We start from the raw sequence: 111,670 nt of genomic DNA on the forward strand, positions 1-111,670 counted from the left end.
GAAAATTTTGTGCTCCCCAAGACGAGCGAAACTACTGACAGGTCAGTGATATGTTTGTTTGCTATAATAATATAGCATATAAGGAGGGACCTACCATTTTTTATGTTGTCATTACCGATAGATGTGTGCTGTGATAATTCATGTCTGTTTCTGTTGAAAATTTTGACTTCATTCCTGATTAATATAAATTGAGCTATTCACAGTATAAAAATCCTCATTCTTTTCTTTCGTCGGTATTTTAATTTAGTTCATATTGTGAATACCAATGGTGTCAGTTTTGTGAATATTCACAAGATATAAAGCATAGCTTTCAGGTCCAACATGACATGATTGGTTTGCGTCAAAAAGAAAGAAAAAAAAAACATAGACACCATTGGTATTGAAGTTGAACTACTTGGCTAGCAAGATTGTAAGGGTTATAACTATTACGCTTAAGGTTTTAAAATGTGGTAACGGTTGCGCAGGCAACATGGTTTGTGATATTGCGGAGAATTATGGACAGCCTTTTGTGGTTCAAGCACCACAAGAGCAGAGCTCTGTGTGATTGATAGAGTTTTCAAGCTGAGGGAACCCCCTAGCTTCACCATTATGAATGCCGGATGAGATAAGAAAAAACAGCTCATTGGTAGCCTTATTTCTAACCCCCTAGCCTCATTATGATTGATAGAGTTTTCAAGCTAAGGGAACCCCCCTAGCCTCATTTCTAAGATGTGAGTATAGGTTTTTATTAGAGTTTTTTATGTTCTTCGTGGTAAGTAGTTTTTATTAATTTAAGGTAAGATACCTTTTTTCTTCGTATATATTTTAAGGTAAGTCGTTGATGGACGTGGAGTCCCGATTTCTAAAAAATCATACTCTAAAATTAAAACCAATAAGATGATTTACTTACTCTCTATTTTGGCCTCGTTATTGTTAGAATCACTCCTGCTCAACGCGCCTGATGCATCCTTTACCTCTGTAAAAAAAAAAGTATAAAACAAATGAATTAACGATAGGATTTGCACCTAACTTAAATTTTTTGAAAGTGTGGGAGTGTCTATCTATTATGCATGTTTTCCAAACTATATGCAAAACAGAGTTAATGAAATATGACATATGATGAATACAAATAAAGAATGAAGACAGTAAATAGCTGAAAAAATTTCCTATAAATTTGGCTTGAATTCATAACTTGTTTTTGAATTACAATCTTTGAATTTGCAGTAGTTTAATTTCTCTGCATTTAGGCTAACTGTGGTGCATCCATGGCAATGTGTTTGACAATGTCTTTTTCAAGATTATAAATATCGAAGGGAAAAGATAAACTAAATTCACGAGGCTATACTCAATGTCATTAACTCTCTTAGATACATACATCCTTCTTAATTCCCTTTTCATTCATTTTCCTCCGTCAAGCAATTAACAATTTTCTTTGGAGAGGTTCTCCACATCTCTAACTTATTTTTGACATGATAATTTTGACATGATAATCAGTCTAGTCGATGCTAGCATCACATATCATCTTAGAAACACATAAACATCAAAATCAAACCTCAAGATCGTTGTACAAAGTTCTCTAACCAGTGGATTGACCTAGAAGCTTAGTATTCAATTGAAGGTTTTGCATAAAACGGCGAAATTCAATATAAAACTCTATTTACAATCTTTTCATAGGTTAACTTAGGCTAGAGAAAAGGTCTAACCAAGAGGGAGGCTCAAAAGATGTTAGTTAGTCCAATAACAACTAATTACACGAGTAAATGACCTAAAATCCACAATAATTTAGTCGACTAAAATAATTTGCTCTTTGACCATTAAAGCGTCTAAACTGAGCTTCACATCCAACATAGAAATTGTTGTTCTGCTTCTTAGCTTTCTGATGCATGCTCACACACTACAATTAGTTAAGTACAACGTAAGTTATGCTAGGCATCATACCCCCCATTTTTTCGCACAACAAATGTCGGTATATAGTGTGTTATGCTAGAGGTGGGAGTTGAAACACTTTTGAGAAATCTGTTAAGGAGAAACACTTTTGTCAAGTTTGTGTTTACCCCACCTTTTTGTTACTTTTTGCATCAGGTTAAAGCAATAGAGAATGATCAAAGATGTTCAAAGTGATGCCCCTTGAACATGTTTAATTCCTCCCCCTATATTCTCATGTCACATTTAAGTAGCATAACATCTTTGTCCCATAAATTTTGTTTTGTTTTTTAAATTTGTATGCTTCATCGTGAATTTGAAGATTGAAGACACATGAGTGTACTTTTCCAAGTGCTTCTAAAATTTCTAGATAGAATTTGCATGTTGTTGCTCCCTTAAATTAACTGAGATTCACACGCTTATTGATTTTTCCTATGCAGAACATGTTTCCTCGGTGGTACACAAGAAATTTCGATGATCCTCAAGTTCACATGGTCCATTTGTAAGTACTGTGGAGTCTATTGTTATTATGAGTGTAGTTATGCCTAAGTATTTTACTTACCTCCGGTATCCTAAGACCTTCAATAGTGTGAAATTTCACCGTGTTGTCTATTTTTTTAGGCTGAGCATTATATTGATTTTTTCGATATGCTAAATCTATGACTGAACAAGCAAATGATTGTTCATATCTTCAACTTGCTGGATGACTCTAGGTCTTCATTTTATGATTTGGAGACCTATGCTTACAAATGCAGTATTCTATTAATAAATGCAATACCATAGAATCACAGAGAGTACTAGAATAATAGTCTACGTTGTTTATTCTGATATGAAGTGTGGTAAACGATAATTAAATTTTGTCTAGGAAGCTATTATTAGCTGATATAATTTAGTTAGGTTATTTTGACGGAATGTTGATGAAATCAATGAGCAGGCATTCAAACATTAATGTAGTTATTTAAAACTTACCTAGTTTTATCCTTAGGATTACCAAACCCCAATGTGTGAGTTTTGTATCCATGGAACTTTTGATCTCTTTGATGATACCCGGTGCTGCTTTGAACTTAAGAGTCTCTTCCAAGATCAACTTTTCGATTGCCTTCCGCGCAGCCTCATGAACTAGTTCAATTGTGGCATGATGGTAGTCTTTCACATTAAATGCTGCCTTTTTGGGATTTTGCACCTGTGATTAAACATTATTAAGCTTTTGTATATCAAATTAAGCATGTTTAATACATTTAATTACCTTAAGAGAAAAGCGGATCGTCACTTTAGTCTCATTTTTGTCCTGCATACGGGCCAGCATATCAGAAATTGTAATATTTTGTTCTTCCATTGAGATCGTTCTCATAACCTGGTCCAAAAGGGGGACCGTCAAGTGGAAACCAACAGCCAAAGTTTGGTTAAGCCGACCATATCTTAAAAAAACAGTACTTCCCGCTCGTTAACTACTCCTGGCCTTAGTTTGAGATACTTATCACCGTAGTACTCGATGCTAGCCTTAGCCACAACCTTATTCACATCGAGATACTTATCACTGTAGTACTCGATGCTAGCCTTAGCCACAACCTTATTCACATCATAATCGATGCTAGCTTTAGCAACAACTTTATTCACTTCGTATTTAGCCATAGCAATTGCTTTTCTGTCTTCCCATTTCTTAAGTCTAAGTTTCATACTAGATTCAATTGACTTTCTAAAAGACCTAAAAAATGCCATAACTTAAAAAAAAATGAAAAAAAGATTAGTGTAATATCCAAAGGGGGTAAATTAGAGTGAATTAACAATTCATTAACAATTGATTAACAATTGATTACAAATCACATAAGCTGAACAATTGATAAAACAGTAAAATTAGGTTTTGATAAAAAATGCCATAACAATTAGACTGAATTAACAGTAAAATTGATAAAAAATGCCATAACAATTGATAAAACAGTAAAATTAGTGTAATATCCAAAGGGGATAAATTAGAGTGAATCAACAATTGATTAACAATTGATTACAAATCACATAAGCTGAACAATTGATAAAACAGTAAAATTAGGTTTTGATAAAAGGGGAGAATTACTTGTGTTCTGAGAAAGAGAAAGAGGGAGAGAGATTCAACGACACGAGTAAATGACAAGAAAGGTAGAGAGATTCAACGAGAAAATGACAAAAAAATAATAGATAGGCAAAATAAAAGGACTATGTAGTAGTTATCTTATGTGCCTGTTGTTAAAATTCTATCGTAGTCGTCTTTACCTAATTCACGGTAATAGACTGATCTTCTTTCTTGCTTTGTTTGTCTTTACCTAATTCACTGCAACAGGCAGGTCTTTACCTAATTCACGGTAATAGACTGATTTTCTTTCTTGCAATGTTTGTCTCTACCTAATTCACGGTAACAGACAGGTCTTTACCTAATTCACGGTAATAGACTGATTTTCTTTCTTGCTTTGTTTGTCTTTACCTAATTCACGGTAACAGACATGTCTTTGTTTTATCTTGGTTTTCGGGTGTCAAACATTGATTACGTTTGAACCTTTTAAACCGGTGATATCTTATTTTTTCTTGGGAAGGGAAAAAGTAAGCAAAACCCTTGAGAATCGAGGTCCTGGAGTTGTTTTCGCTACGGGAAGGTGTTAGGCACCCATAACGACTATAGTATCCTATAGGAACCGTCTTTAATTTCTACGCGCGCGCTTTATTTTTAAATGCTATTTTTGAAAGTGTTATTAAGCCTAAAGGTATTCTAAGTGAAGAATTGGAGGGAGAAGAATGTGTTTGAATTTTTATTTTATTTGAATTGAAGGAATTTTGTTCCTTGCCTACGTACCCGTTTAAGGGATCAAATCCACCGTAGTTCTCTTCCAAAAAATGTTTTTGTTTTTGTTGGTTGATTTTAAGTTTGAAAATGGAGTTTTGAAGAATAAGAGAGAGGCCTCAAGGGCATGAGATTTAGAAATGGTGAAGTGGAATTAGTTATTTGTAAAATATGGTCTAAGTATGATTAAAATTCTTTAAGATTTTGATTAAGAAAATGAAAAGGAAAATTCGATGGGATTTTGATCCCAAAGGTTTATTAAGAAATTTTTTTGAGTGATGTTGTTCATATTTTTTGGGAAATTGATTTTTCTAAGTGTAAAGCCTAAACATTCATCTAAACATACAATCCTAAACATACATCTAAACATGCATATTCTAGCTATATACCTAAAGTGAAGTGTGTGCATGTGTCGGTGCTTGTGTCGGTGTACATTATTAGAGTCCATTGTCCTTATTACATCATTGACCTAGATACATTCTATGGTCTTGCAAGAAATTTAAATTGCATGAAAGTAAAATATTACAAGAACTCCTAAGTCTTACATTCTAATTTTTGCCTGAATCTTAAAGTGTAGAAAAATAAAAGGATGAAGATGTGAGATGGGAGATGAAATGCTCATGATGCATGAAATTCAATAGAGGAAATTGTTAGTAATATAAGGCATAGAGAATGGAGATATAGGTAAGTAAAACTATCATAACCAAAAGGACAAAAAGGATATATAAAATAAGCAAGAGTAATGCATAATAGACCTAAAATTTCTCACTAAAGCAAGGCTTAACTATGACTTATAATTCTCATGGTTCAACATATTCTCAAGGCATGAAATCCAGATTTAAAAAAATGAGAATCTAAGAATTATAGCAAGCCTTACATTTTAATGTGAATTTTGGCCTATTTACACTATTTATTCACCAACATTACTTGCAAAGCAAGCAAGTAAGCAACATATGCACATGACCAGTAAAAAACACATTCAAACTGAGGTAAACTCTTCACAAAATCACATATCATGAATCACAAGTGTAAATCAAGAATTAGAAACAAAATTAAGCCAATTTTCATCAATTTTAACATGAAATTCAAGAAATGAAACAAGAAGTAGCATCAACATTCCCTATCAATTTTTCCAGTATAAAACTATCAAAAAAACATCACAAAACTATCAAGAACACTCTATGAATTTTAATGGCACTTTTATAGAAAATTTCAAGTTCAACAGAGGTGTCATTATCAAAAATAAGGTACAAAATAGCAAGAAACAGGTAAAAACGAAAATCTGCAAAGAAACAAAAACCAGGCCCAAACTAAAGGTGGATCTTGGATCACAGGGAAGATCCTGGAGCGTTGGATTGATCCAGGGAGAAAAAACCCTAGATCCAATGGATCAGAACACAAGGGAACACACTATGGTGGTGCATGCGCGCGCGTGTGATTAACACGCTGGTATATAAGCCCAAACAAAGGGAAACATCACACAAACCTTAACCACTTTTCTCTCTACAATGTTATTAGAGAGAGAGAGAGTCTGCAAACTCTCTCTTCTCCGACCTAACACCGGTCATCTTCAACCTTTCTCCGACGCGGTGGCCGGCGGTGGCGCCGCCGCGTCGGAGCCTCAAGCCACCCAGATCTACGACCTAATCACATGGTTCTGACGCTCTTTCTCTCCTCTATTCGATTCCGAGGCTAGATTTCAAAAAAGATCTTTGGATTGACGTAGATCGGGAAAGGAATTTACGGCTTTTTGACTCTTTATCGTTCTAAAAATTTTTCTTGGAGGAAAACGTTTTACATATCTCGATCTACGCCATTCAAACTAGTAATAGAGGATTTGGAAAGAGGAAGATAAGCTAGGACTTTACCTCTGTGTGATTCGGAGATTTGAACAGAGAAGCTTGAAGTGGAGCTTCGTTCTTCGTTTCTGGTGAACGTCTCCTTGTTGCTTCGAACAGATGAACACGTTCTTCTTCTTCTCTCGTTCAACTTCGAATCTGATCTTTCTTCTTCTCTGGTTCAGTTTCGAATTCGATTTCTCTTCTTCTTTTCTCACCAAATCCCTCGTGATCACGTCGGATTTGTCGCCGTTGGTGATGAATCTGCGTTTGAATTGCGAGGGTGAACTCAATGATGATGATGCTTTGGGAATCTGAGAGTTTTCTTCTTGCAAATTCGCACTGGTTTTTTGTAAATTCTCGTGAAATTGAAATGAATTTCGATGTGGTGATGAATCTGTGATGTTGAGATTTGTATGAATTGGATGCTTCAAGGTCGAATTGATGATGATTTGTTGCGAAATTGATATTCTGGGATGATTAGGGTTTGAAGGTTCTTCAAACCTTCATCATTGTTCTTGCAGTTTTTCTGTTTTGATTCTGTTTAGGTGAAGAGGGAGATTGTGATTGTGTTTTTGGTGAGTTGGCATATTCTGAATGGATCTGTGATGATTAGGCCCCTTTTATAGACTGACACTTGGACAGGCTGGGCCAATAGAATAGTGACACATGGACTAGACTTGTAACTGACTGGACCAATGCAAAGTTAACACGTGGACTGGACTTGTGACTAACTGGACCAATGAAAAATTGACACATGGCACTGGACTAATGACTTGGACAATATGGACTAAAATGCAATTTTTAGAATTTTAGGACTTAAAATAAAAATAAAAATAAAATGAATTAAAATTGGTAACCGGAAAATAACGTAAAGTGAAACGATTAAAATTGACAAAACGGACTAAAACGAACCAATGGCTTAAATGAGGTACTTCAAAGTAACCTCTCTCTGCCAAAATTTCGTGTGAAATGACCAAAATGCCCCTAGGGCTAAAACGACTAAAAATGACTCAGATGCAATTTTAAAATGGATTTTTAACAGAAAATTAAAGCAAGAACTTATACAAACAAAAAAAAGACTCAGAGACAATTTTAAGAGTTTAAACAGGGTTTTAACACATGAAAAGACTAAAATGCCCCTAGGGGCTAAACTGACTCAAAAATGACTCAAATGATATTTTTTGGAATGGATTTTGACATGGAATTGAAATGAAGACTTATACAAACCAATTTAAAAGACTCAAACAATTTTCAAGGATTAAAATGAGTTGAATGCAGGAAATGACTAAAATACCCTTCTATGTGAATTTTGCAAATAACATTGAAATAAAATGCAGAGAAAGATGTAACTGATCAGAGACAGTTCAAATGACTTGTAATGCAAGAAAAGAAGAATTGAGTTGGTATTTTTAGGTCCAAAATTAGGGTATAACAGCTGCCCCTATTTAAGTTTCTTTGTCCGGAGGGTCAAGAGACGAAGTCTTTGAGTTGACGGGACGAAGATACTTAAATATTAACATTTGCACTGCTTTTGGACACAAAAATACGCTTTCAGATTTTCAAAAATATGAATGCCATGTAATACTTTGATTATGAATGCAAGACAAACAACTGGAGTCTATGGAACATGTCATGTCACAGGGGATTCAGGTGGACATTGACAGGGTAGACAGCCCAAGGGATAGAAAAAGGGTACAAGCTGTTCTTTGGATCGAACCAGCCACTTGACCAAGGAATACAAAGCAAGAGATAGGTGCAAGCTGTTCTTGGGATTGAACTTGGCACTTGACCGGAAACATAGACATATAGGCAGATACAAGCTGTTCTTTGGATCGAACTAGACACTTGATTGAAGATACAGACAGATAGACAGGCACAAACTGTTCTTTGGATCGAACTGGCTGTTTGGCTGGAGACATAGACAAAAGGGTTGATACAAACTGTTCTTTGGGTCGAACTTGCCGTTGGATCATCACCACATCATGTAAGTGGGTAGGTGCAAACCGTCCTTTAGATCGAACTTGTCGTTTGACCGATAATAAAGCATAATGTTGGGTACAAACTGTTCTTTGGATCGAACTTGTCGTTTGTCCGGAAATATAGGTATATAGGCAGGTACAAATGGTTCTTTTGGATCGAACTTGGCACTTGACCAGTAACAAGATACAAATTGGAAGTCTGATTTGACACGATACCTATTGGGGGTAAATTGTCATTGACTTGATTTGAAGGTAGACATGACCATTTTTGTTGGCCCAAGAGCAAATTGAGAGTGAATTGACATTGATTTGAATTGGATTGAAAGTTTAAGATTGAAAGAGAGATTGAGAATTGAGATTGAGCAGAGACATAGACATAGACATAGACATTGGATTGGAGAGTTGAAATTGACATTGAGATTGGATTGGGATTGAATTGAAAATTGAAATTGACATTGACATTGAGATTGGATTGAAATTGGAGATCAAGTTGAAATTGAAATTGAGATTGCTTCGAATTTGACATTTGAATTTGAAATTGAAAGTTGAAATTGGATTGAATTTGACAATTGAAATTGGAATTGAGTTGGATACTGAAATTGAGATTGCTTCGAATTTGACAGTTGAAATGATTTGAAATTGAGATTGGAGATTGCATCGAATTTGACAGTTGAATTTGAATTTGACAGTTGGAATTGAAATTGAAATTTGAATTGAAATTGGAAATTGAATTGAGTTGGAAGGTTGGTATCGAAATTGTGATTGAAATTGGAAATTGATATTGGACTTGACAGTTGAGATTTGGATATGCAATATGTATGTATGGTATAACAAGATTATTGAATGTATGAGCACATAAAATGCATGATTATGCATGTATGAATGCTTGAAATGCATGATTGGTTTGTAGTTTGACAGAGAAGTTTCACAAAGGCAGACAAAACATTGGAAGATTGGGCACGTAGTGGCTCGTGCTGCAACATATTCACAGGGGAAAACCTCTTTGGAGAGACCGTCGTTGAGAGATGTATCGAAACCACGGCTGAGGGCACTAAAAACTCGTAAAGGAGGGAAACCTTGGAAGATTCTTGGATACAGGAAGATTCTTGGATACAGGTCGCCGTTGCTAGGCGTGTCAGTGCTGGGTAAACATTGGATGTTCGCATCTGTGGTCAATGCTTTTATATCATTTTCATTCTTTCATTCTTTTATTTTCAACCCCATTTTTTCCTGAACCGCCCTTTCGGGTTTTCGATTCACCGGGGAATAAGATTCTTTTCATTGCCCCATTTTTGCCTGAATTGCCTTCGTAGGTTGTCAATCAGCGGGGTGCTCAATTTTGCCTAAGTCGCCCTTTCGGGTTTTCGACTTAGCGAGCTTTTGTTTTTATTTTTCAATTTTTCATTTTCATTCTGTTTTTTCATTCTTGCCATTGACCACAGATCATCTTGGGGAGTAACCTGCTTGTAACATGTATTGAAATAGACATTGACATTCATTTATTCATTCATGTTTCATTGAAATGTACCCTATTGCTCAGGTTTGCTTTCAAAATAGACAGAAAAGGATTTTTCAACTTTCAAAAGTGTTTGTTTTAGACATTGACATTATCAAATAGAAAGAAAATATTTTGTATATAGCATTGAAAGTAGAAAGAAAAATAGAGTTTCAAACAATAGCACAGGCTCAAATTGATGTATAAGAGTGAGAGTCAGCCAAAGGCATAACTCCACGGATTTACAAGGCTTGGAAAATGGTAATTTTATTGGTTGGTGATACATTGAACACGATGACCGCTATATTTCATAGAAATTTTGAATTCACAAGTACAGAAGCTTCCGATGAAGACGATCCTTGACAGTTGCAGATGCCCCAAGGGGTGATGGTAGTTTGCCAGATATAGTTACTTGTCTTTTATTGTCAACCTCATTTTTGCATGAACCGCCCTTTCGGGTTTTCGGCTCATCGAGGCGCTCATTTTTGCCTGAGTTGCGTACAATCTCAGCGAGCTTTTCATATTCATTTTTTTGTCCCTAACTTTTGCCTGGACCGCCCTTTCGGGTTTTCGATCCACCGGGAAACGCATTTTTGCCTAGGCCTCCCTTTCGGGTTTTCGACCTACCACGCTGTTCTTTTCTTTCTAGACAAAGTATTTCTTGACTATATCGGCATTAACAGGATTTGGGAGTTCAACACCATCCATGTGTGTAAGAATCAAAGCACCACCAGAGAAAGCCTTCTTGACGACATAAGGACCTTCATAGTTAGGTGTCCACTTGCCCCTTGGGTCGGGTTGTTGACTTATCCTTCTTTTCAATACAAGTTCGCCTTCCTTGAATTCTCGAGGTCGGACTTTCTTGTCAAAAGCGTTCTTCATTCGCACTTGATACAACTGTCCATGAGCTATAGCATCCATACGTTTTTCTTCAATCAGATTCAATTGATCATACCGACTTTGACACCATTCAGCCTCAGTTAATTTTGCTTCCATGATTACTCGAAGAGATGGAATCTCCACTTCCAGAGGGAGAACTGCTTCCATGTGTTATACCCTAATTTTGGACCTAAAAATACTTGTTCAATTCTTCTTTTCTTGCATTTCAAGTCATTTGATATGTCTCTGATCAATTGCATCTTTCTCTGCATTTCATTTCAGTATTATTTGCAAAATTCACATAAAAGGGTATTTTAGTCATTTCCTGTGTCAAATTTCTCTCAGTCTTTCAAAATTTTGTTTGAGTCTTTTCAAGTAGTTTGAATAAGTCTTTGTTTCATTCTATGTCAAAACCCTTGCCAAAAATTGCATTTGAATTCATTTTGAGTCAGTTTTGCCCCTAGGGGCATTTTGGTCTTTTCATGTGTTAAAACCCTGTTTAAATTCTAAAAAATTGTCTCTGAGTCTTTCAATTCGCTTGTATAAGCTCTTGCTTTAATCCCTTGTTAAAAATCATTTTAAAATTGCATTTGAGTCGTTTTTAGTCGTTTTAGTCCCTAGGGGCGTTTTGGTCATTTCACATAATATTTCTGATTCGTTTTAATCTGCTTTGTTGTTTTTAATCGTCTCGTTTTATGTTAATTTTCAATTTACTTTTTCAATTCAATTTCAGTTTTAATTTTCGTTTTAGTCCGCGCACTTTTGTCATTTGCATTTTAATCCCTTTTTAAGTTTGTTAGAGTCCGAGTGCCACGTGTCCAAATGTTATTGGTCCTTAAGAGTTTGTTACAAGTCTAGTGCCACATGTCCCACTCCAATTGGTCCAAGGCTTACCACATCACCTATATAAGTCAAAGGTCCAAGTCAAAGTCTCACACAATCATTTTTTTTCACAAATTCCACAAAAAATCCCAAAGTTCATAATTATTTTCTCTCAATTTTCCCTCTCTTCTAACAACTTTCCACCACCCTAACCACTTTCTCTCTCCACCACTCCTCCTCCCTAACAAACTCTCAACCACCATAACCACTTTCTCTCTCCACCACTCCTCCTCCCTAACTAACTCTATCACCACCCTAACCACCTTTAACCACCTCCATTCTTCATCAATCTTCACCAACAACCTCACACCACCACAACACCGCCACTTTCCACCACCAAAACCACCACAATCCACCATCTTCACCATTCAACTTTCACAATTACTCCACCAAATCCAATTCAACAATCATCATCATCATCCATCAGCAACATCAATCCCATCCTTCCTCTCTAATTTTCGGATCAAACACAGGAAATCAAGGAAAGCTTCCAAGAACATTCATTCGGATCCAGCCACGCTAACACGGTAATGGCGTTTTTTGCTTCCTTCACAAATGGCGCTACACACATATGCCAACACAGATCGGTTTGAACATTCAACAACAACGAAATTCCGTTTCAAATCCAACAGTGTCCAAACTGGATTGAAGCTTACAACAACAAGTCTGAATCGAATCAGGTGAGGAAAGAAGAACTGGAATTGTGAATTCGCAGCAAGCAAATTGGATTCGCAAACAACAGCGACGAATTCGGCGAAAGCAAGACTGAATCGGTAACACTTTCTTCCTCCCCTTTTCTTGTTAACATTTGCGTGGCTGTTCTGGATTTGTTTGCGAACACCGAATCTTGTTGTGAATTGCTTGTGAAAACTGAGTTTTTGAAATTGAAAGGGGGAAGGATCCATACGTGGTGAGTTTTGGAAGCAAATAGAGAGAGAAAAATAAGCTCAGGCGGCGGCGCCGCCACCCTTGGCCGGCCAACCGCCGCCGAAATTTTGTTGGGGACGAAGCCTGAAAATTGTTGAAGGAGGAGAGGTTTGCGTGAGATAGGAAGAAGAAGGAGAGGGAACCGTTTTTCCCTTTGTCTGTGCTCACGTGTTGTTATTTCACCCGCTCCATACCCGCTCCATACCCACTCCATACCCGCTCCAGTGGCCTGTTAAGGCCCAAAGAACAACTGCCATGCCATGCTGCTATGCGCACCCCCCTATGCTGTGTGTTTCTTGCTGTTTTTTGCTATTTGCACCATTACCAGTTCAAATTTCTTCATAAAAACTTCTAATTTTTTTTTTCTATGTGTTCTTAATATTTCTTTTAACATGTTTGTGACTTTTTTGTGCTAAAAAATTGAGAAAAATATTTGAAGCTTTTTTTCCTATTCTTGTTAAAATTAGCAATTTTCTTGCCTCTTTTTAGCCTAAAAATCCTTTAAAAATTCCTAAAAATTTTCTTATGTGTTTTGATCATTTTCTTGATATTTTTGTGATGTTGTCATATGTTGGATCTTGGTTAAAAAAATGTGTGGTATTTTCTTGTCAATTGTTTCCTATTTTTGTTAAATCTTGTGAAGTTTTATATATTTTTGTGTCTAAAAATGCCCTAAAAATTCTAAAAATTTTCATGCATGTTTCTTGATAGTTTTGTGGTATTTTGGTGATAATTGTTGCATGTTGAAATTGATAAAAATATATGTGGAGTTTTCTTGTGATTTCATGTTACTTTGTGACAATTTCTCGTGAAAATTTTGCATGATCTTGGCCCTTAATCTTGAGTATTTGATATGGAGCCTTGTTATATGAGTTTTATGAAATTTGTGATTGTGAATCCATGAAATTGGTGCTGTTTGTGAATATGTCATTAATGCCTTGTGTTCCAAGTTTTGTTTGTGAATAAATAATGTAAAATTTGCCTAATTTTTGTCTTAAATGCTTGGTAGTGTATATTCCTTTAATCCTCTTTGTGAAAATTGAATTGAAATTCTTTGAAAACTCATTGAAGTATGAGGATTATAGGTCATATTCAAGCCTTGCATTGGTGATGATTTTTAGGCCTATTTCACATTTGTTTTTGCTTGTTTTTCTTATGTTAATTTTCTTACTTTTGTTATGATGGCTTTGACTTGCTTTATATCTTGTGCTACTAACCATTTGTTCATTGTTTCATATTCATCATAAGCATCTTCATTTCATCTCATATTCATCTCTATTTTCTTTCTTGCAACTTAATTTGTACCAAAGTTAGAATGTAAACACTTAGGAATTCTTGTAATATTTTTCCTTTATACACTTTAATTTTCTTGGCAAAGAGGCCATAGAATGTATCTAGGGTACGATGTAAAGGACAATGGACTCTAATAATGTACACCGACACAAGCACCGACACATGCACACACACCACTATATAGCTAGAATATGCATGTTTAGATGTATGCTTAGGATTGTATGTTTAGATGAATGCCTAGGACTTATACTTAGAAAAAAACCCAATTTTCCAAACAAATGTGAACAACTTCACTCAAACCTTTTCCAAATAAACCTTGGGATCCAACATCCCATTGTATTTTCTTTTCCATTTTCTTAATCAAATTTCAATGAAAATAATCAAACTTTGACTTCTTTTGCAATTCACTAATTCAACCTCACTATTTCCTAATCTCATGCCCTTGAGGCCCCTTTCTATTCTTTCAAACTCCATTTTCCAACTTAAAATCAACCAACAAAAACAAAAACATTTTTTGAGAGAGAACTACGGTGGATTTGATCCCTTAATCGGGTACGTAGGCAAGGAATCAAAATTCCTTCAATTCAATTAAAATAAAAATTCAAACATATTCTTCTCCCTCCAATTCTTCACTTAGCAAACTTTAGGTGTAAATATCATTTCAAAATAGCATTTAAAAATAGAGCGCGCGCGTAGAAATTAAAGACGGTTCCTATAGGATACTATAGTCGTTATGGGTGCCTAACACCTTCCCGTAGCGAAAACAACTCCCGGACCTCGATTCTCAAGGGTTTTGCTTACTTTTTCCCTTCCCAAGAAAAAATAAGATATCACCGGTTTAAAAGGTTCAAACGTAATCAATGTTTGACACCCGAAAACCAAGATAAAACAGCTGGCGACTTCACTGGGGAGATTCGAGAGTTACGCCTAGTTTTTATTTCCACGTTTGCGCTTGTATTTTTACTTGCTTCTTTTACTTGCTTTCTTATGTGAATAAATGTTTAAATTCTTGCAAACGTGTGGGGTGAGAATATCAAAAGTCCTGCACCCGGGCTGAGTGAACTTAGGATTTAGGAGGGATATAATCGACAATTCATTCCGGGGGTTGCCTCGTGTTTCGGATTATGCGATCAATCCCACATAGCTGAGGCATTTTGGGGGTGATGTTGTCGGCGCGAGTTGTCGCGTTTAGGCACTTTGCTTCTAATTGTCCTATGACGCTATGAACCGTAGATAACCAAACCCATCCATGGCCATTTTCTAGGATGTAGTGCGGAGGCTAAACTGGGTGTTGTCTCGAGTTTTAGTCGTCACGCGATACTACACTCAAGTTAGACCTTCCACGTATAATCATGGAGCGAGGGTTGTCTCGTGACACCATGAGATACGTCGGAGAGGTTGCAACTTGGGAACCTTTTTAGAACCCGGTTACTATTATCCTAAAACCCTAGTTTCACCGGACACCGTGTCCGCCCATGACTCCTCGCCTTTGAACTTCAACCCACCATGTTTTCTCCGAACTTGAACATAATCATGCATTCATGCATACATGCATACATGCATAAACTTTTTCCCATGCATTTATCGGAGGACTTAGACAAGTCATCTTTTGAACATCACGGATGTGAACACCAAGTGATACCATCTCAACTAAACTTCTAGTTTTGCTCAAGATCTTCAAATAAAACCGTGTTTCTCCGTGATGTTCACAACCACTTTGACAAGTCTTCTGACAAAAAAAGAGTCTTTTTGCATTTGCATATCATGCATCATATGCATCATTCATCGGTCACAAATGGCTTCCCGTGCTCATTGTCTCCTGGTTTTTCCGCCGCAGTCTGAAAGGTGGCTCGTGCTCGTAAGGTTTACCAACCGGCTAGAATTCATCAAACAAGATTGTACAGGAGAAGAAACATGGCTAACCTTGAGGAAGAGAATGCCAGCCCCTCGGGCCAGCCCATCGAAGAATCTAGTCTGGACGAGATTTTGAGGCTCATCAAGAAGAGCGATTATAAAATTGTTGACCAGCTGCTGCAGACTCCATCAAAGATATCCATCTTGTCTCTGCTCATGAGCTCTGAGGCTCATAGGAAAGTGTTAATGAAGATACTCGAGCAAGCTTATGTGGACCACGAGGTCTCTGTGGATCAGTTTGATGGGATAGTGAGTAATATTACTGCCTGCAACAACTTGGGGTTCGGTGACGATGAGCTCCCCGAAGCAGGGAAACGCCACAACTTGGCTCTACATATTTCAGTACATTGTGGATCTGACCTGATATCCAACGTATTGGTAGACACTGGATCGTCTCTGAATGTAATGCCCGAATCCACGCTAAGGCAATTGAGCCATCATGGAATTTCTCTGAGGGGTAGCAGTTATCTGGTTAAAGCTTTTGATGGATCCCGCAAGGATGTTCTCGGGGAAGTGGACTTGCCAATTACCGTTGGACCCGAGACATTCCAAATAACCTTCCAAGTCATGGATATCAATGCCTCTTACAGCTGTCTCCTCGGAAGACCATGGATCCACGACGCTGGAGCAGTCACATCCACTTTGCATCAGAAGCTCAAGTTCATGAGAAACGGTAAGGTTGTCACCGTATATGGTGAGGAGGCATTTCTGGTTAGCCAAATATCATCGTTCTCTTGTGTTGAAGCAGGGTCCGCTGAAGGGACATCATTTCAAGGATTGACTGTTGAGGGTGCAGAGCCCCGGAGGGCTGGTGCTAGCATGGCTTCACTGAAAGATGCCCAGAAGGCTGTTCAAGCAGGGCAAGCTGCTGGCTGGGGCAAGGTGATTCAGATCTTGGAAAACAAGCGTAAAGAAGGCCTTGGATTCTCCCCGACATCTGCTGTTTCAAAGGGAACCTTTTACAGTGCTGGGTTCATCAACGCTATTACTAAAGATGCTGCTGAAGGAAGCCACGTGCCTGCATTTGTTATACCAGGAGGCACTGTGAGAAATTGGGAAGCCATTGATGTTCCTTTAGTCATGCATGCTTCCATGTAATGTGTTTTGTTGCTCATGTTTCTTGTTTTCAAAATAACAATCCTTTCGCTCTGCCCAAGGCGAAAGTGATATCTTTGTAAGGGCGTGTTTGTTTCGGCATTGCCGTTATCAATAAAAGTTGTCGTTTTTCTCACGACTCCTTGTTTTTTACTTTTTAGTGCCTTTTTCTTGGAAATAATGGTAATGCCAGAAAAAACCAAAACATCTGTATTTTTCTTATTAATTTCAAAAATCTGCATGAAAAACTTTTTCTAAAAAAACATCCAAATCATATTATGCAGATTGAACCATAATAAACTCGTTGAACACAGTGACCCTATGGTTCCTCCAAATTTTGAATTCCCTGTATATGAAGCTGAAGATGAGGATGATGATGATGAAGGGATACCGTATGAGATCACTCGACTGCTTGAGCAAGAAAGAAGAGCCATTCAGCCTCACCAGGAAGAGATTGAACTCATCAACCTGGGTACTGAAGAGAACAAGCGAGAGATCAAGATTGGTGCTGCACTTGAGCCAGAGGTGAAAAAGAAAATCATTCAGCTTCTCCACGATTATCCAGATGTCTTTGCATGGTCCTATGAAGATATGCCGGGTCTAGATCCCCAGATTGTGGAACATCGGATACCGACAAGACCTGAGTGTCCTCCTGTCAAACAGAAATTGAGAAGGTCTCGTCCAGACATGGCTCTTAAGATCAAGGCTGAGGTGCAAAAGCAAATTGATGCGGGTTTCCTCATGACAGCTGAATATCCTGAGTGGATTGCCAACATCGTACCAGTACCAAAGAAAGATGGGAAAGTTCGAATGTGTGTTGATTACAGAGATCTGAATAAAGCCAGTCCAAAAGATAACTTCCCATTACCTCATATTGATGTGCTTGTTGACAGTACGGCTCAATCCAAAGTGTTCTCTTTCATGGATGGTTTCTCTGGCTATAACCAAATACGAATGTCACCTGAAGACAGAGAAAAGACGTCCTTCATCACTCCGTGGGGAACGTTCTGTTATAAAGTAATGCCGTTTGGCTTGATAAATGCTGGTGCTACCTATCAAAGAGGTATGACCACTCTGTTTCATGATATGATTCACAAAGAGATTGAAGTATATGTTGATGATATGATTGTGAAGTCAAGTGATGAAGAGCAGCATGTCGTGTATTTGAAAAAGATGTTTGAAAGATTGAGAAAGTACAAGCTGCGGTTGAATCCCAACAAGTGCACATTTGGTGTACGATCTGGAAAGTTGCTAGGCTTCATTGTCAGTCAGAGAGGCATTGAAGTTGACCCTGACAAAGTCCGAGCCATCAGAGAGATGCCGGCCCCTCAAACTGAGAAGCAAGTCAGAGGTTTCCTCGGACGTCTGAATTACATTTCAAGATTCATATCTCATATGACCACTACTTGCGGTCCAATTTTCAAATTGCTCAGAAAGAATCAGCCTGTTGTATGGAATGATGAATGTCAGGAAGCTTTCGATAGCATTAAAGAATACCTGTTGGAGCCACCTATCCTTGTCCCGCCAGTGGAAGGAAGGCCTTTGATTATGTATCTGTCAGTGTTAGATGATTCAGTGGGCTGTGTTCTCGGTCAACAAGATGAGACTGGTAAGAAAGAGCATGCTATCTACTATCTGAGCAAGAAGTTCACCGACTGCGAGACTCGGTATACGATGCTTGAAAAGACTTGTTGTGCTTTAGCCTGGGCTGCCAAACGCCTGCGTCATTATATGGTGAATTATACAACTTGGTTGATATCCCGAATGGATCCAATCAAGTACATCTTTGAAAAGCCTGCTGTTACTGGAAAGATCGCACGTTGGCAGATGTTGTTGTCTGAATATGACATTGTATACAAAGCTCAGAAAGCAATCAAAGGAAGTGTCCTTGCTGAGCATCTTGCTTGCCAACCTCTTGATGATTACCAGCCAATTAAGTTTGATTTCCCTGATGAAGAGATCATGTATCTGAAAGCAAAAGACTGTGAAGAACCCCTGATCAATGAAGGGCCGGATCCCAATAGCAAATGGGGATTGGTGTTTGATGGTGCTGTTAATGCTTACGGTAAAGGGATTGGAGCCATCATTGTGACTCCGCAGGGGCACCACATTCCTTTCACTGCTCGAATAACTTTTGAATGCACAAACAACATAGCTGAATATGAAGCATGCATCTTGGGCATCGAAAAAGCCCTTGACCTGAGAATCAAACACCTTGACATCTATGGAGATTCTGCACTTGTCATTAATCAGATAAAGGGTGAATGGGAGACTCATCATGAGAAGCCGATCCCTTACCGTGACTATGCAAGACGTCTGTTGACATACTTTACCAAGGTCGAGCTGCACCACATCCCTCGGGATGAAAACCAGATGGCTGATGCTCTCGCTACTTTGTCTTCCATGTTTCGTGTGAATCACTGGAATGATGTGCCTGTAATCAAAGTGCAGCGTCTTGATAGACCCGCTCATGTGTTTAATATTGAAAATATGCCAGATCAAGCTGATAGAGATGTGAATGGTAAAAAGCCTTGGTACTACAACATCAAGCAACTCTTGCAAAAGCGTGAATATCCATCCGGTGCTTCCAACAGGGATAAAAAGACTTTGAGACGATGGGCTAGTAGATTCCTTCTGGACGGAGAAATCCTATACAAGAGGAACTATGGCATGGTTTTGTTGAGATGTGTTGATAAACAAGAAGCTGAGAAATTGATGCATGATGTACATGATGGTACCTTTGGGACCCATGCTTCGGGTCACACCATGTCAAGAAAGCTGTTAAGAGCCGGCTATTACTGGATAACTATGGAGCGTGACTGCCACAAACATGCTAAAAGATGCCACAAATGTCAAATTTATGCTGACAAGATTCATGTGCCTCCACACGCCCTCAATGTTATCTCTTCCCCATGGCCTTTCTCTATGTGGGGCATTGACATGATCGGAAGAATTGAACCAAAGGCTTCCAATGGACATCGTTTCATTCTAGTGGCAATTGACTACTTCACCAAGTGGGTTGAAGCTGCCTCCTATGCAAATGTGACCAAGCAAGTGGTTGTCAAGTTTATCAAGAATAACATCATCTGTCGATATGGTGTTCCCAACAAGATCATCACTGACAATGGTTCCAATCTGAACAATAGCATGATGCAAGCTTTATGTGAAGAATTCAAGATTGAACATCACAACTCTTCTCCTTATAGACCTCAGATGAATGGTGCAGTTGAGGCCGCTAACAAAAACATCAAGAAGATTGTTCAGAAGATGGTCACTACTTACAAAGACTGGCATGAAATGCTACCTTTTGCCTTGCATGGTTACCGTACTACGGTGCGCAGTTCAACCGGGGCAACTCCTTTCTCTCTGGTATATGGCATGGAAGCAGTTCTCCCACTGGAAGTGGAGATTCCATCTCTTCGAGTGATCATGGAAGCGAAATTAACTGAGGCTGAATGGTGTCAAAGTCGGTATGATCAATTGAATCTGATTGAAGAGAAACGTATGGATGCTATGACTCATGGACAGTTGTATCAAGTGCGGATGAAGAATGCTTTTGACAAGAAAGTCCGACCTCGAGAATTCAAGGAAGGCGAACTTGTATTGAAAAGAAGGATAAGTCAGCAACCCGACCCAAGGGGCAAGTGGACACCTAACTATGAAGGTCTTTATGTTGTCAAGAAGGCTTTCTCTGTTGGTGCTTTGATTCTTACACACATGGATGGTGTTGAACTCCCAAATCCTGTCAATGCCGATATAGTCAAGAAATACTTTGTCTAGAAAGAAAAGAACAGCGTGGTAGGTCGAAAACCCGAAAGGGCGGCCTAGGCAAAAATGCGCTTCCCGGTGGATCGAAAACCCGAAAGGGCGATCCAGGCAAAAGTTAGGGACAAAAAAATGAATATGAAAAAGCTCGCTGTGATTGTACGCAACTCAGGCAAGAATGAGCGCCTCGATGAGCTGAAAACCCGAAAGGGCAGTTCATGCAAAAATGAGGTTAACAATAAAAGACAAGTAACTATATCTGGCAAATCACCATCACCCCTTGGGGCATCTGCAACTGTCAATGATCGTCTTCATCAGAGACTTCTGTACTTGTGAATTCAAAATTTCTATGAAATGTAGCGGTCATCGTGTTCAATGTATCACCAACCAATAAAATTACCATTTTCCAAGCTTTGTAAATCCGTGGAGTCATGCCTTTGGCTGACTATCACTCTTCTACATCAATTTGAGCCTTTCTATTGTTTGAAACTCTATTTTCTTTCTACTTTCAATGCTATATACAAAACATTTTCTTTCTATTTGATAACGTTAATGTCTGAAACAAACATCTTTGAAAATTGAAAAAATCTTTTTCTGTCTATTTTGAAAGCAAACCTGAGCAACAGGGTACATTTCAATGAAACATGCATGAATAAACGAATGTCAATGTCTATTTCAATACATGTTACAAGCAGGTTACTCCCCAGGATGATCTGTGGTCAATGGCAAGAATGAAAAAACAGAATGAAAGAAAAATGAAAAATGAAAATAAAAAGCTCGCTAAGTTGAAAACCCGAAAGGGCGGCTTAGGCAAAAATGAACACCCCGCTGATTGACAACCTATGAAGGCAATTCAGGCAAAAATGGGGCAATGAAAAGAATTTATTCCCCGGTGAATCGAAAACCCGAAAGGGCGGTTCAGGCAAAAATGGGGTTTGAAAATGAAAAATGAAAAGAATGAAAAAGCATTGACCACAGATGCGAACATCCAATGTTTACCCAGCACTGACACGCCTAGCAACGGCGACCTGTATCCAAGGACTTTCCAAGGGCCCCTCCTTTACAAGTTTTATTGCCCTCAGCCATGGTTTTAATACGTCTCGCAACGACGGTCTCCCCAAAGAGGTTTTTCCCCTATGAATATGTCGCAGCACGAGCCACTACGTGCCCAATCTTCCAATGTCTTGTCTGCCTTTGTGAAATTTTCTTGTCAAGTTACAAACCAATCATGCATTTCAAGCATTCATACATGCATAATCATGCATTTTATGTGCTCACACATCCAATAATCTTGCTATGCCATACATACATGTTGCATATCCTGTCAAATTCAATGCCAATTTCAAATTTCAAATCCAAATGTCAAATTCAATTTCAATTTCAATTCCAACTGTCAATTTCAATTCCAACTGTCAAATCCAATTCAATGTCAAACTGTCGAATTCGAAGCAATTTCCAATTTCAATGTCAAACTGTCAAATTCGAAGCAATTTCCAATCTCCAATGTCAATCCTAACCTCAATTTCAATGTCAAACTGTCAAATTCAACTCAATGTCAATTGTCAAATTCGATGCAATCTCAACCTTCCAATCTCAATTCCAAACCATGTCAAATGTCGAATTCGAAGCAATCTCAACTCCAATAACAATGTCAATGTCAATCTCCAATTCCAATTCCAATGCTAATCTCTAATTCCAATTCCAATTCCAATTCCAATGTCAAATTCCAATTTCAATCCAATTCCAATGTCAATTTCAATTTCAATGTCAATATCCAATGTCAAATTCAATTCCAATTTCAATGCCAATGTCAATTTCAAATTCAATGTCAATATCCAATGTCAATTTCAATGTCAATGTCAATCTCCAATGTCAATATCCAATGTCAATGTCAATTTCAACTTTCAATTCAATTCAAATCAATGTCAATTTACTCTTGGGCCAACAAAAATGGTCATGTCTATTTCCAAATCAGGTCAATGACAATTTACCCTCAATTGGTATCTTGTTAAACCAGACTCTCAATTTGTATCTTGTTACTGGTCAAGTGCCAGGTTCGATCCAAAAAAGAACCACTTGTACCTGCTTATATACCTATGCTTCCGGACAAACGACAAGTTCGATCTAAAAAGAACAGTTTGTACCCAGCTCATGCTTTGTTATCGGACAAACGGCAAGTTCGATTTGAAGAACAGTTTGTACCCAGCTCATGCTTTGTTATCAGTCGGACGGCAAGTTCAACCTGAAGAACAGTTTGTCCCCCAGCTCATGCTTTGTTATCGGTCAAACGACAAGTTCGTTCTAAGAGAACAGTCTGCACTCTCCCACATGATGTGGTGATAATCCAACAAGCAAGTTCGATCCAAAGAAACGGCTTGTATCAACCCTTTTGTCTATGTCTCCAGCCAAACGGCCAGTTCAATCCAAAAAGAACAGTTTGTGTCTGCCTATCTGTTTGTACCTTCAACCAAGTGTCAAGTTCGATCCAAAAGAACCGCTTGTATCTGCCTATATGTCTATGTTTCCGGTCAAGTGCCAAGTTCAGTCCCAAGAACAGCTTGCACCTATCTTTTGTTTTGTATTCCTTGGTCAAGTGGCTAGTTCGACCCAAAGAACAACTTGTACCCTATTTTCTACTCCCTGGTTTGTCTACCCTGTCAATGTCCACCTGAATCCCCAGTGACATGATAGGTTCCATAGACTCCAGTTGTTTGTCTTGCATTCATAATCAAAGTATTGCATAGCATTCATATCTTTGGAACTCTGAAAGCGTATTTTTACGTCCAAAAACAGTGCAAATGTTAATATTTAAGTATCTTCGTCCCGTCAACTCTAAGACTTCGTCTCTTGACTCTCCGGACAAAGAAACTTAAATAGGGGCAGCTGTTATACCCTAATTTTGGACCTAAAAATACTTGTTCAATTCTTCTTTTCTTGCATTTCAAGTCATTTGATATGTCTCTGATCAATTGCATCTTTCTCTGCATTTCATTTCAGTATTATTTGCAAAATTCACATAAAAGGGTATTTTAGTCATTTCCTGTGTCAAATTTCTCTCAGTCTTTCAAAATTTTGTTTGAGTCTTTTCAAGTAGTTTGAATAAGTCTTTGTTTCATTCTATGTCAAAACCCTTGCCAAAAATTGCATTTGAATTCATTTTGAGTCAGTTTTGCCCCTAGGGGCATTTTGGTCTTTTCATGTGTTATAACCCTGTTTAAATTCTAAAAAATTGTCTCTGAGTCTTTCAATTCGCTTGTATAAGCTCTTGCTTTAATCCCTTGTTAAAAATCATTTTAAAATTGCATTTGAGTCGTTTTTAGTCGTTTTAGTCCCTAGGGGCGTTTTGGTCATTTCACATAATATTTCTGATTCGTTTTAATCTGCTTTGTTGTTTTTAATCGTCTCGTTTTATGTTAATTTTCAATTTACTTTTTCAATTCAATTTCAGTTTTAATTTTCGTTTTAGTCCGCGCACTTTTGTCATTTGCATTTTAATCCCTTTTTAAGTTTGTTAGAGTCCGAGTGCCACGTGTCCAAATGTTATTGGTCCTTAAGAGTTTGTTACAAGTCTAGTGCCACATGTCCCACTCCAATTGGTCCAAGGCTTACCACATCACCTATATAAGTCAAAGGTCCAAGTCAAAGTCTCACACAATCATTTTTTTTCACAAATTCCACAAAAAATCCCAAAGTTCATAATTATTTTCTCTCAATTTTCCCTCTCTTCTAACAACTTTCCACCACCCTAACCACTTTCTCTCTCCACCACTCCTCCTCCCTAACAAACTCTCAACCACCATAACCACTTTCTCTCTCCACCACTCCTCCTCCCTAACTAACTCTATCACCACCCTAACCACCTTTAACCACCTCCATTCTTCATCAATCTTCACCAACAACCTCACACCACCACAACACCGCCACTTTCCACCACCAAAACCACCACAATCCACCATCTTCACCATTCAACTTTCACAATTACTCCACCAAATCCAATTCAACAATCATCATCATCATCCATCAGCAACATCAATCCCATCCTTCCTCTCTAATTTTCGGATCAAACACAGGAAATCAAGGAAAGCTTCCAAGAACATTCATTCGGATCCAGCCACGCTAACACGGTAATGGCGTTTTTTGCTTCCTTCACAAATGGCGCTACACACATATGCCAACACAGATCGGTTTGAACATTCAACAACAACGAAATTCCGTTTCAAATCCAACAGTGTCCAAACTGGATTGAAGCTTACAACAACAAGTCTGAATCGAATCAGGTGAGGAAAGAAGAACTGGAATTGTGAATTCGCAGCAAGCAAATTGGATTCGCAAACAACAGCGACGAATTCGGCGAAAGCAAGACTGAATCGGTAACACTTTCTTCCTCCCCTTTTCTTGTTAACATTTGCGTGGCTGTTCTGGATTTGTTTGCGAACACCGAATCTTGTTGTGAATTGCTTGTGAAAACTGAGTTTTTGAAATTGAAAGGGGGAAGGATCCATACGTGGTGAGTTTTGGAAGCAAATAGAGAGAGAAAAATAAGCTCAGGCGGCGGCGCCGCCACCCTTGGCCGGCCAACCGCCGCCGAAATTTTGTTGGGGACGAAGCCTGAAAATTGTTGAAGGAGGAGAGGTTTGCGTGAGATAGGAAGAAGAAGGAGAGGGAACCGTTTTTCCCTTTGTCTGTGCTCACGTGTTGTTATTTCACCCGCTCCATACCCGCTCCATACCCACTCCATACCCGCTCCAGTGGCCTGTTAAGGCCCAAAGAACAACTGCCATGCCATGCTGCTATGCGCACCCCCCTATGCTGTGTGTTTCTTGCTGTTTTTTGCTATTTGCACCATTACCAGTTCAAATTTCTTCATAAAAACTTCTAATTTTTTTTTCTATGTGTTCTTAATATTTCTTTTAACATGTTTGTGACTTTTTTGTGCTAAAAAATTGAGAAAAATATTTGAAGCTTTTTTTCCTATTCTTGTTAAAATTAGCAATTTTCTTGCCTCTTTTTAGCCTAAAAATCCTTTAAAAATTCCTAAAAATTTTCTTATGTGTTTTGATCATTTTCTTGATATTTTTGTGATGTTGTCATATGTTGGATCTTGGTTAAAAAAATGTGTGGTATTTTCTTGTCAATTGTTTCCTATTTTTGTTAAATCTTGTGAAGTTTTATATATTTTTGTGTCTAAAAATGCCCTAAAAATTCTAAAAATTTTCATGCATGTTTCTTGATAGTTTTGTGGTATTTTGGTGATAATTGTTGCATGTTGAAATTGATAAAAATATATGTGGAGTTTTCTTGTGATTTCATGTTACTTTGTGACAATTTCTCGTGAAAATTTTGCATGATCTTGGCCCTTAATCTTGAGTATTTGATATGGAGCCTTGTTATATGAGTTTTATGAAATTTGTGATTGTGAATCCATGAAATTGGTGCTGTTTGTGAATATGTCATTAATGCCTTGTGTTCCAAGTTTTGTTTGTGAATAAATAATGTAAAATTTGCCTAATTTTTGTCTTAAATGCTTGGTAGTGTATATTCCTTTAATCCTCTTTGTGAAAATTGAATTGAAATTCTTTGAAAACTCATTGAAGTATGAGGATTATAGGTCATATTCAAGCCTTGCATTGGTGATGATTTTTAGGCCTATTTCACATTTGTTTTTGCTTGTTTTTCTTATGTTAATTTTCTTACTTTTGTTATGATGGCTTTGACTTGCTTTATATCTTGTGCTACTAACCATTTGTTCATTGTTTCATATTCATCATAAGCATCTTCATTTCATCTCATATTCATCTCTATTTTCTTTCTTGCAACTTAATTTGTACCAAAGTTAGAATGTAAACACTTAGGAATTCTTGTAATATTTTTCCTTTATACACTTTAATTTTCTTGGCAAAGAGGCCATAGAATGTATCTAGGGTACGATGTAAAGGACAATGGACTCTAATAATGTACACCGACACAAGCACCGACACATGCACACACACCACTATATAGCTAGAATATGCATGTTTAGATGTATGCTTAGGATTGTATGTTTAGATGAATGCCTAGGACTTATACTTAGAAAAAAACCCAATTTTCCAAACAAATGTGAACAACTTCACTCAAACCTTTTCCAAATAAACCTTGGGATCCAACATCCCATTGTATTTTCTTTTCCATTTTCTTAATCAAATTTCAATGAAAATAATCAAACTTTGACTTCTTTTGCAATTCACTAATTCAACCTCACTATTTCCTAATCTCATGCCCTTGAGGCCCCTTTCTATTCTTTCAAACTCCATTTTCCAACTTAAAATCAACCAACAAAAACAAAAACATTTTTTGAGAGAGAACTACGGTGGATTTGATCCCTTAATCGGGTACGTAGGCAAGGAATCAAAATTCCTTCAATTCAATTAAAATAAAAATTCAAACATATTCTTCTCCCTCCAATTCTTCACTTAGCAAACTTTAGGTGTAAATATCATTTCAAAATAGCATTTAAAAATAGAGCGCGCGCGTAGAAATTAAAGACGGTTCCTATAGGATACTATAGTCGTTATGGGTGCCTAACACCTTCCCGTAGCGAAAACAACTCCCGGACCTCGATTCTCAAGGGTTTTGCTTACTTTTTCCCTTCCCAAGAAAAAATAAGATATCACCGGTTTAAAAGGTTCAAACGTAATCAATGTTTGACACCCGAAAACCAAGATAAAACACCATGCCATACACAAGAGAGAAAGGAGTTGCCCCGGTTGAACTGCGTACTGTGGTACGGTAACCATGCAAGGCAAAAGGTAGCATTTCATGCCAGTCTTTGTAAGTTGTGACCATCTTCTGAACAATCTTCTTGATGTTCTTGTTAGCGGCCTCAACTGCACCATTCATCTGAGGTCTATAAGGAGAAGAGTTGTGATGCTCAATTTTGAATTCTTCACATAAAGCTTGCATCATACTATTGTTCAGATTGGAACCATTGTCAGTGATGATCTTGTTGGGAACACCATATCGACAGATGACGTTATTCTTGATAAACTTGACAACCACTTGCTTGGTCACATTGGCATAGGAGGCAGCTTCAACCCACTTGGTGAAATAGTCAATTGCCACTAGAATGAAACGATGTCCATTGGAAGCTTTTGGTTCAATTCTTCCGATCATGTCAATGCCCCACATAGAGAAAGGCCATGGGGAAGATATAACATTGAGAGCATGTGGAGGCACATGAATCCTGTCAGCATAGATTGGACATTTGTGACATCTCTTAGCATGTTTGTTGCAGTCCCGCTCCATAGTTATCCAGTAATAACCGGCTCTTAACAGCTTTCTTGACATGGTGTGACCCGAAGCATGGGTCCCAAAGGTACCGTCATGTACATCATGCATCAATTTCTCAGCTTCTTGTTTGTCAACACATCTCAACAAGACCATGTCATAGTTCCTCTTGTATAGGATTTCTCCGTCCAGAAAGAATCTGCTAGCCCATCTTCTCAAAGTCTTTTTATCCCTGTTGGAAGCACCAGGTGGATATTCATGGTTCTGCAAGAATTGTTTGATGTTGTAATACCAAGGCTTTTTATCATTCACATCTTCATCAGCTTGATCTGGCATATTTTCAATAGTAAACACATGAGCGGGTCTGTCAAGACGCTGCACTTTGATTACGGGCACGTCATTCCAATGGTTCACACGAAACATAGAAGACAAAGTAGCAAGAGCATCAGCCATCTGATTTTCATCCCGGGGGATGTGGTGCAGCTCCACCTTGGTAAAGTATGTCAACAGGCGTCTTGCATAGTCACGGTATGGGATCAGCTTCTCATGATGAGTCTCCCATTCACCCTTTATCTGATTAATAACAAGTGCAGAATCTCCATAGATGTCAAGGTGCTTAATTCTCAGATCAAGGGCTTCTTCAATGCCCAAGATGCATGCTTCATACTCAGCTATATTGTTTGTGCATTCAAAAGTTATTCGAGCGGTGAAAGGAATGTGGTGCCCCTGCGGAGTTACAATGATGGCCCCAATTCCTTTACCATAAGCATTAACAGCACCATCAAACACCAATCCCCACTTGCTATTGGGATCTGGCCCTTCATTGATCAGTGGTTCTTCACAGTCTTTTGCTTTCAGATACATGATCTCTTCATCAGGGAAATCAAACTTAATTGGCTGGTAATCATCAAGAGGTTGATAAGCAAGATGCTCAGCAAAGACACTTCCTTTGATTGCTTTCTGAGCTTTGTACACGATATCATATTCAGACAACAACATTTGCCAACGTGCAATCTTTCCAGTGACAGCAGGTTTCTCAAAGATGTACTTGATTGGATCCATTCGGGATATCAACCAAGTTGTATGATTCACCATATAATGACGCAGGCGTTTGGCAGCCCAAGCTAAAGCACAACAGGTCTTTTCAAGCATCGTATACCGAGTCTCACAGTCGGTAAACTTCTTGCTCAGATAGTAGATAGCATGTTCTTTCTTTCCAGTCTCGTCTTGTTGACCGAGAACACAACCTACTGAATCATCTAATACTGACAGATACATAATCAAAGGCATTCCTTCCACTGGCGGGACAAGGATAGGTGGTTCCAACAGGTATTCTTTAATGCTATCAAAAGCTTCCTGGCATTCATCATTCCACACAACCGGCTGATTCTTTCTAAGCAATTTGAAAATTGGACCACAGGTAGTAGTCATGTGAGATATGAATCTTGAAATATAGTTCAGGCGTCCGAGGAAACCTCTGACTTGCTTTTCAGTTTGAGGGGCCGACATTTCTCTGATGGCTCGGACTTTGTCAGGGTCAACTTCAATGCCTCTTTGACTGACAATGAAGCCTAGCAACTTTCCAGATCGTACACCGAATGTACACTTGTTAGGATTCAACCGCAGCTTGTACTTTCTCAATCTTTCAAACATCTTTTTCAGATACACAACATGCTGCTCTTCATCATTTGACTTCACAATCATATCATCAACATATACTTCGATCTCTTTGTGAATCATATCATGAAACAGAGTGGTCATACCCCTTTGATAGGTAGCACCAGCATTTATCAAGCCAAATGGCATCACTTTATAACAGAACGTTCCCCACGGAGTGATGAAGGACGTCTTTTCTCTATCTTCAGGTGACATCCGTATCTGGTTATAGCCAGAGAAACCATCCATAAAAGAGAACACTTTGGATTGAGCAGTACTGTCAACAAGCACATCAATATGAGGCAATGGGAAGTTGTCTTTCGGACTGGCTTTATTCAGATCTCTGTAATCAACGCACATTCGCACTTTCCCATCTTTCTTTGGTACTGGTACGATATTGGCAATCCACTCAGGATATTCATCTATCATGAGGAAACCCGCATCAATCTGCTTTTGCACCTCAGCCTTGATTTTAAGAGCCATGTCTGGACGAGACCTTCTCAATTTCTGTTTGACAGGAGGACATTCAGGTTTTGTCGGTATCCGATGCTCCACAATCCTGGGATCTAGACCCGGCATATCTTTATAGGACCATGCAAAGACATCTGGGTAATCATGGAGAAGCTGAGTAATCTTCTTTTTCACCTCTGGCTCGAGTGCAGCACCAATCTTGATCTCACGCTTGTTCTCTTCAGTACCCAGGTTGATGAGTTCAATCTCTTCCTGGTGAGGCTGAATGGGTCTTCTTTCTTGTTCGAGCAGTCGAGTGATCTCATACGGTATCTCTTCATCATCATCCTCACCTTCAGCTTCATATACAGAGAATTCAAAATTTGGAGGAACCATAGGGTCACTGTGTTCAACGGGTTTATTATGGTTCAATCTGCATAATATGATTGGGATGATTTTTAGAAAAAGGTTTTCATGCAGATTTTTGAAATTAATAAGAAAATACAGATGTTTTGGTTTTTTCTGGCATTACCATTATTTCCAAGAAAAAGGCACTAAAAAGTAAAAAAACAAAGAGTCGTGAGAAAGACGACAACTTTTATTGATAACGGCAATGCCGAAACAAACATGCCCTTACAATGATATCACTTTCGCCTTGGGCAGAGCGAAAGGATTGTTATTTTGAAAACAAAGAAAACATGAGCAACAAGACACATTACATGGAAGCATGCATGACTAAAGGAACATCAATGGCCTCCCAATTTCTCACAGTGCCTCCTGGTACAACAAATGTAGGCACATAACTACTCTCAGCAGCATCTTCAGCAATAACATTGATAAACCCAGCACTATAGAAAGTTCCTGTTGAAACGCCTGAGGTTGGGGAGAAACCAAGGCCCTCTTTACGCTTGTTTTCCAAAATCCGAATCATTTTGCCCCAGCCAGCAGCTTGCCCTTCTTGAACAGCTTTCTGGGCGTCTTTCAATGAAGCCATAGCAGTACCAGCTCTTCGGGGTTCTGTGCCCTCAACAGTCAAGCCTTGAAATGACGTCCCTTCAGCGGACCCTGCTTCAACACAAGAGAAAGATGACACTTGGCTAACCAGATATGCTTCTTCACCATGCACAGTGACAATCTTACCGTTCCTCATAAACTTGAGCTTTTGATGCAAAGTAGAAGTTACTGCCCCAGCGTCGTGAATCCACGGTCTTCCGAGGAGACAGCTGTAAGAAGCATTGATGTCCATGACTTGAAAAGTAATCTGAAATGTCTCCGGACCAATGGTGATTGGCAAGTCTACCTCCCCAAGAACATCTTTGCGGGATCCGTCGAAAGCCTTAACCAGATAACTACTTCCCCTCAGAGAGATTCCATGATGACTCAACTGTCTCAATGTAGATTCGGGCATTACATTCAAGGATGATCCAGTGTCCACCAGCACATTGGATATCATGTCAGACTTGCAGTGTACCGAGATATGTAGAGCCAAGTTATGGCGTTTCCCTGCTTCGGGGAGTTCGTCGTCACCAAACCCCAAGTTATTGCAAGCAGTGATGTTACCCACTATTCCATCAAACTGATCCACAGAGACTTCATGATCAACATAAGCTTGTTCCAGTACCTTCATCAACACCTTCCTATGAGCTTCTGAGCTCATAAGCAGAGACAAGATGGATATCTTTGACGGAGTTTGCAGCAGCTGGTCAACAATCTTGTAGTCACTCTTCTTAATAAGTCTCAGAATTTCATCCAGATTAGATTCGTCAATAGATTGGCCTGATGGGCCAGTGTTCTTGTCAATAGGAGGAGCAACTGGTGGAGTCACTGTGGCAATAGGTGTAACCACCTTCTTTTGGAACAAGGGTGGACGGACTTTTCCGCTTCTCAGGGCTGTAATTTCTCCCGCAACATTATCGACCGAAGCTGGGGATACCAGAGGCACTTCCACTCCATTCTCAATCATGGTTGCATTGTACTTGTAAGGGATCGCCTTGGTAGAGGCATAAGATACTGGACCAGGTAACCTGATCACTAAGGGCTCAACATTCCTCATCTGGGATGCACTTTCAACAGGAGAATCATGAAATACTGGCACAATCACACAAACATCACTGGCAATCAAGTGCTTGTCATCCATCAGGCTCTGGATATCATCTTGCACCACACAACAGCCCATAGGGTTTTGAAGACATTCTGAACAAGAAGCATGATTGTGATTGAACAAAGAAGCCTGGCAAAGTTTGACATGTAGCGGTACCAAGGGGGTCACAACATTACAGACATTCAATGTGGGATCCTCTTGAGGAACGGGGACTCTTTCAAAAGCTTCAATCATGTTAACAGCAGCATGGTTTGGAAGTGGATTGTCAAGAACATGAGGAACACTGTTTTCAAAAGTCAACCGTCCTTTTTCTATCAAGTCTTTCACAATATACTTCAGAGCATAGCAACCTTCAATATCGTGGCCTTGAGCGCCCTGATGGAATTCACATGTAAGATCTTGTCGAAACCTGTGAGGGAATGGATTAGGCGGAGGCTTGCCTGGTCTAGTGACGCAGTGTCCCTTAGCAAGTAGAGTTGGGAGCAGCTCTGCATACCGCATAGGTATTGGTGGAAAAGAAGGTCTGGGTCGGGGACCCTGTTGTTGCTGCTGTTGCTGTTGAGCAAGGGGCTGTTGTACTTGTTGAGCAATGGCATTGACGGGCACTGGTGGTTGACCCGGTGGCAGAGGATATTGCTGATAGAATGGTGGGAAGAAAGGATGTTGAGAGTATTGCATATATTGATAGGGTAAAGGCAATTGGGTAGCAGCTGCAGATGAGTTACCAGATACCATCCCTACTTCAGATTCTTTCCTCTTATGGTGGCCATTACTGTACTTCTTTGGTGCACTGGCTGAAGATTCACCCTTTTCAAGAACAATGATACCTTCTCTGACAGCCTCCTCTAGACGAGTCCCCATAGTAACCATGTCGGAGAAGTTGTTTGGAGCAGATACTATCATTCTTTCCTTATATTCCTTCTTCAGGGTCTTCAGGAATGTCTGTGTTAATTCTTCCTCATCAAGCCGAGGAGAAACACGGGCAGCTGCCCCTCTCCATCTCTGAGCATATTCACGGAAAGTTTCATCTGATTTCTGAGACAAAGATTTAAGAGAGTCCCTATTTGGCTTCAGACGGGTATTGAACTCATAATGACCTTCAAAAGCAGCAGCAAGTTCCTCAAAAGTGTGGATATTGTCTTTGCTCAATCCAGTGTACCAATCTGCCGCATCTTCTGCTAGGCTGTCTTGGAAGCAGTGTATCATCAGTGCGTCATTATCTGCATAATTGGCCATCTTTCGGACGTATCAAATGACATGGCTATGTGGACAAGAAGATCCATTGTATTTGTCAAATTCTGGCACTTTGAACTTCTTAGGAATCTCAAATCGGGATACCAAGCATAGATCACGAGCCTTAGCAGAGACGTTGCTTCCACGGCTAGCCTTGACCTCACGGAGTTCTCCAGCCAACTCCCTTAACTGTCTTTTCATAGCTTCCATTGCGGGATCTTGTCCACGCGGAGTATCGACATCAATCACCTGTTGCACAGTGTGGACGATAGGATCGGTAACCACAGTAGTTACCTGAGGCATAGCAGTGGATACGGGAATCTGTCCTTGACCAGCAAAACCAGAGACACCAGCAGCAGTATTAGGAGAATAGTAAGCTGAGAGACCATAAGGACGCCCATTGGGCATAACAAAACGAGCATCAGTAGCCACAGTAGATAGTGGGATAAATGGAATTGTTTCAGTAGCAGCTGGAACAGATGTGGCTGGTTGTTCTTGTGCAGCCATCATAGCAGACATAGCATTATGAGCCTTAGCCAAGTCTTCTTTCATAGCAGCCAATTCGGCACGGAGCTGAGCATTTTCTTCTTCAAAGTTAGCCATAATCCTTCTCTTGTGAAATCTTGTTTGATGAACTCTATCCGGTTGGTAAACCTTGCGAACACGAGCCACTTTTCAGACTGTTGCGGACAACACCAGGAGGCAATGAGCACGAGAGAAGTCTTTTGTGACCAATGAATGCATATGATGCATGAAATGTGTTAATGCATATGCAAAAAGACTCTTTTTTGTGTTATCGAAGGGTTTTCAGACAAATTAGAACTTGTAGACATTACTAACAACAATTAACATAAAGGGGAAACAAACAACCGACATATAATTTTTACAAGACGATTCCCTTTGAAATGCTAAGCCAAGGGATAGACTTTGAAATGTAAAACAACATAAACAACTGGAAATAACAACAGGAAAAAGGAATCCTCAAGCATAGGAAGTGGAAGCATCATCCTCAGTCTCAGACTCATAGCTGCAGTATCGTGCATAGAAGTCACGGGCACCCCTAGCCCTCTTAGAGTCTCTCATAAGCAACCTATCTTTCTCTTCGATCTCTCTCTTAGCCTTAGCTAACTCTTTCTTCAGTGTCAAGACCTCATGAGTCTGCTGCTCATCCTTTCCATCCAAAGTCATGATCAAGTTCTCAGCCTCATAGTATCTAGCCCTCCACTGATGCTTCTCCCGACTCTCCATAGCTAGATGCTCCTGATACATCTCCTGGGTAGGTGGGAGTAGAGGCAAAGGCATGGTAGGAATAGATGCAGACACATATCTCATAGAGGGGTAAGGCATACCAATCTCCTCAGCTTGGTTTATCACCCACTGTGTATAGGTCTCATGAGCAACACCGGACCTTATACCCATATGCCTCACCTCTTTCTTTCGGAGTTTGGACCAAGCTTCCATGAAATCCTCTCTTATTCCCGTGGGAGCATTGGAGTAGTGAAAGAAGTAAGGAGATGTAGCAAGATTGATGGGTTTTTCTTTCATCGGGAAACCAAATTGTAGCAAAGCGAGCTCCGGGTTATAATTGATTCCACCCCGGGTACCAAGAAGAGGTACATTAAGAAACTTCCCACCACCAAAGATAATTTCCTTAACTCTAGAAGCTGGAGTGAGCCAAACCACTTCATTAGGAGCGAGAGCCATAATCCTCTGTGAAATAGACCAATTCTCCGGATTGTCATGGAAAGAATCCGGAAGGTGCGAAATAAACCACCTATAGAGGAGAGGCACACAACAAAGAATGTATCCACGACCCTTGCCGGAACGATCGTGAATAGCATGGTATGTGTCAGCTAGCAAGGTAGGAACCAGATTCTTGGAGTGGAAGATCATAATAGCATTCATGTCCACGAAGTCATCAAGGTTCAGAAAGAGAATAAGCCCATAGATGAGAAGTGCAAGAATAGCCTCAAGAGTGTCCTGACAAGTGGTATTGAGGTTGGCTTTCCCAAGAAGATACTCTGAAGTGAACCCTCAGATGCGTGCCTTAGTGACAAGATTCTTGGAGACATCAGTGGTCTTGAGATAGAGATCTTTAGCAATAACCAATGGAGTAGGAGGATTCTCAAGTCCCGCGAAGAGCACCCCCTTAGCAATAGATAGACCCATCAAAGAAGAATAAGCCTCTAGAGTAGGCACCAACTGAAAGTCGGGAAAAGTAAAGCACCGATACTCCCGATCATAGAATTGCACTAGAGTGTGCACAAGCTTCTCATCCACATTAGTCTGGAGAATAGTAAGTAAAGCCCCGTAACGATGTCGGAAACCAGTCGGATCCTCAATCTTGAGTGCCAAATCTCTCAAACTAGCCAAATCCACTTCCTTGAACTTGTAGGACTTAGTCTTCTTCATTCCTACAATGTTTACAAATTCAACTCGTCTAAGCCCTTCAATAACAATGCATGAAAAAAGTTTATGCATGTATGCATGAATGCGTGATTATGTTCAAGTTCGGAGAAAACATGGTGGGTTTGAAGTTCAAAGTCGAGGAGTCATGGGTGGACACGGTGTCCGGTGAAACTAGGGCTTTAGGAAATAGTAACCGGGTTCTAAAAAGGTTCCCAAGTTGCAACCTCTCCGACGTATATCACGGTGTCACGAGAACACACTCGCTCCATGATTATCCGTGGAAGGTCTAGCTTGAGTGTAGTATCGCGTGACGACTAAAACTCGAGACAACACTCGGTTTAGCCTCCGCACTACGTCCTAGAAAATGGCCATGGATGAGTTTGGTTATCTACGGTTCATAGCGTCATAGAACAATTAGAAGTAAAGTGCCTAAACGCGACAACACGCGCCGACAACATCACCCCCAAAATGCCTCAGCTATGTGGGATTGATCGCATAATCCAAAACACGAGGCAACCCCCGGAATGAATTGTCGATTATATCCCTCCTAAATCCTAAGTTCACTCAGCCCGGGTGCAGGACTTTTGATATTCTCACCCCACAAGTTTGCAAGAAATTAAACATTTATTCACATAAGAAAGCAAATAAAAGAAACACGCAAAAAAGAGCGCAAGCGTGGAAATAAAGACTAGGCGTAACTCTCGAATCTCCCCAGTGAAGTCGCCAGCTGTTTTATCTTGGTTTTCGGGTGTCAAACATTGATTGCGTTTGAACCTTTTAAACCGGTGATATCTTATTTTTTCTTGGGAAGGGAAAAAGTAAGCAAAACCCTTGAGAATCGAGGTCCGGGAGTTGTTTTCGCTACGGGAAGGTGTTAGGCACCCATAACGACTATAGTATCCTATAGGAACCGTCTTTAATTTCTACGTGCGCGCTTTATTTTTAAATGCTATTTTTGAAAGTGTTATTAAGCCTAAAGGTATTCTAAGTGAAGAATTGGAGGGAGAAGAATGTGTTTGAATTTTTATTTTATTTGAATTGAAGGAATTTTGTTCCTTGCCTACGTACCCGTTTAAGGGATCAAATCCACCGTAGTTCTCTTCCAAAAAATGTTTTTGTTTTTGTTGGTTGATTTTAAGTTTGAAAATGGAGTTTTGAAGAATAAGAGAGAGGCCTCAAGGGCATGAGATTTAGAAATGGTGAAGTGGAATTAGTTATTTGTAAAATATGGTCTAAGTATTATTAAAATTCTTTAAGATTTTGATTAAGAAAATGAAAAGGAAAATTCGATGGGATTTTGATCCCAAGGTTTATTAAGAAATTTTTTTGAGTGATGTTGTTCATATTTTTTGGGAAATTGATTTTTCTAAGTGTAAAGCCTAAACATTCATCTAAACATACAATCCTAAACATACATCTAAACATGCATATTCTAGCTATATACCTAAAGTGAAGTGTGTGCATGTGTCGGTGCTTGTGTCGGTGTACATTATTAGAGTCCATTGTCCTTATTACATCATTGACCTAGATACATTCTATGGTCTTGCAAGAAATTTAAATTGCATGAAAGTAAAATATTACAAGAACTCCTAAGTCTTACATTCTAATTTTTGCATGAATCTTAAAGTGTAGAAAAATAAAAGGATGAAGATGTGAGATGGGAGATGAAATGCTCATGATGCATGAAATTCAATAGAGGAAATTGTTAGTAATATAAGGCATAGAGAATGGAGATATAGGTAAGTAAAACTATCATAACCAAAAGGACAAAAAGGATATATAAAATAAGCAAGAGTAATGCATAATAGACCTAAAATTTCTCACTAAAGCAAGGCTTAACTATGACTTATAATTCTCATGGTTCAACATATTCTCAAGGCATGAAATCCAGATTTAAAAAAATGAGAATCTAAGAATTATAGCAAGCCTTACATTTTAATGTGAATTTAGGCCTATTTACACTATTTATTCACCAACATTACTTGCAAAGCAAGCAAGTAAGCAACATATGCACATGACCAGTAAAAAACACATTCAAACTGAGGTAAACTCTTCACAAAATCACATATCATGAATCACAAGTGTAAATCAAGAATTAGAAACAAAATTAAGCCAATTTTCATCAATTTTAACATGAAATTCAAGAAATGAAACAAGAAGTAGCATCAACATTCCCTATCAATTTTTCCAGTATAAAACTATCAAAAAAAACATCACAAAACTATCAAGAACACTCTATGAATTTTAATGGCACTTTTATAGAAAATTTCAAGTTCAACAGAGGTGTCATTATCAAAAATAAGGTACAAAATAGCAAGAAACAGGTAAAAACGAAAATCTGCAAAGAAACAAAAACCAGGCCCAAACTAAAGGTGGATCTTGGATCACAGGGAAGATCCTGGAGCGTTGGATTGATCCAGGGAGAAAAAACCCTAGATCCAATGGCTCAGAACACAGGGGAACACACTATGGTGGTGCATGCGCGCGCGTGTGATTAACACGCTGGTATATAAGCCCAAACAAAGGGAAACATCACACAAACCTTAACCACTTCTCTCTCTACAATGTTCTTAGAGAGAGAGAGTCTGCAAACTCTCTCTTCTCCGACCTAACACCGGTCATCTTCAACCTTTCTCCGACGCGGTGGCCGGCGGTGGCGCCGCCGCGTCGGAGCCTCAAGCCACCCAGATCTACGACCTAATCACATGGTTCTGACGCTCTTTCTCTCCTCTATTCGATTCCGAGGCTAGATTTCAAAAAAGATCTTTGGATTGACGTAGATCGGGAAAGGAATTTACGGCTTTTTGACTCTTTATCGTTCTAAAAAATTTTCTTGGAGGAAAACGTTTTACATTTCTCGATCTACGCCATTCAAACTAGTAATAGAGGATTTGGAAAGAGGAAGATAAGCTAGGACTTTACCTCTGTGTGATTCGGAGATTTGAACAGAGAAGCTTGAAGTGGAGCTTCGTTCTTCGTTTCTGGTGAACGTCTCCTTGTTGCTTCGAACAGATGAACACGTTCTTCTTCTTCTCTCGTTCAACTTCGAATCTGATCTTTCTTCTTCTCTGGTTCAGTTTCGAATTCGATTTCTCTTCTTCTCTTCTCACCAAATCCCTCGTGATCACGTCGGATTTGTCGCCGTTGGTGATGAATCTGCGTTTGAATTGCGAGGGTGAACTCAATGATGATGATGCTTTGGGAATCTGAGAGTTTTCTTCTTGCAAATTCGCACTGGTTTTTTGTAAATTTTCGTGAAATTGAAATGAATTTCGATGTGGTGATGAATCTGTGATGTTGAGATTTGTATGAATTGGATGCTTCAAGGTCGAATTGATGATGATTTGTCGCGAAATTGATATTCTGGGATGATTAGGGTTTGAAGGTTCTTCAAACCTTCATCATTGTTCTTGCAGTTTTTCTGTTTTGATTCTGTTTTGGTGAAGAGGGAGATTGTGATTGTGTTTTTGGTGAGTTGGCATATTCTGAATGGATCTGTGATGATTAGGCCCCTTTTATAGACTGACACTTGGACAGGCTGGGCCAATAGAATAGTGACACATGGACTAGACTTGTAACTGACTGGACCAATGCAAAGTTAACACGTGGACTGGACTTGTGACTAACTGGACCAATGAAAAATTGACACATGGCACTGGACTAATGACTTGGACAATATGGACTAAAATGCAATTTTTAGAATTTTAGGACTTAAAATAAAAATAAAAATAAAATGAATTAAAATTGGTAACCGGAAAATAACGTAAAGTGAAACGATTAAAATTGACAAAACGGACTAAAACGAACCAATGGCTTAAATGAGGTACTTCAAAGTAACCTCTCTCCGCCAAAATTTCGTGTGAAATGACCAAAATGCCCCTAGGGCTAAAACGACTAAAAATGACTCAGATGCAATTTTAAAATGGATTTTTAACAGAAAATTAAAGCAAGAACTTATACAAACAAAAAAAAAGACTCAGAGACAATTTTAAGAGTTTAAACAGGGTTTTAACACATGAAAAGACTAAAATGCCCCTAGGGGCTAAACTGACTCAAAAATGACTCAAATGATATTTTTTGGAATGGATTTTGACATGGAATTGAAATGAAGACTTATACAAACCAATTTAAAAGACTCAAACAATTTTCAAGGATTAAAATGAGTTGAATGCAGGAAATGACTAAAATACCCTTCTATGTGAATTTTGCAAATAACATTGAAATAAAATGCAGAGAAAGATGTAACTGATCAGAGACAGTTCAAATGACTTGTAATGCAAGAAAAGAAGAATTGAGTTGGTATTTTTAGGTCCAAAATTAGGGTATAACAGTCTTTACCTAATTCACGACAATATACTGATTTCTTTCTTACATTATTTGTCTTTACCTAATTCACGGTAACAGGCAGGTCTTTACCTAATTCACGATAATAGATTAATTTTCTTTCTTGCTTTGTTTGTCTTTACCTAATTCACGGTAACAGACAGGTCTTTACCTAATTCACGGTAATGGACTGATTTCTTTCTTGCTTTGTTTGTCTTTACCTAATTCACGGTAACAGACAGGTCTTTACCTAATTCATGGTAATAGACTGATTTTCTTTCTTGCTTTATTTGTCTTTACCTAATTCACGGTAACAGACATGTCTTTACCTAATTCACGGTAATAAATTGATTTTCTTTCTTTCTTTTGGTTGTCTGTTTCGCTTTTTACACCACGTTGTAATGCTCCTACACCCCCTTTTCTGCTTACTTGTTACTCATTTTTTTTATATATAACCCTTCCAAAAAATTTCATGCATTTTTTTAAAAGAAACTCATGTCGTGACTGTGTTCCCTGCATTCCTTTTTTCTTAACTCTTTAACCTTCATGACTTTATTTTATTATTTTTATTTTGCTTTAATATTTCAAATAATGTTTCATGCATTTTAAATGTTTTTAGTCCATAATATCTTAGTGTTAGTTTTGCTTTAATATTTCAATTCCTACTTCATGCATTTCTTTAATATTTTGACATCATGCATTCTATTTGATAATTCATCCTAGTATGTGATGCTTTTAAATTTCTATTTATCTTGTTATATTATGTTTGCATTAATTCTAGTATGATCTCATGCATTTTTTTTATTCTTGTAATTTATTTAAATTCCATGATATTTAGTGTGTATAATTAGGGAATGGATGTAATTTATTTTGCGCATTTTTATTTCTTGCCATAGAATGTATCTAGGAGGGTATGTAATAATGTAGTAATGCGCACACCGACACATGCACCGACACTATACCACTTTATTTATCGCTTTACGTTCGTTTTATTTTTTACGCTATTACACTAGTTTACTGTTAGTTTAGAAAAATCTTTTTATCTCAAAAATCAAATATGTCAAACTTCAAATATTTTTTTAATAAGTCTTGGACTTTAACCCAAGAGTTTTCCCTTTATTTTCTTAATCAAATGTTTAAGCAATTTAACATCCACATTAGACATGGATTTTTCGCAATTAAAATGAACCAACTTCATCGTATTGAGGCCTCTTATCTCTTCTTAAAACTTTTTTTTTCGAAATGTTAAAATCAATCTAACCCACCAAATAATTTTTTAAGAGTGAACTACAATGATTTTGATTCCATTTGTGGATATGTAGGCAAATGATTTTATTCCTTCCAAATCAAATAAAAATAACCAAAAACATACTTCTTCTCCCTCCATTCTTTCACCTAGATTCTTAGACAATAACTTTCAAATAAATAAATGAATTTAGCACAAGATAAAGTATGTAAGAGGTTACCACGGAGTACCGTGGTCGTTAGGGGTGCTTAACATCTTCTTCTATCGAAACCAACCCCCGGATCCAAAGTCTTAAATAAGGGTTTTTGACTCATTTTTTCCCTTCCCACGAATAAAAATTGAGAGTCCAAAGATCGAAGGTTCAAAACCAATTAATGTTTTGACACCCGAAAATCATCGACTACAACTTCCACAACGTGACAAACCAATATTTATATTTCAGCTGAGCAATGTACCACCATTTAGTGTGTATGTGTGTGTATGTGTTTGTTGCCGTGGCTAACCTGATACTGCAGTGCGTTTTTGGAAAAGCTTGTAATCTTAACTTCACAAAATGGTGATCAAAAAGGCATTGGGAAGGGAGAATGCTAATTTAAACGCTAAACCAAAGAATGGCTTAGTGTTTTAACACGCCTCAAATAAATTACCTTAAGTGCAGAAAACCTATAAGAAATTAAACAAAGTAATGATAATTATGCGACTCTAATGATCTATAATTCACCTTACTCCTGAGACTTTTGGAGAAGGTTCTCATTTTCATTTCCAATCTACTTCTAGTTCATACTACTTAGAATTTAGCAGATTGATGGCTTATTTTATTGGACAAATCTCTCTATCCTCCTTCTTAGAGTTTTGTGGAAGTGTCCTTTCATATAGTCTTTTTTCTTATACACTTTTGACCTTAAATTATACCATATATAGTAAAGCCTTCATGGTAAATTTGGATTGGTTAGGTGAAGCACCTCGTGGCTATACAAAGAAGGGCATCCAAAAAAGACTAAGGGACATGATCTAATTTTAATTCATGTATTTGAATCATAGATATCATTTCTTAATAAGATAAGAGATCACCAGTGAATTAAAAAGTGTCGCCTCCAATCCACCCTAAATAAAGTGGAATGGATGATCCATTAAAATAATTGGACATATTTTCAACCGGTCTTGTTTATGTGCAGGTAATCCCGCAACAAAATAAATTAGTTAAAAAAATGAGACAAAAAAACCATTGAAAATGCGGCAGATTAACGTGTTACCCGCCAAAAATGACGGTTGGCCACTAAAGCCTCCATTCGTAACCATGGAGTTGTGTGTTAGGTTAGGCGGATTAGGTGGGTTAGAGGCTAAGGTACCCAACTCGCTTTAATACACCTAAACAAGTTGACCATTTTGGAGAGAAAGTTAGAGGAATTAAACCGTGAGTTTATTTTCCATCCTCAAACTTCTCGCATGCCCTATTTTGGATCGTAAAACCAAAAAAATGGTGGACATACTAAAAGTTTTTTTTTTTAATCGTTTTTACACCTTTGAATATACAATCCGAAATGTCATGTAGAACGTATAAGAAAAAATACATGAGATAAAAAAAAACTCAAAATTCATTTATGCCAAAACCACTGACATAGCCCTATATCATAATTTGCATAGAGTAATTTCTCTTCTCTTTTGGACTATCTTATGCACCACCTACCATGAGATGAGAATCGAGATTTCTCAGCTAACAATTTTTAAAACAGTGCAAACCATGTGCCCCTGACACTTGACAGGCAAAGCTGGCTAGTGATTTTTTAGTGTCTGAGATTTTCTAGCTTTTTTCATAGGTTAATGCTTCTCTGGAACTGTTTTGACCATTTCAAGTGGCATAGGAATTAATGTCATCAATCCACCACTGTACCATTCCAACATTATAGAGAAGAGAAGCCATGATTTATACGACCAAGAACCCATAATTATTGGTTGTCCATACACATGGATTACTTTCTAAAAGAAATGTAATATATATAGGAAAAAGATTCATAGACCACTCTTTTCTATACACCCCTTTGTACCACTGCTGATGTGGCAGGGGTAGTTTGGTAATTTCATGCGCTAGGGATAGTTTTGTAGTTTTCACAATCTCTTCCTCTTCTCTGTTCACAGATCTCTGTTCTCTCTCCATCTCAATCCCACTCTTCCATCTCTCTCCCTCAACCGGACCGCTCTCTCTCCCTCAACCAACACACGATCTCCACTCACCGCCATGTCTCTTTCCGTGATCTCCACCCACTGCCACTGTCGGTTCACAATCAGCAACTGTTTTCTTCCCGCAATCTCTCTGTTCTTCGGTGAGGTTAATCTCAAATTTTCATTTTATTTTATGACTAGAATTTGTGTTTATGGTTTATCTGTGTGCATTTTGAATGTTTTTCTCCAAAATTGAATGTATTTTTAAATGATTTGTTTAACCCTAATGAGATGGTAATTTGTGTTGATTTGAAATTATTTGTGACCAACTTTAAAGGAATTAGAATTTCATGGTGTAGAAATTAATCATATTATTAGAGTCTCAGGTTGTTAATTCTAATTAACTTTAGGCACTTAATTAAATATATATGGTTTTTGGTTTAAGGAGTGAAATGGAGGAAGATGAATGGCAGATGGTGCAAAAGAAAGGAAACCAATTTGTAGTGAATGGCCAACCTTTCTATGTCAATGGATTCAACACTTATTGGTTGATGGTATTTGCTGCGGATGAGTCGACAAGAGGAAGGGTCACTCAGGTGTTCAAACATGCATCCTCAGTTGGTATGACAGTTTGTAGGACTTGGGCCTTCAATGATGGCTAATGGAGAGCCCTTCAGAAATCACCATCACTTTATGATGAAGTAGTATTCAAGGACCTGGATTTTGTGGTGAGTGAAACAAAGAAATACAAAATCAGACTCATATTGTCATTGGTTAACAATTGGGAGGCATATGGTGGCAAAGCACAGTATGTCAAGTGGGGCAATGCTGCTGGCCTTAACTTGACCTCTGATGATGACTTTTTCTCACATCCAACTCTCAGAGGCTACTACAAGGACCATGTCAAGGTAAGTTCCTTGAGATGTACCTAAAACTTAATTCTTCCTGTTTTTCTTTTAAACTAATTTGGTTCCTATACTATTTCTTGATTGATCGCTGTGTAGACTGTGCTCAGTAGAGTTAACACACTCACAAATATCACTTATAAGGAAGATCCAACAATTTTTGCTTGGGAGCTAATGAATGAGCCTCGATGCACCTCTGACTCCTCTGGTGATACGTTACAGGTATATATGTTTTCAATATTTTTTATTTCAGTTCAAAGATAATTTGTGTTGGTTAAGTTATGTCATTCTTTAGTTAGTTTGTGTGAAACATGTTATACATAAAATAACATTCACCTCTCATTGTTATTTTCTCAGTCAAAATTCACAAGTTCTCCTCCAATTATTTAGTATGTCTTTAGTGATTTGTGGTCAGTTATGTTAAAAAATGGCTAAGTGTGGGAATTTTGGAAAAAAAAAGTGTGGTTAATTATTTGTTACGATATGGTTAAGTGCATTAAACTAGTTTTTTTTTCGAGCAAGCATATAATTGATGGGGAATAGTTAAAAAAGATGGACATACCTATGTAAAATTGTGACTATATGCTTCAATTATTTGGTTACTTGGAGTTATCTTGTTAAAACTATACAATTTTAATACAACTTATCAGTGAAATACCAAAAGTGACTATTTGTTATGTTTCTTAGACTCTAATTCCATTAATTTTGTTGTAAGGTTGATAAACTTATAGAAGGTAGAAATTAACATTTGCAATTTTTTTTTATTACTTCATAACATTACAAGAAACATTCCATCAAAAAAACATTACAATTTGTGATTATCTAGGCTTTTTTAACCCTTCTCATATGTAGTTTGTGCTTGTTGTTTATTACAGGACAACTAAAATCCATCTATCCAACTTTATATTGAAATCAATGGTTATCATGCAAGTCTCTACCGAAAGTACATGCTTTGAGTTTCTATGGAAATTTCCACCAGCAATTGAAATGTATGATGTTAGTAATCTAGAATTTATCATCTGCTTGGCTTTAATAAGATGCTTTGGTTTGTTGCATAAATGTTTGACTTTAAAAATTGCTGATTGAAATACTTCTATGTTTGATAAAAACTAGTCATTTGTTCATTGGATATTTTTCTTGTATTAGTGTGGAAGAAACCCAAGACAGAGCACAAGCCTTGCCATTGCATATCAATTTTATTACACAATAATAGAAACTCATCCAGCTTTCCAATCAGCCATTCATGGGGAGAAATTGAGTCATGAATTAAGGAGAGACCTCACAAGAGAGATTGCATGGGTTTTTCGGTGATTAATGATGATCTAGCTGTCTACAAGGCCAAATAAATTCGCAAAGCATGGATCACAAATGGAATAACACCTATGTTTTTCCTGAGCATGAGGATTTAATTTCTTGTAGATAATATGCATTGCTGCAATTAATTTAAAATGTTGTTAGGTGTTTCTATAGAATTGGTTTATGCAAGGTAGAGGTTGAAGTAGCTTTACAAGCAATGACGTTAGTTTAAGTACTTGTCTTGTGGTATTTTAGCATTACATGTGTACTAGAGGTTACTTCTATATGGTGTATTAGCATACTAGAAAGTGTAACCATGTATTATTAGCTCAAATTATGAGCTTGTTTAATGACATACTTAGTAAATAGTCTCAATCACTAAGTTTTTCCATCTTAAAATTTTAGATAACCAAAACAATGAACAATGTGACCACAATTATTAAGAGGCGTCACCACTATTATATTCAGGTTTTCAAAGTGTTTGACTTTAAGCGTGCAAACCTTAGATGATATCAAAGATGCATTTTAGACTCCAAGAAACATGGAGGGCCCATAAGTTTTACGATTTCCTATTTGTATGACACAAAATTAAGTTTTTCTTGAAAACTAATAGTAGTTACACATTTGATAAATATTGGTTAAATGCTTCCTCGATTTGGTTAGTATTTGTAAAGTCTGTCAAACTTACAAGATACTTCACCTCGCACTTTATTAACATCAGTCTACTCACAAGTGTGTCCAAATATATTATCTTCCCTCATATCACGTGGAGGAATAATGAGAAAGACAAATTGGTTAGGGAAATAAATTGTGGTTACACCTTTGATATTTAGTGGTTAACTACATCAGAAATATGGTTAGTTTTCCTAAAGATTGTCATGGATATAAAATAATTCACATAATTCATGGTTAGCAATCGTTAATCACTTATGTTAACGGTCCAACATACCTAATCTAATTTGATCACTGCACTAAAAGCATTTCCAACCATAAATAACATGTTTTACAATCGGCGAGTTTATCACGCCTAAGGACGGACAAGTTCTAATTTATGAAAAAATAGTGGTCACTTATTTGTAAAAATGTGGTCATACAGACCATATATTTGGCTAGTTTATATTTCCCAGATGTAAATAATCTCGTTTTAGGCGAATCGAACGCATGATCTCATTTGATCACTGCACTAAAAGCATTTCCAACCATAAATAACCTGTTTTACAATCGACAAGTTTATCACGCCTAAGGACGGACAAGTTCTAATTTATGAAAAAATAGTGGTCACTTATTTGTAAAAATGTGGTCATACAGACCATATATTTGGCTAGTTTATAATTCCCAGATGTAAATAATCTCGTTTTACGCGAATCGAACGCATGATCTCATTTGATCACTGCACTAAAAGCATTTCCAACCATAAATAACCTGTTTTACAATCGGCAAGTTTATCACGCCTAAGGACGGACAAGTTCTAATTTATGAAAAAATAGTGGCCACTTATTTGTAAAAATGTGGTCATACAGACCATATATTTGGCTAGTTTATATTTCCCAGATGTAAATAATCTCGTTTTAGGCGAATCGAACGCATGATCTCATTTGATCACTGCACTAAAAGCATTTCCAACCATAAATAACCTATTTTACAATCGGCAAGTTTATCACGCCTAAGGACGGACAAGTTCTAATTTATGAAAAACTAGTGGTCACTTATTTGTAAAAATGTGGTCATACAGACCATATATTTGGCTAGTTTATATTTCCCAGATGTAAATAATCTCGTTTTAGGCGAATCGAACGCATGATCTCATTTGATCACTGCACTAAAAGCATTTCCAACCATAAATAACCTGTTTTACAATCGGCAAGTTTATCACGCCTAAGGACGGAGAAGTTCTAATTTATGAAAAATAGTGGTCACGTATTTGTAAAAATGTGGTCATACAGACCATATATTTGGCTAGTTATCTTTCCGATGAGTAAATAATATCGTTTTAGGCAAAATATATACATGCGGAGATTTCCGATTCCAAGTACACACACTACTAAAAAATTGTCATTTTCGAACGGAATTTCGGACGGTTTTGGGATGAAATTTACGGATAGTTCCCACGGATTTCGGACGAAATCATGTTTTCAGACAAAATTCGGACAGAAAGGGCGTTGTCCGAAACAAATAATTTAATTTGCTTTAAATTCAAATCCTAAAATTTATATTCAATAATACATACTAGATTCAAATGAAAATAAATAATAATTCAAGAGTAAGCAAATGCTCATTGTCTGAAACAAAATTAAACAAACTAGATTAATATGTGTGCTCCATGTTCTAGTACAATATATCACAAAATAACATGACTAAATTGTTCATTAGTGGCAGAAGAGGATTCGACAAGGGATTGGGCGAGATTTTGTAGATTGAGAGCGTTGGTCTTTTTATTATTATCTGCAATTCTTTTTTCCCGCTCCTCCTCATAAGGTGTCATCTTTTTCACAAGGTTGAGGCTCCAAACACACTCTCACTGCAAGCATTGATGATAAACAAGTCAAAACTATGCAAATAGCTAAGCATAATAGGATAAGAGAAAACTAGAAAAACAATTAGGCTCTATTCGCAATGGAGACAATACAACTGTGTTTAGGCGTTTAGGCTCTGTGCAGGTCCTTCAATATATCAAGTGTACATGAGCTTAAGAACTACGTTTAGGCTCTAATCATGTTATTTGTATTTCTATTACATAAGCTTAAAGAACTCTCCCTATGTGAATCCCAACACCAATACTTTGGCTTGAAACCATGCTTATACAAAACAACAATGCTTTCAAGTAGCAATATTAAAATTTGAAATTTTTCCACAGCAGGCTCAATCTAAAAAAATAATACGAACATTTCTATCAAGCATCAACCAAATAAACCACAAAATTCAAGTGAGATACTAACCTAGCTGTTCAAAACAACACCAATCCAAAAAGTATAAAAAATGTTCTACGAAAGACTTAATTAGCAATAATTTATTTATAGATATAACCGCATAAGTTAAAGTACCAACAATATCAATAAGTTATTAGAAGACGTATCAATCACATATTAGACAATATCAATCACAAAGATGTTAGTACATGTTACCAATGGTCCCTGAGTCTTAGATAGGTCCAATTTGTGTTCATTAAAAGGTCCCTGAGTCTTGGATCCCACTGCTAGTGTCTCAACTTTTTTTTTGAATTCAGCATATATTAGAACAGCCCTGGTACAAGCTGTACCTAAAAGGGCAATATAGCAGAACAAAAACAGCAGACAGAACGAGCAAAAAAAAAAAAGAAAAACAACAGGATAATAGGACATAAAACACACTAGAAACTAGCCAATACCAAAACCAAACCAACACCAACAGCAGCAGCTGCTAACACAACAGCAAAACAGTCCTTGCAGCACCCTCGGCTAGCAGCAACAGCTGCTAACAGCAGCAGACTCGTCCGATCCAACCCCGGCAAAAAACTACCTTTTTAAACAAATTTTATCCATCAATAAACAAACAACATAAAATTCAACCCATTCTTAACTTCAGTACTGCCAAAATCTCAAACATAAGTCCATCTATTTCTCGAAATTGTCTATTTTCACATAACCAATTCAATTCATCATTTGAAAGCTTATAAAACTAGTAGAATAATTTTCATTATAACAATTATCCTTATATTACCACTTAATATAAAGTTATAAGCTATTATTTGAGATGAATAACATCAAAGAACTAGCATGTCAGCATGGATTTTCAATAACAGTAGCGTGAAAGTAAAAACATGCAATTTGGCACAAACAAAAGTCCTTAGATCCAATCCAATCCAGTATGAAGTTGATAGGTTCCTTATTAAGAGGCTACTTAATTACATATATACACAGATCAAAATTACCAGATTGAACAACCAAATCAAACAAAAGGGAGATGAATGAATATACCTCGGTTGAACGACGCTGACGAGAGAGAGAGCAAAGACAGATTGTCGGCGGAGAGAATCAAAGATCGACGGCGGCGACGGTGAAATTTCGTGAGCTGCTCCGATGGGTTATCGACGGCGGCGAGGGAGAATAGGGAGAAGAGGGTAATGGCGTGGGAGAGTGAGATGCCCCAATTCAATTGCTACAGTTTTTCCTTTTTTTAATTAATCAATACTCTTTTTTTTTTGACATGGACTTGGCAAAAATTTGGCCAAATTTTTTATTAATAAAATTTGCCACATAAGAGGGTGTAGGAGTGGTATGCCACCTATGGTGGTATGCCTATCACCACTCCATGAAGTTTTTTTTAAAAAAATGAAACCACACACATGGATTATTTTATTATAATTAAATTGTTGTACCAAATAAATAGAAGAGATATAATTATATTTATTTATTTTAAATTCAATATATTATTTGTTGTGTTAGCAACACCACAAATTACCCATCTTTAAAAGTTAAGAAAAGTCAGATTAGTTTATTATTTGATAAGCACTTCCCACTTAAGATAGGCACTTTTTTTATTGCTTGCTTCCTTTTATTCTGGTGGGCTAGTAATATAATATAACACCAATCCATAACGAATCAAAATATTGTAAGAGAGAAACATTACAACGATCAAAAAAATTGGACAATGGCATAGGTGGACAAGATGCCTAAACAGAACAAGTACGTAAAAATGTTTTAACTCCATCTTGCACACCAAAAGCATGATGGGTCACAAGTAGCCAAGAGAAATGCCTGCAATCATAATAGTATAAGAGTATATTTATCTCTTTTTTTTTTATAAGAAAAAAAAAGAGTATAATTATCATCCACTTCTTCATAAATACTCCCTCCGGTCCTTATTATAAGAAACAATTAACTTTTTTGGTTCATTGTGCAAGTGATGTATCTAGTCTATATTTACAATAAGATACATTAATTATTCTATGAACCTAAAAAGTCAATTTTTTCTTATAATAAGGACCGGAGGGAGTATATATAAGTATTAAAGCACTTTAATGTTTTAGGGGGAAAAATGAGACAATGCAAAATGGTTTCTACCTCACTCTCACAAAAAGGATCGACAAGAGTTATAAACATTGACCCCTCTATGATGCAACTTTCAAGGTATACCTTGTAGAAAGAGATTTATGGCATACTTGCCAAATGAAAAATTGCACGCTTGCATACACTTTGAGCTTCCAAATCTATCCCAACCTTCCGAATTGTGACTAGAGGATGATTAGCAAGCAATGCATGAATCACTTATAGCCACTCTTTGTGGAATAGGTTCCATTCAGGCGATGTTTTCAATTCCAAGTGTCTTCCAAGTTTTGAACAAAGCAAGAACTAAGAGTTTGTATAAGGCGAGATATATCATTGCAATTAAGTTGTTACATGCATGCAAGTTTTGAATAAATATTGTCGAGCGAACTAAGTCCATTCTTCGACTATATATGCCTAAAGAAATATGAATGCCTTTACAATCTCCCATGAGGGAACTCAAGGGCCTTTTTGAAAACCAATTTTATGAAACCAGTTTTATGAAATTTGAAGACAATGCTCTCAAATTCATTCGAAATCCAGGTTTCGTAACTTCTCAAAACCATCAGACTTAAAATGTACAAAATAAGTTTTTTCAAAGATCATTTAAAAGATTTTTCAGCACCAAAGATTCAATAAGAAATAAAACTTAGAAGATTTCAAGAAAGTTACTAGAAGACACGTGACATTCATGCGTTCTAGGAGTTAATTCATTTCTTTTTTTATGAATAATAGAATCAAACTTCGTGCAGAAGAAGTTCATTTATGTTCCATGAGACTTGCCTACTAGAATAACACATTAATTCACCCTCATAGGATAAACATCATATTGGTTCTTGAAACGAATGATGTATGTAACTCGTTTATATTTATAGTAATATCATTTTTTTTTTATCTTTATTTCTTGATTTATGCACTTTTTTAGTTATACACTTTCTCATTTTTACTCAATCACGTGTTTCTTGTGTCACCAACTAAGACTTGTGGCCTTAAACCTATTAACTAATTCCCCTCACGAGCATATTGAGGAAACAACTCATTTGCATGCTATAAGAGGGTAAAGCAGTAAAAATAACATTATCAAGGGTAACTCAACCGAGTTAATTAAGATTCAGTCGTCCTTAATATGGATGATAGTTTTATCTCCAACCCTGGTTTTAAGGGTTTACTTGTTGAGGAGACATGGTGGTAGTTTCATCACTAGTTAATGGGGAGTGTGGGATGCTCAATAGTTCTTCATGTTGAGGTGCATGCATGCGTTTGATGAGGATCAAGCTTTTTTTGGGAAGCATGCATGTTTCAGAGACTCATTGCATGCAGAGACTTAAATTTTTTTTCATCATTATGCCAACCATAGGTGGATCTCATCGAGGTTTTGATGGCTAAATAGTGGGTTATCTCTATGCATTATATTGAGTGGGTTAAAATACAGTAGGAGACTCTCAACTAGTAATAAACACAACAACCATTCACACTCTTATAACTATATATTAATTCTAGCATATTCTAGCATAAAAGCAATTGAAGAAAGACAATTTATTTCCATTCTTTCGCAGAAACCGTACTTGTTTCCATAAGCAATCATCAATTGGAAGCCTATATATGAATTAATCAACCGTACCCAATTTTTTAAAGATGGATCCATTTTTAATATTTGAAATGGACACCCAATTTGATTAGGCCGATCCTACTATTTATGAGAAGGGGTATTAGAAAAAAACCTAAGTCACACGCTTAACAAAAATCTAAAACAAACGAGTTTATAAAGAAGACATACTTTATCTTACAAACTAGTTTAATAATTGATGAATTAAGTCGAATAAAAACAATGAAGCAATGAGAAAACCTACTTGTGTGAAGTCAATAAAAAAATCAGCAAAATAATATACACAAACATAAAACTACGTAAACATTTCAACCCAAACTAGGTAAGCATAAATCTATTCTTAAATATATGAATGTAATTAAAAAATGCCAATTTTCATTTATTGTGTTTTAAATTCCTAAAGTTAGATGATTAATTTGAGAAAAAAATAAATAAATGGTGAGATAGAAACTTTGAGTTAAATTAGAAGATCTATGGAGTAATTTAGTAAAAGAGAAAAATATAATGGAAAGAAAGAGAGGGCCTAAAATAGAAATATATTTGTTCATAATAACAAGAGTTAAGAATGCCGCATGCAAATATAACACATTACATAACATAAAACGGCTTATTAAAAAAAAAAAAAAAACTGCTAATTGTCTACAGGGACATCACAATATCTCAAACCAAAGTACATTTGTCACATAAGATGTAATAACTTATTTAAAGTATATAATATGATATAATTTGGTTATCCTTTCTCAAAGTGCAAGAGAGCTTATTTCATCGTCTTTCCAAATTCCATCCTCGTATCTGAACCATCTAGGAAGCCCATCATCTGCTTTTGTCCTCTGACACATGATGCATGATTCTTCCATGCATGTGTAGAACTCACGCAGCCTAGAACCCTTCTCAATGATTATAGGATCAATACCACTAGAAAACATGTATCCTTCACGAGGATATGGAAGAGGTAGCACATGACAAGAATGTGAAATGTTAAGCACTTCTAAGCCTTTTAGCTCATCTAATATTAAAATGAGAGCTTTTTTCGACAACCCTGAACATCGAAGACTCAACACTTTCAAATTTGGAAGAAATGCAACGAGTGAGGCAGCAAATGTCATGTCAAGACACCCCATGACCTTGAGTTCTCTAAAGTTCTTGCAATGCTTTGTAATTTCTTCAAAAACATATCCTGGGTATTCAATGCAAGGCATTGTCATGGACTCTAGATTTGTCCACACCCTAATTGCCCTTAGAATTCCTATCTTCTTGATACGGTTCCAAGATACAAAGACTAGTCGTCTTACATGTGGGCACCTGCCACAAGATACACAATACAATACAATCACCATCTAATTAAATAATCTAATTAGTAGCCACGAGAAAACATTAGTACTATTCTTTAAGAGGAATGCTAGGGACAGATGCTCATACACTCTCTCTTAGACACTCTCCCTATGACTGGTGCCACGTACCCCTCTGTTTCAATTACTAACCTACTAACCGGCTCAACAGGTGAAAGTACCATTTTTTTTTGAGCAATGCTAGGGACACTTGCTCAAACACTCTCCCACAAACACTCTCTATGTGTATGGTGCCACGTTTCCAATTTTTTATCTCTTTAATTGTTTACCGGCTTTTAAAAGTAGAGAAAGTTTTTAATATTTTTTGTTATTTTTTTATTGTTGGCATCTCAAAAGTCATCCCTGCAAATGGTTCCACGCCAATCTCTGCAAATGGAAAATAGACTATACAACTGCAACGTACAAATCTTCACTGTAATTTCATTTTTATTTGCTTCACACCACAGCCATATACAACAAATCAGATTTTTCATCTTCAATTATTATCAATTTTTAAATTATTAACAAAAAAAGACTGTCAAAATACACTTATAGCTTCCATAAATTTTCTTTTGAAAAATATCATAGCATTCCAACTTTGCATCGCAACAATTTTTCTGGGCCGCCGTGGTGGGATGATGGGACCTACAACGGTGGTCAATCGGACTCTACCGCACAACGAACGAATCTGGCCGTGCAGGTCATTCCGTTAATCACATGGTCGTCTTGCATTCTCCCCGTCACCGTCTTCCACGCCGTCTTTGCCGCGTGGTTTTCTTCTTCTTCCACGGCAGCTCTGTCGTCATCCTCCTCCATCGACAACCGCTTCTTCCTCGCCGCACTCTCCTCCCTCACCTTCGTCTCTCTTGTCTTCACTGATGTGTGGCTCAGCACGATTGCCGTTGGAACCGCGGTGGTTGTTTTCACACCACAACGCTGAAGTGCCAAAAAGTACAGAATAAAAAAAAAATGTTTTGTAAAAAAAAAATGGTACTTTCACCTGTTGAGCCGGTTAGTAGGTTAGTAATTGAAACAGAGGGGTACGTGGCACCAGTCATAGGGAGAGTGTCTAAGAGAGAGTGTATGAGCATCTGTCCCTAGCATTCCTCATTCTTTAATGAAGTTTAACGTATATCAAAAGAGAGATCAATATCAAAATAGTATTAAATATATATAAAAATGTGTAGAAATAATCTATATGATATAAATTTTCAGTTTAATGATGTAATTTTTGTAATATTGATATCATGTAAAAATTTATAAAAATATTACAATAATCTAAGTAAGAGAGATAAAGATTTTATTGAAAAAAAATCTAAGACTCACAATGAAAAGAGATAAAGTAAAACAAAAACATAAATAATTAAACCTATTATCTTACATTTGATTTTGTAAATGCCCGATAGATATAGAGTCTAAGATTATAAAGCTTTAAGAGTTTATCTTCTTCAGTTGGATTTTTCCCAATAGAGAATATGTCTCGAAATAGTATATATAATTTAAGGCAAATGTTTAGCATGGGGAAATTGACATATTTCCCCATCTTAGGTCAATTTAACAAGGACTAATGTTTACGTAAAACTTTGATGGATTTTAATATTATTTAACAAGGACTAATGTTTACGTAAAACTTGGATGGATTTTAATATAAAAAAACTACTGTACCATTATTTGTAGAAAACGGTGTTTTTTTTTTAAAGGATTAGAAAACGGTGTTGTTTTACTTTCCGTTACCAAATTGTTTTTTTATTAAAATAAATATTTCATTTTTTTTATTATTTAGAAAAACTCGATAAATGTTAGTATTTAAATAAATATTTACCCATTCGTTCGGGTTTGAACTCAAAATCTATAAATCCTTTAATACTTAACTAAAATTAATTGAGTTATCCAACCCTCCGTTCAATTTGTTTATTATAAATTTTTATATTGATTTCATTTATTTGAGTTTTTGTTTGACGTAAACATGATATCTTTTAGAATTAATTTTTTAATTACTTGTGTTTTTAATTACAAATGATATTGATTTTTTAAAAGTACGTTTTTCACTAAAATCAGAAGGAAAAATAATTGAAATCTTTTTTTTTTTTAGGGGATTAAGTAAATTAAATCTGAAATATGAAAATGTTAGTTATGTTATTTGGGAGTTGGGATTATGTTTTCGTATTAAAAAAAAAGCTTAATTGAACACCCGGTCCCTTAATTTAATTTTTTTTAAATTGGTCCTATAACTCTTAATATTTTCAATTTGGTCCTTTAGTTGAGTTTCAGTAGGTAAATTTGATTCTATTTCGTTAATTTTAACTCCTTCAAAAAGGAGACCGTTGGATGAAGGACGTCAATAAGATTTAACGGTGTATCATCAACATCTAATTAATTATGATTGTGAGTTAGATTATGTGGTGGTGTTAATTCTAGATTTAATGGTTTGATTATGTGATATTTGTCGAAGTTGAAATTATAACTTTTGAGGGAAGATGAAAAAAATCAGAATCAATTAGGTGTTAGTGATGTACCGTTAAATTTCATAAACCTCATTCATCCAACAGTCTCCTTTTCGAGGGAGTTAATATTAACAAAATAGGATCAAATTGACCTACTGAAACACAACTAAATGACCAAATTGAAAATTTTAAGTGTTATAGGACCAATTAAAAAAAAAGAATTATGTTAAGGGATCTGGTGTTCAATTATGCCTAATTTTTTTATGGAAAATGTTAACCGGTGCCCCCGGGGCACTGGTTAAGGAAGCAAATGTAGAAACTTTTGCATTGAAAATTGTGTAATCAAGGGTTTAAAAGTCAAAAAAGTGTCTTTTCTTATTTAATTTTTCCTTTTTTAGATATCTTAACCAGTGCCCCGGGGGCACCGGTTAACACAACCCTTTTTTTATTAAGAATGGGCTGGAAAAGGTTAATGGGAGTGTAAAAAAAATTGTATCTCCCACCCATAAAGAAATAAGCAAAATAATTAGGGTCAGATTATAATTTTGAACCAGGGGTATAAATTGGAATATAAAAGAATAGGAAGTACAACTTATTACAAGTAAAACAAAATTGATCTAAGATGGGGAAATTTGACAATTTGTCCATGCTAAAACTCGCCATAATTTCGTATAGTATTCTACCTTGGATCGTGTTTATAGGTGATCTACAATGGAGTATGGTTTTTCATGGTTAGATCAAGTAGAAATTCAGATTTTATCATGGCCCCTTGTACATAGTTGATCAAGGATGCTAAAAAACATAAAAGGGTCACAGTTTTTTTAAATCAAGGTTAAAATCTTTGGCACAAGTCAGGATCATATTATAAACAACTTGAAATAGTATAGTATAGTATAACATGTAGTACAAAACCTTTATGAAATTATATGTAATTACGTACCTTATAGCTGTGTAAATGAATTGATCATTAGTGAGATACAAGCTGTAATGAAAAATCAAGGTCTTGATATTCCCTTGACTGATATTCAATGCAAGAAATAGCAAATTATACAAAGTGCTGTCAGAGCGGGAATGGACCCAAACATATGGCTGAATTGAGGCCTTCACAAAATCAGATTTCAACATTGAGAAATCAAGTGTTTGCCAAACTGGTTGGTCATTGCTAGCTCTCTTCCATGCTTCAATAAAACGACCAACAGCTTCATTTGATTCAAAGATATTAAACTCCTTACCAATCTCAACCAAAATCTCATCATCTGGAAAATTCTTCAGAAGAAAGTCCCACATGGTCAAGTCTTTTTTCACTTCACGGCTTAGTTCAACTTCCATTGCACCAAATTTCCTACAAATAAAAATAATTATATCAATAAATCTAAAAACATGATAATTTGATTTCCTATGTATCTATCAATACATAATCATTTGATTTCTTCATAATTATATTAAATACGATAATGTATTGAATATTTTTTCTAAAAATTATTTAGGACGAGTTAGATTTGAGGACTCATACATAGTGCTAAGAAAAAGCTCATAGACTAAGAGAGTGTTGACAGAGGAATCTTACCAACCAACAATCTTCACATTGACATCATGATTCGAACACAATTCCAACTGAAATTTGAGTTTGAATAGACCAATGTATGCTGATTATAGTGATGTATCGATGATATATACACCCTCCGGTCATTATTATAAAAGCAAAATTTAACATTTTAGATTTATTCATTAAATAATGTATATGGTTTTAGATTCATTCATTAAATGATGTATATGATATATAATAAAGATCATATATATCATTAATTGAATGAATCTAAATTGTAGATTTTTACTTATAATAGTGACTAGAGGGTGTACTCTATACATTACTACCTCCGGTCCTATTTATAAGAAACATTTTGGCCATTAAAAGTGAATGTATCTAGTCCAAATTTTAAACAAGATACATTAACTTTTGTTGACTAAAATGTCTTTTATAAATAAGACCGGAGAGAGTAGTTGCTACTAATTAATTTATTCAACAAAAGGAATACTTCTGTCTTTGTACTAATTAATTTCTTCAAAAGGCATTTATAAATTTGTTTGACTATTGACTCAACAAAAGAATACTTTTGTCTTTTTACTAATTAATCTCTTCAAAAGACATTTATGAATTTGTTTGACTGTTAACTATCTTCATATCGAAACTTGGACCCAATTGACTAAAAGTAAACAATTTTAAAAAAGATTAACTGTTCAAATTGATATTGTATTATATGCGAAGTCTAGAAATATACGACGTGAAGCCCCCTAATATGATCCCTAATTTTAAAGGTCTACCCATGGTCCCTTCAAAATGACCTTCAATTGCAGGTTTCACAAAACAATTGTTTCATGGTTCCACACACCAAAAAATCTTTTTTAATGAGCAGCATTACATATTACTTTTGTACCCTTCCACGGGATCTTAAAACCCCCAAGTATAGCACAATTTTTCTATCTCTCTCTCTCTCTCTCTCTCTCTCTCTCTCTCTCTCTCTCTCTCTCTCTCTCTCTATTTTACTCATCTCTATGTTCATCTATACTCATGTCTTCTTCTATCTAATCTTAACCTTCACCACCCACACCCCTCCATTTAACCCGTAAACTTTTAGATCAAAATCATTTCATCACGTTGGTTTGTTTGTCATTCCTAACAAGTGACAGAGATTTGACAAGGTGACGACAATAGTAAGTATTCCGGTCATGTTGTTGCTGTAAAGATTGAGAACTTTGAGGTTCATGAGAAGAGAAAGCTCGGAAGGGAAAGTATCGTGGAAGACATTGTTGGAGAGTGATCAGGAGAGGTAATCGATTTGGTCCTCGGATAGAAATAGAGATTAGATGTTCTTTTTGAAATTTAAAATAACAAATTATAACTTGAAAGCATCTCACCTAATTGTACATTAAAGTAGACCTCTAACAATCATTTTATGAAGGAGCTTCACCGCCTTACTGCTCCTTGCACGAGCTTGTCGATAAAAATATTTGCATCATGAGGTAATCTTGAGTTAGTTTTTTGGTGTTTGCTGGGTTCGGTTGTCTAATGTGTTGTCTTTTGTTTTGTTTTTCCTGTTGTTTCCTCTGTAGTTCTATTGCGGAGGGGATGTTAGTTAGGTCTGGGTTTGTTGTTTTCTTGTAGCGCAATTTATCTCTCTTTTGTGTTCTTGTGCCTAGCCTTTTGTGGTGTTGTTTCTTTGTTGCCTGCCTTTTCACTTCTTGTGGGGGATAAGCTTTTAATAAAGTTTTGTTGTTTCAAAAAAATATAATTGCCGATTATAAAAAGTATGATGTTACTAGATGTATTATGAACCCACAATCCACTAATATAAACACCCAAGTTTAACATTTTTTATACAATTCCAAAAAGCACAAATAACGCAAAACATATAAATTGAAGAGAAATGATATTTTAACAACCACTTTTTGACAACTTTCTCTCTCATACTCACATGATGTTGTTATCCTCTCTCTTCCTTTTTCTCTCTCTATTGTTTTTGACCAATAAGAAGTGAGAAAAACAAGGTTGTCAACAAAGTTGTCATCAAATTGAAAGAGTCAAAATGGAGAGTGCAGAAGTAATAACGAGACAGTTAAAAAAGTTTTTTTTAAGAAAAGAATTTTACTTAGATACAAATTCCATTGATCTTTCCTCAAAAAAAAAAATTCCATTGATCTAACTCTGGTTCTTTGTTGACATCTTCAAGGGTTGCAAGTCTATCTTCCACAAAGCTGTTTAATATTAACTACAGTTAATTTCTCCCAAATCATCTTAAAATGTAAATGCAACTTTACAGTTAATTCCCTAAAAAAAAAAAAATAGCCTCTAGATGCACAAAAATATTAAGTGTAGTGTCAACCCTTGGTGTTCTGGCATGATCTGAAGCTTCTTCGGCATTTCTACCTAAGATTGTTTGGGAAATATATCAAACAACAAAGACATAAGGCATCTGGAATTGTCAAGTTATATCATATACAATACTAACCCTGTTCCAAGACCATATATTATGTTCGGCTGTATAAATTACTCCAGCATGTTCTCTAATTAAAGCATCAGCCAAGCGACCTTGAAACCATAGAAGGGGCAGGAAAGTACAGAGAAAATGCAAAGGCATATGGGCATGTCAAAATATAGGAGTATGATTATTGTCTTTATGCTAAGAAAAAAGACTGTTTTTTGGTGACAATGTACACTCTTGAGCTTTCAAATCTTAATGCATCATAAACGCCATGAAAGAATCTAGAGATAAATCATCCACAAATAAAAAATTTGAACATCGAAATTCATGACAATAAATATTTATTGAAATAGAAGGGGCAGAATAGAAAGTAGATCTCAAGATACATAAGAACAAATCTTATTGTAATGTAAGCATAAACTCAAAACATATTGGTGACATCTCTATTCTAAAAATTCAACATCCATGCGCAATGTTATTAATCAATACTATCACTTTAGTGATAAAAATTCAACATCCATGCACAATGTTTATCCAATTTAAATCTTATTAATTGATTATCTTTAATGATTTTTTTAAAAAAAATTTCTCAAGCTTTGCAACATCAATAGTTGGAGCCCATCTTTGCACATACATTATTATACACAACTTGATTTGGATCAACTTATAGCCCGTCATCTCACCTTCACAAAGGAATTAGGAGGAATTCTAATAATCAAATCCATGTCTTCAAAATCACCTTCATAAAAAACAAGAAATCAAGTCAGTAGATAATAACGATAATGTCTTCAAAAGAAATATAATACAAATAATGAAAAGATCATAGATATAACAATCTAAGCATTCTCTTCTATTGTCTCATGTCTAGATACTTCACCTTCATGCATTGGTCTGGGCAATACCAACCAAGTTAGGAAACTTGATCACCGGATTTTTCCACAATTGGGATCATGTGTATTTGCTTTGCCTCCATCGAATACAATTGGGATCTGATCACCGGATTTTCCCACAATTGGGATCATGTGTATTTGCTTTGCCTCCATCAAATAAATGCAACACCTCATAGGAAAAGTCTCGAGATAATGACCCTTACCTCCTAAGAATAATGCTTTATCACCTAGATCGCCCACCTTAATCCACCTCATTGTATCGAAATTCATCTCATAGATAGATATTCAAATGCTTTGCAGGAACAAAATCAACCAATAAAAATGGAAAATGGTGAATGAAGAATGTTCGAGAAGCTTCTACAAAGCCACTTTCTTGATTGGAAAATTCTCGTTTTTAGCATTTTGCTATCTGAAAAAAAGGGGGCTGGTGTGAAGAAGATACGGCAGTGCAAAGAAATGGGGCGTACCGGAGAAACGACGGCGCGAGGATGAGATTACTTCGCACAAACGGCGACGTGAAGGAGAGATTTTGGGCTTTGGCTTTTTGTTGGTCAAATGTGATTAATTTAGGGGAATTTCTTTTCCCACCCTACTTGCAAATGTTCATAACACAAAAAACAAAAACAAAAATTGTAACTAAATCACATTCTACTTTAACAGTAAGTACACAATTTAACCATAACAGTTTCAATAACCTTTTGTCAAAAAAAAAAAAAAATACAACAATGTAAAACAAAAACAATAATAAATGCGACAATATAATTAAATAAAAACAAGATAAGATCATGGGTACTTCAAACATACTTTATTTGATTACTCTATGCAAGTCTCAATTTTTCTTCGTATGCTACGGGATAACAAACCCAGACCCAACTAACAGCCCTTGAGCAACAGCACTACAAAGGAAACAATGGGAAAAACAAAACAAAAGACAGCACATCAGACAGTCGAACCCAACAAGCACCAAAAAACTAACTCAAGATTACCTCATGATGCAAATATTATTATCGACAAGCACATGCAAGGCGCACTAAGACAGTGAAGCTTCTTCATGAAATGATTGTTAGAGGTCTACTTTAATGTAAAATCAGGTGCGATGCTTTCAAGTTACAATTTGTTATTATGAATTTCAATACGAACATCTAATCTCTATTTGTTTTCATGTTAATAAAAGATAACTAGTACAATTGGTTCCCTGTTACGTTAGTTCTGATTAAAATTTAGGGTGAATAGTGTTTTTAAAATTTTGTGTCAAGACTCTGGTCTGTTTAAATTTTTATAAATGTCTAAAGGAAGTCTATAAAATCACGATTATAAAAATCACAAAACAAAAACAAAAACAAAAATACAATGCAACAAGAAAACCATAAAAGTATACTTGCAATAACCCAATAATAGTTGAATTGAAATGAAAATGAATCAGAAATAAAACCACAAAATTACAACATTTAGAACATATTTGAGGACCTAATCGATTACCTCTCTAGCTCACTCTCCAACGATGTCTTTAGCGATACTTTCCCTTCCGAGCTTTCTCTTCTAATGAACCTCAAAGTTCTCGATCTATACAACAACAACATGACTGGAATACTGGCTCTCGCCGTCACCTTGTTGTCAAATCTCTGTCACTTGTTATGAATGACGGACGAACTAACGTGATGAAATGCTTTTGATCTAAAAATTTACGGGTTAAATGGAGGGGTGTGGGTGGTGAAGGTGAACGTTAAGATTAGATAGAAGAAGAAGGCATGAGTAGAGATGAACAGAGAGATGAGTAGAATAGCTTTGAAGAGAGAGAGGAGTAGAAAAAATAATAAGATTTTTAGGATTTTGTGGAAGGGTACAAAGGTAGTATGCAATGTTGCTTATTAAAAAAGATTCTTTGGTGTATGGGACCATGAAACAATTTTTTTTGGTGAAACCTTCCATTGAAGGTCATTTTGAAGGGACCATGGGTGGATCTCTAAAATTAAGAACCATATTAGGGACTTTCAACATTTACAAGAAACGAAAACATATTTTAGCCTAGTTTTTAATTTTTTTTTACTAACTTGTACTATTTTTAAAGATTATGAATATTTCAAACAATGTTGGGACTTATAACTTATTGTGTTTGATAGTTTTTCCTTTCATTTCTAGATAGCGAGTCTCAAGGATGTTTCCCTATAAATTCCCTATCATGTTGCTTTAAATTTTAGATATCGTATGAAATCAAAAGGGAGGTTCAATCTCTTCACCCCTCTTCAAGCTCTCTTCTTCAAGCTCCTTTTCTCGCAAAATTGCAAGAAGAAAAACAAATGAAGTAATTGAGCATCTTAAGGCATGTTCATATGATAAGTTGCAAGTGCATGGTTTCTATCGCGTAGTAAAATTTATGGATCTCACGTGGACTAGTGTTAATTATTGATCTTAGATTTTTACATGTGGGTTTATTTTTGGAAAAAAAAAATTAACAATATTATAAAAGTACCTTATAATTTTGGTTTCCATCACAAGATAGAAATATCAATCCCAAGCCCTTGCGTTGTTATAAACTCAACACTCAGGCAATGTAAACTATTGTATCTTATGACCTCTTTAGGGCGTTGCATAAATGTATTTTGAACCAATGGAACCACCTATTTTTATAGCTTGCTCCCTCGACAAAATCCGCGAAGCGCAATTACCCTATATTATCGTCTCAAAACAATCTAGAATATTTTCATGAATTGATTAAAAGGGGACCAAAGTCCATAAATTGATTAAAAGGATGACTAAAATTGCAATTAAGCCTAAAAGAAAAACTTATTTCCATTTCAATTTTTGGTCTACAAGAATACTTTTTTTTTTTTTGAAGCAAGGGATTCTTATCTTTCCGTTGTTTTTGTAACATCAAACTTGCCATGTGGGAGAAGCTCCACAGTCTTTATTGATTAAGAGCTTTTGTCCGTTGAATCTCATAAAAGATGTAACGTTTCATGGTCAATTCAATTTTATGTCTCTTTTCCATTTTTCATTCCATATTCTTTGAAATCTTTTTCCTTCTTCTACTTTAAGGTAAAATGTTCATTAGAAGTTAACTAGTCATGAACTTAATAGCACACGGAGGGTGACAATTAGAATAAAGATGCTTTTTGGACTGAAACGATATTGTTACACTCAATATTCAATAGAAGTGGCAATGCAACTATAAAAGGTAGGATTAGCAAAAAAAAACTATACATGGTAGGATAATGGCTAGAATCATACTATATAGATATGAAGATGACAAAATATAATTTTAGGTTTGTCACAAGATTTCTGGTGCAATATTTTTTTTCATGGCATACTAAGAAGTTATGACTTATGACATGAAAGATAAAAAACTCAAGTTCTGATTTTGCTACTTTTATCAACAGGTCTAAACTTAGCACTCATGGAGTTGAGGTCAATTTGAGACGTGAAACATAGTACTACTAAAACAATAAAAAGGAACCAAATTTGATTTCAAAACCAAAGGCAAAAATATGAAATGAATTCAATTTTGCATAAAGCATCACACATTGGTCATTTTGGACTGAATCTTGTAAAATAATCAGAGATTCTAGTTTAACGTAACATTATTCTTTTATCTTGTCAATTTGTAAAATCCTTTATATCTAATCCTAGCAAACATGCTTACCCTAATTCCCAACCCCTAACCCTACTTTTTTGGCTCCAATCTATCCAGACCGTTAGATCATTGTAATTAGGGGAGATTATCATATCAGCCATTGATCAAATCTCACTCCTTGAAATTTGATTCACGTGCATAGGGAAGATGAGTCTCTTTTCTCTTCCCTTCTAGCGTGTAATTTCCAAGGCTTTCTCTCTGTCATTCAAGCGCTGCTTTCTCTCTTCCTCAAGCTTCTCTCTGTCCACCACCGCCTGCCCTCACATGGTCATTGGCCTCAACCTCAACACACCGCCTCTACACTTTCCCGTCGGTAACGCTGCCTCTCCCATCTTCTGCCTCACATGTTGTTTATTGCCTCCCTCTGTCGTCTCAACTTCCACGCCGTCAACTGCGGCGATCACGTTACAATCACCGCCGCCGTAGCACCTTCATCTGCTTCTTCGATCACTCTATGTATTTTGAATCATCTCTGTCTCTCCACCGCTCTCATCTGCTTCTTCGATCAATCTCAGCATCTCAATTTGTTTGCTCATTCCTTTCATTGATTTGCATTATCTCCGCGAGTGCACACTACACGGTATAGCTCAAATTTCTTTCTTTTTTTTTTTTAATTTTGTTTATAGGATTTTTGAGGAGATAATCGTGATTGGTTGATAGTTTAGGAAAAATTTGATTTTGAGCTTATTTTGTATACCCAGTGATCTTGATTTGTATGTTTTCGGTATGATATGGGGTTGATTCTTCATTTTTGGTAGTTGATGATAGTATTGTTTTTAGTTTGTATTGCTTTGTTGTATCGGTTCAATCATGACTCAGAAGAAAAGATAGCTGAATGATTTTTGTCTCTAGAAAAATTTGATTGTCTATAGATCTCTCGAATATCGCAAATATAGACAGATGGATTTGGTGTAGTATTTTGAGATATGGGGGGTCTATCAAATTAGATAGGCTAGATTACTATTTGTAATGTTAATTAGAGTATATTAGTGATTATATAATACAAGCTGAAATTATTCAGATCAAAAGATTTATATAACTAGATAGTTTAGTTCAAATGTTGAAGAGGATGAGAAGGTGAAAATTTGATAGGTTTATTTCTCTCTGAGCTATTTTACATTTTCCTCGTTTTTTTTGTTATTTTGATTTAGTTTTTTATAGCTTTCGTCTCATTATGCTGTGTCTTTTTTGTTGGGTATTTTATTTTCAGAATTTGAGGCGGAGGAAGTGAGCGTGCAAAATGAGTGAGCGTACAATTACAAAACTATTTTGGGTTGAATTTCTAAGTTAGAGTTCTTCGATGCTAAGAGTATCTTTATGGTAATGGGTTTTAAGTTTTTAATTGAAAAATTGTGCATTTTCTTCGTTTCTTTAACCCGCCTTCCATCTATCTTCGTTTCCTTTCCAATTTGTTGGCAGAAAGCTCGCTATGATAGCTTACGTGCTGGTGATTACTGCTTTCGCTCAATGTTGCGGCAGCTCACGGTGACAATTTTGCAGTGGTGATTACCTGTAGCAGCTCGCAGTGATAGTATGTTTCACAATGGTATACTTCTTGCATTATTTTTAGGTTTTGGTTTAGTTTTTTTGTTGTCGTTGTTTATCTGAGTTGGTTTACTTCTCAAATTTCACTTTTTTTATTGTTTCTTACTTTTACTTAATTTGATCTGTGATAGTTTCTTGCATATAGATTAAATCATTTGCTCATTTTTAAATCAAATATTTTGTTTTTTTATTCTTCAATCTTTAGCTTATTCACGTATGTTTTCAATTTATGTAATTTTATAGTGTGATATTGATATTCTCTATTGAAAGCTATGCCATTGTTTTAGAAAATCCTTGCAATATCTTTACATGCATCCACTACACCCAAACTAAGTTTAAATAACGGTCTTTTTATAGCGATTTAAATTTCTAGCCAGCCTGAATATTGCAAAAGAAGACGAAAATTGACATTAAAATATAAATTTGAATTATTGTGGCTAATGTGACTACTGCCAACACAAATAAAAGATTAATTTAGTGTCTCTGCAAAAAAAAAATCTCTATAATTGCTTGGTCAGGGAGAAAATGGAAAGCCATACTCCAGTATCTAAAATTTTAGCTATAGCTAAAATCAAGAATGTCCTTATCTATGGCACAAGCTTTAGTAGAATTCTTGCATTTGGTTTTGTTTATTGGTTCTGCCAATTATACAAATCTACCTTGACTTTATGTCATTCAAAAGACTGGTGTACTAAGTAACCCTTTGAATTTTGTTTTGTTAAATGGATATACCAACTGCAGGAGGTAGAGAAGCATCATGAGGGCACATCTAGAGCTGTTGTTCCAAGCAGTAGATCTACAGGTATCTGCACATCCTGTTTTTAATTTTGATTTTCTTTGTCGAGTTGAGGTGCAGAATGGTGGGTTCCATCTAATCAAGAGAAATTGTTAAGTGATTTTGAAACTATGAATAAAGCTACGTGTGTTTGAACAGAAACACTTGAAGGAATTCATATTCCGATTCCAATTCTCAGAAGAACAATTCTGGCTCGAGTTGGAAATGGAAGAATCGCGGAGGTAACAAACAACAAGTAGCAGGCATGAACACATCCAAAGACTTTCTTCCTTTGCTATGGTAATTTACATATCTCTCCTTCTCTAACATTCTCTCCAACATAGGCAAAGACTTTCTTCCTTTTGCTTTGGTAATCCACATATCTCTCCTTCTCGAACATTCTCTCCAACATAGTTTCTGATACTCATTCATTTAAAAGAAATCCCCAACTTTTTATGCCTTCAAACTGGTAATTTTGTTATTATGATTAAATGAGAATAGAAAATTCAATTTTAAAGTGGAGTAAGAGTTTTAAAACCATGTGATTTTTTATTATGTTAAGTGAAGTGCATAAAATGTACCATTTTAGAAAAATCATGATTTGAAGGTTAAATTGTCTTTTTTCCTCATACCTTTCTCTTCTAGATATTATTTTTAACATCATGGATAAATTTCCATAGAATTTTGAATTCTTGCTATAAGTCATAACAAATTTATTTTACTAAGGGACCTTATTCTTTATATACGAATACTTGAACCTCCCTGTAATTTGTTAGAACTAAAACATTTGCGAGCTTCTTCTCATTTTGTTGTTAGTATGTTTCGTGTTAGTGATTTTGTTTTAGAAGAAAAAGAGAAATGTGAAGAGATGATTTTGTTTATATTGTTTAAGCTTGATTTTCATGGAGATATGCATCTTCACTCTTCAAATCTACACATCAAGACAATGATGTTGTTTCTTTGCTGGGTTCCTTGGTATTCTAGGTTCCTTATCAGAAGGTTTTATTTGTCCATTTAATTATGGTTAGGCTGGGTAAGTTGGTTCATTTTCCTGTTTTTGTTTTTGGATGCATTCATGCATTTAGCATTGAGCATCGCTGCATATAGGGTGGCTGCGTATGATATATCGTTTTTTTGATTCTTAGCTTTACATGTGATAAAATGCTACTTCTATTCCTACTGAATAATGACCAAAGGCAACTATAGTTTAATAACTTCTTAAATTATAATGACATGATAACTATGCATACTATTATGGCTGAAAGTTTGTGACATGTGAGTTCTAACTTATTTCTTTTAAGAAAATTTAGTTTTGTGATGGGAATGTGTACGGACTACATTAGGATTGTGGGTATTTAAGGCACATGACTGCTGATATATTGACAGCTTATACAAAAAAATTATTTGAAAAAAATTATTGTGAGGTAATTTGAGGATTGGATAAGACAACTGGTGGCCGAACTATTGGGTAATCTTATGGTATTCCAACTATTGTCTTTTAATTTTCATTTGAATAAATGACAATGGTGTGATTAGTTTTGCTTTTGTATGCTATGACCTAAATCTCTCTAACACTTACATAATTCTATATTTTCGTGGCTGAACTATTGGTTGATTAAATGGTATTCTATATTTTGTAGTCTTTTGAATGGGGATAGAGCAATTAGTTATATGTTTAGCATTGAAAGAATTAGTATGGTCTTATTAGTTAATTTAGGACCGGATTATATATTTTTTGGCTGATTTCTTGATCTGCATACCATGGTTCGATTTCTGTTGGATGCATCACATATGATTGGGTGTGGTCCTTTTGCTTTTTATTTAGTCTGTCATCAAGTTGGAATTGCTCAGTTTGAGTAGTGTGTTACAATTTTAACGGTGTTGATATATCCATATCGTTTTACGATGTTGGCAGCTTTAACTTGAGTGGGGAGCTGCTGTATCACTATCAGCAGAGGTGCCTTATAAATGTTGATATGTCCATTTCAAGATGTTTTTCTGCTCACAACACTCATTTGGGCTTGCTATATTTTGTGAGAGGTGCCTTATAAATGTGCAACTCATGCTTCATTCTGGCAGCGGTTACCTTTGTTGAAGTTTGAGTGGTTTTGGAGTTATAATTCTCTTTTTTTTGTTTTCTGCATTGTAAAGGTATAATTTGGTTATGTTACCATTCTATTAGTTTTGTGCACTTTTGTAATATTAATTTAGTTCCTCTGGTGCCTTTTAATTCTCTATCATTTTGGCTTTTTCCAAAAAAAAAAAAAACTGAGGCCAACAATTGTAGGTATCGAGTACTTAATGGATGAGTAATTTGAGAGGCTAACAAATATGGATCTCTTTACTAAAAAAAAAACTATGGATCTCTGTAAAATAAAACTACGGATATGTTTATAATTAGAATAAAATTACAATTATGAATTTGTGAAAAATTATTGACATTAAAAGTTACATTAAAAACTTGTGTTTAGTGTTTTTGGGAAATCTTTTTTGTTAAAATTATAGATTGCTGATCAATGTAACTAAAAATATTTTGAATCAATTATACAATTTTCTTTCTACATAATTTTTGTATCTTTGTTTCAGTGATCTATAATATATGAATTTTCAATGTAATTGATTCAAGAGAAAAAGAGATGTGTGCAATGTTTTTGGCAAAATCCATTTTGTTAAAAAATTATAGATTGCTGATCAAAGTCACGAAAAATATTTCGACTCAATTATACAATTTCCTTTTATAGTTGTATTTAAAATTCTGACATTAAAACTACAGGTTGGCCTATACTATAAAATTTGTATTTTGTCTGCTACATTACCGCACTGGTGAACGAATATATTAAATTGATGGTCCTATCCGTCAATGGATCTTTTGAGAAGCTGCTTTATTAAATTGTTGGTGCATCATTGAAGTATGCTCCAATTGAGACCGCTGATGACTAAGAAATATTGTTGAGCCCATCTTCAATTGTGACTGTTTTTATGACTTATATGTCTTTTGATTATATGTTTTATGACATTGTTGATGCATTATTATATGTTCCAATAGTGATTGCAAATGTTTACTGTTGCTTAGCGCATTGTTAACGTATTCATAGCCATTCGCCGTTTATAAGAGATTAAATTTAACTCATTCATAGTGCTTTATCAAATAATTTACGTATATTATATAGATCACTATTATGTTTTTAACTATATATGACCCGTGCGGCAGCACGGGTAGACGATCTAGTTTGTTCTTTACATGTGTATGCGTTGATGCTCTTAAGTCGAATTGTAGTGTGCACAACTGAGTTAAGTCTTGCACAATACATAAATTTTATCATACGTTGGATTAAAAAGATTTAACCAATCTTATAGTGGACCGCATACATATAATCTTCTCATCTCCTTCTTAACCTTCCCTTTCCCTGCACATCAGAATCCACACCTCTACATCACCTACAGTAGCAATTCATTCAACAATGATAAGAACCTAGTAAATATAAATCAAAGAAAAGATGCGGAAACAAGCAACATAGAATTTGGGTTTCTTTGGGTTGTCTCTCGTCTTGAGTAAGGTTTCTTTCTGTTGTTTGTTGCGTGGTGTGTCGAGTACTACTTATAATCATGCTTTCTGGATAAGTATCTTTTGTACGCGATTTCATCTAAGCTTTTGATGTAAAAAAACAAAATGAATCAAAAGATTTAATGAAACACAAGAATGCCTAGTTGTCTCTTTTATTATAGGTCAATGAAATAGTTCAATCCGTTTTTGGCACAAAATGTGAAACTATGGTGACAAAATAAAACAATCACATTATCTTCGTATATTTTCTCTTTATACAACTCACTAATTAAATGAAATCAAATGGCTTAAATATTTGTAAGGTCACACTGTTAGATTGCACGGAATCCATTTCTATAGATAGATTGAGGAAAATTAAAATGCATCTACCATTGTATATTCAGTTCCATCTTTGAAAAACTGAAACCATATATGAGCACAACATAACCACACCATATAGATTACAAAAGGAGGAGGAAAACCAAAACCTTGATCTCAAAAAAAAAACAGAAACCCAAACCCAAACCCAAAAACTGTGTCATTTCATTGAAGGGATCTTCCAAAACAAGGAAACACACTTTTCCAAAAGTAAACCATTTACAGTTACATTCTCTGCACAAATCCCTTCTCTATTGACTCTTGTTCGTGCAAAGAAAAAGTTAAAAAACTTTTCTTTGTTACTTTGCTTCTCTCTCTTTTCCCTTTTTTTTCTGTCACGGTTTTATTTTAATTTTTTTTCTTCCTTTTCCGCTCAAGCAAAACTATGCTGCAATAGCTGTCCCTTTACGAAAGGAATAATCTTGTCCTTGAACCTTGTTTGAAGAATTAGATTTTCTATGTTCCTTATTCCTCAAAGCTTTCATAGATGAAGAAAGATTCATATTCTTCTCCTTCAATTCATCTATCTCTATTTGTTCTTGCCTACACTCTTCACTACAAAAAGGTGTGTCACCCCTGCACAAATTAAAATCAATCATCAAATTCATAACCTTAAAAAAAAACATCGATCATGAAAATTTTCATAATAAGGGTTTTTTAAGGAACAAATATTTCAATTAAAAAAACATGGGCTTACCTATACATGAAGATATCTTTATTGCCACCAAGTGGTTTGTTACAAAGAGAACAAGCTTCAAGGAAGTGGGGTTGATGATCTTCAAATCTAGCATCATAGAATCTTCCAGATCTAGGTGAAGAAACATAAAGGTTCTTGAAACTAGTATTATTGACATAACCCATGGTTATCATAGATTTTGTAACAAAACTATTGCCACGATAACTTGCAACATCCATGTCTTTCAAGGAAGCTAAACCGTGGTCTTGTTCTAAGTAACAAGGTTTTATTGATGAGTCCATGAGTTTATTAAAATTGAAGGGGTTTTGGTTTTGGTTGAGGAAATGAAATTTGTTGAGAGAGTGAAGGGAGTAAGAGAAAATGGTTAGATATATTGGTTAATTTATAAAGAGATGGGTTTTGGAAACAAACGGTTTGGTATACTATTTGGTACTCCCTCCGTTTCAAAATGAGTGTCTCTTTAGCCAAAAAAAATTGTTTTAAAATGAATCTCACTTTCGGTTTTCAATGCAATAATAACTTTTTATTTTTAATTGTACCCTTCAATTAATACTATGTTACACTACTTCCAAAGTATTGTTTTTTCTTTAATGAAAAACAAACAAATAGTTGATTAGGATAATTTGGTGAAATTGCAATGACATTTAACTACTTTATTTCATTCCTTAATCTGTGTGCAATTGGTTAAAACGACACTCATTTTAAAACGGATGGAGTATTAAAAATTATGAAAAAGAAGGAAAATGATGTGTAAACAACGGCATGTTAGAAGGAATCCATTGGCTAAAACTACTTGAATCAGCACCGTTGAAAATAATTTTAGATATTTATTTTGAGGTGTATGATTGGGGGGTTTAAGGTTTTTTTGTTAGTGGAAAATTATAAAGGTGGGGCCCATGTGGGCCCAAAGTGGAAGAGTGGTCCCACGTGGATGGAAACGACAAAGAATCTAATATAGGAAAAAGCTAAGGGGAATTTAATGACGTTAGTTCAAGAACCTAGAGTGAGAGGAAGCAATGTTTTGGTTTTAGGGAAAAAGTGAAACCGGTGGGTTATGGAGGGGATGGAAAATAATTGAAGTACCACTAATGTCATCCCACTTGCATTCAAAGGGCGTTACTATACTCCACAAAGTAAACCTTCTATTTCTTTTTGAGGTTAAATTCACTTTTGATCTTCATTTGAGGTCATGATGAAATATCTAAAATATCTAATGGCTCCCAACCATAAATATCTAAAATATCTATATTCATTTTTAATCTCAACCACTAAATCAACTTAATCTAATGGCTCCCATTTGTCAAATTAAAAAATATCTAAAATGAAATACATGCAATACCGCTTCCTAGACTTGTTGAGATTTTATTTTTATGTCGTAATCATAATAAAATTGTAATGGTGAACATTTAATCAATGTGATGAAATTACTCAATCAAGTTGGAATTTATGTGGCCTTGTACCACTATATTAATTGATTGTCTATGTTCATCGATCAATTGAGTTGTATAAGATCCTAATTCTATATGAAGATTAATGAGAGATAGCAAATAAAATATTCATGAGAGAGCCTTTCAAAAAAATAAGATTCATGAGAGATTAAACACAGACGCTGTTTTATCTTGGTTTTCGGGTGTCAAACATTGATTACGTTTGAACCTTTCTAACCGGTGATATCTTATTTTTTTCTTGGGAAGGGAAAAAGTAAGCAAAACCCTTGAGAATCGAGGTCCGGGAGTTGTTTTCGCTACGGGAAGGTGTTAGGCACCCATAACGACTATAGTATCCTATAGGAACCGTCTTTAATTTCTACGCGCGCGCTTTATTTTTAAATGCTATTTTGAAAATGTTTATTAAACCTAAGAATATTCTAAGTGAAGAATTGGAGGGAGAAGAATGTTTTTGGATTTTTATTTTAGTTGAATTGAAGGAATTTTGATTCCTTGCCTACGTACCCGTTTAAGGGATCAAATCCACCGTAGTTCTCTTTCAAAAAATGTTTTTGTTTTTGTTGGTTGATTTTAAGTTTGAAAATTGGATTTTGAAGAATGGAGATTGAGAGGCCTCAAGGGCATGAGATTAGGAAATTGTGAGGTTGAATTAGTCATTTGCAAAAAGTCAAGTATGATTACAATTCATTAAAATTTGATTGAGAAAATGAAAAAGGAAAAATGCAATGGGATTTTGATCCCAAGGTTTATTATGAAAAATGTTTGAGTGAAGTTGGTCACATTTGTTTGGAAAATTGGTTTTTCTAAGTATAAATCCTAGGCATTCATCTAAACATACAATCCTAAACATACATCTAAACATGCATATTCTAGCTATATCTAAATGTGCGGTGTGTGCATGTGTCGGTGCTTGTGTCGGTGTACATCATTAGAGTCCATTGTTCTTTACATCATACCCTAGATACATTCTATGGCCTCTTTGCCGAGAAATTAAAAGTTGCATGAAGTAAAATATTACAAAAGCTCCTAATTGTTACATTCTAAGCCATGGTACAAATTAAATTGCAAGAAGATAAAGGTGAATATGAGATGAGATGGGAATGCTTATGAAATGATAAACAAAAGAGTTAGTGATAATAGGCATAGTATGATAGGAAAAATTGACAAGGAAATAAAGCATGGTAACATGATAAAATGGCAAGGAAAGAGGGCAAAGTATACCTAACAAAATACCAAAGTCCCAAGCAAACAAAAGACTTATAACCCTCACATTATAACATTTTTTAAAGAGTTTTGGGGTCAGCCCTAATATGAGAGTTACAAGAAAATTATAGGCCAAGGAATCATGATATGAAATTAGGCCTATTTTTGCACCAAATCACATATTAAAATGACAAATAACTTGCTAACGAAGCAACCAATTATCACCCTTTCAAAACAGCACTAAACACTACATATTATGCAACAAATAACACTCTAAAAACATCCATCAAGTACCAATTATTATGAGCCAAAATGTTGGAGCTAAAACGTGCAAAAAGACTTAACAAAATATGATAAAAAACAACACAAATCACTCACAATTGCACATGTATTTTTCCTACCAATTTTCAACATGTAAAAGATCCCAAGAAACAAGTCTTAATCACCTAACACAAGTGTAAAAGAAGTCACAAGATTTTTGCAAGTTTTTAACAAGGTTTTTTAACAAAGAAAGTAAAAAAAGAATTGAATTAACAAAGAATTATTCTCATGCATTTTCATCAAGATTAACATGTAAGACATATCAAAATTTAATGAAAATAGCAAGAAAACATTGAACAAAAATTTTGGGAATTTTTTAAAGGATTTTTAGAAAGACAGTGGTGTAAGTAGCAAGACGTGGTGTTAAAATAGCAAAACAAAATGCAGAAAATGAAAACAGTCCACTAAGGCCCAAGCCCGAGCTGAAGCAGGTTGGATCCATGGGTATGGCATGGGTTATGGACATGGGCATGGTGCAGGTATGGGCAGATCCATGGGCATGGGTTGGTAAAAGACAAGTTGTTGTTGTTTAAGGGAAATCACACGTGATGCTTTTCTTCCTACCACTAAAACACATGCTCTCATCTCTCTTTCTGGAAAACGGGAATGAATATAAACTCCTTCTTCCTCCTCTTGCCTCATCGCTCTGGTGTGGTGGTTTGCCGGCCCAACAGGGCGGCGCTACCGCACCGGAGATACGAAACGTTCCCGTTTTCAGAACAAAAACACTTCCTGGAAATCCTTTGTCACACTGATGAAGAATCCGACCTTAGTTTTTACCAAAAATCAAACATTCATTCTAGATCTACAAGATTTTATCAACAAACTTTTCCACGAATAGCCTATGATCTATGCAGCAATGAACTCATGCGAGATCGAAGTGAAAAAGGGAACAAGAATACGCTACCTCTAGTTAAAACGGAGCAATGAAAAGAACGCCGAAAGCTTGGACTCTTCTCTATTTCTTCTCGGCTTCACTTGATGTTATTGCTGACCGTTTTTTGACTCACTATTCTTGCACGATTCCAATCCACTCTTTGCTTCTTCTTCTTCCGATCGATTCTGTGACGTGTTCCTTTGAACTTGGTTCCAACCTTTTTCTCTCCCGCGAATCCGTTCCGAAACAGTTTTGAGATTGATTCTGGAATCAATTTCTGGTTTGGTGATGGTGCGGATTCAGGAGCTTCACGGCCGTAGTAGATTCGTTGTTGTTTGATTCAGTTTCGTGCAGCCTCGCCGTCGATGAACTTGTCCGTTCAATCTTGCAACCGCATTCGAATTGGCGAGGAATGTGCGAACCAAGTTTCGAACGATTTCAGTGATTTGATATTGAATCCGTGAATGAATTCAAGGCTGAGATGAGTGGATGAATTGATCGTGGAGTGATTGGAGGTATTCGGATTGAAAATGATGAAATGGATCGATTTTGTGAAGATTTTTGGTGAAGGTTTGTGATGGTGGAGTTTATAGGTGGTTATGGAGGTTTGAGGTGGTGGTTTATGGTGGTTATGGTGGAGATGTGGTGGTTGAAGGTGGTGGTGAAAAGTTGTTAGAGGTTGAAGATGAAGTTAGTTAGAGGAGAGAGAAAGTTTGTTAGAAGGGAGGGAAAATTGAGAGAGAAAATAATTAGGAATTTTGTGATTTTTTGTGGATTTGTGAAAATGATTAGTTGTTGAGAAATTGACCACAAGTTTGACTTATATAGGTGATGTGGTAAGCCTTGGACCAATTGGAGTGGGATATGTGGCACTAGACTTGTAACAAACTCTTAAGGACCAATAACATTTGGACATGTGGCACTTGGACTCTAACAAACTTAAAAAGGGATTAAAATGTAAATAACAAAAGTGTGCGGACTAAAATGAAAATTAAAACAAAAATTGAATTGAAAAAAAGTAAATTGAAAATTAACGTAAAATGAGACGATTAAAAACAACAAAGCAGATTAAAACGAATCAGAAATATTATGTGAAATGACCAAAACGCCCCTAGGGACTAAAACGACTAAAAACGACTCAAATGCAATTTAAAAATGATTTTTAACAGGGAATTAAAGCAGGAATTCATACAAGCAAAATAAAAGACTCAGAGACAATTTTTAGAATTTTAAACAGGGTTTTAACACATGAAAAGACTAAAATGCCCCTAGGGGCAAAACTGACTCAAAATGACTCCAAATGCAAATTTTGAAATGGATTTTGACATAGAATGAAACAGAGACTCATTCACACTATTTGGAAGGACTCAAACAAATTTTTAAAGACTGAGAGACATTTTAACACAGGAAATGACTAAAATGCCCCTAGGGGCTATACTGACTAAAGATGACTCAACTGATATTTTCTGAAATGAATTTTGACATGAGGTTGAAACAAGGACTTATACAAACCAAATTAAAAGACTCAAACAATTTTCAAGGATAAAAATGAGTTAAATGCAGGAAATGACTAAAATACCCTTTTACATGAATTTTGCAAATAATATTGAAATAAAATGCAGAGAAGGATGCAATTGATCAGAGACATATCAAATGACTTGAAATGCAAGAAAAGAAGAATTGAGTTGGTATTTTTAGGTCCAAAATTAGGGTATAACAGCTGCCCCTATTTAAGTTTCTTTGTCCGGAGAGTCAAGAGACGAAGTCTTTGAGTTGACGGGACGAAGATACTTAAATATTAACATTTGCACTGCTTTTGGACATAAAAATACACTTTCAGATTTTCAAAAAAAACACATGAATGCCATGCAACATTTCATTTATGAATGCAGGACAATCGAACCGGAATCTACGGGCTGTGTCACACCACCAAGGGATTTATAGACATCAAGGTAGAAAGAACGGGCAACAAATAGACAGGTACAAGCTGTTCTTTGGATCGAACTTGCCACTTGACCGAGAGATACAAACAAGAGACGGGTACAAGCTGTTCTTTGGATCGAACTTGCCACTTGACCGAGGAGATACAAACAAGAAACAGGTACAAGCTGTTCTTTGGATCGAACTTGCCACTTGACCGAGGAAATACAAACAAGAAACGGGTACAAGCTGTTCTTTGGATCGAACTTGCCACTTGACCGAGGAAATGCAAACAAGACACGGGTACAAGCTGTTCTTTGGATCGAACTTGCCACTTGACCGAGGAAATACAAACAAGAAACGGGTACAAGCTGTTCTTTGGATCGAACTTGCCACTTGACCGATATCACAACATGTAAGTTGGTGCAAACTGTTCTTTGGATCGAACTTGCCGTTTGACCGGAAACATAGACGTATAAGCAGGTACAAGTGGTTCTTTTTGGATTGAACCTTGCACTTGACCAGTAACAAGATACAAATTGAAAGTCTGGTTTAACAAGATACCAATTGAGGGTAAATTGTCATTGACTTGATTTGAAAATAGACATGACCATTTTTGTTGGCCCAAAAGTAAATTGACATTGATTTGAATTGAATTGAAAGTTGAATTTGACATTGATATTGACATTGGCTTGGAAATTGAAATTGACATTGACATTGACATTGACATTGGATATTGAAATTGACATTGACATTGACATTGACATTGGATTGGCATTGACATTGACATTGACATTGGCATTTGACATTAACATTGACATTGACATTGACATTGGCATTTGACATTAACATTGACATTGACATTGACATTGGCATTTGACATTTGATGTTGACATTGACATTGACATTGACATTGGATTGGCATTGACATTGACATTGACATTGGCATTTGACATTAACATTGACATTGACATCGGCATTTGACATTAACATTGACATTGACATTGACATTGACATTGACATTGGCATTTGACATTATCATTGACATTGGCATTTGACATTAACATTGACATTTGACATTATCATTGATATTGACATTGACATTGGCATTTGACAGTTGGATATGCAACATGTATGCATGGTATAGCAAGATTATTGGATGTATGAGCACATAAAATGCATGATTATGCATGTATGAATGCTTGAAATGCATGATTGGTTGGCAATTTGGCAGAGAAATTTCACAAAGGCAGACGAGACATTGGAAGATTGGGCACGTAGTGGCTCGTGCTGCGACATATTCACAGGGGAAAACCTCTTTGGAGAGACCGTCGTTTGAGATACGTATCAAAACCATGGCTGAGGGCAGTAAAACTTGTAGAGGAGGACCCTTGGAAGGTTCTTGGATACAGGTCACCGTTGCTAGGCGTGTCAGTGCTGGGTAAACATTGGATGTTCGCATCTGTGGTCAATGCTTTTATTTCATGTTCATGCTTTCATTTCCAAACCCTATTTTTGCCTGAATCGCCCTTTCGGGTTTTCGATTCACCGGGGAATAAGATTCTTTTCACTGCCCCATTTTTGCCTGAATTGCCTTCATAGGTTGTCAATCAGCGGGGTGCTCATTTTTGCCTAAGCCGCCCTTTCGGGTTTTCAACTTAGCGAGCTTTTTATTTTCATTTTTTATTTTTCATTTTCATTCTGTTTTTCATTCTTGCCATTGACCACAGATCATCCTGGGGAGTAACCTGCTTGTAACATGTATTGGAATAGACATTGACATTCATTTATTCATGCATGTTTCATTGAAATGTACCCTATTGCTCAGGTTTGCTTTCAAAATAGACAGGAAAAGATTTTCAAATTTTCAAAGATGTTTGTTTCAGACATTAACATTATCAAATAGAAAGAAAAATGTCTTGTATATAGCATTGAAAGTAGAAAGAAAAATAGAGTTTCAAACAATAGCACAGGCTCAAATTGATGTAGAAGAGTGAAAGTCAGCCAAAGGCATGACTTCACGGATTTACAAAGCTTGGAAAATGGTAATTTTATTGGTTGGTGAAACATTGAACACGATGACCGCTACATTTCATAGAAATTTTGAATTCACAAGTACAGAAGCTTCTGATGAAGATGATCGTTGACAGTTGCAGATGCCCCAAGGGGTGATGGTGATTTGCCAGATATAGTTACTTGTCTTTTATTGTCAACCTCATTTTTGCATGAACCGCCCTTTCGGGTTTTCGGCTCATCGAGGCGCTCATTCTTGCCCGAGTTGCGTACAATCTCAGCGAGCTTTTTCATATATTTGTTGTTTTTGTCCCTAACTTTTGCCTGGATCGCCCTTTCGGGTTTTCGATCCACCGGGAAGCGCATTTTTGCCTAGGCCGCCCTTTCGGGTTTTCGACCTACCACGTTGTTCTTTTCTTTTTAGACAAAGTATTTCTTGACTATATCGGCATTAACAGGATTTGGGAGTTCAACACCATCCATGTGTGTAAGAATCAAAGCACCACCAGAGAAAGCCTTCTTGACAACATAAGGACCTTCGTAGTTAGGTGTCCACTTGCCCCTTGGGTCGGGTTGCTGACTTATCCTTCTTTTCAATACAAGTTCGCCTTCCTTGAATTCTCGAGGTCGGACTTTCTTGTCAAAAGCATTCTTCATTCGCACTTGATACAACTGTCCATGAGTCATAGCATCCATACGTTTCTCTTCAATCAAATTCAACTGATCATACCGACTTTGACACCATTCAGCCTCAGTCAACTTTGCTTCCATGATTACTCGAAGAGATGGAATTTCCACTTCCAGAGGGAGAACTGCTTCCATGCCATATACCAGAGAGAAAGGAGTTGCCCCGGTTGAACTGCGCACTGTGGTACGGTAACCATGCAGGGCGAAAGGTAACATTTCATGCCAGTCTTTGTAAGTAGTGACCATCTTCTGAACAATTTTCTTGATGTTCTTGTTAGCGGCCTCGACTGCACCATTCATCTGAGGTCTATAAGGAGAAGAGTTGTGATGTTCAATTTTGAATTCTTCACATAAAGCTTGCATCATGCTATTGTTCAAATTGGAACCATTGTCAGTGATGATCTTGTTGGGAACACCATATCGACAGATGATGTTATTCTTGATAAACTTGACAACCACTTGCTTGGTCACATTTGCATAGGAAGCAGCTTCAACCCACTTGGTGAAATAGTCAATTGCCACTAGAATGAAACGATGTCCATTGGAAGCCTTCGGTTCAATTCTTCCGATCATGTCAATGCCCCACATAGAGAAGGGCCATGGGGAAGATATAACATTGAGAGCATGTGGAGGCACATGAATCTTGTCAGCATAAACTTGACATTTGTGACATCTCTTGGCATGTTTGTGGCAATCATGCTCCACAGTTACCCAGTAATAGCCGGCTCTTAACAGCTTTCTTGACATGGTGTGACCCGAAGCATGGGTCCCAAAAGTACCGTCATGTACGTCATGCATCAACTTCTCAGCTTCTCGTTTGTCAACACATCTCAACAAGACCATGTCATAGTTCCTCTTGTATAGGATTTCTCCGTCCAGAAGGAATCTGCTAGCCCATCGTCTCAAAGTCTTTTTATCCCTGTTGGAAGCACCAGGTGGATATTCACGATTCTGCAAGAATTGTTTGATGTTGTAATACCAAGGCTTTTTATCATTCACATCTCTATCAGCTTGATCTGGCATATTTTCAATAGTAAACACATGAGCGGGTCTATCAAGACGCTGCACCTTGATCACAGGCACATCATTCCAGTGATTCACACGAAACATGGAAGACAAAGTAGCGAGAGCATCAGCCATCTGGTTTTCATCCCGAGGGATGTGGTGCAGTTCAACCTTTGTAAAGTATGTCAACAGACGTCTTGCATAGTCACGGTATGGGATCAGCTTCTCATGATGAGTCTCCCATTCACCCTTTATCTGGTTAATAATAAGTGCAGAATCTCCATAGATGTCAAGATGCTTAATTCTCAGATCAAGGGCTTCTTCAATACCCAAGATGCATGCTTCATACTCAGCTATGTTGTTTGTGCATTCAAAGGTTATTCGAGCGGTGAAAGGAATGTGGTGCCCCTGCGGAGTTACAATGATGGCCCCAATTCCTTTACCATAAACATTAACAGCACCATCAAACACCAATCCCCATTTGCTATTGGGATCTGGCCCTTCATTGATCAGTGGCTCTTCACAGTCTTTTGCTTTCAGATACATAACTTCTTCATCAGGGAAATCAAACTTAATCGGCTGGTAATCATCAAGAGGTTGACAAGCAAGGTGCTCAGCAAGGACACTTCCTTTGATTGCTTTCTGAGCTTTGTACACAATATCATATTCGGACAATAACATTTGCCAACGTGCGATCTTTCCAGTAACAGCAGGCTTCTCAAAGATGTACTTGATTGGATCCATTCGGGATATCAACCAAGTGGTATGATTCACCATATAATGACGCAGGCGTTTGGCAGCCCAAGCTAAAGCACAACAAGTCTTCTCAAGCATTGTATACCGAGTCTCACAGTCGGTGAACTTCTTGCTCAGATAGTAGATGGCATGCTCTTTCTTACCAGTCTCATCTTGTTGACCGAGAACACAACCCACTGAATCATCCAACACTGACAGATACATAATCAAAGGCCTTCCTTCCACTGGCGGGACAAGGATAGGTGGTTCTAACAAGTATTCTTTAATGCTATCAAAAGCTTCCTGACATTCATCATTCCATACAACAGGCTGATTTTTTCTGAGCAATTTGAAAATTGGTCCACAGGTAGCAGTCATGTGAGATATGAATCTTGAAATATAATTCAGACGTCCGAGGAAACCTCTGACTTGCTTTTCAGTTTGAGGGGCCGGCATCTCTCTGATGGCTCGAACTTTGTCAGGATCAACTTCAATGCCTCTCTGGCTGACAATGAAGCCTAGCAACTTTCCAGATCGTACACCGAATGTGCACTTGTTAGGATTCAACCGCATCTTATACTTTCTCAATCTTTCAAACATCTTTTTCAAATACACAACATGCTGCTCTTCATCACTTGACTTCACAATCATATCATCAACATATACTTCAATCTCTTTGTGGATCATATCATGAAACAGAGTTGTCATACCCCTTTGATAGGTAGCACCGGCATTTATCAAGCCAAACGGCATTACTTTATAACAGAACGTTCCCCACGGAGTGATGAAGGACGTCTTTTCTCTATCTTCCGGAGACATTCGTATCTGATTATAACCAGAGAAACCATCCATGAAAGAGAACACTTTGGATTGAGTAGTACTGTCAACAAGCACATCAATATGAGGCAATGGGAAGTTGTCTTTTGGACTGGCTTTATTCAAATCTCTGTAATCAACACACATTCGAACTTTCCCATCTTTCTTTGGTACTGGTACGATGTTGGCAATCCACTCAGGATATTCAGCTGTCATGAGGAAGCCCGCATCAATTTGCTTCTGTACTTCAGCCTTGATCTTAAGAGCCATGTCTGGACGAGACCTTCTCAATTTCTGTTTGACAGGAGGACATTCAGGTCTTGTCGGTATCCGATGTTCCACGATCTTGGGGTCTAGACCCGGCATATCTTCATAGGACCATGCAAAGACATCTGGGTAATCATGGAGAAGCTGAGTAATCTTCTTTTTCACCTCTGGCTCAAGTGCTGCACCGATCTTGATCTCTCGCTTGTTCTCTTCAGTACCCAGGTTGATAAGCTCAATCTCTTCCTGGTGAGGCTGAATGGCTCTTCTTTCTTGCTCAAGCAGTCGAGTGATCTCATACGGTATCTCTTCATAATCATCATCCTTCTCTTCAGCTTCATATACAGGGAATTCAAAATTTGGAGGAACCATAGGGTCATTGTGTTCAACGGGTTTATTGTGGTTCAATCTGCATAATATGATTGGGATGATTTTAGAAAAATGTTTTTATGCAGATTTTTGAAATTAATAAGAAAATACAGATGTTTTGGTTTTTTCTGGCATTACCATTATTTCCAAGAAAAAAAAGCACTAAAAAGGTAAAAAACAAAGAGTCGTGAGAAAGACGACAATTTTTATTGATAACGGCAATGCCGAAACAAACATGCCCTTACAATGATATCACTTTCGCCTTGGGCAGAGCGAAAGGATTGTTATTTTGAAAACAAAAAAAACATGAGCAACAAGACACATTACATGGAAGCATGCATGACTAAAGGAACATCAATGGCCTCCCAATTTCTCACAGTGCCTCCTGGTACAACAAATGTAGGCACATAACTACTCTCAGCAGTATCTTCAACAATAGCATTGATGTACCCAGCACTGTAGAAAGTTCCCTTTGAAACAGCAGATGTCGGGGAGAATCCAAGGCCTTCTTTACGCTTGTTTTCCAGAATCTGAATCACTTTGCCCCAGCCAGCAGCTTGCCCTGCTTGAACAGCCTTCTGGGCGTCTTCCAGTGAAGCCATGGTAGCACCAGCCCTCCGGGGCTCTGTACCCTCAACAGTCAAGCCTTGAAACGACGTCCCTTCAGCGGACCCTGCTTCAACACAAGAGAACGATGATACCTGGCTAACTAGATATGCTTCCTCACCATGCACAGTGACAATCTTACCATTCCTCATGAACTTGAGCTTCTGATGCAAAGTGGAAGTTACCGCTCCAGCGTCATGGATCCATGGTCTTCCGAGGAGACAACTGTAAGAAGCATTAATGTCCATGACCTGGAAAGTGATCTGGAATGTCTCCGGACCAATGGTAATTGGCAAGTCTACTTCCCCAAGAACATCCTTGCGAGATCCGTCAAAAGCCTTGACCAAATAGCTACTTCCCCTCAGAGAAATTCCATGAAAGTTATTGCAAGCAGTGATGTTACCCACTATTCCATCGGACTGATCCACAGAGACTTCATGATCAACATAGGCCTGTTCCAGTACTTTCATTAACACCTTCCTGTGAGCTTCTGAGCTCAAGAGCAGGGACAAGATGGATATCTTTGACGGAGTTTACAGCAGTTGGTCAACAATCTTATAATCGCTCTTCTTGATGAGCCTCTAAACCTCGTCCAGATTAGACTCTTTAGTGGGCTGGCCCGAGGGGCTGGCATTCTCTTCCTCAAGGTTAGCCATGTTTCTTCTCCTGTACAATCTTGTTTGATGAATTCTAGCCGGTTGGTAAACCTTACGAGCACGAGCCACCTTTCAGACTGCGGCGGAAAAACCAGGAGACAATGAGCACGGGAAGCCATTTGTGACCGATGAATGATGCATATGATGCATGATATGCAAATGCAAAAAGACTCTTTTTTTGTCAGAAGACTTGTCAAAGTGGTTGTGAACATCACGGAGAAACACAGTTTTATTTGAAGATCTTGAGCAAAACTAGAAGTTTAGTTGAGATGGTATCACTTGGTGTTCACATCCGTGATGTTCAAAAGATGACTTGTCTAAGTCCTCCGATAAATGCATGGAAAAAAAAGTTTATGCATGTATGCATGAATGCATGATTATGTTCAAGTTTGGAGAAAACATGGTGGGTTGAAATTCAAAGTCGAGGAGTCATGGGTGGACACGGTGTCCGGTGAAACTAGGGCTTTAGGATAATAGTAACCGGGTTCTAAAAAGGTTCCCAAGTTGCAACCTCTCCGACGTATATCACGGTGTCACGAGACAACACTCGCTCCATGATTATGCGTAGGAAGGTCTAACTTGAGTGTAGTATCGCGTGACGACTAAAACTCGAGACAACACTCGGTTTAGCCTCCGCACTACGTCCTAGAAAATGGCCATGGATGGGTTCGGTTATCTACGGTTCATAGCGTCATAGAACAATTAGAAGTAAAGTGCCTAAACGCGACAACACGCGCCGACAACATCACCCCCAAAATGCCTCAGCTATGTGGGATTGATCGCATAATCCAAAACACGAGGCAACCCCCGGAATGAATTGTCGATTATATCCCTCCTAAATCCTAAGTTCACTCAGCCCGGGTGTAGGACTTTTGATATTCTCACCCCACACGTTTGCAAGAATTTAAACATTTATTCACATAAGAAAACAAGTAAAAGAAGCAAGTAAAAATACAAGCGCAAGCGTGGAAATAAAGACTAGGCGTAACTCTCGAATCTCCCCAGTGAAGTCGCCAGCTGTTTTATCTTGGTTTTCGGGTGTCAAACATTGATTACGTTTGAACCTTTCTAACCGGTGATATCTTATTTTTTTCTTGGGAAGGGAAAAAGTAAGCAAAACCCTTGAGAATCGAGGTCCGGGAGTTGTTTTCGCTACGGGAAGGTGTTAGGCACCCATAACGACTATAGTATCCTATAGGAACCGTCTTTAATTTCTACGCGCGCGCTTTATTTTTAAATGCTATTTTGAAAATGTTTATTAAACCTAAGAATATTCTAAGTGAAGAATTGGAGGGAGAAGAATGTTTTTGGATTTTTATTTTAGTTGAATTGAAGGAATTTTGATTCCTTGCCTACGTACCCGTTTAAGGGATCAAATCCACCGTAGTTCTCTTTCAAAAAATGTTTTTGTTTTTGTTGGTTGATTTTAAGTTTGAAAATTGGATTTTGAAGAATGGAGATTGAGAGGCCTCAAGGGCATGAGATTAGGAAATTGTGAGGTTGAATTAGTCATTAGCAAAAAGTCAAGTATGATTACAATTCATTAAAATTTGATTGAGAAAATGAAAAAGGAAAAATGCAATGGGATTTTGATCCCAAGGTTTATTATGAAAAATGTTTGAGTGAAGTTGGTCACATTTGTTTGGAAAATTGGTTTTTCTAAGTATAAATCCTAGGCATTCATCTAAACATACAATCCTAAACATACATCTAAACATGCATATTCTAGCTATATCTAAATGTGCGGTGTGTGCATGTGTCGGTGCTTGTGTCGGTGTACATCATTAGAGTCCATTGTTCTTTACATCATACCCTAGATACATTCTATGGCCTCTTTGCCGAGAAATTAAAAGTTGCATGAAGTAAAATATTACAAAAGCTCCTAAGTGTTACATTCTAAGCCATGGTACAAATTAAATTGCAAGAAGATAAAGGTGAATATGAGATGAGATGGGAATGCTTATGAAATGATAAACAAAAGAGTTAGTGATAATAGGCATAGTATGATAGGAAAAATTGACAAGGAAATAAAGCATGGTAACATGATAAAATGGCAAGGAAAGAGGGCAAAGTATACCTAACAAAATACCAAAGTCCCAAGCAAACAAAAGACTTATAACCCTCACATTATAACATTTTTTAAAGAGTTTTGGGGTCAGCCCTAATATGAGAGTTACAAGAAAATTATAGGCCAAGGAATCATGATATGAAATTAGGCCTATTTTTGCACCAAATCACATATTAAAATGACAAATAACTTGCTAACGAAGCAACCAATTATCACCCTTTCAAAACAGCACTAAACACTACATATTATGCAACAAATAACACTCTAAAAACATCCATCAAGTACCAATTATTATGAGCCAAAATGTTGGAGCTAAAACGTGCAAAAAGACTTAACAAAATATGATAAAAAACAACACAAATCACTCACAATTGCACATGTATTTTTCCTACCAATTTTCAACATGTAAAAGATCCCAAGAAACAAGTCTTAATCACCTAACACAAGTGTAAAAGAAGTCACAAGATTTTTGCAAGTTTTTAACAAGGTTTTTTAACAAAGAAAGTAAAAAAAGAATTGAATTAACAAAGAATTATTCTCATGCATTTTCATCAAGATTAACATGTAAGACATATCAAAATTTAATGAAAATAGCAAGAAAACATTGAACAAAAATTTTGGGAATTTTTTAAAGGATTTTTAGAAAGACAGTGGTGTAAGTAGCAAGACGTGGCGTTAAAATAGCAAAACAAAATGCAGAAAATGAAAACAGTCCACTAAGGCCCAAGCCCGAGCTGAAGCAGGTTGGATCCATGGGTATGGCATGGGTTATGGACATGGGCATGGTGCAGGTATGGGCAGATCCATGGGCATGGGTTGGTAAAAGACAAGTTGTTGTTGTTGCAGAAAATGAAAACAGTCCACTAAGGCCCAAGCCCGAGCTGAAGCAGGTTGGATCCATGGGTATGGCATGGGTTATGGACATGGGCATGGTGCAGGTATGGGCAGATCCATGGGCATGGGTTGGTAAAAGACAAGTTGTTGTTGTTTAAGGGAAATCACACGTGATGCTTTTCTTCCTACCACTAAAACACATGCTCTCATCTCTCTTTCTGGAAAACGGGAATGAATATAAACTCCTTCTTCCTCCTCTTGCCTCATCGCTCTGGTGTGGTGGTTTGCCGGCCCAACAGGGCGGCGCTACCGCACCGGAGATACGAAACGTTCCCGTTTTCAGAACAAAAACACTTCCTGGAAATCCTTTGTCACACTGATGAAGAATCCGACCTTAGTTTTTACCAAAAATCAAACATTCATTCTAGATCTACAAGATTTTATCAACAAACTTTTCCACGAATAGCCTATGATCTATGCAGCAATGAACTCATGCGAGATCGAAGTGAAAAAGGGAACAAGAATACGCTACCTCTAGTTAAAACGGAGCAATGAAAAGAACGCCGAAAGCTTGGACTCTTCTCTATTTCTTCTCGGCTTCACTTGATGTTATTGCTGACCGTTTTTTGACTCACTATTCTTGCACGATTCCAATCCACTCTTTGCTTCTTCTTCTTCCGATCGATTCTGTGACGTGTTCCTTTGAACTTGGTTCCAACCTTTTTCTCTCCCGCGAATCCGTTCCGAAACAGTTTTGAGATTGATTCTGGAATCAATTTCTGGTTTGGTGATGGTGCGGATTCAGGAGCTTCACGGCCGTAGTAGATTCGTTGTTGTTTGATTCAGTTTCGTGCAGCCTCGCCGTCGATGAACTTGTCCGTTCAATCTTGCAACCGCATTCGAATTGGCGAGGAATGTGCGAACCAAGTTTCGAACGATTTCAGTGATTTGATATTGAATCCGTGAATGAATTCAAGGCTGAGATGAGTGGATGAATTGATCGTGGAGTGATTGGAGGTATTCGGATTGAAAATGATGAAATGGATCGATTTTGTGAAGATTTTTGGTGAAGGTTTGTGATGGTGGAGTTTATAGGTGGTTATGGAGGTTTGAGGTGGTGGTTTATGGTGGTTATGGTGGAGATGTGGTGGTTGAAGGTGGTGGTGAAAAGTTGTTAGAGGTTGAAGATGAAGTTAGTTAGAGGAGAGAGAAAGTTTGTTAGAAGGGAGGGAAAATTGAGAGAGAAAATAATTAGGAATTTTGTGATTTTTTGTGGATTTGTGAAAATGATTAGTTGTTGAGAAATTGACCACAAGTTTGACTTATATAGGTGATGTGGTAAGCCTTGGACCAATTGGAGTGGGACATGTGGCACTAGACTTGTAACAAACTCTTAAGGACCAATAACATTTGGACACGTGGCACTTGGACTCTAACAAACTTAAAAAGGGATTAAAATGTAAATAACAAAAGTGTGCGGACTAAAATGAAAATTAAAACAAAAATTGAATTGAAAAAAAGTAAATTGAAAATTAACGTAAAATGAGACGATTAAAAACAACAAAGCAGATTAAAACGAATCAGAAATATTATGTGAAATGACCAAAACGCCCCTAGGGACTAAAACGACTAAAAACGACTCAAATGCAATTTAAAAATGATTTTTAACAGGGAATTAAAGCAGGAATTCATACAAGCAAAATAAAAGACTCAGAGACAATTTTTAGAATTTTAAACAGGGTTTTAACACATGAAAAGACTAAAATGCCCCTATGGGCAAAACTGACTCAAAATGACTCCAAATGCAAATTTTGAAATGGATTTTGACATAGAATGAAACAGAGACTCATTCACACTATTTGGAAGGACTCAAACAAATTTTTAAAGACTGAGAGACATTTTAACACAGGAAATGACTAAAATGCCCCTAGGGGCTATACTGACTAAAGATGACTCAACTGATATTTTCTGAAATGAATTTTGACATGAGGTTGAAACAAGGACTTATACAAACCAAATTAAAAGACTCAAACAATTTTCAAGGATAAAAATGAGTTAAATGCAGGAAATGACTAAAATACCCTTTTACATGAATTTTGCAAATAATATTGAAATAAAATGCAGAGAAGGATGCAATTGATCAGAGACATATCAAATGACTTGAAATGCAAGAAAAGAAGAATTGAGTTGGTATTTTTAGGTCCAAAATTAGGGTATAACAGACGCATATGAAGATTCAATTGAGGGATGAACACACACAATCGAGTGTTCAGAGAGAGAGAGAGAGAGAGAGAAAAGGAGGTACTAAGGCGAGAAAAACACATTTGGTGTTAGCGTACACTTTTGAGTGAACAATTATTAGCCTCTAGGTTAAATCAAATTAATGGTCAAGATTTAATGCAGATCTTATGACTTACACCTGAAAATTATTAGCGTACACTTTTTCATTCCCTTCATTTCCCCCTTTTGCTTTCTTCTCTCGCCTTTTCGTCTAACTGTTGGTGTTTCTTTCATCTCTAAAATTGCAACCATAATCTTTTTTTTTCCTTTAGATCTTGGACAAGGCAATTTTGATGCATCACCGCGGTAGTCATCTTTTGTTAAATGCACCTTGTATCCAAAGTCAGGAGAGGGTTCTAGTCCCATAGAGGGTAGCAATAGGAACTCTGATTGTGCCGATTTTGAGAAATCATGTTACTAGAAATTTTCTGGATTCACACATTTAGAACATTGGTGATCATTCGATCAAGATCAAACTATCCAAATCAAGCTTTATATTTGAATTATAAAATAAAAAATAAGAAATGCATTGTTTAAACGATCATTTTAAACGAACAAATCCGATTTCTCAAATGTATGAAAGTGGAAATCCAAATTCCCTTGTGTCACGTGTCTAGGAAAAGGTTTCGAGATTTCTATATAAAAAAAATTGTGATCACATTATTTTGCTCACCCTAATTTCATAGAGAAAATAAACCATAAATAAATATTCAACAAATATCATGTGCTGGTCTATGAAAATGATGGACACTCTTCCTTAATCCTTAGTGTTTGGAGCTTAATGTCAATCACAATTAAGACCAGGCACTTCAGACTATACAATCCATATTTTACATCGTGAGTGCAATGGTAAGGTGTGTGGGAGATATAATTTTGAACCTCCCACGTTGACTCACCTAATGTAATGGGAGTTTTGAAATATCTTACTGTGGCGTAGTTGACTGAAAAATGGGTCCAGACTCCAGAATAATGAGAATAGGGAAATGGTAAGAGGAAATTATATGGTAGTTAATGTATTAAAATTGTGTAATTAATTTATAATAAAGTCAAAAGCAGTTTTCTTTTATGATAATAATTCTCTTCCATGGTATGCTTAATCAGTTCCCCAGAGGCACCGGTTAGCAGGACCTTATTAAATTTTGTTATTATTTTATATTCTTTGAAAATTACATTATTGTAAAATACTTTTTTTAAGAAATTAGGTAAAATACTTGATAACATGAATCAATTATGCATTATTAGATTATTTTTTTTATTTGTTTGAAAGTGACCTTTATAATGTAAATAGATGATAGCATCAATCAATTATGCATATGTAACTGCAGATATTTATTATTTTTTGATAGCGAGCTTAATGTAAACTATATTAAATAATAACATTTCTCAGTTTTGTATAACTGCACGTATAAGACATGATTTGAACATTTCAAGGTTGCCGTTTTTTCTTTATTCACTCATGTAAGTCTTGTTTTTAAATTTATTCAATAAATGATGTATGTAGTCTATTATATAAACTATAAATATAATTTATTGAATGAACCTAAAAAAAGTATTCCATTTTAAGGATCAATAATACACATATTAGAAAAATTGTTGCTCACTTTGTAGCATGTGAGCTCGATAGTCTAGATATTGGATAGCAATATTATCATTATCATGTAGTCGGTGTGTCAGATAATTCAGACAAGTGATGTGTTATGAAATACACACACTCCTTAAATTAAACATGTCTTGGTGTCAGACACATGTCGTGTTCGACACCAATACTTATAATTACACTGAGTTATTTTGTTTTCTTAAATTATTAGCAGTGTCGACGTGTTAGTGCTTATGTCCATATCCGTATTTATAGGTGGTGTGTCAAAAATTTCATGAATAACACTATTACTTCCCTCATTAGAGAACTAAGATTCTTATATATCTTTACTGACAGAACTCAAATCAAAGAATAGTATCAAAATATTACGATGTCTCTTTTCCCACCAGTAACCTTCTCACCAAGTTTATCGTATTCGTTACACCAAAAAAATATCCGCTGAACCAAAAAAAAAAAAAAAATCCTAAAAAAGGAATATTTTCAATACAGTCATTAATATCATGTAAAGAAGCCTATCAATAGTTGGATATGCATAACAACGTCATTATCATCAACCTTAGTATCCTTTCCTTTCTTTTGCATATGAGCATATTTACTCACCGCTCACGCCATATACCTTTCATGATAACCTTTCTCATGCTCCACATTAACCGTATTATGTTTAGAAGAAGCAGAAGCATTGATCAATACTTTAACAATTCTAAGAAAAAGAGGAACATTTTCGTTTTTTTTTTTGAAACGGCAAATATTATTGAAACCGAAACTCTTCGCAAGACGCAAAGAGGCGGAGAAAAGATACAAGGATGCCGCATATAGGCGTACCAAAAAACTCCACTAAAACTAATATTTTCGTATTCGTCTATTCGACATTAACAAAACAAGTGTAACCTACATAACCTTCTCTTTCCATTTAAACTGTATCTCATATTTTAGTAGATAGATCGATATCAATTAAAATTCTTGCAAAATGTTAAAAAGAATCTATCAAGAGAGCACTTACTGGTAATAACATCCAAATTTATCGGCATGCCAAGCAGGGGTGTGGCTATGGGTTGGAGTGGGGTGCTTGTGGCTACCCAAAAAAATTTTGTTATATTTGACCATCTCGTAAAAAATTGGCTAGCTTCGTCGTTGATGTCAAGGCAATTAGCAATAGTAAAGAGAATTTTTGAACTCCAATTTACTTGGAGTCAAATCCACTAAACAAGCTCAACCATGCACTATTGTTTGCATATGGTTATTAGGATATAAATTTGGAGACCAACAAACAATTTTAAAAACTTGGGTTAAGACTCCAAGAAACCATCACATGAACACGACAATGATCTTCAATAGAAAAGAAGACAAATTCATAAAATCCTTTTTCTATGGAGATAATGTATCATCTTCCTAACAACTTTCAGAGGTTAACCAATTTAGCATGCAAGTCTTGGCGTTTCAAAGGAGGATCACCCTTAGACAAACGGGTAGCACTTGGATGCCATTGATTTTTGGTGCCATTGTTCATATCTCTTTCTTAACCACTCGTTATCTCTCATCTAAATAATTTATTTTAATAATTCATTCATTATTCTCTCTCATATAAAATAAACTAATGGTACCAATGACACCAAAGGCCAATGCACCCAAGTATTTTCCTGGACAAAATCAACTTAACCATCTAATTGTAATTGGACGGTTCAAATTGACTACGTGTCTTTTAAGCTTTGTAAATAACACATGAATTTTCCTTTCTAAATAAAGATGATTTTCTATAAACAAATTTGACTCAATGTTCTACTCAATACGCATAAGAAAAGAATCCAATCGAGTAATCCTTAAAAATAAAATAAAAAATCCTCGTGATCTATATCTAGATCCGTCTTCCTATTAAACTTTTAGGGTTGGACTCCGAACGAGTCTAAAACAAATATATTAAAACCAAAAAAAAATCTTCACTTAGCTATTTAAACTAATCAAACAAATTTTTTATGGACATAATCTCAAATAAAAGATACTTGAGCACATACATAAATGAAAGAATATTATTTTAATCATTTTCTCTATTATTTTTTTACTTTTAAACATTTCTACTTTGGTGTTATTCCCCTTATGACTTGGTTGTGTAAATTTGAACATGAAGCATTAGCAGTTAAGGTTACGCGCATGGGAAGAGTTTGAACTCGCAGTTTTCTTAGCCTCCCCCAATAAATTTTGACACAGTTGGGAGATACCGCACTCACAGGACTATGATGCAAGAAAGGGACATCTGTGCTTGTGTCCAAAATCAGATCCACCACTTCTTATTGTTGTGCGAAGATCTTTGCCATAAATTAATACACTACTAAACCTTTACTACCCTCACAATTCCACCCTTCTCCAATCACAATCTTTTACCCAATGCCCATCATGTTGATGATGCAATGGTTGTGCTGGTTCTAGGATTTCGTGATCTTTAGTTATTTTTTATGCACTTAGGACAAATTAGAACGGTGCTCTTTTTCCCTAGAGTGAAGATTATTAATGCAGACTTGCACTATAATACACAGCCCACTGAGCACGAGACAGCTGTTCCTATTGTTTTAGCGACATACACGTGTGTCTATCATACATACGTAATTTAGAGCGATTACAATGGTTTTCTCGTTGAAGAACAATCGCTTATACGAATCGAGGAGATATTTGCAAACACTTTAATGTTAAAGTTAATACGAGAACAAAGATTGAGAGTTTAAAAAAAAAGATCGTAAGTACCTTTAACCGGTGGCTCAAGGACCTTTTATATAGACAAGGAAGTGTTGTCGAGATGGTTGTTTAAATTAAGGTTGTTACGATCCATGAGGTTCCGTAACCGTCGAGCATTGAAGAGTTATGATGGTCTAAAACGTTACGAATTTTGGAGAATCGGAAGCCTCTGGTTGTTGGAGGGCAAGATGATGTACACATTTGAAGATGTGAGCATCTTGTATTTAGATTTATTCAAGATTTGGTTTTTGCATGTAGTAGATTCTTAGATCAAAGAAGTATTGAGTCTCAAAATGTTTAGTATGGATCTTTATCAATCTAAAACAATGTATATTCATTATCTCAAAAAAAAAAAAAAAACAATGTATATTCATAGTATGCAGAGCCGATCCATAGCTCCTCGAGGTTGAACTATGTCTAAGGGCTTCAACATAATTATAATTAATTATATTTATATAAATGGACTACAATGCTTTAGTGGTATGACATTCTGCATGTGGGTGCGATGTCTAGGGTTCAATGTCTTTTTAGTTTGTACCTGAAACCCATAGGTGTCGGTGTCGTTAACAAACCAATCACTACAACATTCTAAAAATTTGTTTAAACTTATAAATTAATAATATATCTCTGAAGGTTGACTATATTTGATTTTTATATTATAACCCATTTTGTTAAATTGGTTTGTCCTCGTGAGTTTAAATCAGTTGGTTAGGACAATGCATAAAATATGCAAGGTTTGGGGTTCAAACCCTGGTCACTACCAAAAAAATATGCAAGGTCCGGGGTTCAAACCCCGGCCACTACCAAAAAAAAGCAAACATTTTGAACTTAGATCAGTTAATAAAAATAGGCTTAATAGATCACTTAGTCCCTTAAATAATTTCAAGTTTTCATTTTGGTCCCATAATTAATAAAACGTTCGTTTTGGTCCCTCAAGTTTTCCTCCGTTTGCCAAATAAATCTCAAACTGTTAACTTTAACTCTAAATGTCTATTTTAAATGAGAACCATTGGATTACGCAGGTTTATTCTATCTTACGGTGAGTCAACAACATCTAATTAATTTTTTCTTTCTTCATCTTCTTTCCTATACTTCTTCATCATCACATTCATATAAACCATCATCATCTTCATCAACATATCTAGAAGAAAAAAAAATCCAAAAATCATCTTAATCAACACCATCACATTCATCTATTTCATTTTCATTTGCAACAAACACAAAAACAACAGCACCAAGCCGTGCAATTAGGCAAGCCATTACAAAAAAAATTCCCTGCTAACTGATATACCAGAATAGCAAAGGGGAAAGGCAGCAAACGTGAACAGTACAAGGGAAAGAACAAAAACAACACCACTGCTGAGCTATACACACACCCTCCCCAACACTGAACGACACAAACAACACCCTGCCAAATAACAGCAACAGGAACCGAAACAATAACTTCCGCCAAGCAGATCCAATGCAACACAGGGACACAAAGAACTCATGTTGTTATCTCATTCGGTTTTTTTTTTCACTACCCATTTTACCACACGAGACCCACTTCTATGTTTATCAGATCTGTTGTTTTAGATCTCGTTCTCCTTTTCAAAACTCGTTTTCTGTTTAGATCCATGTTGATGGGGATTAGATCGATTTGTAAGAGTTGTTTTCTGAAGAAAAGCTTTGAAAAATATAGAGTTGATGGATTTGGGGTTGTCATGTTGATGGATTTGGATGAATGTTTGAGTCTGAAGGTTATGGATTTGAGGTTCTTTTTGTTTTTTTATTGAATGTGAAGAATTTGGGGTTGTTGTGTGTTTTTGATGTTGAAGAAGGTGGAATCGAGGATGACGAGAGGGAGGGAATAGAAGAAAGAAACACAAATATTTTTGGCGAATAGAAGGAGGAAGGTTTTTTTTTTATTTTTTGGATTTTTTCTGGGTATGTTGTTGAAGATGATGATGGTGTTGATGAATGTGATGGTGTTGATGTACATGAAAGAAGATGAAGAAAGAAAAAAATTAATTAGATGTTGTTGACTCACCGTAAGATAGAATAAACCTGTGTAATCCAATGGTTCTCCTTTAAAATAGACATTTAGAGTTAAATTAACAGTTAGGGATTTATTTGGCAAACGGAGGAAAACTTGAGGGACCAAAACGAACGTTTTATTAATTATGGGACCAAAATGAAAACTTGAAATTATTTAGGGGACTAAGTGATCTATTAAGCCATAAAAATATTACATAACACGCACTCCCTCCGTTCACATTTATAAGCAAAAAATGACTTTTTAAGTACGTTGAATAATTAATGTATCCGGTCATATTTATGGATTAGATACATTAATTAATGAATGTACCTAAAAAGTTGTTTTTTTGCAATATGTGACCGGAGGGAGTATAAATATTTGACGTCAAACTTGGAACATCTAAGTTATTGATCTTATAAAGGAGAATTTATTGTTCCTAGGAAAAAACAAGGTATTCAAATAGTTTAAGACGATCTTGATAGTACATGTACTATTCTTATCTTGATATCACACATGGTATGTTGTTCCAATTGTTTTAGTGCCTTACACGTGTGTTTGTCATACATTCATAGTATGTAGTATAAGTGAGCTCACACATGTTATGCTTTTCTATTGACACGTTCTACCCCCTCATGTGCTCCAGAATCTACACTCCATCGTCACGTCAGCTGCCTCAAAAATAAAAAGAAATAAATCCTGTCAAAGTAAACTCTCAGTGATCCTCTAAGTGAGGGAAAAATCTCGTGATTCAGTAAATGTAAATACAAATAGTCATGAATTTGGTGTTGATGAAGAAGAACTAATTTGTTTGCTTAAAGAGGAGGACTTGAAAAATTCAGTTTCGAATTTTGGTTAACTCACTCGTATCATACTAAGGAAATAAATGTCTGAATCACTTTTAGTTTCTAAAACCTACCTTATTTCCATTCTAATGCCATAGGAGAGGCAAGGAGACAAAAGTTCAAAATTCCAAACACCATGATTAAACATGTGATGAGCCATATTATAGCAATGCGACTTCAAAGTATTTTGTTTTAATCTTATCCACATGGATTTGGTGAATGAACTCTTGGGTTATTGGATCATTAAAATGTGTGGTAGTAATTAAGTTGTGCTAGGATATAAAGGGATTTAGTTATTTGTATATTGGTTGAATTATGAGTGTTATGGAAAACTAAAGATAGAAAATAGTCTCATTTTTAATAGATGAAAAAGATAGTACAGTAGGTATTTATAGGCAAAATATAGAGTATATAGAACCTAATCACATGCTAAAACACTATATTAAGCTAATTAAGACTAGCTAGCTTGTGACTCAAGTAAACTTGGTGAGATGCAGTTTATTGTTATAGTTTGTGTAGTAATCTGCTCTTCTTTCTCTAATAATGAGTGAGGGCTGAAACAGAAAACAAGCAAGTAATGTTGGGATTAACTTTCATTAGTTAGTTCACTATAACATCTTTAATTGATCCACTAACATATGATTTCCAGGCGACAGTGTCGATTTGCTTTGAAACTTGTCGTGATTTTTTATGTTTTTTATGTTAAGTTAATGCACATGCTAAACTTTCTAGACGAATTTTTTATTTGCATTATTTTTATTTAATTTTTAGTGGTATTTTTAAATTTTTATTTTATAGATTTTGTTATTTTTTACTTTGTTTTTTTTATATTTATGGATAAAATTTAAAAATTGGGAAATAGGAGAAGACTTTGATAGTTGCTTATATATCTGCATGTTTCATATTTTTTTAATATCAACGTGTTTTTTGAGTTTGGATGATATAATTTAAACATAGGTAAAATGAGAGTTTTAGAGGGTGTGCAAGAACCCGAAATGGTGTGAAAAGAAATTATGTTTCATTTTTATTCCACTTTTCTTTGGAAAGCCGAATGAAGTGGCCCATATGCTAGTAAAACACAGAAAATTGACCTTCTCTCAAACATTTTTGCTCATTCCCATTCAAACTTCCAAAAACAACCTAAACGTGAGTTAATTCACGTACGGTATAACTAACGTGGGTTAATTCACGTTCGGAACACCAACGTGAGTTAACTCATGTTGGTTGTCTTCTCTTTATTTAATGAAACACTTCAAATTTTGTTTGAAATTCATGAAGGTGTTCCAGCAATTGCCACGAACTTTGGTTGTCATATTAAAGTGTTTATTTTAATTTTACGATTTAATTGTTATGTTCAAATGTTTAATGTTTATTTTAATTTTTGTTGTTTTTACGATTAAATTGTTATGTATTTTTTAGTTATTCAATTGTTTATATTTTAACGGTTTATTATTTGTTTATATTTTTAAGTTTAAACATAACACTTTTTTTTTTACAAAAGTTTAAACATAAACATAAAACTTATTGAAATCTAGAGTTTACACCAACAATATATAAGAATGTATTGTGAATTTGTGACTGAAATTACACCATTAAATTTAAATTTGGATGTGTAGAGAGAAATTACATCATTAAATTTAAATTTAGATGTGTAGAAAAAATATATGTGGCAACCAACTAGCAAACATTCCAAACAACAACAATCAACAAAGTGTAAAGAATAGTCACAATCGAACCAAAGAACAACAAGATAAAGAGAGTAGTTGTTTATCCAGTTCAGCCCCACAATGACATATACCTGGGCGAGACTGCATCTCTCTAACCTACTATCAAAGATTTATTACAAAAAGATACAATAGAGTTACTAGAAATTAGCTTCAACAAGCTTCCAAGAGAAAACTTAATTTCTACTCTTTTCCCAAATTTCATCCTGTCTAAGATACTCAATGATTTCTCTAATCAAGATGGTTTTTGTGTGTTTCTCAACACTAAAATCTTTTCCAAAAAGAACCAACCATTAGCCTTTGATTTCCTAATGATCTCCTCTTTTGGTCTTTCAAGATTAAATCAAGTTGCTTACAAATCTCGCTCACAAGTGTTTTCCATCTCATGAATCTCCCCCAAAAGGGTTCAATCCTTTTTCAAGAGTCCTCTCTTTTGGTTCTCTTAGATTCACATTTTTCTAACCCTTTGAATATCGCTAAAAGACCATCGTCTCTAAGCTCTAAGTTAAAAGTTCTATCCCATGGTTTCATGTGATTCCATGCAAAAGAATGAGAAAAGGCTTTAAGTAAAGGTTCAGACCCGGTGTCATTCGCCTCATGCAGGACCGACCCAAGGCTTAGGCCTAGGGTGTGACGACCTAGGGCCCATGCATGTAGGGGCCCAAATTGTATTTTTGTATATGAGGGTGTATATAGTAAGCCTTGTTTAATAGGCGGTGCGTATAGCAAGAAACACTATGATGGCCCAAACATTTATCAGCCCAGCAACCGTACACCATTTCTTTTTACAACTTAGCAAAATTTCATTATCACGGCGCAACGCTTTCATTTTCACACCCCTAATATTGATGAGGTGATATGATTAATTGATGTGATTTTATATTTTCAAGAATTAAATTGAGTATTTACTGGCATAAAATTACCAACAATGATATTTAGACATTCTTAATTTTTCATACACTCATTTAACATCTCATTTTTTCTCCATATCTCTATTTTTATCACATCATCAAACTTATCACATTAATTTTTCTTATCTCTGTCTCTCAAAATGTATATTTTTCTGAGGTATCTAACAATATTTTTCTAAAATTAACTACACATTATAGAATAATGTGCAAGTAAAATTTAGGTGGGCAGTTGTTTACCTAGAAAATCTTTAGAAATACAACTTAAAAGTACATGTAATGAGAATACTTTCAAGATAATATTTAGCAAGTTTCAAACAAATACATTAATGTTGCATCTCCTTAAAATATTATTTAATTTCAATGCATTTATGTTTAACTATACTAAATAGTAAATATCACGTCTGTGATGTACCAAAAAAATATATCACCTTTGTTACTTACAATTATTTATAGTTTTGTCACTATTAGAATTATGAACTGTTTGGTTTATAAAAGAAAGATAGACGAAAGAAATTCCAAGGAAAGGAGTTAATAAGAATATAAAATAGATTTTAAAAAAAAGGCAAGTGAGAAGAAAAGAAAGAAACGTATTTTTGAAATTATATGAATACCCTAATAAAAAAAAAAACAAATGCATCGTAATCTTAACTTTGATAATATACACAAAAAGAACACTTTCAAAACAATTTTTTACAGGACCAAATTTACTATTAAATATCATCGATATATACTTAATGTGATACTGCAAATTTATTTTTTTAACTCAAGGCTCAATACTTGCAAGTTTAAACTTGGGATTCATCTTATCAAATTTTCATGTAATCTTTTACCATCACATACTAGACTATACAACAATACTTTAAATGAAATCACATTGAATTTGTAGTGACTGGGAAAGAAAAACAAAATTGTAGTGAGGATACAGTATATTATATAGTACAGATTACTGAATATAGATCCTGTGTGGCCAAAGCCAAAATAAATGAGTGTCTGTTCCCTAAAAAAGGTTTACTAAAACTGAAAATGGTGTCGTGTTCTTATCATGAAAATGGGATCAAAATAGTGACATGAGTAGTAATCATAACAAGAAGACGCTTCAATACATCTGTCCTCAACTTCCACTCATGGTAAACTCATAATTTAATCTCTTTTGCTTTTTTCACTTCATTTTTTTTTATACACATTATTCTGTAGCAAAACTATAACTTAATATATATTGCTTATCTCACCTTTGGTAATTCCACGTCAAAGAAAGCGATGAACTACCTCTTATTATTATCACCTTTAATTTTAGTCCATGTCTTTATCATTTTGACTTACTTTCAAATTTAGCATGCGTTAATTTCTATTTTAACCATTTCGGTTTGTTTGGTCATATCCATGCATACAACTCTGTCTGCTAAATAAAGTTACACACGTCTTCATTGTGTGACAAGGTCGGCCAAGCTATTCTTTTGCACAATCATCAATCTTCATAAATTCATATTTAAATCTTGGCACTATATATATTATTTATTTGAGAGAAAAAAGAGTTAACATTAAAGGATTATTCAACAAAAAAAAAAAAGGTTAACGTTCAAGTAAGGAGAATGAATTATTGTCCAATTTTTTTTATAAATAGTGGTTATAAAATTATTTTCTAATATTATTTATAAATTATAGCAATATTACTAGTTCTCATTAGATGTTGGTATACAACTGTTTTACATCTATGCTTATTAAACTCTATTTAGTAGTAACTCTTTTTGTTCTGATCAGTCAAAAGGTCAATCACATACTGATACGCGGACCAAACGACCACCGCACTAAGGCGTGGGGTCTGAAGAAACACGTCAATATCAGTGCACCACATCACACTCGCGTACGCCTCCGCACGTCAATCACTCTACACATGTCCTCTAACCGCTCCCTAATCACACACTGCATATCTCGGAGATGATTATTCTTGTGCACGCCTTACCTTAGGGTGACTTAGTTTCCATTACTGACTTGACTATTGGAGTGCTAACGTGTCTGTAGCCACCCTTTTATCCCACCGCGGAGACTCATCACCACCGTACCAGAGCATTTTCCACCACCGTTGCCTCTCATCCATCCTCACCGGATATATATATCACTTTCTTTTTTAAATAGTAGTAGTAGTAACTTTTTCAACAGATTAGTGTATTTTATATAACATACCAGTATATATATTAAGATTCTCAATTTTGTAGTGCTTGTACAAAGGAAGGTGTGGTGAGATCATGCATGTGAATTCGTTTGAAATCTTGCATTTGTGAGTATTCAATAATGTTTTTTCTTCCCTTAATTTATTAATTGGTTGATCACATTGAAAGTGTCTGATTGCAATATGATAATTGGATTTCATTCATATATGCTATAAGTTCTTTTCAATGCCACCTTCTGGATAAGCTCAAATGTGTCATTCATTCACCAACCAGAGGAAGAATCTGGCAGACTTAATTAAACTCGTGAAATTAATAAACATTTTTTCCTTAACAAAGGATTTTAATACACTATTACGATTCAGATTTGAAATCAATTAATCATCAATTTCAAGAACACCACCACAATGCAAACTTTGCAAAAGTGATTCTTGACTCATGAATCATGATAGTCCTTGAAAAAAAAATTAGATAGGAATCTATCTAGCGTGCCCTGCTCTTTCATCTATATATTGACAACTCAAACGTGTTTGATCCGTAAACCTTTACCTACACCAATAATTTACATGTTACACTCACATGAAAGACACTGCCTTATTGTCCTTTTTCTCCTTCCCCATAATATTTTGTTTTCTCGTAATTTCAAAATAAATTAATTGTTTTTCTTTCTTCTCATGAAAATGAATAGTGTGTGTACATAGAAAAAAAAAAATAGATAGATCAGAGTGTAGACAAAGTGGAGTAAAGATCACATGAGGGGACAATTTGATTATAGTGCATGCTTTCACAAAGGACGAGTAGTTAATGGGTGTATCATATTATAGGCAAAAAAATTAGATATGTTAATATCAATTAATTATTTGGTTTCTTCAAAAAAAAAATCAATTAATTATTTGGGAAACACGACAAAGCAAACATGTATGTCTTGTCTTCCAAGTATTTTATTTAATAATAATAATAATAATGACATTTCTCTTTTTCCATGTTGCTCGATGCCATGATTTTGGCTAAATTATATAAGTTTGGCTTTGAATTGAGTTCCACCACTTTGATATAATTTCCTATAATTGAATTTCAATGAGAAGACTTTACATCAAATAACTATGCCAAGTCTTGTCCAATTCCTTGTTTGTTTGGTTTTGGTCTTTACTATTTTTCTTTCTTGATCCTTTCGTTATTATTACCTTTTTTTTTATAAAAAAAAAAGGTAGTTTCTTGGAACATCGAACAAAGGACTACTTTGTTTTTCATTTTACTGACTTTGGACTATGTACGTGAATTCATCTATTCATACACACAGAAAATCAAAAGAGTCGTGACACAAAGACGAGGGACATATTTTCTTGGAAATTAATTGAAGTGCCTTTGTTGGCTTGGAAGTGTCCTACAAAGTACGTCTCGGTGAACTTAAAAGGGGTTATTAGGCTGCTTCAATTTGAAGGGTCAATATACACATCTCAATCTTGATGCCTATGTTAGTGTGCACATAGAGTTGGGGTTTGTATATTGTAAGGTCCAAAGTGTATACATACATCATATATAATTAGTTTTTAAGGTTTATTTTCTTTTGAGAGATTTGAGAAACAAAACAACAATATATGGGTTGTTGTCAGGAGTATATTTTTCTAAAAAAACCAAACGTGTCCGGGAAATATACTTTAGGACTGGAAAAAAATTGTGGTTTTGTCCGGATGTATAATTTTGAAAGGGCGTATATTTCTTTTTCTTTTAAAATATACTTACATGATGATATTTTTTAGGTGAAAAAGAACCTCTCTGGAATTATTATGATCTACGGGCCATCTAAGTTCATTTACATATTATCAGCTATAAGAAATTGCTCTTCTCCCTTTTGTTTTTACTCATTCACCAATCTTAAAAGTGTGTACGTTTAACTTACGCTGAAAAATGTTCGGCATAAATTAACTCACGTTAAACATATTTAACGGAATGAGAAATTTTAAAAGGGAGGATAGCAATTTGTTCAGCTATAATATCTGTTGTTGGGCTTTACTGCTAGTGCCCAATTTTTGTTTCTATGGCCCTTATAAGTTTGTTTACATATTATCATAAAGAATATAAAATGTCTGTATGTTTTATGAAATTTAATCACCTTTTTTACTTCTTATTTTACATCTTAATTTTTGTAATTTATAATATTAATTATTATGCTGTTTAATTTGTATGTTTTGTTGTTTTAATATATTATTAAATTAATTTTTTAAATGTATTTGTAGAAAATAATTTGTTATCCTATCTAATCCAACCTCGAGTCATAGAATTATCTTATGATATCTCATTTCACTTATCCTCATCATCAAACAGGTCTAAGTAGGCTCTTTATTACCCAATTAGATATTTAGATTTAAGAACTTAACTATTGTTTGATGAAATATGTAGCTCTTAAAACATGAAGTAGGGTAGCTTTTAAGATGTGTAACACCGTATTCTACTTTCTTCTAACTTCTCTCTTTTAGGCTATGTTTTGATGGAGAATGAAAGTGAAGGGAAAGATAGAGAAAGGAAAGATTGTAGGAGGAAAGAAAAAGAGTAGAAAGTGAGGGGATTGTTTTGGTTGTTTGGTATAAGAGAAAGTGAAGTAGAAAGGTTAAGGAAAGAAATATCTATATTTAATAATTGACAAAAATACCCTTGAGAAAAAATTACATGATGTATATATATATATATATATATATATATATATATATATATATAGGGGTTTGCTAGGATACACCCACTAATTTTTATTAAGGTGTGTTTTAGCAAAGATATAGCTAAAAAGTTGTTAAATATACCTTAAGGTGAATGTTGCTAAAACACTCCTTCTAAAAAATAAGTGGGTGTATGTTAGCAACTCCTATAGGCATTTGCTAGAATACACCCACTTATTTTTTAGAAGGTGTGTTTTAGCAAGTTATAACTAAAAAGTAGTTAAATACACCTTAAGATGTAGCTTGCTAAAACACTCTCACATAAAAACTAGTGGGTGTGTTCTAGCAAATCTCATATATATATATATATATATATATATATATATATATATATATATATATATATAGACACACACGTCCCCACTGTTTCAATGGAAAAGCACTTAGTTGTGAGTTATAAAGCAATTGTAAGAAAGAAAAAGAAAAAAAAAACAAAGCCGGAAATTTAGAAAACAAAGAAAGAAAGAGACAAGTGAAAAAATATAAACAACATGGGGTTATTTTGGACTTTTCAATCTAATATTGGTGTTTCCACAAACTTTCTGTCCAGTTGAGGGTGGAAAGTTTTTTAAGGTGGACCCCACTAAAATCTTTCTTTCCTTGGCCTTTTTAGTGATTCACAAACAAGAGAAAGTGTTTCTTTCCCTCATCTTTCTCTCCTCTCCACCATCTTTCCTTACAAACACACCCTTAATGAGATGTGTAACACCGTATTCTACTTTCTTCTAACTTCTCTCTTTTAATTAGGGCGTGAGCATAAAATTTGCAAAATTTAGGTGTGGCCTTCTAAAATAAATTAAGAACTGAGTCCTGACCAAAAATAAAATAAAATCAAGGACTGAGTCTGGCGTGTAGGTTTATTTTTAGACTTAAATTGAACTTTTCGAAAGTCTAGTAAAACCTATTAACGTACTTGAATGTGTGTTTCATATATAAACATCTTTAAATATATAATATGACATTAAGAGATGAATTTCTTTTAAGCACTAGGCTATTTAACAAAAAATATGATTTATCTTAAAATAAATTAGCGAGGTAATAAACTCAAGATAATATGCTCCACTTTGATATTTAATATGATACTTTAGAGAATTTGGTTTTATATGCAACATAAATGTAATCTAGGCTAGTATATTTAAATTAGGAAAAATGTTAACAAGTAAAAGTAATATCAAAATAATAATAATCATAATGATTATTATTCATGTTTATTTTATCAAACTAATCTTCGTAAGATCCAAAAACATTTTGATGAGATGCTAAAGGATCTTCATCAGTTCAATCAAATGTCTTACCCTTGAATCCAAGATCATACCCACAATTTCATTTTACAAAATATAATAGGGTTAATTATGTTTCTAGTCCCTATAAAATAGCGACCTTGTAAGTTTAGTCCCTACTTAATTTTAATAGCATTTTTAGTCCCTATAAAAAAAAATTTACTTATAATTTTAGTCCCTGCTAAAACAAAGTTTGATTAATTATCCTTAAACTCTTAAATTTTTGAACGATTTTTTTGAGACAAGATTAGAACACTATGAAAGGTTCGTTTACTAAAATTTAGAATTTTCTGACATGAAATGAATTAAATATGAATTTTTTAAAACGACAAAAGTTAAAGATAAAAAGTAATAAAATCTGGATGTAGAAATCAAATTTTGCGATAATTTTTTGCAGACGAACTTTTAGTAATGTTCTAAACATGTTTGCAAAAAATTGTTCAAAAATTTAAGAGTTTAAGCATAAATTAAACAAATTTGAATTGAGTAGGGACTAATACTCAGTGCAGAAAAACAAAATTAGGGACTAAAAATGCTATTAAAATTAAGTAGGAACTAAACTTACAAGGTCGCTATTTTATAGGGACTAGAAACATAATTAACCCAATATAATATTACATATTTACCTAAATAAATTTCTAAAAAAATATAGTCTTCTCTATTTAAAAAATGAATCGGACCTAATCTTGGCCATGGAACCCCTGTATGTTGTTGACTAGAGCTCTACCTGTAATTATGTGTCAACCAACTCCAACGGTGAAATATATACATAGAAGATTTGGAAAATAATTCGTAGACACCTTAACTACTCATTCTACACCTTAAAAAGAAACAAATAAAGTGACCAATGTGATATATTGATTATTATTATTATTATTATTATTATTATAGAGAGATGGAGAAAATGAGGAGGTAAATGGGTGTTGAAGAATTATGAATGTTCAAATATCATTACCCATAAGATTATGTGCATTCTTTTTTGAATCATTAAATATGACTAAAAAAATCAGTGAATGTTAGAGTGATTAGTAGTATACTAGAAAGAGGGGTTATTAGCCCTTCTCACTTTAAAAACCCAATAATACATCTCATTCTAGATGCTCTTCCTCATCTTAGATGAAAAAGATGCTCTTCCTCATCCTAGGAGAAAAATATGCACTGTTACTGACCGATTGATAGAGCATTTCGAATATAGTAAGCAGAGATTTGAGACTGTTCCAAAATAATTGCATTGCCTTTAATTATTAAGAATCATTTTCCATAAATAACTCATCTGCTTCTTACGTTGTAATTTGGTGTCCCAAAGCTAATTTAATGCAACAAAAAAGCATACAACATGTAAAACTGTAACAATGCCTTGCAAGTAAAAAAAATGAGAAATGATATTTTGACAACCACTTTTTGACAACTTTTGGACAACTTTCTCTTTCATACTCACATGATGTTGTTATCCTCTCTCTTCCTTTTTCTCTCTCCATTGTTTTTGACCAATAAGAAGTGAGAAAAAAAAGGTTGTCAACAAAGTTGTCATCAAATGGATGTCAAAATATCATTACTCTAAAAAAATAGTAGTTACCTGCTACACACGTATACACAACACCCCTTAGAATTGACAACTGAGAAAACCATTGTTACCCGAGCTATATTCCATATGCCTAATCCCTTCGGCTTTGTTTGGATTGATGGAACATAACGGAGCGGAATGGAATGGAATATGATGGAATGGGATGGAACGGAGCGGAATGGAACAAATGTTTCGTTCCATTGTTTGGATATTTTACGACGGAATGGAACGAAATTTTCATTCCATCGTTTGGAAAATGGACGGAATGGTATGTGTTACATTTTTTTATTCCATTTTTACCCTCATTAAACAATATTGCTATGTATAATTAAAACAGGTATTAATGTTTTATTAAAATGTTTTGTTCAAAAAAAATGTTTTATTAAAATGTTCATTTTTAATCTCTTATTAAAATGAAGAAGAAAATGATCATAGGCAAGGTCTAAAAATTAAACAAGGTCTTAAGCTAGAATGAAGAAGAAAATGAGAGAAGAAATTGATCGGCAAGGTCGAAAGATAGCAGGAAGAAGAAAACGAAAAAACTGAATTATGAATTTCAGCTTTGTACGAGAACCACAGACAATGTCGAAAGCTACAGGAAGAACAAAATGAAAACGCAAGGTGGATTTAATAAATAAAGGTGATGTACAAAATGGATAATATAGTAATTTATAAATTAAGAGGTTGGATTCCATCCTATACCTCCCAAATTGGAGGGGAAGAAAAATGAGAGAAGTGGATGGAATGGGATGGAATGGATACCATCATATACCATTCCATTCCACTCATTTTTAAAATATCCAAACAATGGAATCACATTCCATACCATTCCATTCCACTCCATTCCATCCAATTCCATCAATCCAAACAAAGCCGAAGTCATGCTATTAATGAGAAGAAAAATCAAAACCTCAAATTAACACGCAACTTTCTTGATTCTCATCCCCTTAGTAAGAAACATCACTCCAAAAATCAAATTCAACATACCTCCACATAACTCCCTAAGCCTTTTGACTATTGACATTTCAAAATTGAAAATGCAAAAAACCAATATCACTCATGCAATGAAAGAATAAATATTAATATTAATATTAATAATATAACAATGCAATAAAAGAAATAAATAACCAAATTAAATAAACAGAATAAAATGAAATCAAAATGCCACTTGTTAACCATGTGGTCATGTACATTCATTAACCAAAGGTAAAAATGAAAATCTACTAAAACCAAACTTTTATTTGGTAATGTAGATTCATTTAAAAGAGAAACAAAAATGTAATTTTATTTATAATCTTCTTTTCTGTTTTGTTTTTACCAGAGACTAGTATATGAACAATAACAATAAATTATTTAGGTAAAAAAATTATGATTAGTATTTTTTATTTTGTTTTGTTGCTAAGAGAGAAAGACTTCAACGGTTGAATTCTTGGGAGTAAAGCAAACAGGGCAAACTCTGAAATGCGCATCGCATTCTGTACAAACACACAAATGCCGACAAGGTAAAACAACCACCGTTGCCACGCGCTTCTCACACCCTCTACATTTCCCACGCGCCGCCGCAACTTCCACCACTCTATCAGGATCAATATAAGCCGATTCAGCATCCTCAGCTTGTCCTTCCACGCCGCATGAAACGCCGCCTCCGCCGGCATCTTCGCCGGTTTGAGACATTATTGTTTGTTGCAGCTGGGCTTGTAGAGAAGCTGCGGCGGCTTCTTGGGCCCGGGCTTTTGCCTGCCATACTTGGGCTTCCATGGTTAACTGGGCCGTACGCGCTTCTAAATCCGCGTTCCTGCGAGTGGCTTTTGCGAATTCCACTTCTTTCTCTCTTAACCGGTGCGCCACCGCTTCCTCCGCCGCGTTTAGTAGCTCCCGGTAATGTTTTTGCCTCTTCTCCGCCAATGTCCGCCGTAGATTCTCTCCCTGAAATACCCATCACGCATAAAAATTCAAAATCATTCCTTTCTATCCAATTTCTAATAAATCGAAAATTGAGTTGTTAAAAAAGAATAAAATTTGAATTTTTGTTTTGTTTTGTTTACCTGGGTTTGAAGATATTGGTCTAATTCATCGTGTTGTTGTTTGATTTGAGAAACAATTCCTTGTGGTAATAGAGATGAGAAAGATGAAGAGTGACAACCTTGTTGTTGTTGTTGTTGTTGAGATTGTTGGTGTTGATGAAGTTGTAACTGTAATCTTTGTTGTTGTTGATCATCGAATGATAAGCGAAGGCCAGTAGAGACAACATTATGGAGTTGAGAAAGATGAATAATTTGAGAAGGTTGAGGTTGTAAAGAGAAATGATTAATAACGTTAGGGGATGTTCCTTCTCTTCCTCTCTTGCGAGAATTTGTACCTGCGGTGAATTGTTGAGACATGATCAATAACAACTTGTGACAAGAAGAATGAAAAGAGATGTTTTTAATATAATTGTGAAACAAATTAAACATACTTGTGTTGTTATTGTTGCATAGGATATTATGAGAATGATGAGTTTGATCAAGAAGTGATAGTCCTAATGCTCCTGATGGTTGTTGTTGTTGTAAAGAGTATTCATGCCCTTCTTGTCCATTTCTGCTGTTAGGAAAAGAACGAGAAAAGAGATTAATTGGTTATTGATTCATGTCATATAGAATTGTATTTGAGGGTACATGATTACATTATAAGAAGAAGAAGAAGAAATGTGAAAGAACCTGTTATTGTTGTTGTTGTTTAGAAGAAGAATATTTGATGGATATTGAGCTTGAACAGACATGAACCTGTTATTCTTCTCTTCTCTCTATTGTTGAGGGAGGGAGGGAGAATAGATAGATAGATAGATAGATAGAAATAAGAGATGAGATATATGCGATTGATTGAAACGAATCAGTCCAAGAGAGACACCTTATTCTGCTCGCTCCCTCTTTCTCTTCTTCCTTTTCTTTTCTTTACAACTACTCTCTTCCCTTGCCTCTTCTTATTCTACCTTACCTTACTTACACACACTTACACCAAATAATATACTATTATTATTTATATTATTATATACTCCCTCCGTCCCAATTTATTTGACCCTTTGGCTCATTTCACACAGATTAAGAAAAATGTATAAATAAAGGGGAAAGTGAAATATATTGTATTGGGAATGATAAAAGCAGTATTATTTAGTGTTATATTGTATTGGAAATGTGAAAGTTGTATTGAAAATTGAAATGACTCAGTTATTTTGGGACACTTTTTTTTTAAAAAATGGGTCAGATATTCCGGGACGGAGGGAGTATATACCTTTCCTTTCAAATCTCCGTCCATTTTTTACTATCATTATTTACTACATTATAAATAAGTGAAAGTTGGTCATTACCATTAATCATGCTAAATCATCAATAAAGATAAAGAAAAGGGTATGTGTGCAATTGCATGGGATGGGATTGTCAATTGTGTGAACAAACAAACTAATATTAAGCGTTGGTAAATAAATGGGTGATGTATTGTTGTTGTAGTTGTTATTGATGGGGTAGGATGCAGGTTTTCTGCCATAGGTATTGTTTGTACTATCTATGGCCCATGCCTCCCTCCCTCCCTTTCTTTCCTTCCCTTCACTTCATACTTTCTTTTACCTTTTTCCCATATTTTCCTCACATTATTTTTATTCATTTCACCCCATACATTACAATTATTATTACTTTAGCCACATACTTGCATAATATTAATAGGTTTTTGGTTGAGTTTTGACACTATGATTTCTAGGAGAAAATAATTCCATAAACTTAAGTTCAGTCAAAAGGTAAATAAAATATGACTAAAAATTGTTACAATTTTTTTTAAACTATTCTTTAATACTCCCTCCGGTCACATTTATAAGTAAAAAAGTACTTTTTAGATTCATTCAATACTTAATGTATTTTGTCAATATATAAACTAAATACATTATATATTCAATGAACCTAAAAAGTACATTTTTGCTTATAAATGTGACCAGAGGGAGTAAGACTCATGCATGGATCACTTTTGATTACATAATAAAGATCACAATCACAATGAAAATGAAATTAATACCTCCCTCATTTGTGAGTTTAGATAATGGACATATCTTGGAAGTTTTCAGAGAATGGTGCATTTCCCACGTGGAGCAAAAATGGATATCTTTAAACAGAATCAGATTTAATCACTGTTATAGCTTTTCTATTATTGCCTCATATAAATTGGATGCGTCTGTTCATCACGCACTCAATTACCTATTTATATTTGTTTCTAATTCATTTTCAATTACCTATTATTATTATCTTCCATAAAAAAATAACAATGATGTTGGATGGTATAAAATATTTGGCACGAAAAGGATATGGAAACCAACATGATGGGAATATGGAATGAATAATGCATGTCACT

General features: G+C 35.7%; 3 protein-coding genes and 5 long non-coding RNA genes across 12 annotated transcripts; 2 read left to right on the top strand and 6 right to left on the bottom strand.

The window, feature by feature from the left end:
• The first annotated feature begins 43,467 nt into the window (after nt 1-43,467).
• Nucleotides 43,468-46,198, top strand: LOC146901332 (uncharacterized). Of its 2 annotated transcripts, none has more exons than XR_015021966.1 (5): nt 43,468-43,783; nt 44,068-44,530; nt 44,627-44,749; nt 45,403-45,516; nt 45,674-46,198. It is a non-coding gene; the product is annotated as an uncharacterized LOC146901332 (long non-coding RNA). The 2 variants fall into 2 exon arrangements; XR_015021967.1 differs by having other exon boundaries at nt 43,471-43,783; nt 45,403-45,523; nt 45,674-46,101.
• A 1,856-nt stretch (nt 46,199-48,054) lies between these two features.
• Nucleotides 48,055-50,103, bottom strand: LOC146901333 (uncharacterized). Of its 3 annotated transcripts, none has more exons than XR_015022026.1 (3): nt 49,777-50,103; nt 48,946-49,314; nt 48,055-48,341 (listed from the first exon to the last, which is right to left on the bottom strand). It is a non-coding gene; the product is annotated as an uncharacterized LOC146901333 (long non-coding RNA). The 3 variants fall into 3 exon arrangements; XR_015022024.1 differs by having other exon boundaries at nt 48,939-49,314; XR_015022025.1 differs by having other exon boundaries at nt 48,939-49,318.
• Nucleotides 50,104-53,067: 2,964 nt separating this feature from the next.
• Nucleotides 53,068-57,641, bottom strand: LOC146901334 (F-box/LRR-repeat protein At3g48880-like). Its single transcript, XM_085734911.1, has 2 exons — nt 57,163-57,641; nt 53,068-53,752 (listed from the first exon to the last, which is right to left on the bottom strand). Exons 1-2 carry the CDS (start codon nt 57,549-57,551, stop codon nt 53,191-53,193), a joined length of 951 nt encoding a protein of 316 aa, XP_085591037.1. The 5' UTR covers nt 57,552-57,641; the 3' UTR covers nt 53,068-53,190.
• A 2,194-nt stretch (nt 57,642-59,835) lies between these two features.
• On the bottom strand, nt 59,836-63,205 carry LOC146901335 (uncharacterized). The gene is made up of 5 exons (XR_015022834.1): nt 62,572-63,205; nt 61,240-61,988; nt 61,080-61,169; nt 60,230-60,941; nt 59,836-60,147 (listed from the first exon to the last, which is right to left on the bottom strand). It is a non-coding gene; the product is annotated as an uncharacterized LOC146901335 (long non-coding RNA).
• A 1,639-nt stretch (nt 63,206-64,844) lies between these two features.
• LOC146901336 (uncharacterized) lies at nt 64,845-69,249 on the top strand. The gene is made up of 6 exons (XR_015022729.1): nt 64,845-65,303; nt 65,934-66,043; nt 66,143-66,269; nt 67,010-67,070; nt 67,203-67,343; nt 68,959-69,249. It is a non-coding gene; the product is annotated as an uncharacterized LOC146901336 (long non-coding RNA).
• A 1,703-nt stretch (nt 69,250-70,952) lies between these two features.
• On the bottom strand, nt 70,953-72,014 carry LOC146901337 (FCS-Like Zinc finger 3-like). Its single transcript, XM_085738970.1, has 2 exons — nt 71,663-72,014; nt 70,953-71,541 (listed from the first exon to the last, which is right to left on the bottom strand). The coding sequence occupies exons 1-2, from the start codon at nt 71,941-71,943 to the stop codon at nt 71,349-71,351; spliced, it is 474 nt and encodes a 157-aa protein (XP_085595096.1). The 5' UTR covers nt 71,944-72,014; the 3' UTR covers nt 70,953-71,348.
• A 23,236-nt stretch (nt 72,015-95,250) lies between these two features.
• LOC146901338 (uncharacterized) lies at nt 95,251-107,486 on the bottom strand. The gene is made up of 2 exons (XR_015024085.1): nt 107,312-107,486; nt 95,251-96,770 (listed from the first exon to the last, which is right to left on the bottom strand). It is a non-coding gene; the product is annotated as an uncharacterized LOC146901338 (long non-coding RNA).
• A 964-nt stretch (nt 107,487-108,450) lies between these two features.
• Nucleotides 108,451-110,231, bottom strand: LOC146901339 (BOI-related E3 ubiquitin-protein ligase 1-like). 2 transcript variants are annotated; one of them, XM_085738972.1, is made up of 4 exons: nt 109,996-110,231; nt 109,755-109,876; nt 109,345-109,658; nt 108,451-109,225 (listed from the first exon to the last, which is right to left on the bottom strand). In XM_085738972.1, exons 1-4 carry the CDS (start codon nt 110,055-110,057, stop codon nt 108,698-108,700), a joined length of 1,026 nt encoding a protein of 341 aa, XP_085595098.1. In that variant the 5' UTR covers nt 110,058-110,231; the 3' UTR covers nt 108,451-108,697. The 2 variants fall into 2 exon arrangements, with proteins under 2 accessions (XP_085595098.1, XP_085595097.1); XM_085738971.1 differs by having other exon boundaries at nt 109,755-109,879.
• Between the last annotated feature and the right edge of the window lie 1,439 nt (nt 110,232-111,670).

This window comes from Medicago sativa, chromosome 8 (genome assembly GCF_051527215.1).
Source record: "Medicago sativa cultivar Bolivia chromosome 8, Bolivia_mono, whole genome shotgun sequence".
Classification (NCBI taxonomy): Eukaryota; Viridiplantae; Streptophyta; class Magnoliopsida; order Fabales; family Fabaceae; genus Medicago; species Medicago sativa.

Bases quoted from the DNA above. Each gene is read 5' to 3' on its own strand.
- LOC146901334 (XM_085734911.1), bottom strand. From the start codon at position 57,551: ATGGAAGTTGAACTAAGCCGTGAAGTGAAAAAAGACTTGACCATGTGG. The intron at 53,753-57,162 runs GTACGTAATTAC...ATCTTGTGGCAG, and splicing joins TTCATTTACACAGCTATAAG to GTGCCCACATGTAAGACGAC.
- LOC146901337 (XM_085738970.1), bottom strand. From the start codon at position 71,943: ATGGACTCATCAATAAAACCTTGTTACTTAGAACAAGACCACGGTTTA. The intron at 71,542-71,662 runs GTAAGCCCATGT...TAATTTGTGCAG, and splicing joins AAAGATATCTTCATGTATAG to GGGTGACACACCTTTTTGTA.
- LOC146901339 (XM_085738971.1), bottom strand. From the start codon at position 110,057: ATGTCTGTTCAAGCTCAATATCCATCAAATATTCTTCTTCTAAACAAC. The intron at 109,659-109,754 runs GTATGTTTAATT...AATTCACCGCAG, and splicing joins ATGCAACAATAACAACACAA to GTACAAATTCTCGCAAGAGA. The intron at 109,226-109,344 runs GTAAACAAAACA...TGGGTATTTCAG, and splicing joins ACCAATATCTTCAAACCCAG to GGAGAGAATCTACGGCGGAC.